This window comes from Castanea sativa, chromosome 9 (genome assembly GCF_040712315.1).
Source record: "Castanea sativa cultivar Marrone di Chiusa Pesio chromosome 9, ASM4071231v1".
Taxonomy (NCBI): domain Eukaryota; kingdom Viridiplantae; phylum Streptophyta; class Magnoliopsida; order Fagales; family Fagaceae; genus Castanea; species Castanea sativa.
In genome coordinates, this window is record NC_134021.1 from 29540111 (window position 1) to 29661453 (window position 121343).

Genomic DNA, 121343 nt, shown 5'->3' on the forward strand with positions numbered 1-121343 from the left:
ATTCTAAGTCTTCCTATCTACGGGTGGACAAACAAACCAAGTCATCCACGAGTGCCTTGGTAAAAAAAATTTAAGTCCTACCTATGAGTGGAAGGACGAACCAAGCCCCCTATGGGTGCCTTGGTAATATAAGTCTTCTACCCATGGGTGGAAGGACGAACCAAGCCACTTACGAGTGCGTTGGTCAAAATTCTAAGTCTTCCTTCCTACGGGTGAACGGACAAACCAAGTCATCCATAAGTGCCTTGGTAAAAAATTTAAGTCCTACCTACGGGTGGAAGGACGAATCAAGCCCCCTATGGGTGCCTTGGTGATATAAGTCTCCTACCCACTGGTGGAAGGACAAACCAAGTCACTCACAAGTGCCTTGGTCAAAATTCTAAGTCTTCCTACCTAAGGGTAGACGGATGAACCAAGTCACTCACAAATGCCTTGGTCAAAATTCTAAGTCCTACCTACGGGTGGAAAGATGAACCAAACCACTCGTGAGTGCCTTGGTCAAAATTTTAAGTCTTCCTACTTATGGGAGGAAGGAAGAACTAAGCCACTCCCGAGTGCCTTGTTCAAAAAATCTAAGTCCTTCTAACTAATGGGTCGTCGGACAAAACCAGCCACCCACAAGTACCTTAGTCAATAGTCCTACCTACGAGTGGTCTAACAAATACCTTGGTAAAAGATTTAAATCTTCCTACCTACAGGGTGATGAATGATCTAGGTGACGAACGATCCAAGTGATCCTCCAAAGATGATTAACTAGAATAGAAATCATTGAACCAAGTCACTAAGTCCATAGAGTGGACGGATACAAGTCCATAGAATGGATGGATACAAACTAGTGTTCAAAATTTACTACGCCCATAAAACAGATGGATACAAACTATTATAAATTTTTTATAAAATCCACAAGGTGGATGGATGCCAACTCATGCTATAAGTTCACAAGGTGGATGGATGCCAACTCATGCTATAAGTTCACAACGTGGACGGATATAAACTATATATCCACAAAATGAATGGATGTGTCAAAAAGCATCCAAATATATGTGCACAGGATAGACGGATACATTGGCTAAGTCCACGAGGTGGACGGATGAAAGATACGTAATACATCTAATTATTAACAAAATGAAAGATACGTAAGGTGGATGGATGCCAACTCATGCTATAAGTTCACAACGTGGACGGATATAAACTATATATCCACAAAATGAATGGATGTGTCAAAAAGCATCCAAATATATGTGCACAGGATAGACGGATACATTGGCTAAGTCCACGAGGTGGACGGATGAAAGATACATAATACATCTAATTATTAACAAAATGAAAGATACGTAATACATCTAATTATTAACAAATCCACAAGGTGGACGGATGAAAGATATATAATGTGGACGGATGAAAGATGTATAATGAGACGTACCTAAATTACTAGTAAAAGTTTGCAAGAAGGACGGATTAAAGCAATTAGGAACTTTTCATGACACAAAAGAAAGATATCAAGCACAAATATATAAGGGCGACGGAAGCAAAGAAAGCTCAGAAAACCAATGAGCGACAGTCGTTATCCTTACAGAAAGCCATCGTTCACAAAACAGCTCCCATATACTCAAAACCCACAAGCTAATGAGCAACACATGCCCAGAGGTCCCAAAGTATTGAAGTGTTTAAGAGCTAATCCGATTTAGTCTTTATCACAAGCACTATCTTCGGCAAGATCTTAACAACCTCATTGTCAGGTACCGTATGGCAAGATTCCCATGAGTCTAATATCAAAGGTGTTTGTTTTGTTGACCAAACTGTCCCAATCCGCCATGGAATTGACCGTGACAATGGTTGTGCTCTTTGTAACTCGCCTCGCCTCTGAAACTGAGCCATTGACTGATTGGTTAGATCCACAACTAGTCCTACATGACCCAACGGATCATGCCTAGTCGAAGAAAACAAGAAAATTCCTTTCTTCTCGAAGAAATCACAGTTCTAAGGTTGATTCGAGTTCTTGAAGATGGGTCTTAATGGGGTTGTTCTTTAACAACTCGTGCTCATGTAAATGACGTTCCTTTCTTGCCTTGCTGCTAAGGTGTTTACCAAAAATCCTGTGAAAACCCCTTGTGGTCAACACAACTTTAGCTGACCCACTAAAGCTTTGGGTCTCAATAAAAAAAAAAGATTGGCAAGGAAAAGGAAATAGAGAAGCTCTTTCCCTTCCTTAACTTAATCACGGCTCCAGCTGAAAAGCTCATCGCCAAATTCAGGGAAGTCTTCTCTACTTTATTTATCCTGTGCCTTTACTTTTCTCTTGAAGCTTGACATCATTTGGTTATATCAATTTGAGAACCAATGTATAAATTTGGCTTCACGCATGGTTGCAAGACATTTTTGTTATGATTATATATTAAATATGGTCCTTGCTTTGTTACAATCACTATTAGCCTTTTCAAAGTCAGCTTATTTATTACGAGCACCCATAAGAAAGTGTTATGTTCTTTCTAAGCCTTTTGGATGATGCCTAAGCCAGACTTTACTACCTTTTGCAGCTAAGAGCCTTCATTGGCTTATGTTCCCTTTTTTTTATTTTCTTCTTTAAGATTCTTGTGAAGCTTTAAGGTGCTTTTAATCACATTCGCACTTGGGTTGAAAGTAAAATATGGTTGTTAATTCGTTTTGAAGCTGATGTTAGTTGGTCTAACAAGTAGCCACCAATTTTGAAGATGTTTATGTAGTAGACATGACTTATATTACTTGCTTCTATTTGCTGAAATAAATATGTATACTCACACTAGATATTCTTTGTCAAGGTGTTTAGCTTAAAGATGGTCTCATCTTCCACATCATTAACAGCGGGAACACTATGGGTTGGAGCTTACATGTTGCCTGCAACAAGCTTTATGCGTGCATCAACAACCTCATCACATTTGGCATTATTTCACCAATAGAAGCTGAAAGGAGAAACAAAGATACTTCCCATAGAAAGCTAACACCCACTTAATGTGAGGGCACGTTCTTAAAATCTCCAATCTGTGTCTCGAGGGAAGTTTCTTCACTTTGATATTTTCTCATATACTGCTAGAAACACGACTATTTGAGTTGAGAGTAATGCCTAAATAGTATTTTCTCTCAAGACCAGTTTTGACAAGCTTAATATATGATTACAAGATTTAATTTTTCTCATTATGAGTTCCTGTCCATGGACCTGTATCTGCACAAGGCTAAATGGCTGATTTAGCTTTATTTAACTGCAAACTAGTTATTTAGTAGTACTAATCTTGTTCTTGCAGGTTAAGTAAATTATTTTTTATGCCCTATGGCTAATCTGTAATGATGTTACAGGATACTCACAAATATTTCGACTATCTAGTTGTATTGCTTGGATGTCACTTTGAGCCAATCAATCTAGCTTGGGAAAGATAGTGATAGTACAACTTGTCAAGGCATGAGCCCAAATGGCCTTAGAATGTAGTTAATGACTACTAACTCAATGGCAGCATTGTGGAACCCTATCGCCAATAATGGGAATGATCTCTAGCCTCCCGAGCAACAAATTCAGGGAAGTTCCTTGACTCTTTCTTAAAGGCATGAATAGCTTTCTATTAAATCATGGTATCCCTTTTTGCTTAATCGGAGAGTAATTCCTCCCATTTCACATGTTTGGGACTATGTATAGATTTGACTACATGACTGCCTTCAATAATTTCAATGGTTGATTTACTTGCTGATCTTTCATCACTAATGAAAATTATCTTTTCGAAATTTATAGTGGATGAAAGTAATTCAGTCTTGTCTTTTGACCTTGCTTTTGGCAGTCCTATGGCGGCTTTTTCAAAATAAATACTTTATTGAACAAATTGATTCTAGGTAATTAATAAGGGACTAATTTAGTTTACCCCAATATCTTTCGTGAAGACCTAGATTCATCTATTAACCATATATGTGTGGTATACAATTTACTTACTCCTTGAAATGATATTTTATCAAGCCATTGAGGGCTACTATGTTATACAAAATTCTAATGATAGTCATGACTCGTTTAGCAAAGCTATTTCTTAGCCATTATGCAAGGCGTGGCCTTATGTTGCCTCTTGGAATTCTATGGATCAGACATGATTTACTTTGAATGGTCATCAAACTTAATGCATACTGGTGGCTAAAATGGCTTATTATCATCGCTATCTAGCTTACCAAGGTGATGGTGATCCCATCTTCCTTGAGACATAGCAAACACAAAGGAGCTCCTTGCAACCCTCTAGGTCCATTGTAAACTCCAGTTACAAGCCACAGAAGCTTTGCCTTTTCTCTCTAGTCTATGACATGGAAGTTATCATCCCCACAGACCTCCATAAGCTAGCTATAAAGCTAGCAAGGATTTCAGGAATATCCTGGGGGGCTACCAATGGCGCTATTCTTTCTTGAAGACTTCAAATGATAGCACTTACCTCATTGGTATTGTCAAAAGCCATACAACATGCCATTGGATTGATCTGATGGGAACCCTTACTTGGTAGGAATCTATACGCTCATGCATGGTGCCATCTAGCATGATATCAAAAGGATCACCTTAAGCTTAAAAGAAAAGGGGGTGCATATTTCTTAGGCGCCACAATTGCCAATGCAAACATGGGCGATATAAGCCAAGGTGACTAGTCTCACTTTCAATGAAGTCAAAGACTTTGTAAGGGCTTAGCCCTCAAGAACAGGGCTCAGGGATGTATTCTCGTTGCCATCAAACTTAATCATCTCACTATTCTATTAAGAAACAATGCCCATTCATGTGAATGTTTAAACATATATTTAAGTAGCTCAGATTGGTTGAATGGCATGTCCTTATGATTAGACAGATTTGAAAATATAGTGATGTTTATCAAGTGCTTGAGCGCCAAATATTTGAGCTAGCTTTCACATTTAAAAGCTTTAGCCAGTATATGGCACATACATGCTCTTTAAGAACAATTCTTTTACCTTGATCTTTTCAAGTACTTCACACCAACATTCACTAGACCATGCGTTGTTACATGCTTTCACAGGTCTCTTGGGTGAATTTGGCTATAGTCATTATAAATTTATATACACCGTTATTGCTTCACCTTATTTGCCTTGACACTTGGCTTGTTATTCAATAACTTCCTTTCAGGAAAGAAAAGTTAAAAGCAATATACTACTTGCACAATAAGCTCACATGAATTCACATGAATTCACATGCATTCATTGGAAGAGTATTGTGGTGATTGTTTGCCAACACCTTCGATGATATATTCTAGCTTTCCCTTGGCATATTTATATTTCTTTGATAACCATGTGGTCTACTGACAGCCTACTTGCCTTCTAATCGGTTTTATACAAAATCAAAGTGGAAAGCTACACATGATGCCAATTTGGAATCAACATTGTTGTTCCACTCATTGCTTAAACTGAGTCTTAAAGTACAAAGAGATAGCAACATAAGAGGCGGGAACTTACCCTAGCCAATGGACAACGAGCAAAAGTTTGGAATCGACGGATGGGCTAGAGCTCAAAAAAAAAAAAAAAAAATATATATATATATATATAATAAATGAATAAAAATGCCAGGGAGACGAAGCGATGCCTCGAAAAATGAGTGCACCCACTCAGAACGTATGACGTGTCCCCTTGCATTTAATACCCTCAACTACCCCATCAATCAAAGCGTAACTCCCGAGGAAAAAGACGAAGGCTACAAGAATCTATCACCCCATGAGTCCGTTCAGGGTGAAACTGACGGACACATGTGCTGAGGGGACAACTGATAAGGTATTTTTAGACCTACAAAGATGAGAACAAGCTGAAGAGGGTAAGCGAACCTCCATCTATAGCCTTGCTTTATCTCCACGCATACGTGTATAAGGAGAGCTCTTGTGCCACACGCTTAACCATAATTAAGAAGACTCCTATAAGGAAAGGAACTCTAGGAGATATACAAAATCCAAGAGGTTCTTTCTTGGAAGGAAAGAACTTCTTGGCCAAGGCACGGATGTCAATTCCACACTACTATAAATACCCCAAAAGCCTCATAAATCAAGGTACGCACAATTTCTCTAAAGCTTATGCTCTCTAGCATTTTTGGAGCTCTCTTCTAACTTAATGTTCAGAGGGTTTTTGGCTGGTACCTCACCGGTGCCCTTTGATTGGTTCTTCTCTTTTGTTTTTCAGGTGCACCCATTGATACGTGTGGACGATCAACTCACTGACAATTTTTGTACATTATCACAGATAAAAGCAGGCTAGGGTCTCAATAGGCTCCCACCCAATACAAAATACATGGGGGTTCCACTTTTCTTCCCTTCCAATAGATGCAAAGATCTCCATCCAATGAAGAAAAAACTGGAAAATAAATTGAGTGGTTGGAAAAGTAAGAACCTATCATGGACAGGGAGAGCCACCCTTATCAAGTCAGTTGCTCAGACCATTCCAGCCTATCACATGTCAACCATCCAATTCCTAAAAGCTTTATGTGAGCAATTGGATATTGTGATAAAACGGTTCTGGTGGAACCCAAAATCAAGAGAGAGACACTACTTGACCCCAATGGCGTGGTCGTCCTTATGTTGGCCTTAGAAGGAAGGAGGTTTGGCCTTTAGGAAGGCGTGGGATTTCAATCAAGCTCTTCTCTACGAATTGGCTTGGTGGACATTGTCAGAAAAAACTGTCTTTGTATTAAATTATTGAGAGTAAAATATAAGGTTAGATATAACTGGTTGAACCACCAAACATCGGGTAGCTCATCTCCCATTTGGAGAAGCATTGAAGGTACAAAACATCTTATGGCTCAAAGTGCTTGTATTCAAGTTGGTAATGGGAATTCTATTAGAACCTGGACGGATCCTTGGATTCCTGATATACCTTCTTTCATTCCTCGTCCAAAGGAAGGCTCTAATCCAGACAGTGCATTGATTGTATCCCAACTCATTAATCCAAGTCATAAAGGGTGGGATTGTCATAAACTGAGAAACTTATTTGATGAACAAACAGTCAAAGCTATTTAGAAAATTCCTATTTCCTTACACTTACAAGCAGGCAAGTGGATATGGACTGCCACTTCTAATGGGCAAATATTAGTGAAATCAGTTTATTGGCTTGGCCGCAGAGAGAACCCACCTGCTAGTCAAGATGTGTCTAGGGGAGAAATCTAGAAAACCAAGATACATGAGAGACTAAAAATGCATTTATGGAGGATTGCAGCAAATTGTCTCCCTACTAAATCCTTTTTGGTCAAATATGTAAATATTAGAGATACATCCTGCTCATTATGTGGCATGGAAGAAGAGGCTAGCCTCCATTTATTTGTTTTGTGCTCATTGACAAAAGCTATTTGGTTTAACAGCCATTGGGGATTCAGGTTTGATGGTTTGGGTCTTTCTTCCTCCTCCCAATTCATTCAAACCTTAATCTCCCCTTCGGATACAGTTGGGTTGAATTCATTTAATAAGGCAGACTTTTTACTACATGGTGTAGTGATATGTGATGTGGTTTTGAAGTTAAGGAACCAATTTCAATTTGACGGAGTATCTCCAAACTTGGATGGGATTTTGATATAGATATCCAGATCTATTGCAGAGTTTAGGAAGGTCCTTGATCTCCCGATGGGGTCAACAAGTAATAGGATCCAATCAGCTTGGTCTAAACCGAATAGGGACACTATTAAGATCAACGTAGATGTTGCTTGCAACATTGAGAGTTCATCCATTGCAGCTGTAGCTAGAGATTGAAGAGGGGAAGTGGTGTTTGCTTGCTCTAAAAGAGTGAACACCACACTCCCTCTCTAAGCAGATGCTGAAGTTATAAACTGGGCCCTCAACCTAGCAGCAAACTTGGATGTTGACTCCATTTTCATCGAGAGTGACTCAAAGTCTTGCATTGATGCACTGAAATTTCCTAACCGGGATGTACTATCTGCTCTGATGTTTTAGCCTTAAAATTGAATTTCTCTAATTGTAGATTCAGTTGGGTGGCTAGAGAAGCAAATGTTGCTGCTCATGTTTTAGCCAAGTGGTCTTTGTCAAACAACTACTTGGCTCTTTTGATGTGGGGTTGAGGCCTCCTTGTTTTGCTTCTATTATTAGAGCTGAGGCTCTTTCTCTGCCTGTGTAGTTTTGTTTCTTGGTTAATCAAATTTAGACAAAAAACCTATTTTTGACCTTACATTTTCACGCGATTCCCACTTTGGTCTCTAACTTTTTTTTCAACCACTTTTACTTCATATCCTAGAAAATGCTTCTCGTTTTTGTTCCTGCCATTACATCAAAGATGGAAATTGCACATGTGGCAAACGACATAAGTTAAAAATATTAAAATAATGTATACATAAACCAAGTGGCTTTCCACGTCAGCATCTAAATTAAAAAAAATTAAAAACAAAAATAAAAACCAAAAATTACATTAATTGAAATCTAAGTATGTCTTTAACAAGAACAACAAGAACATAAACCCAGATCTAAGAACACAAAATTAAAATCCAAAAATCACAAACCTAGAAACACAAACACAAGCCTAGTAACAGATCTTCCTTGTCAACCAAACATAAAAGCAACAAACACAAACCCAGCAACTGATTTTTCTTGTCAACCAAACACAAAAACAACAAACACAAACCCAAAAATCAGTAAGAAATGGGTACGAAGAGTTGACTATAATGGATTTCTTCAAATCCATCTTCTCCGAAGACTCGAACCAACCCCAAAACGACGACACTCCCGAATTGAACTCGGACCCAAACCCAAACCCAAATCCGGACTTAGACTCCACCACAATTTGGAGTTTTGGCGGATTGATCAAAATGATCACATCGAAATCGAAGTCGGTGATCCAGACCTACCGACGCAATATAGAGAATTTGGGTTCGGGTTGAAGAAAGAAACGTCGGTCATCCGAGAAGTCGCGTCGCGTGCCGTCATGGATATCTTGGCTTCGCTTGACGTCGTCGCTTCCATCCCTCAGGAATCGCTTGAGTCAGTCGGTCAAGCCATCGACGATATCGACTCCTCCATATGGAAATCGACAGCAGAGATCATCACTCACGGCGCGAACAAGCTCCTTGTAGATGCCGCCACCGGCTCTAATTTCAATTCCTATTCCAATAGCGGTAGGCGATTGAGTAGTAGTAGTTAGGTTTGGATTTGGGTTTGTATTTGTGTTTGGATTTGGGTTTTTTAGGTTTTCTGAAGATGGATTGTTAGGTTTGTGTTTGTATTCTTACTGATGTTTGGGTTTGGGTTTGTTATTTTTGTGTTTGGTTGACAAGAAAAATAAGTTGCTGGGTTTGTGTTTGTTGCTTTTGTGTTTGGTTGACAAGGAAGATCTTTTGCTGGGTTTGTGTTTGTGTTTTTGGATTTGTGATTTTTGGATTTTAATTTTGTGTTCTTAGATCTAGGTTTATGTTCTTGGATCTAGGTTTATGTTCTTGTTATTCTTATTCAAGAAACACTTAGATTTTAATTAATGTAATTTTTTGTTTTTATTTCTGTTTTTTTTTTTTTTAAATTTAGATGCTGACGTGGAAAGCCACGTGGTTTATGTGGAAATTATTTTAATATTTTTAACTTATGTTGTTTGCCACATGTGCAATTTCCATCTCTGATGTAACGGCAATGACAAAAATGAGACGTGTTTTCCAGAATAGAGAGTAAAAGCGGTGGAAAAAAAGTTAGGGATCAAAGTGGGAATCGCATGAAAATGTAGGGACGAATGGGTTTTTCGCCTAAAATTTATGGTTCATAAAAAAAAAAGTTACGGCGTCGTTTTGATTGCATTATATAAATATAAATATAAATTAAAAGGTTTTGTCAATAAATAAATAAATAAACTGTCATCTTAATAGATGTCTTTAAGGTAATTATTAATAAATCTGTGGGGGAGTCGAGGATCGAGGAGTGCAATCCGAGGACAAATTTGTCCAGTCCAAGCGGAGAAAGATAGGCCAACTCAAAGGACTACGCCTACCTAAGGAGAGCAAAAGAGCCAAAGGATAACTAGCACTCCTTTGAAGCAATGTTATGAATACCGTTTCAGGACTCGTTTCGGTTTGTCTATTGAAATGAAATATTTCGGTACCGGTCTATTTCGGCATACCGTTTTAGACCATTTCGAATTACCACAAATAAATAAATATAAATAAATAAAAAATATAATATAATGGATTTAATATATTTACTTAAAAAAAATTCTCAAATAAAGTTGGCATTTGGTTATTAAAAAATCATTTGTTGCATTTTTGTAAATAAAGTGAACATTTTGACTAATTAATAGCTAAGAACAATCTTGAAATTTAACTTTTCCCATTTGCCAAACCCACCCACGTCAACCTCTCCATCTCTTATCACCTACTCCATTTATTTCCTTTGTCTCACACTTCTCAATGTTCTTATTCAAGAGTTCAACTTTCAAAAGTCTGGAGCCTCACCACTCATTAGTACTTTGTCTCGGTCTCTCCTCTTTGTTCTATTTTTTGTTTCCTCTAATTCTTTCTTTCTCCGCTGTGTTTGTTTCATTTTGTTCTTCATTCTTGTTTTTCATTCTTGTGTTTTTTCTTCTCCGTTTTAAACAGAGACAAAGGCAGTGGAGCTTTTTTTTTTTTTTTTTTTATTTCTTTTTCTGGTAAGGCAGTGGGTCGGACATCAAATTCCAGGGAAAAGGCCAACGATTCATACCGGACTAATCTTTAATCTCGGCCGGTATTGACCGAAACGGACCGAAACACCCGAAATAGCTCAAAATGGGCCAAAATTCCACCCAAGGTGGAACAGGGATGGTCTCTATTCCGGTTTACTCACTGGTATGAGATATTCAGGCCATTCCGGCCGGAACGGAACGGTATTAATAACAATGCTTTGAAGCCCAAGGACAAGAGAAAGGATAGCAAAGGTAGGAAACAAGACCTACGAGAGTGGTAAGAGGAAGCTTCTTGAAGAAGACATCTTCCACCTCCGCATTTAATACTCTACACCAACCTAACCAACTACATTAATAAGGAAATGACTCCCGAACAACAATATCACAACTAACAACTCTCTCTACCAGCTCTAAAAGGGTCCTTATGGGACAAGTGTCCTAAGGGATCACCTGGGAGATTATTCACCCCCAGAAAAAGGGGATGAATAATCTCCAAGAAAAAAGAAACAAGTGAAAGAACTAAGGATTACCTTATTTATAAGAGATTGATCCTTGAACCCGATCGAGGAGGGTATTATCTTTAATTATTGTTCTAAGTGCACTTATCTTTTATTTAGATTCAAAAACCTTAGACTTGGACTTACTTTTACATTGCACTCAAGTTAGAGACCTACTCTCATAAAAATCTATTGTTTGGGCTTGATTTTAAAGATAAGGTACCATTGTTCTAGATGGGCTTGGGCCTTTATTTTTAGCGTCCATGTAAAATCATTTTTAAAAAGTTTTAACACTACTTTTATAGAAAATATTAAAAGCTATCAAAACAATTAATTATTACTTATTATTCATTTTTCTATAAAAATACTTTTTGAAATTGTTCATAAACTAATGCTTAAAACTTACCCGTCCTTTCTAGTCACATAGGCAAAACAAGAAAAAAATTTCTTTTGAAATATAAAGGTCAACCTGTGACCAACGTCTCTCGGCAAAATTTGCCAAATGACACGTTTTTAGAAAAAATTTAGGAGTACAGCTCACAAATGATATTATTTAGTTATGTAGCATATTTTTTGGAATTTGAGTTCCAATCAGTATGGATTGCATACTACTTGGAACTTGAGTTCCAATCAGTATGGATGCCAACGTCAACTATTTCACTGAGTTGGGTTTAGAGTAGGCTTAACTCACTAGGCATCTAAGCCCATTGCCTATGGCCCCAAATAGAAGAAGCTCCAAGTATTACTCAAAAATCTAAAATAAAAGCCCATATATTAATCAATGGATTCTTTATAAATAAATAAATCCTAACCAATAAAAAAATAGAAAAAAAAATTAGAATAATAATTATCTTGTCTATGCATTAATTAAGCAATGAAATTTAGTCTATGCTCCTACACAGACTAAAAATAGAGATCAATCTCATAACTCTCTCCAAAACTCCAAAATAATATATGATTACATGATACAACCTCCCATAATCAACCAAGATATCTAACCTCTCCCTGGATCGAGGGTTAGAGCATTTTAGCTCCAAAACTCTTTTATCTTTCTTGGGTAGCATAGTTTACCTACTCTCTTTTTTCCCCTCTATACTGGTGGGTTAAGTGCTTGGTTACTGGTTAGTTTGGTATTTGGTAAAGGAGATGAATGAAAAGGCATAGGCCTTGCCTTTTCTTTATTGTGTTACTATACGGCACATTTTGGACTTATCTAGTCTTTTTTTTTTTTTTTTTCTTTATTCTCTTTTTTATGGATAGATTTGATCACTAAAGAAAAGTCGCTAGACACTTGTTGATGCTCATTTTGGGAAGCCCAATAGTAGGAAGAAGCCCAACAATATGAGCAGAGAAGACTTAGTGGATTGATGGAAAAACCATTGAGCCTGAATGGCAGAAACAATGGATCATAGGCCCATAAAGTAAATAAATGGGCCTTGAGGAAAGCAAACGAGCCTAAAAGAGCCTGGAGAGAGAAAGTAACCCATAGGCAATATGTGATATAGAAAAGTACGAATGGGCCGCAGCAGGCCCAAAGTAATGAAGTAAAAAAGTAAGGGGTTGAGGGAAAGCCATGAGCCCCAAGAATGAAGGATAAGGAAATTGGATTAGGGAGACCCAAAAGAGTTAGTAAAAGCCCATGGGTACGTAGAATTAGAAAATGGGCTAAGGATGTCCAAGAAAAGCAAATGGACCAAGGATGACAAATGGACCAAGGATGCTCAAGAGGAAAGAAATGGGACAAAAGAGCCCACAAGCCAATAAAGAATGAAAGAAAATCAGAAAATAATTCACGTCATAAGAGATCAAGGATGAATGGCAGAATGCACAAACGAGCCTCCAGACCATGGCAATCGCATGAGCAGCGAACAAGCTTTTGGCATACACAGGAAATGGAGCACACGCAAGGCTCAAGCATTACCAACCTGTACCCAGCTAATACAGGAGTGGTGAGTCATGGGTCAGAGGTAAGAAAGGGTATGGTCTGGCAGTGGGAAGAAGGGAAAGTCTATTTTGGGATTCCCACTTAAACTCTTTTGGGGAAAATGTCTTGCTAAGATTACATACCATCCAAAAGAGGAAGGATGAGCTGGAACCATTAGGTGCATGCCATGAGGGATAACAAAAGAGAATACCCATGTCGTAGAGGATAAGAATGTCACGGCGAACAAGCAAACAAAATAGTCTTATTTGTCTGATAAGGGGGAGTGGCACAACCAGCACAGATAAGTGGTGCTGATTGGACAGCTGACAAACTAGTGGGTGGTCGGGAGGAACACCCAAAAACAAACAAAAGTAATTAAAGGCTAAAATGGTAAAAAACAGTCACAGCCGGCAGTATATAAAGGGTCTATGTCGTGAACAAAATCATCATCGCAACAGTATTAATCACCATAAGAGTAATTACCATCACACCACACGAGTAAGCACTAAGAAAGAAAGAAAAGAAGGGGAAGAAATTAAAATAGCAAATAGAGAAAAAAGAAACAAAGAATTAGGAAAAGAGTGAAAGAGCGTAGAATGGCAAGCATGCACCAATAGGCTTTTTTTTTTTTCTTTTTTTTTTCCCCCTCTAAAAGCCTATTCTCTGTTAGAGGTAAAGAACTCGTTTGGGCACAAGCCATTCAAGCCCGTTCTCTCAAAGTATGTAATTTTTGCAGTAGGATCCTCTTGCAAAGTTGCCCATATTGAGGAAGTGGTTCCCTCCTTAGCCTTAGTCCCGTGACAAAACTGAGCGCGGCAAACTAATCTTTTTTCCTTTAATTTTACAAATTATCGCTATCGTCTTTACCATTGCACTTATAATGTGTTCTTTTCCCTTGCTTTAATTAAAGATTTCTTACTTATTTTTGTCTAACAGTAACGTATTCCTTTTATCGTTGTTTTATTGCATTTATCTGCCATAACCTTTCTGTAGCAACCTCGCCTACCATGGGCATGTGACTAAAGTTTCGGCAAATGGGGCATAGTTTGTGCACAAGCCGGATTAAAGTGAGTTGCAATTGGGCCGGTCCTGACTCCTTGTAGGAAAAATGCAAGGAAAATACGTATTTATATCTCATGCAAACATGCACAGCAGAAAAAATTACGGATCTGCTTCACTCGCAATTGATAACATGTACTATGTAAGTTTTAGAATTAGAGAACAAGAAAGCGTATCTTGGTGTGGTGAAATTCAAAACCAAAGATCAGAAGCACTTGAGAATACTTTTAATCTTCACACCAATTCCACTTAATGCCCAAGATGTGTGGTCTTTCAATCAGTTTTCATCAAAGAAAGAAAAGGAGAGTGTCCAACACTCACATACAAACTATTTCATTTCTTGTATGAAAACACTTATGAAAAGGTCTCATGAAAACCCTTAATAAAATTATGTATGTTTCTCTCCTTATATATAACTGATTATCTAATTGGGCTAGCCTTTTGAGCCATTCCAATTGGGCTCTTGTGTGTAACTTTGAGTGGAACCAAAATGGACTAATAAGACACTAGCTCCAATGGGCTTTGGGCTTTTTTGTCAACTCTTGACAAGTCCAAAGTTACCATTAACTATATTTAATATCACTATATAAATATAGCTACACTTTAAGCCTTATCTATAAATTATATCCCAAGACTTTATTGTACATGCAACCCTTTCATAAAATATTCGTAGTAATACAAAGTCATGAATATGGACTACCACTTTGAAGATTACTACATCTTAATCCTTGAGTACCCGGTTTAATCCTTTATGTTGTTCATTATATATTTATGAAATCCAATTTCATAAATATATATTTTAGTAACTCCTTACTAAAGTAGTTGGACCCAACTCTCTAAATAACCAAACCTATTAAACTTATCTCAAGGGAATATTTTGTATCTCTGTTAAAAGACTATGAATTCCATCTTGAGAATATATGTTCCATCAACACTAAATGCGGTTGCCCAACATACTAAGGTTTTGACCGTGGCTAATAGATCTCACTCCTGATATATTAAAGTAACCTACATTTCATAATCAGGTCCATTATCCTCTCAGGATTAAGAGTTCATGTAAATAGAAGTCGTGAGATTTATTATTCATTTGACAGTCGTTAGAAGAATAATAAATCTCACAGTGGTCCAGTTTAATATGTCTTAACTCTTAAAACATAGCAACATACCAACTGGAAATCTCCATTTCCATGATCAAGACAAATCATCTTAGTTGATATGTTATAGTCTTCGCAGATGAAACGCCCAATTTCATCACCGACTACGAACTACATTTTGAGTTTACAAGGAACTTGTGATTTACATCTTCTGTGACTAAATCAAATACAATGCATCTCATGGACTAAGATAATGTCCTATTAGTTCATTTATAAATAGTTTCATATAATTAAACAATTTAATTATTTATGACATGCCAATAAATTGGATTTTAAGGCATAAACCTCAGCACTCTCTTATCCAGAACACTTGGGTCCAGTGCAGCAAGAGGCAGTCTAGCCCAAAAATCACAAAAGGCCAACCACAACACTTTAGTTTAGCTTTTTAATTGTTTTTAATTTTTTGTTTTGCTTTATTTTTTATAGAAGTCTTCATCTTATTTGTTTGATTATAACTAATTAATATATTATGTTTTTTTTTCTTCTTCCTTTTGAAGGTTGAGAGGATTAGATGACCCCATTGATAAGTAAGGAAAACGATCATCTCTAGTTTTCTTCCATTTTAAAATAGCTAAGTGACACGTGTATATAAAATGATCCAATGGTTGGGAAAAACCCAATAATTTCTCATCTCTCTTACCTCTCCCTTCACCATCTTTGGAGCCAAACTGATCTATCAAACATACCATCGTTCAATTCATGAAGACTACCGCTACATTCACCACCTCCACAAGGCCTTTCTGCCGCTGCATTGTGCTATCAAAAGCCATAGCCGTCACACCATCGAGTCTGAGCCTCCCTTTGAGATCTATTACTTTTTCTCAATCCTTTTGCGCCCAACACCTCAGATCTCTTCTTCGGCCTCCAATATGCAAAACCCAAGAATTTGATCTCCATTTTCGGAGACACGCGCCACCATGCGTGGTGGCCATCAATCCATGTGTCGTCACAGATTCCCCGTCAATTGGTGGTTCATGAAACCAGCGCCACAGATCTCTTCTTCGGTTGTCGATCCACATGCCATTGAAGACTGCTGTCGATTGTTGCTCCGAATCCGAAGAACCTATGCCTTCCTCCTACACTTTTATCTCTAAAAAAAGTTTGCTTTTGCTTCTATTTTTGAAAACACAAATTGCTGATAACTGTTGGATCAATGTTTTTACACATATCACCCATCTATTTTACAATGGGAGGAAACTTGAGGTTTTAAAACTAGAGGTAATCCTCTCCCTATAAGTAAAGCTTCAATAGTGTCTTCTTTAAAAATCATGTTTTATTGTTATACTTTCCATATTATTTATTATTTTCTATATTAAAAAAAATTATGTTATTTTGATTATATTATATTTTTACGACAAATGTCTACAAGAAAAATATGCATTTTAATATGAAAACTAATTTAAAACATGGAAAAATGAATTGAATTAAAAATATGATAGCAATAAACAATAATAGAAAATTTAGGTGAAAATCTCACAAATGATCAAGAAATAAATAAAAAAAGGCCCATTAAAATTTTCACCTTAGGCCCATAAATACTTGAGCCAACCCTAGTCTTATTGGAATCATTCCATTTTTTCACCAAATTCATAAAATTTCAAGAAATACTACGTTTACAACACTTTTACAATAATTTTTAAGTATATGTTATTATTGATTGTTACTGATAGGTAAAAATGTAATTTTAATAGTGGGTTCAAATTAAAAACTATAACAACTTACTGTGAAAATGTTGTGAACGGATTGCTCATGTGTAATGATATGACATATGAAAAGATGAGGTCGCAAGAAAATTGCCTCTCATCAAAGGAAAATATTATATAAATTTTACAATATATAATTTACAAATTAATATGATTTGTGACACATTAATTTATGTGACAGTAAATTCTAAGTAATAGGTTATTATTGATTGTTACTGATAGGTAAAAATGAAATTTTAATAATGGGTTCAAATTAAAATCAATAACAACTTATCATGTTAATGTTGTAAATAGATTGCTCATGTGCAATAATATGACATATGAAAAGATAAGGTCACAAGAAAATTGCCTCTCATCAACGGAAAATATTAAATAAATTTTACAATATATAATTTACAAATTGATATAATTTGTGACATATTAATTTATGTGATAATAAATGTAATTGGTGATTTTCAACTAGTTTATTTATAACCGAATATTTGAATTGTCTACTTACAGCACATTAATTTATAAATTCAAATATAGTAAAACTTATTCCATAAAAAAAAAAAAAAAAAACCAATATCCTATTTTTTTTTCTCTCTCTCAAGTTTCCTCATATAAGGTTAAAGCAAACCACCGCCTATGTCAGGCGAGTCAGTACTTTCCCAAACTTTAAAGGTTTGAGGAGTTCATAGACCTAGGTTCGAGTAAACTGGAGGGGTGGGATTATACGTCGGTTGTCAAGTTAAAGCAATTCAAGATATTGACACGTGTCCGAAAGTGCGTAGCTCACGTTCCCTTCTAATCCACCATAAATCCTGGCACCATAAAGTTAAGCGTATGCCTTATCCAATGTCACAGCTCACCACATCACCGCTTTGTATTCACATTCACACATTCTCCAACCGTTGGATTCACCTCATCAACGGTCTACAATTCATGCGCAACATTCTGGAACAACGAACTGTTTCTGTTTCTGTTTCTGTTTTTTTTATTTATAATTATCTGTTTTCTTTATTTTTTTGTCTCCTTGACTTCAAGTTTCAAACTCTCTATTTCTTCTCTTTGCGGATTTCCCTGAAATTACTTCACTTTACTTGAAGAGAAAGCAAGTTTCTTTCACTCAATCAATTAATTCTCTGACTTGGGAATTCATTTTCGTTTTCTGGGTTTTATGAGTTTTCTTTGGAATCTAAAGAACAAGAATTAGAATCAATGATGGAGGTACTGAGCAAAACGAATCTGTTTTCATCGTGTCATCATAGTCAAAGAGATGGGTTTTCTGTTGTTTTCCCGAAGAGCCGTAATTACAAATCATCTTCTTCTGTGAGGTGGTTTCAGCCTCTGAAGCTGAAATCACAGGCTCTGAGATCAAGCAGTGATTTTTATGGCAAAAGAATTGTTCTTCAAGAAAACAAAGCCTTGCCCAAGAGAGGAAATTTCCGATTTCAATCTTCAATTAAGGCTCAGGTTGGTATTTCTCAGATCCCCATTTCTCTTTATACCTTCTTTTCCTTTCCATGGCTCAGATTTGTTAATATGGGTTCTTTAATTCCTTTTAGGTCACGTATCTGCTTGAATTTTATTTTTCTTGGAATTTATCAATTCAAAATTTTTTTTTTTTTGAGAAATTTGTCAATTCAATTAGTAATAGAAAATTTATGCCATGTAATTGATATTTGACATGATGTATATATTATTACCTTTTAAAGATCTGAATGTTGAGAGATTTCTTGAATGCCCATGATTGGTTTTTTTGTTGGGAAATTAATGGTTTTTTGTTCTTGTGTTTCAATTTCTTCTGTATGGGACATTCAGACAGGCTATCGGATTGGGAAAATTCAGAAATGGTGGGAAAAGGGTCTTCAACCAAACATGAAAGAGGTGACCTCTGCACAAGATCTTGTGGACTCCCTATTGAACGCAGGGGATAAACTTGTTGTTGTGGATTTCTTCTCCCCAGGTTGTGGTGGTTGCAAAGCTCTCCATCCCAAGGTACTCCTCCACTTCTCTCTCTTTCTCTCATTTAGGGACTTATTACATTCAAAACCCAATTGACTTGATTGTTGCATTATGTATGTGGCAGATATGTCAATTCGCAGAGATGAATCCAGATGTGCAGTTCATTCAGGTGAACTATGAGGAGCACAAGTCCATGTGCTATAGCCTTAATGTCCATGTTCTGCCCTTCTTCCGATTCTACAGAGGCGCTCATGGTCGTCTATGCAGCTTTAGCTGTACTAATGCCACGGTCAGTTTCATATCCTTTTACTTTTCTAGCTGATACAAGTTCACATGTTTTATTTGCTGGGTTAATTATCTTGTTTAGCTCAATTCTTTCCAACTTCCAATAATCCAGGTCTTAACAAATTCAGTGTTTTCCACTAAAAGTAGGTCTGTGTTTTCGTACAAAACTGGAAGTTCTTTCATCCACAAATGATTTTGAATTTAAATTTGTGTTTATTTTCAAGTACCCGTGGGCATGAACTTATTTTCAATCTGGGGATGTGCTATTTTTTTCTAGAAGTACTTGTTATGTTCCAACTCTTTTATTTCAAGAGCCTTGTAACTTAGTGGCATAGCTTCCTTTCCTTTATTGGGAGAACCAGGATTTGAATGGCCTCTCCCACATTTTGTAACACTTTCAAATAATTAAAAAAGAATGTTCCTTCTTTTAAAATTACTTCGTTAACCACAATCTCGCTAGGTTTATCCATCTACTGTTGGATTTGAATTAGATATGAATTAATTATGGTTTGCATTATCTTTATCTGTTTTATTCATTGGGGCACATTGTTTCCTCTTTAAGATAGACTAGTTGTTCAGTGAATTAAAGGATATAATTTCAACCCAATAATATAACTATTCTTGTATGTCACCAGATTACACTGGTTGATCTCACATTATTTGCAAATAACATTTGTACATTTGTAAATTTTACTGCTTGTTCCTCATTGCTGATAATGTCATTAATATCACAGATAAAGAAATTTAAAGATGCATTGGCCAAGCACACGCCGGATCGTTGCAGTCTTGGGCCAACAAAAGGGCTTGAGGAGAAAGAGCTCCTTGCATTGTCTACTAACAAAGATCTGTCTTTCAACTACACACCAAAACCAGTTCAACCCCCACTTGTCCCTCCACACGAAGAGATCATCCCAGAAACAGCACCATCTCGTTCAAACTCAGACCCTCTTCTGCTTTCTCTTCCTTCAACTATCCTAAAGTCTGCTCAAGACGTTGAGGATAAGACCTTGGTAACTGCTGGGAGATGATGTGCTCGGTTTCCACTTTCCACTTTCCACCATCCCCAGTTCTCTTCCCTTTTTCCTTTGTACAGAACCATTTTCATGTAATATCCCCCCATGTTATAGGCGTGAACATACTAGTAAAGCTGAAGTCATACTGTACGCGTGTTTTTTCTTATGGCAGGCCTTAGGATTTATTTTTTTGGATCCTAGCTTGCCGGTTCCATAGTGAGTTTACAGAGCAATCATTTGTGTGTTGGGTTGCTCTTTTATGTGCGAGGGGAAAGCCCTCTTTGTGATTGTAAAAAAGTACATCCTTCTATTCAGATATAGAAGATCTCTCTTTTTATCAGTGGGAGATTTCCTTGTCTTTTCTGTTGAACTGCAGTGGATTTGTGGTATGAATTAATGCTGCCTCTTTCTTTTCCACTGGATCTGTGGTTTACCTTCTATTATTTAGTGTGACTGAAATTTAAGTTTTTTCCGTCTACGTTTTGAAATTTGACATTTTACTAACTTGAGATTTGCTCAGGTGGAATTCCGTAATCCAAATCTAGGGCAAAATATGTAATTTTGCTCTACTTTTATACATCTCTCCTCTAAAAACACAAAAAAATAATAAAATAAAAATTTTAGGTCAAATAAGATTAAAAAAAATCCAACGGAATACGCATTATGGGATTCCAAGTCACAGGTATACCACTTAAATTTCGGTTAAAGAATAAAATGTTAAATTTCAAATCACAAATAAATAACTTAAATTTCGGTTATACTATATGTGGGTAAGTTGTAATTTACCATATTTAGAAACAAAGATAAGGACCAAGACATACCAAACATGCTTGATTGTGGAGTATACATGTATTGTTTAATTGTGGAGTATTTATTAAACTAAATGGAAATTTCATAAAGCTCCTATAAGAATAGCTATGTTATATGGTATTAAATGATGGATTAACAAGAACATGTTTGAAATAAGAATGTTAGGATGGATAATTGGAAATACTAGAAAATTTGTAATATGATTTTAAAAAATAAGTCTCTCTTATTGATAAAAAGAAGAGGTGGTGTTCCTTGAGATGGGTTGATCTTGTGCAAAAGAAAGTGATAAGTGTACTAATGAGAGAAGAATGATTTATTTAGGTCAAAAGAACGAGAAGAGGTAATAAAAATTTAAAATAACATTGCTAAAAAAATTATATGTTCTCTAAAGAGGTGATAGTTTTTTGTGATTTTGGGTTATAAAATAATGAAGATAAATACATGCAACTAGCCCCAATTATTTTGTTAAAATTTGAAAATCCATAATGGACTTCAAAATGATAAAAACCTTTAAATCACTAAACTTGCCTTTAAATTTATTAAAATTAATCTTGATTACCAACTAAAGTAGAGAATACTAATAAAATATAAATACAAGCAACTAGCCCCAATTATTTTGTTAAAATTTGAAAATCCATAACGGACTTCAAAATGATAAAAACCTTTAAATCACTAAACTTGCCTTTAAATTTATTAAAATTAATCTTGATTACCAAATAAAGTAGAGAATACTAATAAAATATAAATATATCTTGTTAAAATGGGTGTTCATAAAACTCTTTAGTTACTCTTTTTCTGTTTTCTCAACCAAAAAAAAAAAAGTACTCTTTTTCTGTGTATACTTCTTTGTTGTTTGTTCTACTATTATATGCAACCCCCCCCCCCCCCCTCCCAAAAAACCCTTAAATGGTCATAGGATAATGAAATAAAGATGGATATAAAAAAAAAAAAATACAAATCACCAAAAGTCTTGTAACTTAATTAGTGGATATTTCCTAAAGTTTCTACTTAGAAAATGATACATCCATAATATTTTCACAACACTTTTATAACAAATTATAAATGGTTAGTTGTCATTGGTTATTATTTGAACCTATCATTGAAATGACCTTTTTGCCCTACCAATAACAATTGGTAACAGCCTGTCACTTAGAATTTATTGTGAATGTATTATGAAAATGTTATAGATATAAAATTTCTCTTTTAATTTTTTTATAAGAAGACCATAAATCTATATATATATATATATATATATATATATATATATTAATAGGTAAATCTTAGATCTAATTAGATTCTATAATTAAAGTCTAATTTTATGCCATGTGTCCTAAATTATTTATTTTTAGAGAGTTTTATTTCTTAATTTTGAAGCCAAATGTGAGACCACATTATAAATATTCATCCAAATGATTTATTGAGTAAAAAAACCACAGAGTCTAGAATTAAAGAACTATAAAAAAAACAAAAGAAAAAAAAAGTTATTTACAATATCAAAAATTAAGAATTAATAAATAAATATAGATAATTTACATTTTTTACCTAATAATATTTTTACAATATTTTTTAAAAAGTTAACAAAATTTAAGAATAATTATATATTAATAATATTTAAATTATATATATAAGAATTATATTATACATTTTAATGTATATCTTTTTAATATATTCATACATATGCTGAAGGTACAAACTAGTTCTAATTATAAATCATAAATTCAGATCAACCACTCCCATTTATGAAACTATAAAAAAGATTACAAATAATTTAATTTGCTGTGGTAGGCGTTTAGTCATGTAACTTTTTTTTCTTTATTTTTTTGGATATGCTTTAGTCATGTAACTTATATCATAAGCAATGACGTAGAATACATCAATCAAATCACAGGTCCTCTTCAATATATGGTAACAAAAAAGGGGTCCTCTTCAAAGTGGACACATGGAATCCAAAGGAAAAAGCATTGAGCTATTTTATTATTTGTATTAATAAATTGAATAGTGTGCAAAAGTTGGATAGGCCACGTTGATGACTCGCTTTCACACACGCAACCTTATCGGTTTATTTATCCATTTGTTTTTTTCCCACCGAACAACTTTTCTTTTTATCCATCCTATTCTTTTCTTTTTTCTCATGTGGTCCAGATTTTCCAAAGCGACAGAAACACCACCTTCTCATGTGGAAGTTTATGGTATTATCCTACATCAATCTACAGTTTGAAGTTTGAACTGAGTTCTCTCCCAAAACCATAAAGTCTACAGTTTGAACCAATTACAGAAAGTGTTTTTTTTTTTGGCTGAATAAACCAATTACCGAAAGATTGCAAAAGGTTGAAGACGCTTAGTCATGAAGACCTGGATATTTCGTAAGTTTTTAGATTGGCTACACCTGTCACAGCAACTAGAGGGTAAGAAAAAATCCAAATGGACACAAGTGCTCCCTAGAGGCATAAAAAACATTATGGCCCACCCAAAAATGACTAATGTCAATGCGTACTAATTTGTCTGCGTTGCATTTTTTCAGTGGTCCTTGGGTACTGTACATAGCCCATCTAGAACTGAAAAACGCAGCCATAGTAGTAAAATAATATTTTACTATCGTATTTTTAATAATAAATTTTTAATTTTTAGTAAAATAAGCGGTATCTAAATAGATTCTTAACTTAAAATCTGATTGGATATTATTTATTTTGTTGAAAACTAAAAATTTATTATTGAAAGTATCTATACTACTATTTAAGGGGCTTCCTCTGTTTGGATTCTTATTTTTTTAGTTCAAAAATGCCCCTATAGTCCCATGTTTAAATAGAGACAAAATTAAAGGACAATCCGGTAAAAACTCATTTTTTAGTTCAAATATACCCCTACAGTCTTATGTTTAAGTAGAGACAAAATTAAAGGACAATTCGGTAAAAAAGCAACTCCAACTCTCACTAAAAAATAGGACCACTCTCCTATTAATTTTTAAATTAATTTATTCACTTATAAATTAGATTTTTAAAATAAAAATCATATATATATAATAATTAGATACAGTTTTTTTAACAAAATAGGACTACTAAAAAAGAAAAATCTCATCGCACGCGCGAAGCGCGTGTGATGAGACTAGTTGTAGATAAAGGTAGAAGTTAATTGAAATAGTCCAATAGAACCATGAATAGTATCAAAAAGTGCAGTGAAGTCATGAATAATAGCAAAAATAAGCTGAATAGTAGTAAAAATAAGCTAAATAGTGAAATAATTTATAATTTTAATCTACATCCAAACGAACACTTAGGTTATGTTTGGTAACAGTTTTTGTTTTCTATTTTAAAAAAAAACTTGTTTTTGAGAATATAAAGAAAAAACAATTTTCTTGTATTTTTGAAATCAAAAATATGTTTGGTTAGTTGAAATTAAAAAAGATAGTTTTTTGAAGAAAAAAATAGAAAATACTAAAATATGTTGTTATTAAGATTTGAACTCTAATGATAACTCATTAAATGAGTTAAATTCAGTAAATTAAATACGTATTTTTATTGACTTTTGAAATTAGAAACTGAAAATAGTCTTTTACATGTTTTTAGTTTACTTCACAAATTGTGTTTCGAGAATAGTTTTTGTTCTCTATCCGTTTTTGGTTGCCAAACAAGTTTTTTAGTTTCAAAAATAGAAAATTATTTTTGAAAATAGAAAATAAGAGGAAAAAACAGTTACCAAATATACCCTTAGTGTTTCATAGTAATTTGGTCTGTCCCCACCATCTTCTCTTTTAATGTAAAACTTTTCAAAACTAACCAGTTTAATCCTTAAAACAATTGAGAAAAAACAACTAACTGTTTATGGACTAAATTGGCTTTAACTTTAGGGATAAAACTAACTAGTTTTAAAAAGTTTTGGACCTGGTTGGCATTAGCCAAAACCTTAGAATATATTAGTGAAATCTACCCGAATTTTTTCTATTATAAAATAATTAATGGACTATCATTTCTTTTATATGCAAACTTTCTTTCTACAAGAAAACAAAATTTATTCATATTTTATTAATATCTTTTAAAAGGTCAAAGTCAAAGCTTATAAAAGTAAAATAAAAGACTAAAATAAATAAATAAAGAAGCATGAGTAATGAAAGAAGGTCAAACTGCTAATGCAATAATTTATTCTCCTTTAAGAAAATTTGTATATAAAGTAACAAAATATATGACTAATTCCAAAAGCAACCTTTCAAATTTATCCTATATCTTTTTATTATATATAAATTTTATAAATCTAACTATTAGGTTGCATGGTTTTTATGTTCTTAACACTCACGTCAAATTTTATTCAAATCGAATGGTAGTTTGCTATTAGATCAATTTATTTATTTTTTATGCATAATTTTAGACTACAAAAAATTTAAACATTTTGATTGATGACATAGCTATTAATTGTTGATATTTTTGAAATTTTGCAAGCATGAATGATATAATAAAATCATGCAATTAGATGGTTGAAATTTCTAAAATTCACATCCAATATAAAGAATTGTTAAGATTGAAGGAACTCTAAATGGTAGCCTCTAGATCCTAGGATACTTTGCATTATTACTAACTTCCACATTTTTAATGGCAAAAGCTCTAGAAACTCTCTGAGAGTCTAATTTTTCTCTTGAAGGTTTTCAAAGCTAGATCGATAGTTGCTAAGTTTGGTGCCCCACAACGTCCTTGGTTACTTTGTGGCTGATAATGTTTTAGTTCTCTACTTTGAACTTTTCTTTTCCATGACCAAGTACTTTTACCATTGTAACCAATATATATGTATATATTGGAAATCTCAAATTAATTAATGATTTAAAATTTGATGTGTAAATTAGTTTTTCATAATAGCTGATGTATCATTCATATTTTAAGGGTTTTTTTTTTTTTAATGAATTAATGATATGGCATCATTTGAACCATTTATTATAAAATGAAAAGTCAAAATTAAAAGAACTCTATGTAATAGAGTATCCTAAAAAGTTTAGGAGATTAGAATTTATACCCTAAGAGCTCTAGAGGAATTGGATCACAAAGAGTATACACTAGTAATCTAATATCATTTAATAAATATGAAGACAAGCTGGATTTTAAATGAAAGTGCGGGGCAATAGCCCATGACTACAAGAATTGGGAGAAATCATCTCATTAATAAAAGTCATACGTTGAATATAAAAAAAGGATTCAAGCACTCAAAATTATAGATTTTCAGATGTAACGAAATCAAATGGACTACTAAAGGAAGCAAGATTAAAAATTAAGCTTGTTGCGGAATCTTTGAAGTGATAAAATGGGGCTTTTGCACCATGTTTTTTTTATAAGTAATGGGGCTTTTGTACATGACATTAAGATTGAATGAGATCAAATGAGAACAGAACATTTTGCACGATGGTCTGATTGAATGAGACCAAAACATTCCAAGGCCCTTAAGGGTTGGATATAAAAGAAGTTGTCCATGATTTAAAAAGCAAATGCAATAGCGTCCGAAGAAGAAAAAGAAGAATATAGATTTACCTATTGGTGAATCAGAATTGAACTGCTCACAGAAAAACAATAGGAATATGGCTTCATTGCCTTCTTCTTCTTCTTCTTTTTTCCTTGCACACATTGGTGACTACCAACTGTAAAAAGAAAAGCAAACGCTTTCATCACATCCCCTCCACTCCGGGTGGTAACATTCACTAAGGTGAGAAATCAAATCCGCACGCCCTTGTATTCATCATTCCCCTAAATGTATTACACCAAACAATGAAAATTAGCAAACTAATTTCGAACCCTAAAACATGAGGCTGGAAGTTACATGAGTTGAAAACTGGTCAATTACCTAGCTCACCTTTCATCTGCCACCATATAATATGGATTACACAAGATATCTTCCATGATGCACATCCTTGCTTCCATTATAAAATGATAAGAGGACCCACTTCTGTGAACCTTTCTCAAATGTGCATCAACGTGTAAAACTTTGATTCTTCACAAAGCGTACTTCCCTAGATATTCATCACAAAAATTTGATTTCCCACAAAACATACTTCATTAGGCCACAAGACAATACAGCTTCAAAATTTACAAGAGCTAAGAATTAGCAATTACAGGAGTATAGGTTTCAAAACCAAGGTTTATCTTTGAAGAAGTTTGAATCCATGTACATAGCACTTCAATCAGTTCATAGATTCAATAAAATTTAAAGATATTAAGAAACTAAGATATTTTATTAATGCATTAAAGAACTTCAAAATTTTCATTGAGCTTATAATTGATATGAGAAAATGCTAGACTCTTATAAATTAAGCGTCAGAATTTTGCTGTTTAATGCATATAGTAGATAAGATTGAACCGTTGCTGTCATTGTCTTGTGATTTTGGCCTAAATCTGATAAAATTATTTGCCAAAGTCGTGATCAATATGTTTTTCAAGGGAATCTTGAGAGCTGAGTAGGATGACAATTAGCATGTTGTTCTAATAAATGGAGCAGATGAAGTAGAAGAAGAAGTTGAAAAGTTACCTCTGGGTTAAATTCCTGACCGTCTATTTGCAAAATTTTGTAATCAATCAGGATGTTTAATTGATATATATTTTTTTATTATTTGCAAAATAAAAAAAGAAGCCCAACGAGAAGAAGAAAAAGCAGAAGAAGTTACCTCTAAGTTAACTTCATAACCATCTCTTTACACATACTCGTCCTTAATTTGGATGTTTGGGATGTTGGAAATCTTGCGCCAGTCCTCTCCTGTCCCTCTTTCGCAACGTTTGCTGATAATTGGACTGTATGTGATTTCCAATTTTTGTAATGGAGTTGCAAGAAGGAAGTTCGGCAGCGACCTTCACTTTGGACAGTTGCAGATTTTCAAGTATTGAAGAATTGGCATTATAGTAGCAATACATTTTTCTTCTTCCTCTTCTTCTCCTCTAATCCCAGTCCATTCTTCCCACTCATAAAATTATTCAAATGTGAGAGATTTCAAATTTGGGTATACTATTAGTAGGTCTTTCTTCTTTTCTGAATCTATTCCCAAAAATTCAACACCCACCTTTTTTAATGAAAAAAAGTTCTCCATAGCTAAAGATTCTAGAAACAGAAGCATTCCAAGAGGTGCTAAACGCCCTAAATTTAGGCAGCCATCCAGAGTAAGTGTTTTTAATTTGGTCAATGACATCATCCAATCAGGAAACATTGTGGTGCCATTGTACCATTCAATGCGTAAATCTTCCCAGCGTGAAGGTGGCTCTAAGGCATTTAGAACTAATACATCATTCTCCCTTCTTGTATCCTGACAATCCCATCCGTTAAACCTTAGGGACAAAGTACGAAGGCCTATCTTCTTCTTGAGCTGTGCATTCTTGGCCTCACATGCATCTACCATGTTCCCCAAGCCTTTTATTTGAAGAGTCCCTTGAAGGTGGTTCAAATTTTTTAATTCTCCTAGTTTACATCCTTTGCTATCATCCTTACCACTAACAAGGATATGACTTATTGTTCTAATAGAAATCAATCTCCCAAACCCTCTTGGAAACTCTGAATCTAACCCTGAGTGGTTGAAATACAAAAAAATTGTCTTAGGTTAATAAGTTTACCCATGCCTTGGGGTAATTTTCCAAACATGTCGCTTCGAATTATAATCTTCAAAAATTGTAAATTGCATAGATTACATATGGTTTCAGGCAACCTGTCTCCACAATAATTAATCAAATCAAGATATCTTAAATGTATGAAATTTTCCACTGTATTTGGAAGTTCCTTTAACGTATCACCTTGACAATACAAACTTAACGCTCTTAAACATCTAAAATTCTGGAATAAATTAGACAAGTTATAATCACTTTGATATTCAAAAATGAGGGTACGCAGATTTTTTGCACTATAAATGGACTCTGGAAATTTGGCTACTCTGAGAATTTTTAACTGCAAATGGCAAACATTTTTATAATCTAATCCTAACTCCATATGACTATTGATTGTGAAGCATTCATTGTTTGACATTAATTGCGGAAAGTCATGCACTATGTCATGCATTTTGCAGTTTATTATCTTGACATCATCCTCATCTTTCTCAAAATCTTGAAAGAAAGAATGCATGGCTAAATTTTCAAAGTATTCTCTTGCTATGATTTCCATATCCATATTTTCTTTTGAGTCAATATATCCTTGTGCCATCCACATAGAGATCAAGTTATCAATATAAAATACATAATTTTTTGGTAAGACAGCACAATATAAGAAACATTGTTTCAATTGTGAAGGCAAATCATAATAACTTAGTAACAACGGTGCAAAAAGACCTCTTTCAACATCTTCCATTCCCCACAAACTACTACACAAAATTGTCTCCCATTGTTCTCTACTCCTCTTGAAGCGTAATAGACTTCCTAGAGTCTTTGCAGCAAGTGGCAAGCCTTTACACTTCTTCGCTATTTCCATGCCAATGTCTTCTAGTTGGTTACACTCCTCATAATTCTTACCATAACATGCTATTTTACTAAACACCAACCAACAATCTTCTTCGAACAATACCCCCAAATTGGTAATGTGTGCACTTTCCATCATCTTTGCAACTTTATATTTACGTGTGGTCACTAGAATTTTACTACTTTGGGAACCACAATATTTGAATGCATCTCTAAATGACTTCCACATTGCATAGTTTTCAGTCCACACATCATCAAAGACAAGGAAAAAATTCTTTTCCTCAATCAATTCACAAATTGTGTCCAATAAGATTTGCAATTCAGTAATCTTGGAGTCATGGCCTCCTAAAGCTTCAAGGATTGCTTTTGCAACCGTACACTGATCAAAAGGTTTAGAAACACAAACCCATATTCTTTTGTCAAAATTGGCCTGCACCAGACGATGATTATAGACTAGTTGGGCAAGTGTTGTTTTTCCAATACCACCCATACCCACTAAAGAGATGACATGAGGTATTCTTTCTTCTTCACTACCCTTGCCATAATCACTAGATTATCCCTAATTTTATCACGCCCTAGAATTTCAGACACATCAACAAAGGAAGTAGTTCTTGGTCTCTCGACTTCTTCATTGCCCCTAATCAATACAAACTTGTACATCTCTCCCTCTCTATCAATCTCATCTAATTTTTCGTTTAGTTCTTTTATCTTATGAGCAATATCACGATGCTAAAAAGTATTAGAAACCGAGAAATTGAAGTAGGTGATGAGGGGCCATACCTTCCTCTTCTTAGCAGTGCTAGTTTCAGCTTTTTCTTTTTCTTCTTCCTGTTTTTCTTGTTTCTCAACCTCAGCTTTGATCATGACAGTGTTCCACTCGTCCAATACATCGTCCATCTCATAGGATATGTCTTTGAGCTTATCTAACCAGAGCTTCACAGCTTTCTCTTTTACTTGCCTTTTCTCTGCATCGTTGAGCATCGCCTGAATGGTGTAGAATTTACTTTCAAGCTTTTGGACTTCTTCCTTGACATTTGCAATCGCCATGAACTCTGAAGTAATGAAAGAACTAAGCTGGTCCTTGATAGTAGACACAAGAGCCCACGCCATACTTGGAATTTGGCAATGGAAATTGGTTGGATAACACGAGAGACTGAAATGGATAATGGTAACTCAAGGTTGATGATTCGGTAGAAAGTAGAAACCAAATTCAAGAACCGTAACAAATTACAAAACTTTTGCCACAATTCACAGATTTGACCCATCAACCAATACTTAACTCGCCGTATGAAAACAACTTGCCGCATGAATTATAACAAAAATTGTAGTCTTTTGCTAATAATGTTCAACCTGTTGCAAAGAGGAACATTGGGCAGTCCATTTTGCATTACTCGACATTATAGCCGTGTAATCTTAAGCAAAGACTTTTTGACTTTTGGCTCTTTTTAGCTTTTCTATTTAGGCTGCGTTTGTTTTAGTGTAAAATATTTTTCGGGTGTAAAATATTTTTCGGGTGTAAAATAATTTCAGGTGAAAATATGTTTAAGAAAGGAAAATAATTTATAGTGTTTGGTTGTATTTTAAAAATTATATTAGAAAATAATTTCAAGTGTTTGGTAACATTTTGAAAATGCAGATTTTCTACTACTTTCTCATATTTTCTCAGCTTCCAAACAAATTTTATATCAAAAAATCCACCACCACCAATACCCCAGCATCCACAGAAAATCCACCACCATCCACACAAAGCCCACCACCACACAACACAAAAACCACCAAAACACCACCACCCACACCACCACAAAAAAAAAAAAAAAAATCAGACATCAAAGAGAGAGAGAAAGCAGATCGGCGAGTGGCGGATGACGAGATCGAGAGGAGATGATCTGACCCAGAGGAGGACGAGGCGATCTAAAAGGCGGTGGTTTGAGCTTGGGGCTTTGGGCGACGAGATCAGTGGTTCGATCTAGAGGCGGTAGCGACGATGGGGGTGGGTGGTGGGTTGTAGATCGGTGACATGCGATCTCGCCAGCGATCTCGCTCCTCAATCTCGCCAGTGCAAGCTCTATAGTGCGATATCGTGGCTCGATCTCGCCCGTGCGAGCTCGACGGCGCGCCTGGGCTTGGGGCAGTGGTTTGAGCTCGACGGCGCGAGCTCGATCTCACTCTCTCTACTCTCTCTTCGTGCTCTCTCTTTCTCTCTCTCTCTCTCTCCCTCTCTTCGTGCTCTCTCTCTTTCCCTGTTTTCAGTCCGTAAAATGAGATTTGAAGGTAAAATAAAAACTGAAATGGTTTTCCGGGTGAGGAGGCTTATTTTACGGTCAACGCGTAAAATAATTTCCGTTGACCCAATTTTCTGAGCGTACCAAACACGGCGCCTGGTGTAAAATGATTTCCTGAAATGCTTTTCAGCCAAAATAAACACAGCCTTAATGTTCAACCACCAAGTTGTTCCTTAAGAAAACTTAAATGATTTGAAATGATTTTAAAATATATTTATATTTGTAAAAAAAATTATATACATAATTATAATTAAACTAACATGTTTATTTATCCTAAAAAAATATTTACACTGCACTTGGTAATTTCAAAAATTCGAGTTTAATTAAAATAAACACAATACTATGGACACTGAAGATGGTAGAATTAAAGTAGACGGTCAGAATTTACAAAGACCTGTGATAGATAGCATCATTAGGGCGACAGATAAAAGCATGAGACGACAAAACCCCTTAAAGGTGGACGGACAATCAGTGGGGACGGGTCACCTTTAGTTTACGGATGATCCAAGGAGAACGGATCGCCTGAAGTGGACAGATAGCCCTCCGAACGGACACTGAGGTCGACGGAGCCAAATACGCCACGTGGCAATGACTTGGCTTACTTGGCTCCCAAGGAAATTTCAAATGATAGTAACTTGTGATCCACGATTAACCCTAGTCAATAGAACCCTTACGTGGAAAGGGTCCCTTAAATCACGCGCATTTATGAAGATCTTCTCTACAAGGAAATATTCCTCTGGCCCAAGGCACCAAGGTCGGTTCCCCACTACTATAAAAAGGCCAAAACCTTCATAAAATAAGATACTCTAGAGTTGTGACAATCTCTCTGACTTAACATTCGGAGGGTATTAGGCCGATATCACACCGGTACTCTCTTGAGGTCTTTTTCTTTTTGGTGTTGTACAGGTGTTGTTTCGGGCACGTGAGGACTATGTAGCTTACTGATGATTTTTAACATCATCAGTTGGCGCCGTTTGTGGGAAAGAGTAGGTAAGTCGTGTTGCTATTACCCGGACAAAAAGGTTGCATTGTGCTTGCTCGCTCGATGGCAACCAACACCAATGCCTAAGGAAACGAACCACGTACCGCGGTTCTTGAGAAACAGATTCAGACACTGGCAGCGGCAGTCGAACGCCTTACCAAGCAAAACCATGACTTGGAAGAGCAACAGCACCAAAGGGACGTGGAGCCTCAGGACCAAGAGGGGGAGCAGGAAGGTAACAGCCTTTAGCACAACGACACTAGACAGAATCGAGAAGGGCCAGAAGGCAATAATGTTATGAGCAAACTGACGGCCACGGACATTACCCGACCGAAACTGGTCGCAGATATGCAAATGATGAGGGAGCAGATGGACTTGATGATGAACGCCCTCAAAGGGCGGGTGTCAAATGATCTTGACGATCTGGTGCACAGGACGGATTCACCCTTCACCGCACCTGTCACTTCATTCCCTCTAGCGCTGAAGTTTCGTATATAGCAGATAGGGGCCTATGACGGGTCGAAGGACCCGTTAGGCCACTTGGAGACATTCAAGACCCTCATCCATTTGCAGGGCGTAGCAGATGAAATCATATGCAGGGCCTTTCCTACTACACTAAGGGACCCTGCGAGGGTATGGTTTAACAGGCTGACGCCAAACTCCATCAATGCCTCCAAGGAATTGAGCTCCCAATTCGCCTCACACTTTATTGGGGGACACAGATACAAGAAGTCAACCGCATGCTTGATGAACATCAAGCAACGTGAGGACGAGACACTAAGGTCTTACATCACCCGTTTCAACAAGGAAGCCTCTCGATCGATGAAGTCGACGACAAGATACTCATGGTAGCATTCACCAATGGACTACGGAAGGGTAAGTTTTTGTTTTCTCTATACAAAAACGATCCAAAGACTATGTCGGATGTGCTCTACAGGACTACAAAGTACATGAATGCGAAAGACGCGCTGCTTGCGCGAGAAGAAAAGCCAAGAAAGAGAGACAGGTAGGAAGAGGCAAGACAGGAGAGAGGACGGAAGGCCATGAGGATGGGTGACGGGCGAGAGGATAGACGCTTCAAGACCTCTGCGGTGAGATTCACAAATTTCACTCCACTGAACTTTCTGATTGACCAAGTACTAATGCAGATAAAGGATGAAGGATCATTGACATTTCCAGGCAAGTTGAAAGGTGATCCCAACAAGAGGTCCAAGGACAAGTATTGCCGCTTCCATCACAACCACAGCCATGATACTTCCGAGTGTTACGATTTGAAGCAGCAGATAAAGGCCTAATCAGGCAAGGAAAATTGCAGAGGTTCGTAAGTAAAGAGAAGACAAACCAACCGCAAGAACAGGGCCCCCAGAGGGAAATGAGCGCCCCAAACCACCCGTTGGAGGCATAAGAATGATTGCAGGGGGCACATCAACTTCCTGCTCGACCAAGAGGGCGCACAAGACCTACCTCCGATTGGTTCAGAACGTCCAACTAACAGGTTTGGTCCCAAGGATGGCGCGCATGGACGACCCAATGATCGGGTTCTCAAAAGAAGATGCTTGACATCTCCATCACCCACATGACGACGCGCTTGTTGTAAGTATACGGATTGGTGACTACAACACCCATAGGGTCTTGGTAGATAACGGCAGCTCCGCTGATATACTCTACTACTCGGCATTCCAGCAAATGAGGATTGGTAAAGAACGGTTGATTCCAACTGACGCACCACTTGTTGGGTTTGGAGGAACAAGGGTGAACCCACTAGGCGCAATCACCTTGCCCGTCACAGTTGGCAACTACCCCCAGCAGATCACCAAGGATGTTACGTTCCTAGTAGTAGACTGCTCATCTGCTTACAATGCTATTTTGGGCCGCCCTACCCTCAATTCATGGAAGGCAGTAACCTCTACTTACCACCTGATGGTCAAGTTCCCCACCGAGTATGGGGTAGGGGAAGTATGGGGTGATCAAGTAGAGGCACGCGAGTGCTATATCGCCGTGCTAGAGATGGACGACCATTTGCCAGCAATGTGTGTAGAGGAATGGCAGACAGTGGCGGAGCCAGTAGAAGGGATAGAAGAGGTGCACCTTGACGACACCAAACCCGAACGGATGACAAAAATAGTTACTCTTGTTAGCCTACCAGTCCATCAGGCCTTGATATCATTTCTAAGAGACAACCAAGACGTCTTTGCCTGGAGCCATAAAGACATGCCTGGAATCGACCCTTCCGTCATTGTTCACAAGCTGGACTTTTTGCCCTATTTCTCTCCCATTCACCAGAAGAAGTGGGTGTTTGCTCAAGAACGGGACCAGGCCAAAGCAGAGGAGGTCCGCAAGTTGTAGGAGGCAAGATTTATATGGGAAGTGTACTACCCTGATTGGCTGGCCAACGTGATGATGGTCAAGAAAGCCAACGGGAAGTGGAGAATGTGCGTAAATTTCACAGACTTGAACAAGGCATGCCCCAAGGATAGCTACCCGCTCCCGAGGATAGATATCCTGGTGGATTCGACGTCAAGACATCAGGTGCTGAGCTTTATGGACGAGTTTTCTCTGTACAACCAAATAAAGCTAGATGAGGCCGACCAGGAGAAAACCTCTTTCGTCACAAGCTAGGGCCTCTTTTGTTATAAGGTGATGCCATTCGGCCTCAAGAACGCAAGTGCAACGTATCAAAGACTTATGAACAAGATGTTTGCCAACCAGATTGGGAGGAATGTCGAAGTTTATGTAGACGACATGCTGATCAAAAGCTTACGAAAGGATGACCACCTAGATGACCTAAAGGAGACATTCGAGACCCTGAGGTGCTATAACATAAGCTAAATTCGAGTAAATGTACGTTTGGAGTGACGACAGGGAAGTTCTTGGGATTCATGGTGACCTAGAGGGGCATTGAAGTCAACCCGGACAAGGTTCAGGCTATCATGGAGCTAGCTCCGCCAAAAACTATCAAGGAGGTACGACTTGAATGGTAAGATTACAACACTAAACAAATTTGTTTCAAGAGCGACGGATAAGTGTCTCCCCTTCTTTCGCACATCAAAAAGGGCCTTTGAATGGACGACCGAATGCCAATGAGCGTTCGAAGATCTTAAGGCATACCTGTCTTCCCCACCTTTGCTAAGCCCACCCAGACCAGGAGAAGAGCTCTTCCTCTACCTAGCCGTCTCTTCAACTGCCGTCAGCGCAGTTCTAGTCAGGAAAAAGGACAGAGCCTAAAGGCTCGTATACTTCACCAACCAAGTGTTTCGAGGGGCAGAAGGGAGGTACCTCCCTATGGAGAAACTCGCCTTCGCGTTGGTAACCGCAACGCGCAAGCTCAAGCCATACTTTCAGGCCCACACTGTAGTTGTCTTGATAGAAAAACCCTCGAGGAGAGCGATGAGCAGTCTAGAGGTGGCAGGACAAATGGCGCTATGGGCGATCGAGATGAGTGAGTTAACATACAGTATCGTCCGCGTACGGCCATAAAAGGGCAGGTTTTAGCCAACTCCGTTGCTGAGTTCATGCACAAAGAACAAGAAACAGAAAGGAATTCCCAGTGGACGATCCATACGAATGGGTCAGCAAACAAACATACGGGAGGAGCTGGGCTAGTGCTTCGCAACCCAGAAGGGGATGAAGTTGATTGCGTGGTTCGACTAGACTTCCCAATAACAAACAATGAGGCAGAGTATAAAGGCTTGATAGCAGGACTGGATCTCGAGCGAGTAGCAGGGGCTTCGGGCAGGTACTCTTCTTTGTCCAGAACTTGCCAGCAATAAATACAATCAGTGTGTAGGAGATATGTGTCAAGGACAACTGGACGACACCAATTTCCTCCTATCTAAAGGACGATGTATTGCCTGATAACAAGGAAGCAGCAAGGAAGATGATAGTCTACGTTGCACGGTTCGTACTTATCAAAGATGTCCTATACAAAAGGGGCTTCTCCCGCCCCTATCTGAGGTGCTTTGTCCTTGAGGAGGCAGACTATGTCATGAGAGAAGTCCATGAAGGAGTGTGTGGGAACCACTCGGGATAGCACTCCTCAGTGCATAAGCTAATTAAGGTCGAATACTACTGGCCCACCATGCAGAATGATGCCCAAGCGTACATCAGGAAATGTGACAAATGTCAAAGATTTGGAAATCTTATAAGGCAGCCGACGGAGGACCTCACCCCAATGACGGTCCCATGGCACTTTGCTTAATGAGGGCTCGATATCATGAGACCATTTCCTATAGCAGTCAGGCAGCTGAAGTTCCTTCTACTCGGCATAGACTACTTCATAAAATGGGTAAAGGCCGAAGCCTTAACTACCATCACGGAAGAGAATGTGCAAAGTTTTGTATGGAGGAACATCATTTGCAGATACGGAATACCCAGGGTCCGGGTCTCAAACAACGAAAAACAATTTGACAACGATGCATTCAGAGCATTCTGCTCGCAGCTTGGGATCAAGAACCACTACTCTTCACCCACACACCCTCAGGGCAACGAACAGGTTGAAGTCATGAATTGATCATTGTTGAAAATCATCAAGACTCGGCTCGAAAGGGAAAAAGGTATCTGGCCAGAAGAATTGCCAAGTGTACTATGGGCATACAGGATGACGGCAAGGACACCTACAGGCGAAACACCGTTTCAACTTGTGTATGGCAACGACCGAATAGCGAACCACGACGAGGGGAAAAATGATAAGGCCATGCGCCTACAGCTCGACATGGTAGATGAGGTCAGAGCGACGGCGGAACAAAGGTTGGCGCGATACCAAAACCTAATGGTCAGGCACTACAACTCCAGGGTGAAACGCAGGGACTTCCTCGTCTTGAGAAAAGTGACGGGCGCAACCAAAGACCCCTCTCATAGGAAGTTCGGACCCAATTGGGAGGGACCATACAGAATCGCATCATGGCATAGAAAATGCACCTACTACCTTGAGACACTGGACTGAAAAAGGCTGCAGGGGTTTCCTCCTTGTCATCAAGTATCTGAACTGAAGGTTGACAAGTGCCATCCTCGGCGAACCTCTTTGTATCAGCTTTTTGAGCATCTCTTTCACTGGGGTCGTCACTAAAGAGCTCATCCGTCCCTTCAGTCTCAACGGGGTGAGTAGGGGTTTGGCCCTCAGGGTCGATGGTAATGTGTGAAAGGTTCAAGTCTGGGAAGGAAGTCTTGACTTGATGGAGGCAATCGTCGAACCCGTCAGCGAGAGACGTACCCAGTTCATTGAGGAGGGCATCAGAGTCTCAATATTCTTGTATGGCATCCATCTTTGCCTGACGGGGACTAGCCTCTTTATCCTCGAAGGTTTTTCCCAACAACTCTACTTGTTTTTCCAAATCACCACGGAGTTGCTCCAACAACTTCAGCTTCTCTTCATGATGGACCCTCTAGGCTTTCAACTCTGTCAGCTCTTCCTCCGTTGCATTTGCCTTTGCACGGACGCGTTCTAATGCCTTCTCATGAGAAAGGCAGCGCTCCATCAACCCATTCATCATCATAACCCCTTACACCAACCACAAAAAGAGTTAGGATAATGACAAAAAAATACGACGGAAACATATTCGGACGGATACAAAACTGTGTAAGGTTGAACAGGCCTGTCTCCCCCATTGATTTAGTGGCGTGGTTGCCCAGGTCCTCATAGTCCTCGTCCTTGATGATGGAGGTGATTCGCTTGAGGGCGTACTGGGAAACCTCACGTCTTTCTCCGAGAGGTTTCTCCTTAATGGGGTCAGGGTTAACCATCAAACCCTTACCCTTACCCTTCCCCAAGCCAAGCTTAGGGGGCACCTTAAACCCACCAGAAGCTTGCCCGGCAGCTAGTCCCATCACCACCTTTTGCTTCTTGGCTTGACGGTCAGGTTTGTCGGACGGTTGCCTTTTAATGGATGGGTAAGCCGAGCCCATCTTAGAGGGAAAACTCCCCTCTAGTTTTTTCTTAGCAGTAGCCTGCTGCTTGATGAATGCCCTTCTCCTGGCTTCTTCCATTTATGTGCAAAAGTGGACGGGTAAGAATATGGGTAACTGATAACACAAAAACATACAATGGGCAATGGACTTACGTCTGCGAACTCGTGCGTTGTATCGATGGGCAGCAGTAGTGGGTTAACTTCATTCGCAATACCAGTGGAGAGTATCCAAGGTAACTAATTTAACCCACGTCCTCTCCGACAGCTTGGTGGTTCTGAAGATTTTTTCTAAGAAACTGAACTGCTCGGTAGTAACTTGTGGACGGTTGATGGAAAATACATGTTTGTATCACATATAAAACATGCGCAGCGAAAAATTAACGGATTTACTTCATTCGCAATTGTTAACATGTACTATGCAAATTTCAGAATTCCAGAACAAGAGAGCGTACCTTAGTGTGGTGAAAGTCAAAACCAAAATCAGAAGTACTCGGGAACACTTTGAATCTTCATCCAAAAATTCTATATGTTTCTCTTCTTTTAAATGATTATCTAATTGGGCTAGCCTTATTGGAGCTTTCCAATTGGGCTTTAGTATGTGGCTTGAAGTGGGACCAAAAGGGACTAATAAAATACTAGCTCCAATGAGCCTTGAGCTTTTCTGTCAACTCTTGACAAGTCCAAAGTTACTATTAAATATATTTAATACCACTATATAGATATAGTTGCACTCTAGGCCTTATTTATAAATTATATCCCAAGACTTTATTATACATGCAACCCCTTCATAAAATATTCGTAGTAATACAAAGTCATGAATGTAGACTGCCGCTTTGTAAATTACTACATCTTATCCTTGAGTACCCGGTTTAATCCTTTAAAGTTATTCATCATATATTTATGAAATCCAATTTTATAAATATATACTTTAATAACTTCTTACCAAAGTGGTTAGACCTAACTCTCTAAATAACTAAACCCATTAAACTTATCTCAAGAGAATATTTTATATCTCCATTAAGAGACTATGAATTCCATCTTGAGAATATATGTTCCATCTACACTAAATGTGGTTCTCCAACATATTGAGGTTTTGACCGTTACTTTAGATATCACTCTTGATATATCAAAGCAATCTACACTTCATGATCAGGTCCATTATCCTCTCAGGATTAAGAGTTTATGTAAATAGAAGTCGTGAGATTTATTATTCATTTGACAGTCGTTAGGAGAATAATAAATCTCACAGTGGTCCAGTTTAATATGTCTTAATTCTTAAAACATATCAACATACCAACTAGAAGTCTTCACTTCTATGATCAAGACAAATCATCTTAGTTGATATGTTATAGTCTCCTCAGATGAAATGTCTAATTTCATCACCAACTACGAACTATAATTTTGATTTTACAAAGAACTTGTGATTTATATTGAAAGCTCGGATTTGTGTTAAAAACAAAAGAGCTATTTAGACCTCAAAATAAAAAAAATTTCGGCTCGATTGATTTTACTCTAACTTATCTAAGTGCGGAAATAAGAGTAAATGAAACGCAATCAACCGATACAACTTTAGTGCATAAACATGAACAACAAACACTAAAAGTAAAGCACAAAAGTAATGGAAGAGAGATGCAAAGACAAGATAACACTGCGATGTGTTATCGAAGAGGAAACCAAAGAACTCGGCAAAATATCTCTCCGCCTCCCTCCAAGCGGTAAATCGATCCACTAGACAATAAGTTGGGATACACGAATAGCAAGAGACACTCCAAGCCTAATCTACCCAATGTATCTAAGCCCTCCGAGCTCCTACTCCAATAAAACTTCTAGGAACTGTGTCTTGTCTAGCTTTTCGAATTTCGCAATACGCTCGATTGCATCCGCCAAGCCTCACCGGCTTCTTTTAGTAAATCCCCAAAGTTTCCCAATCTTCAAAACACTATCTACACTCTGAAAAGGTGTGGGTTGTGTTTGGGTACAAATCTCCTCTCAAGGTATGGCAATGGAAGAGGGAAGGAGAAGAGGCTACAATGATTTCTCACTAAGGATGGGTAGCTCTCTCTCTGAAAGATGGGTGTGTGTGTGTGTTATGGAAAACCTATCTAGGGTTTCTCTTTGAATGAACTCTCATACTTTTGTGGGTAATGAGGGTATATATAGTATGAGTAAAAGGTAATAAAGTCACACATAAAAAACCTTCAGGCAGAGAGTTTCGCGGGTGTCTCGCGGGAAGGCCTTACCCACTAGACACTAGCGAAAATGACAGCTTGTCATGACTCTTCAGCTTCTAGCATGTGCTCCTCATGTGACTTTTAGCTGTCTTGATCAAATCTCCACCACTCAATACTAAACACATTACAAATATATCCCACAAAAATACAAGGAAACAAATTAAAGCAATTACAACACTTTTTGTCATGGAATAAAGTCAACATTAAACATAGTTGTAAATTACAACTTTACATATATCTTCTATGACTTTTCACATAAATTACATACTATGCATTTCATGGACTATATGATAATGTTCCATATTCATGTTACCATTATTTTAGATAATAATAAAACAACTTTATTAATCACAATATTAAGTCATACATAATGTCATATATAGCATCATACAATAGGATTTAAGGGCACTAATCCTAACAAACTCCAACTTGCCCTAAAGACTATTATGCACAAATCTAACTCCCATCGACTCCAAATGTGACTCGAAAGTCCTTTGGGGCAAGGCTTTGGTAAAGGGATCCGCTAGATTCTTTGCACTTTCAAATTTCAATCTTTGCTACTACTTCATCTCCATGAGTAACAATGTCTCGAATGATGTGGCACTTTCTCTCAATGTACTTTCCTTTCTTGTGATTCTTTGGATCTTAGGATTGTGCAACCGCTCTACTATTGTCGCAAAATAATGTGATGGGAACTTGCTCCATTCTTACAACACCAAGATCAGAAAGAAATTTCTTGAGCCAAATAGCTTCCTTTACCACCTCACAAGCAGCAACATATTCAGCTTCCATGGTGGAGTCCGCAATACAAGATTGCTTAACACTTCTCCAACTTATGGCTCCACCTCTCAAGGTGAACACACAACCTGAAGTGGACTTTATGAAATCAAGATGTGATTGAAAATCTGAATCTGCCAATAGGAATCAAATCCTCACACCGGTAACCAAGCATATAATCTCTCGTTCTCCTAAGATACTTGAGAATATGCTTTATAGCTTGCCAATGTTTTGGTCCTGAATTTGATTGATATCGGCTAACCATGCGAACTGAATAACAGATATCTAGTCTAGTACAAAGCATGGCATACATAAGACTTCCCACTACAGAAGCATAAGGAACTTTTCTCATCATATTTTCTTCCTCTTGAGTCTTAGGCCTTTGGTCATTAGACAAAGGAACTCCATATCTAAAAGGAAGCAATCCTTTCTTGGAATTTTGCATGCTAAACCGTTCTAGAACCTTATCTATATATCCAGCTTGTGATAAGCCTAACATCTTATTCTTGCGATCTCGCCCAAGCTTTATCCCTAGAATAAAGTTAGTCTCACCCAAATCCTTCCTATCAAATTGGCTTGACAACCAAACCTTTACTGATGACATTACCCCTACATCATTCCCAATGAGTAGAATATCATCAACATAAAGCACTAGGAACACTAATACTTTATCTCGATGTCTTTTGTACACACATGGTTCATCAAGATTTTGTTCAAAACCAAATGACTTGATTGCTTGATCAAATTTGATGTTCCACGACGTAGATGCTTGCTTAAATCCATAAATGGACCTTTTCAACTTGCATACCATATGCTCTTGGTTCTTTCCTATGAAACCTTCCGGTTGCATCATATAGATTTCTTCTTCAAGATTTCCATTAAGAAATGTAGTCTTGATATCCATTTGCCAAATCTCATAATCATAATGACCAGCAATAGATAAGAGAATTCTGATAGATTTAAGCATTGCTACTGGCAAAAAGGTTTCTTCATAATCAATACCTTCTTTTTGTGTATACCCTTTCACCACTAACCTTGCTTTAAAGGTTTCAACATTTCCATCTATCCCTCTCTTCCTCTTGTAAACCCATTTGCAACCAATAGGTTTAATGTCGTTAGGCGCTTTTACAAGATCCCAAACTTGATTGGAATACATCGAATCTAATTCAGATTTCATAACTTAGACTCAATGATATGCATCTATATCATTAATTGCTTATTCATAAATGTAAGGATCTAATTCAGCCTTTTCTGAGATAGCTTCATAAGTTTCTCTCAAACCTATATATCTTATAGGAGGCCGAACAATTCTCCCACTACAGCGAGGCACCTAAGTATTAGACATCTCATGAGTAGTATCTTGTGGTGTATCTAATACAGCCACATCATTCTTAGTTTCATCCATTGGTTGTTCAACTATAGGTTCTTTCATTTCAGCTAATATAACTCTACTTCTAAGAGTAAAATTATTCATGTAGTCATTTTCCAAGAATTTGGCATTTGTGTTAACAAACACTTTATCATCCTTATGACTATAGAATAAATCTCCAACAATTCCTTTTGGATATCCTACAAAAAATACCACTTCTGTTTTAAACTGTAACTTGTCAGACTTTCCTTTTAACACATGTGTTGAACAACCCTAAATATGGATATGTCTCATACTAGGCTTACGCCCATTCCACAACTCTACAGGTGTTTTAGGAACAGACTTCGTAGGTACTAAATTCAAAAGATACATTGCAGTACTTAAAAGATATCCCCAAAAGGAAATTGGTAGAGTCGAATAACTCAACATGGATCTAACCATATTTAAAAGAGTCATATTCTTTCTTTCTGCTACACCATTTTATTGTGGAGTTCCAGGTGCAGTCAACTGGGATATAATCTCATTTTCAGTCAAGTAATCCTTGAAATCCACAAGAAGATATTCGCCACCTCGATTAGATCGAATGACCTTTATGCGTTTACCTAATTGATTCTCAACTTCAGCCCTAAACTCTTTGAACTTTTCAAAAACTTCGGACTTCTGTTTCATTAGGTACACATAACCAAATCTAGAGTAATCATCAGTGAAAGTAATGAAATACTCATAGCCACCTCTTGCTTGGATTGACATAGGACCACATACATCTGAATGTACTAGTTCTAGCAAATCTTAGGCTCTTCTACCTTTTGTATTAAAAATTCGTTTGGTCATTTTACCTTCCAAACAAGATTCGTAAAATGGAAAACCATCAAAGTCCATGGGCCCTAAGAGTCCATCTTTGATAAGTTTTTGAATTTTGTTTAAATTAATTTGACCCAAACGCAAGTGCCAAAGATATGCTTCACTTGTAGAAGGAAACTTTCTCTTTAATGATTTCACATGTGAATTATTATTTAATTCAGAATTATATAATTCATGCTTATCAGAAGTTAAAATATAAAGACCATCCACAATATTGCCAGAACAGATAAACACTTTACCCTTTTTTATTACAACATTGTCTTTAAGGATAACACAATATCCATGTTTACCTAAATAAGTTGCAGAAATTAAATTCCTACAAACGTTAGGTATATAAAGACAGTCTTCCAATATTAAAACCCTAGACTCAAAGCATAAATTAACAACTCCAACAACTACAACTAGAATCCTACTCCCATCAACCGAAGTAAGAAACAATTCACCTTCATTCAGCTATCTGGTCTCCTAAAACCCCTGCAAAGAATTGCAGATATAATTAGTACAACCTGAATCCACACACCAGGAATCCATGGGATTTTGTACCAAACGTATTTCAAGAAGAAAGGAACTTTTCATACCCTTATTCTTGGTAGCTTTGAACTTTGGACAATTCCTCTTCCAATGTCCTTTCTCACCACAATGAAAACACTTTCTTTTAGTTTTCTTTCCTTTGTCAGCAACCCCTAAGGCAATTTGTTTACCCTCTTGCTTGGTGAAGTCCTTATTCTTCTTCTTCTTACCTTTGCCTTTCAACTTAGGTTAAGAAGTAGAAGTTTCAGCCATATTTGCAACAACAGTAGAAGTACCAAGGATTCCTTCCGCCGCTACCAACTCATTCATTAATTCAGAAAATGAATAAATCTTTTTGTTCATATTATAAATGTGTCTGAATTCCTTGAATGATTCCGGTAGTGACTGGAGCATCATATCCACTTGGGATTCTCCATCAATATCAGCACCTAAAACCTTCAATGTATTTAGATTAGAGATCATTGTAAGATAATGCTCCCTCACTGAACTGCCTTCAGCCATTTTGATATTATAAATTTGCCTCGTGGTTTCTTGCCTTGCAGAACAGCCTTGCTCACCAAACATCTCCTTCAGACTTAGCATGATGTCCGAAGCTAGTTCTACATCTTATATTTGATGCTGTAGAACATTTGAGATAGATGCTAGGATGTAGCACTTGTCAATTTCATTAGATTTCTACCAACGATCATATCGTTGTTTTTCCTCAGAATGAGCATCTAATGAAGGAAATTTAGGACATGGTTGAGTAAGCACATATTTGTGCTCTTCAGCTGTAAGAACAATGTCCAAATTTCTTTTCCAGTCAATATAGTTGGATTCAGTCAGTTTGTTTTGATTAAGAATAGTAACAAGTGGGCTAAATGATGTCATGATCAAATTTGAAAATAATAAACATGAATATAATAAGTAAACTGGACATTATCAATTTAGCATATAAACATATAGTATGGAACCTTAATAAAACCACAATATAATATATGCAACGACAACCCAATCCCGTATTCAATATCACTCAGCATAGAATGAACATTAAATACTATGATTGATTGAGAACTATTCTCATTATTAGTGCTATCATGATAACTCTTATCAAACACTAATAATATGCCATTTTAAATTTAGCCTCTAAGTAATAATAGTAAGAACTCAACATAGAGGATACTATAATACTTAGTGTAGTGTATACCATTGTCTAGAATCATGTGTAATGACATTTCATCCCTTTAACAGGCTTATTTTGTAGTACCACGATACAAAGCACCCTCCGCATGGAATGCAAAGCTCAAGGCTAAGACAAGGTGTTTGATCAAACCACTATAATCCAGGAAATTCAATCTTGTAGGACCATGAAATAAATACTCTCCGCATGGAATGCTAAGCTCGAAACAAAGATAAAGTATATATTTCACACTATTATGAACCAACAACGGAGACCGTGAGATGCAACCCCTGTGTCTCTCTCCCACTAGATGTTTTAAATTAAAGGTTTTTTTTTAAATTTGTATACATGTGTACACACAACCTTGCATTTTATACATTTGAAAACACTTAGAAAAAGTTCAAAATTCCCTTCAATGACATTTTCGCGAGTATCTCGCGACTAAGCTCTTCCCGCGAAAATGAATTTAGGCAAAAAAGTGAAAACACAAAATTTAGACAGAAACTTTCGCAATTGTCTTGTGACTATTTCGCGAGTAAAACTTACCGGTGAAAAACCCGTGTTTTCAGTTTTTAAAGGGAAGATCTAGACAGTTTTCAACGATTTTCCATGAACATACAACCACCATATGAACATAATAAATGGAATTTGATATCAAAATTGAATTTCATTGACGCTATAGCCTTAAAGATCAATTTAACATACTTAAATTCAAATCTAAACAACATCATAACATCAATATCAGTTTTTATCAAACCATAGTTTCAACAAACATGCAGAAAATTAAATACATACATAATCTTCTAACATCATGAAACTATTATCTCTAATTTCAAAACTCACTAAACATGTTATACAGATTCGAATTGAAGACCGCTCTGATACCATTTGATGGAAAATACATGTTTCTATCGCATACAAAACATGCACAGTGGAAAATTAACTAATCTACTTCATTCGCAATTGTTAACATGTACTATGCAAATTTCGGAATTCCAGAACAAGAGAGCGTACCTTGGTGTGGTGAAAATCAAAACCAAAATCAGAAGTACTCGGGAGCACTTTTAATTTTCACTCCAATTCCACTTTACGCCCAAGAAGTGCGGTCTCTCAATCAGTTTCCAATAGAGAATGATAAAGTGTCTCACTCTCACATACACACCATTTCATGTTCATCCAAAAATTTTGTATGTTTCTTTCATTTTAAATGATTATATAATTGGGCTAGCCTTATTGGGCCTTTTCAATTGGGTTTTAGTGTATGGCTTGGAGTGGGACCAAAAGGGACCAATGAGACACTAGCTCCAATAAGCCTTGGACTTTTCTGTCAACTCTTGACAAGTCTAAAGTTACCATTAACTATATTTAATACCGCTATATAAATATAGTTGCACTCTAGGTCTTATTTATAAATTATATCCCAAGACTTTATTACATGCAACCCTTTCATAAAATATTCATAGTAATACAAAGTCATGAATGTAGACTGCTATTTTGTAAATTACTACATCTTATCCTTGAGTACCGGGTTTAATCCTTTAAAGTTATTCATCATATATTTATGAAATCCAATTTTATAAATATATACTTTAGTAACTTCTTACCAAAGCGGTTAGGCCTAACTCTCTGAATAATTAAACCCATTAAACTTACCTCAAGGGAATATTTTATAGCTCCATTAAGAGACTATGAATTCCATCTTGAGAATATATGTTCCATCAACACTAAATATGGCTACCCAACATACTGAGGTTTTTCTCCTGATATATCAACGCAACCTACACTTCATGATCAGGTCCATTATCCTTTTAGGATTAAGAGTTCATGTAAACAGAAGTCGTGAGATTTATTATTCACTTGACAATCGTTAGGAGAATAATAAATCTCACAGTTGTCCAATTCAATATGTCTTAACTCTTAAAACATATCAACATACCATCTTATTTGATATGTTATAGTCTTCATAGATGAAATGCCCAATTTCATCACCGACTACGAACTATAATTCTGAGTTTACAAAGAACTTGTGAGTTATATCTTTTGTGACTTTTCACATAAATCATATACTATGCATCTCATGGACTATATGATAATGTCTCATATTCATATTACCATTATTTTAGATAATAATAAAAACAACTTTATTAATTACAACATTAAGTCATACGTAATGTTATACATAGCATCATACAATAGGATTTAAGGGCACTAATCCTAACAACGGTCACGAGCTGCAAAAAGAGACGGTTAGGACGATTGAACAAATTAAAGTGGATTATACCTAAGAAGGATGGACACCTACTGGACGAGGGATTTATACCCCATGTCGTGTCCATGAGCATGTACTCATGGTCATTGGGATGACACATCCAGTTATCCCCACGAAGGAAAAAGTATCGACCCTTCTAGTTCCTGTTAAAGTCCAGGGTCTCGCACACTAATCTAAGCACCGAACTCCACGGCAGGAAACTATACATCCCTTTGGATTGGGCGATTTCAGAAGGACGGTAACTATGGAAGAATTCCTCTACTGTTAACCGTCGTGCCCCATTAGACATCACCCTATACAAAACTTCTACACCCAATAAAACCTTCTAGGCATTCGGAGAAATCTGGGAGACGGCCAATCCTAAGTATTGGAGAAGACGATGGTGAAGAGCACTCAATGGGAAGCGAAGCCCTGCTTTCAGCATCTGCTCGTACACCCTGACATCCTCAAGACCCCTATAGTAGCACTCTTCAGACTTAAAGGGTAGACGGATGGATATGTTGTCGGGTATTTGGTACTTCTCCTTAAGTGTATTGAAGTGTGATGGTTTGATGGTAGAAACGAAGTCATTTACCGTCCACAAGGGAAGTATGATGAATTCCCTGAACCCATCAGGACCTACGACAGATTGGATGGGAGGGTCTACACCGTCTAGGTCATCATTTGAATCATACTCTGACCCATCCTCGCCTTGCACCTTATCCTCCATATTGGAAGGAGAGTTGGCTGACGGTTCCCTTTCCTCGCTGGAGGTGACGGGGTCTACTTGACCTGACGAAAACACCTTATCGTAGCCCGCTTCATTGCTGACAAACGATTGACCACTTGACGCCTCACTAGACATTTGACACTACAAGTGACGGGTAAAAATCCTAAGACTCTAGGTCTATAATGACGACCGACAAGCAAATATAATAAAAATAGAGAAACTTGAGATGAGAGAATACTCACAGCTTGACGATAAGGCGACGTAAAGGCTGAAGAGAACGGTGATACCAAGTTGACAAGGCGATGGTTCGAGAAGAATGGATGGTAGCGCTCTGATCAGCAAAAAATATCCCAAAATGTGAAAATGAAAGGGATGAGCAGCATATATATAGAGGGAACGGCGCGAAAGACGAAGGGACGCTTCGGTTCTAGCAAAGAACCACTAAAGCTTACCACGTGTCCCTATCGTATTAATGACCCTAGGCTAGCCTGTCAATCAACACATGCTTCTCAAGGATAGAGGAAAACCGTCAATCCATGGATCCGTGTAAAATAAGTGATGGGTCCATGGAGTGAAGGGCAACTGAAGAGGGTAGAATTAAAGTAAACGGTCAGAATTTACGAAGACCTGCGATAGGTAGCATCACTATGACGACGGATAAAAGCATGAGACGACAAAACCCCTTAAAGGTGGACGGATAATCTATGGGGACGAGTCACCTTCAATGTACAAATGATCCAGGGAGAATGGATCGCCTGAAGTGGACGGATAGCTCTCCGGATGGACATTGAGGTCGATGGAGCCAAATACGCCACATGCAATGACATGGCTTACTTGGCCCCCAAGGAAATTTCAAAGAATAATAACTTGCGATCCAAGATTAACCCTAATCAATAGAACCCTTACATGGAAAATGTCCCTTAAATCATGCGCATTTATGAAGATCTTCTCTAAAAGGAAATATTCCTCTAGCCCAAGGCACCAAAGTCGGTTCCCCGCTACTATAAAAAGGCCAAAACCTTCGGAAAACAAGGTACACATAATTCATCCTAGCTCTGGCATTCTAGAGTTGTGACAATCTCTTTGACTTAACCTTCGAAGGATATTAGACCGGTACCACGCCGGTACTCTCTTGAAGTCTTTTTCTTTTTGGTGTTGTGCAGGTATTATTTCGGGCACATGAGGACTGTGCAGCTTACTAACGATTTTCAACATCATTAGACACAATAAAATATCGCAACAATTTTACAACATTACAAATTAGCATATCAACTCACACTTAAATTTATTTTAATTTTTAATTATATTTTTTATATGCTAATATTGGAAATGTTGTCATATTTTGTTGTGTCCCTAGAAATTCTCTCAAAATGACAAAATTTAGCTATAAAATTGGTTGTAACCTAAGGCAACAACCTTACTCAATAAAATAAACATTATTACATATTTTGCAACTCTAACTGTTGAATTGCATATTCTTTATGATCTTAATACACATATAAAATTTTGTGTCAATTGGATATTATTTACTGTATGATCTATATTCTTATATTTTATGCATGGTTTTAAATTACAAAAACTTGCAATTTAAACAATTTATTGATGACATAGCTATTGATCTTTAATTTTCTAAAAAATTTGCAAGCGTAGAGGATATAAGAAGAAGATATAATATGATAGTGGATTTGTCAAAATTCACCTTCAATAAAAAGATATTGAGTAAGGTTGTAACCTAAGGCTACAACTAATTTTGTAGTTAAACATTTTTCCTCACAAAAATAATCATGACCCCCTAAACATAATCCTTAACTTCTTAAAAAAAAAAAATTCAAATAACAATTAAAAAAAAGGCCAAAAAGCATAAAAATAGCCTAAAAACAACAAAATTAGGCCAAACAACATAAATGAACAAAATTCATATTCAACAAAAGCTCATTCAAAAATAAATAATAAAAACTCCTAATCATTCAAATTCTCCTAATCATTCAAATTCATAACTCATTCAACCCATTCCATAAAAATAATTATATAGTCCCTAATTTAATTTTCCTAAAAAATGGTACCAAAAAATAAATTGTGGCTGTAAGTTCTCCTCAGTGACACTGGGAGCTCTGCTCCTCAACAGCTTGGCTCACAATCGTAACATATATCACTCATTGCTCTCTCTCTCTCTCTCTCTCTCCATTTTTCTCCTCACTATCATCATTTCAAACTCTTTCTCACTTTATTACTCTCATTTTAGCTTTCTCAATTCTCACTTAATTTCTTATCAGTCTCTTTTTGCTTTTTAATTTTGTTTGTAGAAAAAAAAATTGTAAAATTCATGTATTTATATGTTTTTTTTTGTATGATGTTGATATATTCAAGTTCTTTTTTTATTATATTTTATCTGTATATATTAAGAGGATTCAGAAAGTTAGTTATTGATTTTTTTTCCTGTCATAAATACCCCTAAATTAATTAACCAACAATTTAAAAATGGGGTTAAAATAGTAAATTGGCAAAAGAAAGTTAGTTATTACTTTTTTATTGTCAAAAATACCCCTAAATTAATTAACCAAAAACTTTAAAATGGGGTAAAAATAGTAAATTGACAAAAGAAAGTTAGTTATTGCTTTTTTTTATAGTAAAAAATGCGCCTACCTAAAACTTAAAAATAGGGTTAAAATAGTAAATTGACAAAATAATAAATTCCTACTTCTACATTGAAATGCATTCCTACTTCTAATAAATTCCTACTTCTACTCAATAGCTTAAAAAACTCCCCATGTATTTATCTTCTCCACATTTTCTGAATAGAATTTCTTATAAAAAAGAAACATGTACAATAAAACTTCCCCACTTTTCTTCTCAAAAAAAGAACTTCCCACTACTCATGTTTGAAAGAAAATAACTACCCCTCCAATACAATAAGGAAAAACTATCCCACGTTAAGGGGAAAAAAAAAAGTTTCTAACTAAACTATCCCATGTTTCTTTTTAAACTATTATATTATCAAAAAAAAAAAATTTTATAACTATTACATCATCAATTGGATTTGGATAAACACACAAAAGCTTCTAATTGAAAAATGAGTCCTATTCTCTTTGAAAAAAAAAACTCCTACCTAATTGAAAAATGAGTCCTATTCTTAATAACCCACTTAAAAAAAAATTTCCAAAGCCGCCATTGCTATTATAGTGTAAATGGCCACTTGAAATTTAAGTTCTACATATTATCTTATTCTCTTGTTTCTTTTTCTTGTCTTCTTGCTATTTTTTTTTTTTTCATAACACGTTGTTAGCACAAAGTTTTAATCAAATTCTAGAAGGGAGTTGTCCTCACTTTGCCTTTCGTATTGAAAGGTTATTCCTATGACACTTTGGCCTACTTGTTTATTTAACAAATTAAATAGACAAATCTTAAGCAACTTATATTGCAACCCAAAAAAATGAAAACAAAAAGAAAAAAGAAAATATTGTCTATATATATATATATATATATATGAAAGACCCCAAAAATGCTAAGCCCACTTAGAATATTGAAATTAGATTTTACAGGCTCAATACAACTAATTTGTTAAGAGTATGGGCTTGCAAAGTCAACTTTAATGCTCTATTATGATCCAGATATAAGGTCAGTGGAGTTAGGAGTTAGAGAATGGAAAAAAGAAGTACGAAATATGAAAATAACACTTCCTCAGGTGTGGCCGAGGAAGCAATGTTCATAAAAAGTGTTCAAGCTCTTAATACAAGATGATGTTCTACAGTTTCTATTCCTCTTTTCCTTTGGAGGGATTCCTTTCATTTATACAGTCCCTCTCATTACATCTAAGTCCTCCACCTATACAGCTCAATGCATTAATTGGATGCTTATCCCATTAGGACTCTACTGGAGGTGGTAGAGTGTTTTGTGAGCTATGGGATTACAGTTTATGGGTCATTCCTTCATTAATGCGATCAGCTGAGTTGGTACAGTGCATTAAATGCGAAGTTGATAGCTACTTTACCCAGATATTTCCTCCTTTACCTGCACGTCTCTATTGTCTTCCTCGGTATCCTGTCCTTTTGTGCAAGTGGCTAGCTAAAGAATTCCATAGGAGTGCATGCTCTTTAGGCTCCTCGGATGATGGGATTCTACGTCTTCCCTCCTCAGATTCTTATACACGTGGCCAGCCCGGACTAGTGTGCGAATGGGCCTTTTTCCACCCTTGGACTAAGCCCATGGGCTCTCTGTTGCATTCGGATCCTGCCCTCCCACAATATATATATATATATATATATATATATATATATATATATATATATTCATCTTGGGTAGTTTAATGTTGTTATATACTTCTATTGCGTTGTTTTATTCGTCAAGTCATTGATCACATTCATCATTCTTTTTCTTATTTATTTTTTTCACTCCTAAATTAATTTTACACGTTCACCTTGTGTGGTTTTAACATTATGTGTAATGGGAAAGTTTGTACTTTTTATAGAAAAGTATGTACATTTTGTTGAAAATTGTGTATATTTTAGGGAAGATCTATATATTTTGTGTGAATGTCTATACATTTTGTGAAAAAGTCTATATATTTTAGGGAAGTCTATATATTTTATAGTAAAGTCTATACACACAATGGGAAAGTTCGTACCTTTTTATGTGAGATCTACATCTTTCAAGGGAAAGTTTATATATTTTGGGAAAATATTTGTATATTTAGAAGAATGTATATTTTGTGCGGTAGTATGTACATTTTGTGGGACAGTTTATATACTTTATAAGAAAGTTTGTATAACTGATGGGAAAATCTATATATTATATGGGAAAGCATGTAAATTTTTTGGGAATGTTTGTATATTTTGTGGGAAATTTTGTACACTTAGTAGAAAAGTCTGTACATCTATGTGAATATTTTGTACATTTTGTAAGAAAAGACTGTATATTTTTCTATAGTAATTACTCTATATATATAAATGATGGGAAAGTATCTATACATTATGGAAAAGGGAAATGTCTGTACATTTTATCAGAAATTTTGTATATTTTATGGGAAATTTTGTACATTTGTGAGAAAATTGTATATTTTGTGAGAAAGTCTTTAAATTCTATAGAAAAGTTGGTATATTTTGTGAGAATATGTGAGAAAGTCTATACATTTTGTGTTTGTGGGAGAGTCTGTGTATGTTATGGAAAAGTTTGTATATGTTACGGGAAACTTTGTATATTTGATTGGAAAGTCTGTGATTATCAACAAACAAAAAAAAAAAGATTGGAAAGTCTGTACTATTTGTGAAAAACCAAGCTGCACTGTACGTGGTCCAAAAACCGGTGCTTTTAGCGGTTGATTTGGCAGTGTGTACGATTGACTTTCTTTAATCTTGAATTGGACCAGTTGAACCTCTTAAATCGTTCTTTAATCTTGGATTGGACTAATTAATCCTCTTAAATAGATTCTTTTTGTAAGTTTTCTTTTATTTAGCTAAAAATATAAACAGGATAGACTTCGAAAGTTAGAGATATGGGCATGGGCCCTTAAATATCCAAAAAAAAAATTAATAAATTTTGAAAAGGTTACCTTAAATTTGTAAGAGTTTGATAAATTTTAAAAATATCAACCTGATTTTGGGATTGTATATTTTTCAGGTTATCATGGCCAATTCACCATCCCAAAACTGACCAAATAACATCTTGCATACTACACATGACCGCAAAACTGAAGTGCAATGCAATAATAGTTTTTGCCTGCAAAGTGCAGTACTAAATAACCCTAGTTATGGCAGTTGATTATAGTTATTAATTTAGGTTCAATATCACAGAATTTGACTATAAACATTATTGTAGCCTAGGGCGACTCCTATTAAAAAATTAACAAGATTTTTTTTTTTTGGGGTTAAAAGGCATTCAATTCAAAACAAAAGAAGAGTTAAACAGTTACAGATGCCATACCGGCAGTAGCAAGCCTAGCATAATACAAGCCATTATTATCCTTAGCAACTAAAGTCTCAAGTTCAGCACTAAAAGGAAATTCAATTACAGCAAAATCTTCCTTCATTCCACTGCCCCATTTTGCCAGCCAATCCGCGCATTTGTTGGCTTCTCTAAACACGTGGGATACCTTTGCTTGAGGATTGCTTTTCTCAAGCCAATCCGTGCTTTTTTTTTGTGTCCGTTAAATTTTATTAATTCTTGACCTCTCAATTTATCTGTATGCATAATTTTAGTCTACAAACACTTAAAATTTAAATATGATGGATACAGAAAAAAATAAAATTCAAGAATTTGCCAAAATTGGCATCCGAAAAAAAATATAACTATAGCTAAAGCTACAACAAACTGTCATTTTGGGAAATGACAACCAAGACGTGGTTAATTTGTTTTATACCGTGGCTGTTTCAGGATAATCCCATTCAAGACTATGCATTTCACTATATAATTCATTCTACCAAAGTTATTTACTATAAATCAAAATTTATATGAATCAAACAGAATACACACACAAACATACACATTTCATACCATTCCCTCAAGATCCTTCAATTATTTATAAAGAAAAAAAATCCCTTAAAAAGAAAAGAAAAGAAAAAGACAGAAAAATTGATACATTTCTTTCCTCTGTTTCTTCCTTTATACATTATTACCAAACCTTGTCCCAAAAGGAAAATAAACCATATATGAATACGATACAACCTTCACCAATATAGAAGAACTAACATATACATAAATACAAGGGAATTCATGTACACACACCATACATTTGATCTCACTCCACACACAGTGCTAGGAAACATCGGTCTTGCCATTTTCGAGCAACCCTTTATTCTTCAATAAACGTCATCACATTTACATTCATACCTTCCGCTCCACCCTATGGACTAGCAGCTGTTGTTAATTCCATTTTCTGTTGCCAACTTGCAAAATAATATCAATCAAAAGAAAATAAAAACTTGCAAACTAATAGATGCTAGCAGTAGTCACAACTTCACTTATTATTAAACGAACAATGAGACAATGAATTAACACTTCAACAACCAAGTTTAAACTACAACAGACTGACTGAAACATTCATATACCACCATAATCTACCCGATAATCAATCAATCAAAATCAGGTTGACTTAGCATTGCGATTTAGTGGAGAAAAAGAGCAATTTTGTATGAAAACACAAACACCCAAGAAAAAACATGTTTTCAGAACTCAACTTTTAAAATTGCCTTTTTTTTTCAAAATACAAAGCTTTCAAAGTTCAAAACGCTAACCCAACAAAAACCCTCAAAGTTCCAATGATAATTTCCCATTGCAATCAAACCCCATATCTCCTTTTATCCAAAATAAAATACCTATCGATTAGATTCTTATTTTCCATGAAAAAAACAATATGCTTCAATTTAATGCAAAAGAAAGTAACCAAAAGAAGTAAACAAACAAATATAGGATTGGGAAGCCCGCAAAGCCATCACAGCCCTCTTGATTGAAAAAATCGAAGATGGGTGGGCTCAGACTGCAGGCAGTCTTCATCACAAAAGGGTGAAAGTGGAAGTGATGAAAGACATTGCCAACAAAGAGGGCTCTTTCACTCTTTTTTCAGAGCCGCCATCAACCCCTACAGAGGAGAGGAGGAAGGGTGGCTCTTTCTGATTTAGAGAGATTAGAAGAGACCCCCTAAGCTGCGTCCTTACACTCGTAGTCACCTTCACCTTTCTGCTCAGATAAGATCAAGTAGTTTGGTAATCTTTGTTCTAGGGTTTCTGCTCTCTTTTATACTTCTAATTTTCCATGTTTGCCCTTCCTATAATTACGAAATTCCCACTATACCCCTTAAAGTTTGCTATCGTTTTTACTACCCTTTTTTTTTTTTTTTTGCGAAAACCGCTACTTGACTTCCCGGTTCTCGTTGGTAATATCTTTTTAACCCAACCATGTTAGATTGGGTTGAGTTGAATCGCCAGGTTGGGCTTACATGCTTCACGCTGTGTAAGTAATTTTTCAACTATTACAATTCTTTTTTTTTTTTAAAGAAGATATTACAATTCATATAATATGTTGCAAATTTACAAATTAATCGATACTAATTCTCACAAATTAAGGCATTCTTCCCTCTCTTCACTTCGTATGTGTATTTTAATATACTTAATTCTTTAAAAAAAATTCTCACAATACCAAAATATAAAATAAATTAAAATAAGTATAATAAAATAAACTTATATATTTAATAGGTTAAGTTAGGTCAGGTGATTTTTTTTTTGATACAAACACAATGTATAGTCAAGTGAGTTGAACTATCAACTTGAACTCAATTCAACTTGAGGCATAAAATAAAATTTCTACTCATCTCAATCCTCAAAAACCAACCTAAGGCATAGGATTAGGGTTGCGTTGGGTTGATTTGGTGGGGTTAATGTGGGTTGGATGCACCCCCTTGTAATAAGTGATATCATGTTACAAGGGAATTTGCTTGGAAAAAAATTTTCTAAAATTTATGCGGTAGTATTGAAGTAAAAAAAAAATTAAGGAATTTAATTTTATATATATTGTATAAATTAATATATAAATAACTAAATAATTTTTAATAGGCTTTTTTTAAATAAATTTGTTAATAGAATTTAGTAATAAATGAAGAGTTCACTGTACTATTAAACTTACATTATGAAAAATGATTTATATTACTGTATTAGTCTTTTTTTAAGGTTAACCTATTGTTTTTGTCCTAAATAGCATCAATTTTGGTTTTCACCATTAAAATTTGGATGAATTTTATTTTTCTTCTCTAAATTTGTTATAATTTTTTAATTCTTAAACTATTGAAAATTTTAAACATTTTGTCCTTAAATTTTTTTTTTTTAAAGATTATTTTTCATTCTTAAACTATTGAAAAAAAAAAGTTCATTTTTATCCTTATTTTGCCCTTAAATTATTGAAAAAAAAAATTATAAAAGTTTGGGAACACAAAAAAAAAAAAAAAAATCTTTTTTAAAAGTTTGGGATGAAAAGAAATTCATGCAAGATTTAGGAACAAAAACAATTTTTTTTCTATGTTTTAAAAACTAGAGTGAAAAGCAACCAATAAAAATGAGTGGTTTCTAGTTTTAGGTCTATCTTGGATTTACTCATTGTTCAAAGCGATAATGTTATAAATAATTTTGAGTAATCAACATTTATTGAGATTTCACAAAATTAGATTTCCCTACATATTTCAAGGATTGACACACTGGCTGGCACTCTTCTTGAGGTTTATATAAATATCATACATAAATCTCTACCCTTTCACATTATGGCTTTCTAATATTCCTACAAAATTAAACAAACCTCGAGAATAGAGTGTCATACATCAATAAACTATGCATGGAGTATAATATCATCCCTAGTTTGAGTAAGCTTCTTTAAAAATGAAATATTTTGTTATGAAAGTAATAGTATGAGAGGGTGTGGACTTATTTATTGCATTATAAACTTCAAGGGTTGAATATCATTTCCTGAAACATTTAGGGAAGTGTCATCTTGTGAAACTTCAAGCAAGGTTGATGTAATTTTTTCAATAATTATTTAATAATAGAATAATTTATAATAACAAAAAATAGTTGATGTAAAATCTAAAATATTCAATTCATTTAATTTCTTACTTTTTTTTTTCTTTTAAAAAATAATAACATGTATCTAAAGCATTATATTGAGAAGTATTTTCTACCGATGGTAACCTCTTAAAAGAATAATTACCTTAGAACGAAGCTTGTCACACAATCCTTCTAAAATGATACTTTTTTTTTTTTTTTGAGAAATAAGACAGGTAACACTTTTATTAATGTAAATGAGAATTGGCTATATCAGACTAAACAATGGGAGAAAAAATAGTGAAACATCTTCCATCCACCCTACATAATCATTGACATTAATAAAATGCCTGGATAAACTCTTTGCGAGTTTATTACCATCTATTTTTGTGTGAGAGTATAGTAATTTTCTAAACGAGCTAGAGAACCCCAAGTATATCAAGAATGAGTGGCTTTATAGATGCCATAGAGATTCCTCCTTCCTTCAGTGCTTGTCTAATAGCAAGGCGGTCACCCTCTAATACTGCTTCCTGTATTCCCACTTCTTGTCCAAAGTCCAGTGCACGGCATGCTACAATTGCTTCAATATCCGTAGCATCGTAGGCTTGGGGTAACAGCTGGATAAGGGAGGCAATCACAAGACCCTCACAATCTCGGATAGCTACGCTTACACCGCTTTTGTTTTCTTGTTTGAACACTGCTCCGTCGAAATTCAATTTGAACACTGCAATAGGAGGTGACTTCCGTACTACCTTGGGTTTTTGCAGAACTGGATTTGTTGGAGGAAGAACGGCAACAAACTCATTAAGCTTCTCAGTAGCTACCTATGCGCGTTGGTCTGCGTTGCAACTTGGTATACGATGGCAGATTTGGTTTTGCTGGTTCCAAATCGTCCATACTGTCATTGCGGAGAGATCGGGTTGGGCATGATTTTCCAGAATCCAAGAGAGCAGCTCTCTGAAATCCACGAAGTTGTTGGTGCGACAGCAATTCCATTGACCCGATTCTAACCACACTGAGTTCAACTCCCTGCAAGACCATAAGGTATGCACAACGGTTTCATCTTCCCTGGAACAGCGCTCACACCTCGGCGAAATAGCAATGGATCTCCACCTCAGGTTCACCTTTGTTGGGATAGAGTCCTTGCAAGCCCGCAAAATGAAATTTTTTATTTTGTTTGGGACTCTCAGCACCCAAATCTTTCTCCAAAAACCTTCAACAGGTTGATCATTGCCACCTTTAACCCTATCGTGTGCCTCCTTGAGAAATCTATAACCGAATTTGCTTGTGTACCTCCCTGATTGTGTGAAGGGCCAGAATAATTTTTCTGCACATGCTTGCCTTGCTAGGGGAATATGGTGGATCAGTTCAGCCTCTATGGGAGTAAAAATGCCAGCAATCAGACCTGTGTTCCATGTCCTTGTTGGAGTGTCAGTCAGCAAATCTACCGTAGCATCTTCCAAGGACTCTAGTGGGGCTGATGTGTTGCGGTTAGGATGTTTAATGGGCAGCCAGCGGTGCTGCCATATTTTCACTGAGCAGTCATCTCTAATTCTCCATCTTGCACCACTTTCAATGACATCTCTGTCATGAAGTATGCTCTGCCAAGTATATGAACCCCTCCTAGATTCCTTTGCATCCATTATAGAGCTACTAGGAAAGAACCTTGCTTTAAAGACTTTGTAAAAAAGAGTGTTTCTCATGGACTAATCACCACGCCTGCTTTGCCAAGAGTGAATCGTTGTAGAGGGCCAAATCGTAAAATCCTATACCCCCATCCAACTTTGATTTTGTCATGTCTTCCCACTTAAGCCAATGAATTTTACGCTTGTCTCCACGTTGACTCACCAAAACCTTCTAATCAAGACTTCAATCTCATTGCATAACCCAATAGGTAGTTTAATGCACCCATAGCATAAGTAGGGATGGCTTGGATAATGGATTTGATCAAGACTTCTCTACCTGCTTGTGACAAAAGCTTTCCTTCCCACCCTTGAAATTTCCTCCATACCCTTTCTTTTATATAATTGAAACTAGCTTTTTTCCCTTTCCAATCAACAAGGGAAGTCCGAAATATTGTCCATAATGATACTCATCTCTAACCCCTAAAATTCCCTTGATAACTTGCCTCAAAGCTTCATTGACTAGCCCACTAAAAAAGAGTGTAGTTTTTTCCCGATTCACCTTCTGGCCCGACACACTTTCATATTGTAATAGCAACTCCATCACCTTCTCACACTCCATTGGTGTTGCCCTAAAACAATAGGCTATTGTTTGTAAAAAATAGGTAAGTAATTTTTGGCCCTCTTTTTACAAAGTGCAAAACCAATAATGTCTCTTGTAATAGCTACCTTATGGATAAGGCCATGTAGCCTTTCCATGCAAAGAAGAAATAGGAAATGAGAGAGAGGGTCCCCTTGTCTAAGGCCTCCCGTTGGATTGATTAATCCTTTTAGTTCCCCATTAACCATCACTGAATAAGTTACAATTTTCACACAAGTCATAATGAGACCCACCCACCTATCTTTGGAACCCATCCTCAACATTAAGCTCTCCAAAAAATCTCATTCAACATGATCATAAGCCTTGCTAATGTTTAATTTAAAAGCCATATAACCTATGGAGCTAGACTTATAGTTTTTCATACTATGTAAAGTTTCAAAAGCTATCAATATATTGTTCGTAATAAAACGGTTTTTGGCAAATGCAGATTGGTGTTCAATAATAATTGATGGAAGGAAATTTTTTAGCCTATTTGCCAAACCTTTTGAAAAGAACTTGTAAAGAACATTACAAAGGCGAATGGGGCAATAGTCTATCATACGTTCAGGATTTTTTTTTTTTCTTGGGGATAAGAGTAACATGTGTATAGTTTAAAGGGTGAGGTAGGATACCTACATCCAGCCATGATAGCACCGAGTATGTAATGTCACCTTCCACCATGGGCCAAAAATGTTGAAAAAATGGGGGAGGCATCCCATCCAGGCCAGGTGCTTTCAAGGGTTCCATTTGTTTTAGGGGAATAACAACTTCTTCTGCACTAAATTCCTTCATCATTTGGCAATTCATTGCGTCTATGATCACCCTTGTAACTACACTTGAGAGGTTTAGATTAGAGGTAGTAAACAATTCTTGGTAAAAATCTGTGATAACTCTTGCAACTTCCTCCATATTTTCGGTCCAAGCATTGTTGGAATTATAAATGCCCATTAGAGAGTTTATTTTGAAGCGATGAGATGCACGAGTATGAAAATACTTGGTGTTGCCATCCCCTTTGCTCAACCACAATATTCTAGACCGTTGTTTCCACATTCTAGTTTCACAATCTAGCAAGGAATTAATTTCTAGTTTCAAAGCTCTTACCCGTGTATTGTCCCCACTTCTTATTGCCATATCTTCTTCCTCAATTAGCAACTTCTTCTTTTGGTTAAGCTCCCTACGAAAGTTGCCAAAGACATTGTGATTCCACCATGTCAAGTCTTTCACACATTGGTTCACCTTGTTGATAACCATTGTATCCAAATTTGTGTAAGCACAAGAATTCCATGCTGCTTTGACTATTTTCCCACACCGGTTATCAGAAAGCCACATCTCTTCAAAGCAGAATAATTTTTTCTAAATTGCTGGTTCTATACCTATTGGATTGATAAGTAGTGGGCAATGATCAGATGAGAGACATGGGAGGTGTGAAACCCTAGCTTTTGGATATCTTAAGAGCCATGAATTTGTAGCTAGACCTCAATATAATTCTCCCATATTGAGTGTCCATTGTCAAAATGCTTGCACCAAGTAAATTTTGGTCCAATAAACCCCAAATCCATAAAACAGCATTCATCAATAATGTCTCTGAACAATTGCATTTGATTATGACCCCGAAGAGCTCCATCCAATTTTTCATCTTGTCTTGTTATCTTATTGAAATCACCAGCACAGAGCCAATGAATAGTTGGAAGAATATTCAAAGCATTAAGCTTTGACCAAGCTTCATGTCTCCTCCAGGTTACTGGTTCCCCATAAAAACTTGTGAATCGCCAAGCCTGTTTAGAAAACTTATCAACAAAAGCATCAATATAGTATTTTGATGAATCAACCACAGTAAGATCAATTGTGTCCTTCCATAGCAAAACCAAACCACCTCCTCGATTTTCACTTGGTACAGTCCATCTGTTTGTGAAATCCAAATTTCAAAGCACACTATCAAGCCTTGTATCATTTGTCCATGTATCAGCAAAGAACACAACAGAGAGATCTTTTGCCCAAATATAATCTTCGAGCTCTTGAACTATTCGTGGGTTCCTAAGCCAACGACAGTTCCACACTAGGAGACTCATTATGACTGGCAGGACTAGCAACCAGCCTCTACCACTTCAATTGTTGAAATTTCATCACCAATGGCAACCCCACGTTTTTTATTGGGTAGACCATTAGGGATATTTAGAACCTCAATTGATCTCTTTTTTTTCCTTCTCCACTCTCGCAGGTTGGGGTTTCTACCTCCTTGCATATTATGTTCCCCACCCTTTTCCACGTTGCTTGCTTCACATTCTACCCTGGCACATTCTACTCCTGAATCTGTGAGTCACTTGATGGAAGTGCCAGCTCAACCTCAGAATTAATTCTCGCCTCCTTAATTGCTACTGGTGTTATTTTCGTCTCCTTAATTGCTGCTGGTAATAATTTTTTCCTTATTAGGACGAGTAATTCTTAGGTACTCCCAGAGCACGGAGAATGGTGCTTTCTCTTCTCACATTCATGGTGGGGTCCGCTTATTAAATTCATGGTGGGGTCCACCATGAATGTGAGAGGAGGGAGTACCATTTCTTATTAGGACTATTGACCACATTTAATGATTGCCGTTGGGATTGTGGAAAATTCTTAGGTACTCCCGGACTATAGTGAAATGATACTCCCGGACTATAGTGAAATGATGTTCCTTCCTCTCACATTTATAGTGGACCCCACCATGAATTTAATGAGCGAACCCCACCATGAATGTGAGAGGAGGGAGCACCATTCTCCGTGCTCCGTCTCCGTGCTCCGAGAGTACCTAAGAATTACTCTAGGATTGTTGTGAATGAGAGTTAATAGGAGTAATAATTGGTGGGTTGTCATGCGTATCACTCTTCACTTCCACAACCGGATTGGCAAGTGCATTAAATTGGCTTGATTCTCCAATTATGGTTGATATCTCGGGCTCTTAGACATTACCATATTAGAGTTTGAAATCACAACCCTTATAGTCCATAACTAATGTAACGTCTTCATGCACCGTTTCAATCCTATCATGCGTCGTTTCAGTCCTTTCTTTCACCACGCCGACCCCCTCAGTCGGTGCTGCCGTGCCGGAGTTGCTCCTAGTCCTATCGGCATGATCCTTATCGCTCCATGCATGTTAGGGTGGCTTCTCTCAAAAATCCCAGGCACCACAACTACTGCTTTCCCCACTAAACGATATGGAGAGGCCCGAAGTGATGGACCAAATTGCTGTTCAAAGGCCTGTAGCATGCCTTTACTTTGAATCCATAATTCACAACTTTTATCATCGTGATTCATCTTACCACACCGATAGCAGAGATTTGGCAACCGCTAATATTTAAACGAAACCCACATTTTCTTCCCATTCTCTAGGTTGACTTTCCTCCCTCAACACAATGGCAAGTTGATATCTAACGTGACACAGACTCAAATAAAATTACCCCCATCCTCATTATCCGTAGACTTGTGTACCTCTCCCACTATTTCACAAATGCTTTCGGCCACCTTCTTAGTCATATATACCTGATGGGTATTTTGTGGACTTGAACCCAAAACGTAGCTATACGGAAGACCCATTCATGGATAGGTGAGTCGTTGACATTCCTTTGCAGAATCACCAAGTGTTTGTCAAAGCTCCATGGTTGATTCTGAATTATTTTTTCGATCTCCTCCTGGTTGCTAAAGACAAAGAGAACAATATGTTTTCCCATATTCCAAATTCGAAAGTCATTGTTTGTCCTCCAAATCTGTTTTAACGTTTTTGCCACAACGTCCATATTTAGGAAACGGGGAGTCAAAACTTCCCCGCTAAGATGAACTCCTGAGACTGCTGATCACTTTGAAAGGTAAAATCGGAATCCTCCCTCTCGGAGAGAGACATATTTCGACAAGTATTTGTGAGCTCCTCCATTCAAGTGTGTTGGAAGAAAAAGAGTGAAAAAACAAAAGAGTGCAACAAAGTGTTTCCCTTACTCCCACAAGAAAAAAACCCCACAAGCTCTCAGGATAAACGTGTTATCCAAAGAAGACCAACACTTATTAATTCTTAGACAAGCTAAGCATTTTATGATCGGCAAAAACTTATTGCTCACACATTAATGCACAAACCTTAACACAATCGTGACTTCAAGTCATAATTTCAATTGCTTTTTTTTCTTTGTGTAAAGGTGTGTGATAAATGTGTAATAAAAGGTAGAAAATCTCGATATTTTCGAAAATGGAGAGACAAAACTAAGTGGACCAAATCAATATGCATATGAAAATTGGTGGCCTGTTCTGTTTAGATGTGGACTCTAGAGTTTAGAGCCTAGTTTTTCTAATAGCTTAATTAGCTTCCGTTCATATTGGAAGAATCATGGCAAGTTTAACCTTTTTCATAGTCTTTGTATTTGTTCCACAGGATTAATCTAGCTTCGTTGGAAGGGAGCATACAGAAATCCTGATTTCCATTTGGGACAGGCCCTATTTGACTAATCAATTCAGAGAAGCTGAATATGATGCACGTATAGACAAGGAAATATGAGACAATAAGATAAGAAAAAAAAAAAACAATACATTGACAAAATTGTGGCGCGGTGCACCCAAAATATCAATTCATTAATCTCTAATATTCTCACCAAAATCCAAAACATCTATAGTCATTAATCCCTCATATTCTCTCCAAAAACCAATGTGAATACTCAAAACAACCGTTCTAACCTTAAATAAACTTAAAGAAAAGCTGACAAAATTAGGAGCTGCAAAATTTAGATGACCATTAACTCAAACATCCCACAACATTATCAATTAACAGACAAGATCTTGATAACAGAAGCAGTGTCTACTTTATGCAACACCACAACTGAGTCTCCAGGCTTGCAAAGTTCCTTGGCCTTGGCATGTTGGAGGGCCAACTCTATGGTTTCATTGGTTGACTCTGCATTAGAAGCTCTTGCAGATCCTGCGCTCAAAACAGGCATTAGACCCCGATAAATAAGGCTATGCCTTGCTGGAGCTGCATCACTGCATGACCACTCAAAAGAATCAGTTGTTATCTCTGGAACCACCACTGACAAAATTGGCATGCTTGGCCTGTACTTAGCCACCAGCTTTGCCGTGCTTCCTCCTTTGGTTAGGACAACAATCAGAGCAGCTTTAATGGAATGGGCTGTCCTCACTGCTGAAGAAGCCAGGCTCTCTATTGGGCTCATAGGCATTGGTGCAGTTTCCATTATTCTCTTAAAAAGATCCCCATAGTTTATAAAATTCTCTGCCTCTGCGCAAATTCTAGACATGGTCTGAACAGCAATTTCAGGATAGGCCCCTGCAGCGGTTTCTCCACTAAGCATCACACAGTCAGTACCATCAAGGACTGCATTAGCAACATCAGTGGCTTCAGCTCGGGTAGGGCGGGGAGATTTGGTCATGGACTCCAACATCTGAGTGGCTGTCACCACTGGTTTTCCTAGTATGTTGGCCTTCATTATCATCACTTTCTGAGCTAGGAATATCTTTTCAATTGGAATTTCCATTCCCAGGTCGCCCCGTGCCACCATAAATGCATCTGAGCTTGCTAGAATTTCATCAAAATTAGCAACACCTTCTTGATTCTCAACCTACAAAGACACAACAAAACATTTAATGGATATAACAGAAACTTCTGAAAAGAATGCATACATACTGATTTCAGCTGTATAAATGTTACACTACACTCAATATTAGGTGGTGACATAAAGCTGAGTATAATTTTAACTGTTCTAGTTTTTGACGCAAGATAAACACAACTTAGTTCTACTTTCCAACAAATTCTCTAATAATTAAACATACCTTTGACATGAGAATGATATTCTTTGCATGTGGTCCTAGCACTTTTCTGGCCTCAGCAAGGTCAGAACCTTTACGAACAAAAGACAAAGCAATCATATCAATCTTATTTGGAACTCCCCAACCCAAAATATTATCTATGTCTTTCTCAGTTAAGGTTGGCAGATCAACAACTACCCCAGGAAGATTCACATTCTTCCTCTCACCAAGAAGAGCAGAGTTCTCACACCGACAACGGACCAAACCCTGTTCCTTGTCACAAGCCAGAACAGTAAGGGAAATAGTCCCATCAGCACACAGAATAACACTTTGTGGCTTCACATGCTCAGCCAACTTCATGTAGCTCATACTTATCAGATTCTCATCACCTTTTATGCTATAGTCTGTAGTGATGGTAATCTCTTGACCTTGTTGGAGTTGTATTGGTTTGGATTCCTTCAAAAATCCAGTTCGAATCTCAGGACCCTGAAAATTTTCAAATATAAGAAAACCACATTGACAGTCAACTTACCAGAAACAAAAATGTCAGGCAAGTACCTCATATCATAACCGATTTGTATTGTAAATGAAATCTTCAAAAGCAGAATACCAAGAAGCCTATGTGCTTATTAGAATTTTTAATTGGAAAAGGAAAAGAATCAAGTAATTAGTTTCCAAACCAATTACTTGTTGAACAGGACAAATACCAATTTGTAATCAAGTAATGTAATCTTAAAAACAAATATCCTATGTGCTAATGGGTGGTGAGATATGGATCATGAATATAATCCCCAATGAATCAAATTAGATGATCTTAAAGGAGGACAAAGAAGAAAGACCACAAATTAGCATCAATGTAAAGGATCTTTCAAAGCAAAACGTACAACTTTATTCCTCAAAAAAGTTAGATGCCACTCTGGAGGACATGAACAGCAACATTACAGAATAAGAAAAGAGCTTTTAATGCTCATCCTTTATAAAGGATCTGTTTTTACAATTCATAGCACTATATATATTAAATTAAATATTTCAGTTGCTTCTTATGACCAATTTTTTTTAATAAAAGAAAACAAAAGTTTTCATGAACAAAAAATTAACCCCAAAAATAAATGCGTACTTTCAAAATTGACAAAAATCATCTTGAATTAAATCCCTCTCTTGTTCTCAGGCCAGATAAATGTAGCATCTTGATTTGCTTTTAGTTATAAATAAATACAATCCAACGGTATAACAACCAAAAACCAATCTATTTTATGCACACTATCGATGAACAAATAGGAACTGATTCTAAGAGCAACCAAAACAGTCTAAGAGAATCTCTACATACACAGAAAATATTAATGAAAAAAAAAGTACCAACAAATAGAAAGAAAGAAAAATAGCTTTAAAGAGAAAACCGAAAAGAAGGCTTATATAATGAATAAAAACCTTAGTATCCAACATGACAGCACAGAGAATGCCAGTGTTGTTCATGGCAGTCCTGAGATTATCAAGAGTCTCTTGATGGTAAGCATGAGTGCCATGAGAGAAGTTAAAGCGAGCCACGTTCATCCCAGCTCTCAAAAGCCTCTCCAACATATCGACAGACCGAGAAGAAGGTCCCAGAGTGCACACAATCTTAGTCTTTCTATTGCTCTCAGACCCATCAACTCCAAGAATCTTCTCCATTATGCTATGCTATCAACTACGTAAAAACAAAGGCTCAAAGGGTTTTTGTGTTTTCTGTTAAGGGTTTTACGGCTTCTCACAATGACTAATGTGTCTATATATATAATATATGTAAGGATGCTTCCTCGACTTTTTTCTTGCTCCGCGCGTGCGTTATAGGCTTTTACTTTGTGCTTCGGTTTTGTTATTAATATTGCTTAAGACCCAAGCAAATTTGAACTACAAGGAAAGGGGTATATGTCCTGGAATATACTCTTTTTATACATTAATAATTCAATTTTTTTTTTTTTGAGTTCTTTCAATTTTCTTATTCAAAATTTGCATTCAATGCTATAATAACAACTTTAGTGGAAAAAAATAAATCAAATATTTTTTTTAAAGTCTCAGCCCATAACATCCCCTTAAATAAAAAGTCTCAGCCCATAATAATATTTTCTTCTTTTTCTAAACTTTTTGTTTTTGTTGAGATTTCCTACCTTAGTGGGTTTTCTCTACTTTCCCAAAGAATGTGTCCCCTATAGTATTGGTCGGACCAAACATGTAAATGGCCACTTCTCTGTAAATTTTGTTGGTTCAAACTTAGACCATAGGCTTGAAATTCGTACAATGTGAAAATTTTGTCCCTATTGGACAGTGTGAACACATACTAATAGGCGGATAAAGTAGAAATTTCTTTAACATAAGAGAGGTGTTACGTCCACAACATTTTTACAATATTTTTACAACTAATCATCTATGATTTGTGAAACAACCAGTAACAATTTGTGAAAATAGTCTAAATTTGAAATAATAATCTAGTTTTGTAATAATAATCAAAGCTAGATTTGTGAAAATGCTCGGAAAAAGCTTTTAAGTTACCTCTACCCCTAGAAAAATATAGTAGAGTATTCAAATAAACCACAGAAGTTTCTTAATTAATTAGAAACTTGAATTTCTCCATTCTTTTTTTTTTTTTTTTTCATCAAAATGTTTATAGGTTCCTTGCACTTCACCCAATGCGTAAGGTTTAGTGGCCCCTCCATTATTCTAGAAACCAAAAAAAAAAAAATTAAATGGCATACTGTGGTACAGCCGGATTTCCGTCATGCTAAGCTCTAGTGCTAATAAATTGTACATTTTCTATTATTAAAATAAAAAATAAAAAAAACAAACAAACAAACAAAAAATTGTTTTCCGCCTATAAGACACCTGATATGATGGAGCTTTTGTCATCCCTAATAACCCTAATAAGATGATTTTAATTTTTTACCCTGATGAGATAGAGATGAGAGAGACAAGGTTGGCGGTCTGATATTAATTTCTAACCCTAATGAGACAGAGATGAGAGAGACAAGGTTGACAGTGAGACAGCCAAGAGAGAGAAAAAAGTGTTTTGGGATAATGGGATTAAAATTAATGAATATATAAACAAATCAAATTATAAATAGGATATGCTAATTATATCACATAATAATAAATCATTTAAGTTATGTACATACTTATTTTTAAATGATATTCAATGTCCTTAAGAGAAATAACACACTCTTCTTATTATTATTAATAAGACTAATACAACAGCAATAACAAAATTTTAATCTCAAATTTTTTAGAAAAATATTATATTCACAACATTTTTACAATAAATCCTAAGTGACAAGTTTTTACTGATTGTTATTATTGGGGCTGTAGATGCTCATTTTTTTTAGAAGCCTAGCAAGAGGAAAAGCCCAAAAACGTGGGCAAAAGAAAGTGGGATGGAAATACCATTAAACCCAAGTGGCAGGAATAATGGATCATGGGTCCATAAAGCAAACAAATGGACCCTGAAAAAGTAAATGAGCCTAAGAAGGCTCGAAAGAAAGAAATAGAAAACTTATGGGCAGTATGGATGTAGAAAAGTGAAAATGGGTCATAGCTGTCACGGCAGGCCCAAAGCAATGTAAATAAAGAAAGTAAGGGGCGATGGAGAATCCATGAACCCCAAAGATGAAGTATGATGCACTTTGGCCAAGAAAGCCTAAGGAGTTAGTAAAAGCTCATGGGAAGCATAGAATTGGAAAGGGCCAAGGACGCCCTAAGAAAGTAAACGGGCCAATGATGCCCAAAGGGAAGTAAGCATGACGCGGGAGCCCGCAAATAGTAAAAGGCCCAATGAGTTTATTGGGCCATCAGAGAAGGAATGAACAGTAAACCCGAAGAGGCCCAGCAGCCCTGGGTCAAGCAAACTTCACGGCAGGCATAATAGAATGATGTGGTAGGAAGCAAATAGCAAGGTTGAGAATAAAACACGGAAAAAGCCCATAATCGGGCAAGGCCCAGCCCCTAAGGAAGCAAGCCATAAATGAGAGGTCAGAAAAAGCAGCCCGAGCCATAAGAGGTCAAAGACGATCGGTAGAAGGGGTAGACGGACCTTTAGACCACAACAAACGCATGAGCAGCAGGCAGATTTTGGACGAGCATGGGAGCAAAGCACGCGCAAGACCTAAACACCACCAGCCTGTACCCAGCCAATACAAGAAGTGGTGGGTCATGGGTTAGAGGTAAGAAGGCATGATCTAGTGGTAGGGAGGGAGAAAAACCTATTTTCGTGTTTCCTGCTCAAGCTCTTTTGGAGGTAATGTCCTGTTGGAATGACATACCACCCAAAAGAGGCAAAACTGAGTTGGAACCGCTAGGTGCATGCCATAAGGGACAGAGAGAAGGAGAGTACTTACACCGTAGCAGGTAAGAATGCCACGGCAAGCAAACAAACAAAAAAGTCTTCTTTGTCTAGTGAGGTGGAGTGGCGCGGCCAATGCAGGTAAGTGCGCTGGCTGGGTAACTAACCAGTTAGTAATGGCCGGCAAGGACACTCACACCAGACAAAAACTGTTAAGGGCTAAAATGGTAAAAGCCAGCCACGACTGGCATTATATAAGAAGCCTTTGCTGTGCACGGCGGGGGCAGAGCAACCTCTGGGAGGATAATCACTAGAACTAAGAAAAAACAGTGAGCGTAAAAACCAAGGGAAAAGAGGGAAAGAATTAAAGAGAATAGAAAGAAGAGTAAAAACGACGAGAAATGAAGGAAAGAATTAAGGAAGAGAAGGAAGAGTAAAAACAGAGTGAACAGAGTGGTAGGCATGCACTGAATGGGTCGATCTCCCTCTCCCTCTCCGACCCATGTTCTCTAGTAACGTCAAAGGACCTCTCTAAATACAAGCCATTCAAGCCCGCCCCTTCAAAGCAGTCAATTTCTCCTTTAGAGAGATTAGTCACGTTGAAGAGGTGATCCCCCTTCTTGACTTAGACTTGACAACGCAACTTGATATGACAGACTGACATGTTTTTCCTTTAATAAGCTTACTACCGTTCATTCTATACTTACTTTTTGTTGTTGTTCCATAAAACGGGCATTCATTAACAAAGCCCATTATTCACTTTTGTCTGAATCGTAAAAGAATTTCTATTATTGTCTTTATTGTATCTGTCTGCCGTAGTTAATGTAACAACTCTGCCTGCCATGAGCGTGTGATCAAGGCTCGGCTAACAGAGGCATCGTTTGCGCACAAGCCAGACTTAGGAGGGTTGCTATTAGGTCGGTCCCAACTCCCTGATCCAGAAAACTTTGGGCCTAGTGCAGCAGGAGGTGGCCCAGTCCAACATTTGCAAAAAAGACCTCCACATGGGCAAAAAATTAATTTCAATGATAAGTTCAAATTTGAACCAATAACAACTAACCACCTATAATTTGTTGTGAAAATGTTTTTAAATGTTGTCAATGTAGCACCTCTCAATTTTTTAGGTTGACTATGGATCTTCATTGAATTAGTCTAAGTTAGACACATGTTTTCTTTTCTTTCATTCTATTATATCCAAAGCTATACTTTCTATTACTTTCTTAATTCATGTGTCATTTTTTACTTTCTACTTTCTTAATTCTTTCTTTTTTTTATTAGTGTATCAATCACTCTCTTGTGAACAAATTATTTAGGGGACTCTTCCTTATCTTTTCATTCATGAAGGTCACCCATATCTTTAAGTAAATTTCCTCATTTCAAATCTTATCTTTTTGTGCATTTCCATTTATCTAGCTTAAATATTCTCATTTCAATTACAATCATTTCATAAATACCTTGCTTTTTAACCCAACAATCAGTAGCATAGAGCATGACCAATCTTATAAAAATTTCCCTTAAATTTAATATGTATTCTACAACCACACAATACTCTTGATGCACTTCTTTACTTCATCCACCTTGACCTTATCCTATGATTCATATCATTTTCAATCTTTCTATATTTTATGAATTATTGATCCAAGAACCAAGATATTAGAACCTCTCACTCTTTAGTATCTCTTGACCACAAGTCCTTACCACCCCTTCACCTCCACTTCTACTTTCACTAAACTTACATTTCATATACTCTATTTTAGTTTTACTTAATCTAAAGCTTTTAGTGGGTTCCAGTTAGCTCAACTAGTAAAGTTTCTGATAATTGAATAAGAGATATAGGGTTCAATCCTTACCTACACCAAAAACCGACTAATGTCTTGGTCTAGTAATAAAGAGCTATCATCAGAAGTACTGGACGGCAATAAGTTGAAACTCTCTCAAGAAACTAATTCTAAAGCTTCTAAATTTTATAGTGTCTCGTCAAATTTCTAACTTGGTATTAATTCTTCTTAAAATTTTATTCATTAAAACTAAAAAAACAAAAAAACACACCAAGGGACTTCTCCTTGAATCAATTTAGTGATCATCTCATACATTACTAGTGCAACGAGATATGAATTCAATGTTAACCCTTGATGCAAACCTCTAGTGATAGGAAATAGAAAACTCACTTGTGATGCCCCCAATTGTTCTCATAGTAGTTAAAATTCCGTCATACATATCCTTAATCAACTTAATATACTTTAGAGGTACTCAATTATTTTTCAAAACCCATGACATAGCCTCACTAGGAATCCTATCATATACTTGCTTTAGGTCAATAAGACCATATGAAGATCTTTACTTCTCTATATTTTTCCATTAGATGTCTAAGTAAGAAAATAGCTTCCATTGTTGATTTTACTGGATATAAAACCAAATTGAATCCATGATATTATCATTTCATGTCTTGACTCTTGACTTAGGTTCAATTTCTTTCTCCTAAAGTTTCATAGTGTGACTCTTAAGTTTAATTCCACAATAATTAATAATATCAATGAATTAAATATATTAGTTGTTGTTTTTTTTATGTGATAAATTTTAGTTGTTAATTGGATTAATTTGGTTAAAAATGGAAAAACAAATCATTTTTATTATGTTCTCTTTTGTTATTGCTCATATCTAAAACTTTATTTTATTAATTTGGTTACCAAACGGGGATAACAGTTGCAAAATACTTTATTATTGTAGTTTGCCAAATGCTCTAGAACTAAAGCTCTTTATAGTTAAAACTCTTTATTTCAAAAACAGCTAAAACTATACTTCCTACAACAATACTCAATAGGACCTTTAAACCCTACATCTAAATCTCTACTATCTATAGTAATACTACATAGATCCTTTGCGATTCTCAAAGAAAAAATAGATCCTTTCTTTTAGGAAAAAACTTTGAATTTACTATTCATACTCTATAAATCAGAAAAAGTTCAATCAAAATTTTATATTAGAATCCATTTTTGCGTCATGTGTCTAAATTTATATGACATAAATTTTTTAATCTTTATGCCAAGTGAATTAATGAGTGCAAAATACTAAAAATCTAATATTAATGAATTATAAAATTATTTTAAAAAATTCAATCACATACACTCAGCAAAAATCACCACACAACAAAGATCATCACACGTTCTATTTAAAATTAGAAAAAAAATTATCATGAGTAGCATTAAATTTAGGTAAAAATTTTAATATGTGACTAATTGCGTTTACATTTTAAAAAAATAATTTGACTAATTATTTATATTTTTATGATACAAACAGTGTTTATTTTTAAATGTATCCATACGTGTGCATGTCTTACATGCTATTTTTTAAAATAATTTCATTAATTATTTATATTTTATAATAAAAATTATGTTTAATTTTAAATGTATTCATGCATTTGCATGGGTTACAAACACTTAAAGCTCTAAAAAGTTTTTTTTTTTTTTTTTTTGTTTAAGTTTTATATCACAAAAGCTCTACTACTAAATTTCAACAACTTAAAATTCTACATCCTACAATAATTCCAATCAGGCACTTGGTTATATAGTTTTATTCACAAAGAGCTTTTCAAAAAAAGGTAGTAGCATTTGACAATTTACCATTATTAAGTTTTTTGAAACCGTTACACTTGTCTGATACTCTGTTAACCAAAATGTGAGAAATGACAAAAAAAGATAATATAAATTGTTGCAATTTTTTTTATAAATAATAATTATTAAAATTTAAATAATTAAATTGATGGTAATGTTTATTATTGTTGTTGTTGTTTTATGGGCACGGGATTTCTTTTTGATAGGGGGTATTTTTTATTGAGAAAATTTTCTAACTCTTCTTTACTCGTCGGGACAAACAACTCCTTCAATCTCCTTGAGACCCGCTGGGACAAACAGCTCCTTCAGTCTCCTTGAGACCTATCGATCACACAATATCGCTCGTACCTCCGTCATCAAGACTGAGAGCACCTGATGAGTTAATTTGCATACCAACGGGTGGGTGCACTTAGTCCTATAGCCTTTTGTGTGTTCTCCACCCATGTCACCTAATATGGAAAAAACTTGCACACCACGTCCAAAGACCCTACTACATATTCGTATCCTCCTAGTATGGGAAGTAAAGCCCTAAGACCTCGGAGTTTTAACTCCATATCTCCTCCATAAGGAAAGATTATATATTCTAGGGATCTTGGTCAGCTCTACACCACTATATAAGCACTAAGTCTCCTATTCCTTAAGGTACGTGAAATTTCTAGCTCAAACATTTTTGAGTTATTAGAAATTCTTCTCTCAATGACTTAACCTTGGAAGGTCTTTGGCCGACACCCCACCGGTGCTCTATGTAGGTTCTTTATTCCTTTGTTCTTCAAATATCCTAATTGGCACGCATGTGGACAATCGACTCACTAATTATTTTGTGCATCATCACTTTTAATAAAAAGTTATATGAAATTACCAATATTTCACTATTTTTGTTGGGTTTAGGTATGACCTCAACTAAAATTAAGCAATTACCTAAGTTAAATAATTAAATTCAATTTATGCAAAGGTTTAATTCAAATAATTAATGCATAGCTACATTGTCTTTTTTTTTTTTTTTTTTTTTGAGACACACACACACACACACACACACATATATATAGGAAAGGGGGGTGAGATAAGGGAATACACTCACACATCAACACTAAAACTGCATGCAGCAGTTAGTGTCGCGGAACAAGTGATAAACCCCTTCTTAATATCACACCTTACCGATGTGGGACGACTTAACAACACTAAGTATCTTTTTTTTTTTTGGAAAACACACACATACACACACACATATATATAGATAAGGGAGATGAGATAAAGGAATTCACTCATAGCTACATTGTCAACGTAGATTTTAATCCACCGAAAAATAAATTTCAAGACACAGAAGATATGGTGACTATAGGGAAAACTATAACGGAAAAAACCTCAACGATGATATGTTAAAGTCATCATTGCTTTGAAAAATTCATTATGAAGATTGAAGTTAGAACAATAAGGAATATTTCAAATCCCAAAATCGCAACCTATAGGAGAACCTATTGAAGTATTGAGTGCAACTCCAACTCGATTAGACTACTCTTCACGTGAACGGTGAATATATTTGGTTCACTTCATACAATCACAGTTTGATTGATGAAGGTTGAAGGTGCGACAATTTTTAACTGACCAAAACTGGAATTTGTAGCTTTGGAAACTTAGCTTGGTGCAAAACCCAAGGCAAACAAGATCACAACTAGTTCTTTAGTATAACGTGCTCCTGGATCACGGAATCTCACACTATGAGGTCATACATGAGTTCTATCAGATCTCTAATGATGACAGCTCTAACATGTACTATTTAAGTAATCCAAAAACCCCAGTGCACAAATATCAATATTGCCATGTCATCAAAAATGAAAGTAAGAATTCAGGATTCTCAATTAATCGGCTTGTGTTGAGTTGGTGTCGAGACAGCAAATTTGGCACTGTTTTGAGCAAAACTTGGAACAACTTTCTTGTATCTTCAAGTGAACTTCTTAGACAACTTTCTTGGATCCACGTTTGTGCTTGCGTTTCTCTTCTCTGCGCGTTTTCAGTTTTTTTTTTTTAAGACCAGCGCCTAGTGCACTGTTCATGGAACATGAACAATGCACCAAGGCATATGAACAGTAAAAATAAAATAAATAAATAATAAAAAAAGTGAACATAATTTTCAGCTTTTAAGAGGGCAAACGTTATTGTTCACCCACTGACGACACTATTCATGTACTGTTCACTTCACTGTTCAGCCACTTTTTCATTAAAAATGGGTCCCGCACAACTATTCACACATTTAAAAATTATTTTGCTACAGTATTTTTCTTTTTCAGTTTTCAGCTGTATTCAAACGGACCCTAAAAAAAGAAAAGAAAGTGTTTTAACTTAATTTACCAACACAAACGCTAAACGAATAGAAACTTGAGGGCAAAAGCTTCAAAACTTTAGGGCCCGTTTGGTCATACAGTTCAAAATTGTTGTTTAAAAAGATATGAAAACTATGGTTTAAAAAGTATTGTTGAAAAATGTGTTTTTAGTGTTTATAAAACAAAAAAATGTGTTTGGTATCATGGTTTAAATAACATGTTTCATTGTTCAAAAAACATAAATATGTGTTTGGTATGTGTGTTTAATATTGTAAAAAAAATTGAACAAAGTACGAAATAAACATTTTTTTTAATCAGGAGAGAGAATACATCATATTCCCGTTGCTCCTCTCTTTCCTTCTTCATCCCTTCTCTTCTCTTCTCTAAGAGCAGAAAACCAAACCCACACACAATCCTCATCTCCATCGATGCCTCAGAAGATCCACGGCTGGGCTTCACGTTCCTCAGATCTCATCTCCACTGTTAGCACTCCAAGACCCAGCAACTATTCGAGCTTTTGTCACCGCCGACCCATCACTCCAAGATCCAGGTTCGAATCTCACTTTCACCTTGCTTGTCAATGGGTTTTTGTCTAAAGACTGAGAACAGTTCCTTCTTCACTCACAGATTTCTCACTTTTTTGTTTTTTTTCCTCACCAATCGAGAAAACCCATTTTTTCTGTTCTTTGTTTGCTGTTGAAACAATATTTGATTTACAATCCAAACATACACACCCTACATTCTCAAAATCTGGAAGGGTTTTCTCGAAATATTTTGCTGTTGAAACAATATTTGATTTACAACCCATTCGATTTTTCATTTTTCTTAACACTCTGTTTGGTTGCCGAGAAAGCGTCAGAAGATTAAAATAAAAAATAAATAAAAAAGTCTAACAAATCCCTTGAACTCTAAATTAATATAATTTCTTGTGGTTTTTCCTACAGTTTCTCAGCTACCAAGCTCCAATGTTGCTCGCTTGTTGTTTGAAATTTAAGGGTCTTTTGAGTGTGATTTTTAAGCTAATATGAAATTCTCCGTAGCTGATTATTAGTTTCCATTAGTGAATTTTTACTATTAGTTTTAGTTGATTGGGTTTAGTTTAATTATTCATGAATTTAAGCTTGGTGAATTTGATGATTTTGTGGTAAGTTTGACTGAATTTTGTTGAATTCAATTTGGATATGATGGATATAATGTGGTGCTGTTGAGGCCAATTCCTCAATTATAGTGATCAAAAGAAAGGTTTTGTGAGGTTTAGGAGTACTTTTGGTTTTCTCTGTTTTGGTTATGTGAATGATGGTTTTCTAATTCAAAATTTTGAAAGTTTGTATTAATCTTGCACCAAAATTTTGAAAACAGTTATAGGAAATTGCATAGCCATAGAGTCTGCTTGGATATGTTGCTATAGTTTTTGTTGCACGAATTGATAGCATGTTCAAATGGTTGTTTAATAGTGTTGATTACGTTTTGTAATGTGTAAGTGAGTAGGTCTGTGGCTTCTTGCAGATGTCGGACGCAGTGCATGAGGATATTGACGCATGTGGGTTTTTTCAATGGTGTATTCCCTTGAAGACGTCATTGTCATATGCGGAGGATTTCCTGCAACTACAAGAAGAGCTATGTGTATTGCGGGAGGAATTGAGGGTCATGCATGACAAGGTCCACCCCTTAGATTAGACAAAAAAAATGGTCAAGATTATGTTCATTGAATGGTGTTTGTTATGTGCGTCCCATCGATGGTCTCCACACATTTCCGTTAAAAAAATAGGTAGCTGTAATTATAATATATTTTATAATTTTTAGGATAACTACACCATACAAATTCCTCAAATGATAAGGATTAAACACACTATGTTTATTGTTGTTGAGGTCAACTTTGATATGTTAACTTGTCTACTTTATTTAATATTTGTCAATTAACTCAAATTATAAAAACTAGAAATACTTCAGATCTCTTTCACTCCTCATATTGTATTCTTTCTATTCTCTATTACAAATTTTTCACATTTTAATGAATCAAAGTGATAATGTATCTAAGAACTAAAAAAAGAAAAATCAAAGCATACCTCAAACCATGGATAATATTTATCATTCCCTCAAAGTGAATGAGGAAGCTCAGCTTCATCAGCATCGGGCTAGATGATGAGACATCCCAAAGTATGGATTGCACGCAAGGCACGCCGAAACCGCCTTTGAATGGTCTCGAGAGAATGTTGGAAGCGGTTGGCAGTTAGCCGGTAGTCAGCGTTGTGTCTGATGATAAATAGCACTATCCCAACGACCTCCTCAACTGAAACAATACCAGTGTCCTCCTCTAATAGGTGCAACCGCTTCAACTCATTACACAAGTGCCTAAAAATGGTCTTGTCCATGCGAAATATGTTGTAACACACTTGGGGATTTCCTTTTAGTACTTCAATCACAAATGACCTCCCACTTAGGGTACTAGTGCACATAGGTCGCTTCATGTAGTACTTTTGCATGTACTCTATACATAGCTAAACATAGGCTGTGGCAATCTCGAGCTCCACCTCACTATCCTATTCATCTGAATCGGGGTCAGATATCTCTGATGTCATAACTGAATCACGATCTGAATCGGCATCGGTCATAACCGAATCACAATCTGAATCGGTGTCGGCCATAACTGAATCGCACCTGTGGGCAGCCAATAAGTGAACATCAGCCACTATATATATGTACATATATAAATGAGTATATATGGCTGTATGTATATATACGTGAGTATATATATTTCTACATAAGTAAGTATATATATATAAATGAGTATATATATAAGTGAGTATATATTGTTGTATGCATATATAAGTCATACTATATATATTTCTGCATAAGTGAGTATATAATTCTGCATAAGTGAGTATATATAATTCTGCATGTATATATAAGTGAGTCTATATATATATATATATAGATATTACTGTGTGTACCACAGAAATTTCGTAAAGAACACATCAGATTTTCCAAAATATATATATGTCACCAAACAAAGCAATTCATAGAAGAGACGACAACCACAAAACATATTTCTTACATAAGTAGCATAGATGTCCAAAGCATTAAACATAATAAAGGAAGGCAACATGCAAACATTGTCCAAAATATTAACCTAATACAGACTTTGCATATTCACATTAAAGCAAAATAAGAGTACTAATTACACAAGTGCATGACAAGTGCCTATTCACATGGTTCGCAAAATAAGAGTACTAATTAACTTCCTAGGCTATCTACATAGCGCACACCATCAACCACCCCCATCACTATTGCAGCCACCCCTAATAAACTCAATCCAAGCCCTTCTTCTATCGACCATCATAGCAAAAAAAGCGGCTCTACTCTTAGTGTTATGAAGCTCTTGCACGACCTTGCAATATGTGACATGATCCACATCGGTGTGCTTGTTGAGCAGTGTTACAGCTTTCGTAACTAACTCAGTGTGACCCCCCACACCAGACTCTCCAATGTCAGTGGACTTTTTCCCCATCTGGTTCCTCATGTCAGTAAACCCCCAAATTGCCTCAGTCATGGTTTCAAGGGAGTGCCCTTTCTTCCTTTTTTCGCTTGAATAAGACGGTTCAGCTGGCCGCTTTTCAGCTTGCCTCCAGCTTTGGGCTTCACTCGGTGTGGGCAGCTCCTCCATGTCATCCACACTATCGCTGTTGACATTGACATGTACCCCCGTTAATAGGAAGGCTGCATCCAGCTCTCTCTCTTCGTCACTGTTGGGAGCTAGTTGGGCAGATGATATTTGGAGGAAACCCGTGGCTGTGTTTGAATTGAAAAGGCCCAATAGCTCGAAGTGTTGCAGCCCCTTTTTCTTGAACTTCTTGAATTTATGACTGATCTATTAACAACCATATATATTGGGTTAGATGACTTACTCATATAAAACCCAATACAAATCAGATGGGTAATTATAATAACCATCCACTCTTAGATACCAAACACAAAAAGAGTAACAGCATTCCATCAAAATTTAACTTTATACCAAAATCACACACATATTCTACAGTAATAAACCCTTTAGATCAGATTTTATTCCATTTCTAAAAGCATCATCATGAGAAAATGCTACAAAAAAACTATTTCAACACACTATTTATACAGCAACCATTTAATAAACCCCATATTCTTGATATGCAGGGAAAGGTAAACAAAAATCTAGCAAACTGCTTTTCAAATACGTGTATACACTTACAACATAGTGCCGGTCCATATAAACAATTTTGTTTTTGATTTTCTTCTCTTTTTTAGTTGTGAATACATTCAGTGTTTAAAAAATGGGCCATGCTATTATGAACACAAGGTATATTTCAGCGTCATATTAGTTACAACCATAAACCATACATATAGCTAATTGCAATAAATTTTGTTTGGAGTATGTTAAAGGACTTACCGCAAATGCAGCAGGCCATGCTTCCTCACTGGACGTCACTGTATTTGAAATGGGGTCCCATCCCATTCCCGTACGTCCGATGAGCTGGGAGAATGTGCGGTGTCGACCTTTCATTCGTTGATATTTTTGTGTAAGTTGTGTCTTGTTGTAATTTTTATTCGTGCATTTGTTAAACTCATCCATAACGGTTGTCCAAGTTCCAGTCTTGAACTGGCCTTAGGGCATATTCCTTTTAGCGTCCTCTTCTAACAATACATCAATGAAATGCTTCTCGACTGCGGAAGGCCACAACTTCCTATCCTTGTCATCAGTTGTTCTCTCTTCCATCTAAATAAATTTTGGTATACTTACATAGAGTCGTCATTTGAAATTGTATGATACGGATTAAAAAACATTAACTTCCTACTCACTAAAAGTACCATGCAGCAGGCATATAAGAGAAACTAAAGTCAAAATCTAGAAATTTTAAGATAGATTTTTTGAATTTTAATATAAGCAAGGCCAAGGACCATAAATGATCATATATGATATGAGAACCCAATAATTTAAGTGGCTACAAGGTTGCTAACAAAGTGGATTAACAAGAATTTGCACATTTGAAGAACATATAAAAAGTCTAGTAATTATAATGGAGTAGTATAGACAGAAATTACATATCAACAACAATCAGTTCTCAGTAACTCATATCAACAAAAATCGTTATTATAATTCCTTAGCAGGACTCATGTTATTTAATCTTATAGTAAACAAAAGTTAAGATTATTCACTCCACAGTTTCAACTTACAAATAGTTAGTGTATTATTAGTGTAATAAAAGGAGAACCTCTTCTGACTACATAAAAGGAAGTCTTTAGTTTGGAAAATAAATGGCCCAATGATGCAAATTAGAAGGAAAAAACTTGCTGGGAAAAAAATAAACTGGTATTTATAGCATCTTTATCCATACATGTACTTACTCTTTGTCGGGATACTGGCCAGCCTTACTGTTTTTTTTTTTTTTTTTTTGAGGAAAAAAGAAGGGGGAGGGGGGAGGTAACAAGGGTAAAAATGATCTAATTAGATTATTATACAGCAGGAGAGCCAAAGAGTAGTAATCAATTGCATGTGGACATTCCTATTTGGGCATGGAAATAAGCAGTACTGAACACATTATGGAGCTTAATTGGGATTATGTCATTTTATTTTGTTTATTTTGCTTAATAAATACATATGATATAAGTACAATTAATTTTTAAAATATTGTATTCTATCATACCTTAAAATTCTGTCAAATGAAAGTGATTATTAAGTAGATCATGTTTACTTATATAGTGCATCAATTACAAATTTAGAGGTACTATAAGAAAGATGGATTATTCCTTTGAAGCAGTGGGTAAGGGAGAATGGCACGAGTACCTAACTTTATGCCCTTCATTCTTTTGAAAGCAAAAGATGCATGTTTACAATTTACAGTTACACTTACATCTGCTGATCTCAAGGATTTAAAGGCAACAACACAGAGGCCACAAAATGAAGACAAAATGCATGACCTAGGTACAAAATTATAACAGATCAAGCAAGCAAATGATTCACAACCTACCAAATTATAACAATTTACATTTAGGCAGACCTATCAGTAAGGGAACACGGTGAGAGGAGAAAGCAGAGGAGGGCACTGATGCTCTGTATAGCCTGAGAGAGGTGGAGGTGGATGAGGATGAGGCTTCCATCTGAATGAAGATGTGGGATTAAATAAGCCCTAAGTTGGATTAATGTCAACTGATCTAAGTTAGATTGGGATGTGAAAGAAAGCTGCAAAAAGAAATTAAGAAAATTACAAATATTTACCTGATCAAGCCCTTCGCACCATGTGAGTTTGGCTTTTGGTTAGCACCAAAGCTTTGTAGGTGAGGGTGGGACCTCTACAAGGATTCAGGGCAGTTGGGCATGGAATTATGATTCTGAGCAAGGGGTTATTGTGATTGACTGAGAGTGTGTAGAAGACGTTTTTGAATGGGTCGGGTGAGGATTAATGGAGATGGTCGGTGAGGATTTATTGTACAAGATTTGAAATGAAATAAAAACAAAAACCTCAACTCATCAGAGTATTCTTTGAGAACCAAATAGAGAGAGAGGAGCACTTTTATTAATGCCACTGGGTTGCTCTGACTGTGTGGGTGAGATGAAGATCTTGGTGCCAGGTGCAGATGGATTTGGCGTGAAGAGATGATCAGAAGAGAGGAGACAATACTTTAAAAAAAGCTGACCAGGTGAGCCCATAATAGTGTTCAATATAATTACCCAATTGCCACTGAACACTAGTGTTTTTTGTTTAAAAACAGGCCGGAGGTGAGCAAAACATGGGTTTTTGAACAATATTTTCCAAACGCGTCAAAACACGAATGGTCTACCAAGCGCATTTTTTTGATTTTGGATACTAGTGTTCAGTGTTTAAACACTGAACACTAATGTTTAAAATGGGTGACCAAACACCCTCTTAGCTTTCCATAACTATTTTGTGAGATATATTTAACAACTAAAGTTTTCCATAGCTTTCCAAACTTTAGCTTTCCATAACTAAAGCTCTCTATTACTATTTTGTGAGATATATTTAATAACCACTTCTTTTCTTTTCTTTTTCGGTAAAAAAGAAATGATTAGGGGGGTGACCAGTGTGTATTCCCTACCTAGGCGTAACCATAGTAGCACCCTAACCGCTCTTGGACAAGACCTCATACTCCCAGTCAATTAAGTTAGGTAGACCGTTTGGGATGGAAATGGAATATAAGGAGCACCAGCACACAGCTAGTTGTTAAGGCTCAAATCCAAGTCCTAAAACTTGTTGGCCCAATTTCTTACCAACTAGGCTACCTGAATTAAGGATGTACATGGATCGAGTTGAGGAAATTTTTTGACCCAATCCACATGCATCGGGTTGGATTGGGTTGAACCCATGGATTGGACAGTTTTTTTATTTATTTATTACTATTATTAATATTTCACTTGCCACCTGAGTTGATAAACAAAATATATATGAATTAGTATCACAACTCAGTTATAAACAAAAAGGAGTGGAGTGGGAGGCGGCAGAGAGAAAAATTAGATTGTTAAGGTTTGCGAGGTAATCGGGTTTTATATAGAAAGAGCCGAATAAGGGAAAAAATAAGATAAAAAATTATTAATTATATAATATATTTTAAATATATATAATTTAAAATTTCAATACATAGGTGAGTTGGGTCGGGTTAGGTGGGGTTGTGGTTGTTATGATCCGAACTCAACCCAACTCACTTTAAAAAAATTTGCATAACCTAATCCAACCCACCAACCCCTAAAAACCAACCCAACTCAATGGGTTGGGTTGGGTTGGGTCGGGTCGGCTTTAGCAGGTTGGTGGGTTGGCACAGCACACACCCTTAACTTGAATATTGATTTTAACAACTACACAAAAGTGTTTTCCCGTCTTATTAATTTGTAGTTTTATTTTTTTTAGGCAATAAGTAATTTTTTTTTTTTTTTGTTGAGAAACAAACACACATACACACAATTGATACAAGAGAGAGAAAGAGATTTTAACACAAAAATATACCACAAACTCTACTCAATTTCAAGGTTTAATAAGAGTTTAGAGCATATATATTTGAATATGTACGTCAATTTCAAGGTTTAATAAGTAGCTTACTAGATTGAGTTGAAAGCATATTCTTTCATTCTTTACCAGAGAGAGAGAGAGAGAGAGAGAGAGAGAGTTAGCCTTTATGGAATGCGTTCAATTGAAGCATTGCTATATTATTAAACCGTTATGCCTAATGCTTCCCCTTTAGGCATGTGACACCTGAACCATGCATAGATTCTAGAATGACAAAGCAGATTTATAGATACTGATTGAACAAGGCATGCACAATGACAAGCATATAATTTCAGTAAGATGTTCAAAGAGAAAAGATAACATAAATAATGCCCATGCATCTTTAATATAATGGATGTATTAGAGCACTAGCATCAGGGGTGTGGTCACTCTACAAGTATAAATACTTGTGGAGTGTGGAGGGCAAGGGCCAGAGTTCAAGTCTTCAGGAGGGAACTTCACACATATATACATTTAGATTAGGTTAGAGTAGAAATTCTATCTTATATATAAAAAAAAAAATTCTTGTTGCTATTGTACAACCTAAGAGGCCGTTTGGTAACGTTGTTCTAATAACGTTGTTTGTATTTTTTGAAAATACATGTGGGTGAAAAAATGTGTAGAAATGCGTGTAATGTTATTTAAAAACTGAAAACATATATTTAAACACATGTACCAAACAGGCCTTAAGCTACCCAAAACTCACTCTATCCAGATTTGTAAACTTAAAAAAAATTTGCAACCTATGAATAGTAAGGTTGTATATATGCAACCTTACTATTCATAGGTTGTAAAAAAAATATTATTGGAAGATGTAGTTGTGTGCGGAGAGAAAAAGTGAGTTGGAGAAAAAGAAAGAGAATAATACTTTTTGTTATTTTATTGGATTATATGTAAAAATAAAAACTGAAATGTATAGTGATTTGTAAAATGAGTTGGTAAAATAGATAAAATAGTGTTTGAAGATGAAAAATAAGTTTTTTTTTTTTTTTTTAGCATCCCCAGATGCTAATGCCTTAGACATAGAACGTTCAAAAAAGTGTTAAGGTACTTATAAAGCTCTTTAATAAAAAATTTACCCATTTGATAATTTTATTAAAGAGCTTTCTCTCCTCCCTTCCCATCTGACATGATAGTATATGGGAAGAAAAAATTTATATGGTGGAGTTTAATTAGTCGTAGAACTTTTGTGATATAAAGTTCAAAATGAAGAAACTCTTTAATGTTGAGTTTTTGACAAATTACAATGACCGGGCTAAAGTTCTAGATTTGTAAAATATGAATAGTAAATTATCAAAATTGCTTTTTTTTTTTTTTTTTTTTTTTTGAAAAACTCTTAAGTTGATGTAGAGTTAAAGAAAATAATAAGAGTGCGAGTGCGATACAAGTCAACACCCATCGAAAAGGTTGAAGCATGTGGACAACAAGAAGTAATTGATCCACATAACAAGGGCACATAGTAGCACTTTTTTTTTTTTGCTGAATAAAAGGGCGGGGTGGGAGTGACCATGTGTGACTCACCCCCTTGGGCGTGACCATAGAGGCACCCCCCGTTAGAGAATGTTGGATTGAGTCATAAATACTGTAATCGGGGTGCCACAAACCTCATCCTAGCACCCTAACAGAGCTAGCAATAAGGCGTAATACATGAGTGCACCCACCTCCCATCTCCAGTACTTGCCATGGTTCGAAAGAGGAATCATTGCGCATACACACGGGCTCCTTACTGCTAGGCCACCCCCTCTTGGGGCGGGCACATAGTAGCACTTGTGTGGGAGTGGGCACTTCTATCGATGAGCCTCCCAAAGGTTATGTAAATCATCTACCTGTGGACAAAACTATTTAATATATGATTCAAAAGAATGATCAGAATGAGTCTATTTAGAGAGAGTAGTGCTACAAAATGGTGACAAGGACAATTATTATTTACAAAATAATTATAAAAAAAATTCAATAAAATCAATAAACAATGTAAGTAAACATCTTATATTTTTTACAGAATTTTTAAATCGAGCATTTATTTATTTATATAATATACGTCGGAATAGAATTCGGGTTGAATGAAAAATGGCATTCATCAAATAGTAATAATATTGATGAGGTAGATTGCTCCTTTTTTTCACATCAATTTGAATGATTGACATGCATATATTGTAAAACATTTGTCGAAAAAATCATAAAAAATCATGGTTTTTCACTTTGTTATATCTTATATTAGAATCCTTAACCTACATCTTAAAATTGTTGCAAAGTTTTATCTCATACAGAAAAGGGGGGGGGGGGGGGGAGAGGGACAAAGGACAATGCTTCATTTGACAATGGCAATCGTAAATAATAAAAAATTCCTCACTGTGTGATAATGATGCGTAAAGAAATGTGATGAAGTTGGGGTGGGTTCATTGATTAATCAGATGTGTAAAAACACCAAAACAAGGCTTTTGGATCAAAATCATAAACCTTTTTATCTACACACAAAAAACCCTAGTTTGGTACATTTTGGAATTGCTTTGGTTCATAGTTTGAAATACAGGGGGCGTAACATATATGGGACGGATACTTCACAATTCATTTAGTTTATAATTATAAAAATAATAAAATAATAAAAAAAAAGGGAAAAAAACCATAGACCGACGGGCATACGGGTATATTACAAATTTGAATGAAAAATTTGGAACTAAAAAAATATTTATCTTATTTCTTTTATTATATTCTTTTTTTATGGTAAGATTTTACCAATTGAGTTAACTGAAACTCACTATTAATTTTCAATTTAGTTCATATGTTATTTTTTTATAAGATTATATAAATAAATCAAGATATATTATATACACACTTTTATTTTTTTAATTATGTTTTCAATCAAAATAGGTTGAGGATGAGGGTTCAGAAGAATCAGAACCATCCATTTTGAAGCCTCAAAGCCAACGATGTGTAGCATTTGCTAGAACGACATGTAGCACACCATTGGCTTTTCCAATTCTGTGTACACTAAGCTACAAGTCGTTCAGTTTCCTACTAGCTAGTAAGTTTAGCCGAGTCAATAACAAGATTAACACTGTTACAAGGCGTTGGAGTATGTTTTATTTTCTGTTACTCTATCCTAAATAGTTATATCACAGCATAAGTTAGTTTGATCTAATCTAACCTAGAGTGAGTGTGAAAATACCTGTATATGTAAGTCAGATCATTAGTGATGAAAATACAATATTTCTTATTCTCTTTCATCCATTGAATTCTCTCAAATCCACTAGTTTCTTTTTAGTTCTTTCATCGTATTAAAAGCCAAATATGGCCTCCTTGGCTCCTTTTCATCAACCACTACAACTCAGACTAACAATTCAATCAATATTCCACCTACTCAAGCACCATTTTGTTTTTGTCTAATATGGCAAATATGAAAGACTGTTAAGCTTGATCATACCAATTATGTTGTGTGGAAGCACCAAATCACTATTGTTCTCAATACCTATTCTTGAGTGTCGTAGTCAATATCTTCAAGGTAGTGCAAGAATTCTCACTAGTGAAGTCAATCCAAATTATAAAAATGGCAGGTCAATGACAAAGCCTTACTTACCTTCATCAACCCTACTTTGGGACCATCAGTTTTACCCTTGACTATGGGTCTGAAATCTGATCAAGGAGTTTGGCAAGTTCTTGATAGCAGATTTTCATCCATCTCCTTATCATATGTGCTTGATCTGAAAGAAGAAATGCACAATATCAGAAAGGAAAATGACTTGGTCAATGTATATATGCAAAAGATCAAAGAAGTAAGAGGCTGCAGTCTCAGTTTTTCTTGATGATGAGTTCTTATATGTGACCCTCAAGGGCCTTCCAAGAGAGTTTGGTCCATTCTATTCTACCATTTGAACCAGAAATTGACCACTCAATTTTGAAGAATTTCACACACTCCTATTTAACAAAAAGAATTTCATACACTCCTAAATGCTCAAAAACACCCACTAAGGTGATCATCTGAACTGTACAAAGATCCTTGCACTGTAGCTATGATTGCTTCTATGAAATCAGAAAACTATCCTCACGCTCAATTTCAATTTAATCAAGGATTGAATAGAGCAAAAGGCAACAGATACAACACTAGAGGAAGAGGTCGTTCCAACAACAATCAAGGTCAAAAACACAAGCAGAACATATCAGAAACATATTTTTGGTTTGGATAAACAGAACATCAGAATCATCAGGGCCAGTGTGCTAGGACTGTGGTAAGTCAGGCCACTTAGCCATTGATTGCTATCACAAGATGAACTTTGCCTATCAAGGCAATCATTCACCTGATTAACTGGCTGCAACGGTCAGTCACTTGATCCTTTGCTGCACAGGGTAATGACCCTTGGTTAACTAATAGTGGCGCCACTGACCACCTTATTGCCAACCTCTACAATTGGGCAATCCAGGATATAAGGAGTCTGGGAAAAGTTTCAGTGGACAATGGACAAGCTATAGCCATTACCCACATAAGTAAACACTCTATTACACACTCCAACACATGCCTTTAAACTCAAAAAGTTTTACTACAAGCATAAGCTTGACCTATGAAAATAAAAGTTATACTTAGCAAGAAGTTTCTCTCTAGAGCAAAGTTCCTGGTGATGATCTTATGCATCCTTTCAAATAACAAATCATTTTGTCTGCTTGAGTCAGCTGGTAGGTGATCAAAACATATCCATCAAAAAAGACAAGGAGAAAAAAAAAACACAGTTATTATAACAAAACAGAGAGAATTTTGGCTATGTTTTAACACCATCAAGATGATGTGAATTTTATTAGAACCCATAAAAAAGTTACACATATATCAAATAGGATCTTGACTGATAAAAATGGCCCATGAAACCAAGAGAAAATTTTGAGAAACTTTGGAATTAGATCCATCGTATCCCAAACTACCCACTTATTAATGTCATTGAAAATATGATTCCAGTACCTTTAAACTTCCATGAGGGCCATCCCAGCATCATTCACTACCTGAAAATAGAATATTCAGTAAGGCGGTAAGTCTTTGAATTTCTCCCATAACCTAAATTTAAGGGATGAGAAAGGATTAACTTAGGACATAGAACTTGGGTCACTTTCACCCCAACATGCAGATGCATGAGAAAGCATTTAATGAGAATTATGAGATTAATGCATCAATACATCCCCCATCCACACACGCACACACACACACACACACACACACAGGGAAGAAGAATATTAGACAAAAGAAAGGAGCGAAGAAGATATATTTAAGATGCTAGATTCCCCATGCAGTAGGAACAAAGTACATAGAAAAATAAAATTTGTGGTAAGAGAGGGAGATGTTAGTTCTGTAGTTACTTTTCCAATATTGCCCCTGGTTTTGTCACTGGCCCCCAAGTTTCTACTTTCTCTTTTGGTAAATGTATTCCACTATCCTTAATTGTTGTAGAACTGATACAATATTACAAACTATCATGAAGGTGACTGTGAAATGACACATTGCTTTAATTTTAAAAAAGAAAAACCTCCTTCATGTTGGGATAGAAATCATATCAAAGTTAATCAATTCCATTATGATTGAGTAAACGTTAAGTCTTAAGGAGTCTCACGCACCTCTTTTGTGAGTGTGCATGTGTGTGATTGTATCTGTGTAAGGTTTGGCAGCCAAGGCTAAGGAAGCTGGAAGAGGCACAACCTTAAAGTTAATCTATTCCACTATGAGGCTCACACCTCTTAGTTTTACTGGATAGATATCTATTATTGATTACATAGATGATTAAGAGGCACAACCTTAAACTCGGGACTGTGCAAGGTTTTGGGAGCCAAGAAACAAGGAAAATGCACAACCTTGATGTGTTACATTGAATTTCAAGAAGCCTGAGGCTTGCACCACTCAGTGTCTAGCTACCATGACATGTTAATCTCACATCCAAGGCTCATGTTATGTCCAACTTACAATCCGACTAGATTATCTAAATAGAGATTTTATTTAGGCTAAAATACACTTTACAATCTATAACTTTGATCAATTTTCAATTAGTTTATTAACATTAATCAATTGTCATTTTAGTCCACTAAGATTAAAAGTTGTCATTTGTTTGGTTTAAGTTAATAAAATAATCTCTATAATTATTTTTTTTAATGCGAAACATGTGAAGCAATGTCATTTTAGGAAGTTTCACAGGAATGGACGGAAGGACTTAAGTGACTGCCTTATCAGTTGTTCCAAATTATAGAGTCAAGTTTATTTCTGCCTTTTATTTAATATACTTTTGAAGTAGTGCTAAAAGTTTAAAAATGTAATTCATAGTGTGTCTAAAAACAATTATATTTCCTCTCCCTCCATCCAAAAATAGGGTAAAATTTTGGCTATTTTTACCTATGATCCTAAGCTCTCTCCCTCTCTGATTCTAAAAGAATTTCCAAATGTTTCAAATACTGGCACTCTATGCCCATAGACCTGCCGACAGGCAAATCAACACAAAACAGAGTCATGCACACCACATGTAATTGCTTTTCTGATTTTTTATTTTCTAATCTATTTCCGCATTAATAGTAGCCTAAAACTCCACAACAGTACACACAAAATCAGCTTTCCCCATAAGTCATTACATTATAAGAGACATAAGCATCCTGCATAAAACATAGGGGCAACATGACCACAAAAAGTCACTCAATTAGCCATGAGAGACACAAATATATTACAATAGGGAGGGGAAAGCCACACAGTTTAACTATCAACAGATACACACAAAAGGGTTCAAGGTGTTAAACAAATTGGCATAAACTTCAAGAGCTCTTTCTGCAATCATCCTTTTGTTTTTTGATAAGTAAGAATTAAATAGTTTTTACACCAAATGATCTTTCTTCTTTGTCTCTGACATCTTGAAAAAAAATTTACTAAATCTTGTGTCTTGTGCTTTCAGGCTTATGAGAAAAGGTACTGACCTGATATATCTTTTAGGTCTCTGTGTAATGCTAATCTAGGACACTATAAACATTTAGTACATCTTCTGAAAATTCCTCACATATGATTTCTTCTGTATTGCCCCCAGCTTTTAGAGCTACAGGCAGAATCTGTACAAACCATTATCACCCATTTTTTCCTTCGGTTAAACCAAACTGTGGCCTGCAACTTTTAAGACATTCCTCTCATCCATCATTTTTCTTAACCTCTCAGCATCTCCGAACTTTCCAACACCTGCAAAGATGTTGGACATGAGTACATAATCCCCTCCATATGCCCTCTCCATCTCCAATATCTTCATGGTTACCCTCTCACCCATCTCAGCATTACCATGAAAGCTACAAGCACCCAAAAGCGTCCTCCAAATCACAACATTAAGAATCTCAGCAGGTATTTCTAATGCCATCTTCTCTGCTTCTTCTAAACTGCCTGCCCTCCCCAGCATATCTATTAAACAACCATAGTGCTTGATATCTGGCACAAGTTTACACTCATTTACCATCTTGTTAAAAAATATGAGCCCCTCCTCAACGAGTCCTGCATGACTACAAGCATTTAAAACACTCAAAAAAGTCACCCGATTTGGCCTCAGACCAACTTGCTCCATCCTTTCAAAACTATCTAATGCTTCTTTTCCTAAACCATGCATTGCAAAACCAGAGATTATAGATGTCCAGGACACCAAATTTTTCCTTTGGGCAGATACCTCCTCAAAGAATCTTGATGCACTCTTTATGCACCCACATTTTGCATACGAGTCAATAAGGGAATTTGTAACACGTATATCAGATGCATTAAATCCTTTTTTCTCTCCATAAGCGTGACATGATTGGCATAACTTGAGAGCCCCGAGATTTGAAATGGCCGGAAAAATGGCCAGAAGTGTAATTTCAGTGGGTTCTAAACCGTCAATAACCACCATTCTTTGAAACAAAGCCAAAGCTTCATTAGGCCGATTCATACGTGTATAGCCATCAATAATACCAGTCCAGGACACAACAGTCCGAGTTGGCATCTGATCAAAGAGAGAACGAGCAATTTGGAGCTGACCCCACTTCGTCAAACCAGTGATCAAGACATTCCAAGTGACAATGTTCCTCTCAGGCATTTCATCAAACGCGTGCACGGCATCAACCAAACAACCGCAAACAGCATACACGTGCACCAGAGCAGTTTGTACGTAAACATGGGATTGAAAACCCACTTTGAAAATGACAGCATGGAGTTGAAATGCAGAGAGGGTGGACATAAAGTTGGCAAAATTGTGGAGAAGGAAAGTATAGGTGAAGCTGTCAAAGGAAAGAATAAGAGAGTTGAGGTGCTTGTAGAGAAGGAAAGCGTGTAGAGGGAATTGGGTGAGGGAATAGCAGCGGAGCAAAGTGTTGAAGAGAAAGGTATGGGAGGTAGAGTGGTGGTGTAGTAAGCCAGAGGTGATGAAGTGAGAGTGGACTTGTTGGGTTGCATAAGCGTTCGATGGGTGTTTGAGCAAGAGAGAGACCAAATGCCGTAATTGTCGTTGTGGGTTAGCATTACTATTACTATTACTATTATGTTGGAGTTGGAGATTAGTGGTAAAGGCCTGCTTGGGAGGAATACTCCGCCTTGTCATCAACCTCAACAGCAAATTCTTTTGCTTCATTGAGGAACTGAAACTGAATTTGGAAACAAACAAAACTAACTGCTAATGACACACACATATTAGGTGGATGATGGAAAAAGGCAAAGATACTGGTAGCCCAAAACATATAACACCCTCTCTAGTCTTCCCCAAAGTTTGTCTCTGCATTCATTGGAACATGAATTTTGAAGTTTGAAGCGGAGGAAGGGAGGGAAGGGAAGAGGTAGCAGAAAGAGATGGGCTCAGTCAGAAAAATGTCAACAAAATGAACCATAAAGCACTTAGCCTAAATATTTCTTTTAGAAACACCAAAAGATGCCCGCTACAAAACTCAGTGGTACTTCTATTAAATTTGCTCCAAGGCATAATTATAAATTAGGGGGGCCTGGGCTGAACTCACGGGCTTAAAATTATGAAGAGACTAACTGTGTTGGGCCTAGTTTGAGAAGAAAGGAAAAAGATGCGAGAAGCCTGGATTTTTTGCAAGCGGAGGAAAGAAATTCCAGGCATGAAGATTGAAGAACAGTTGGGTAGGAAAATATTGAGGAGAGTGAAGAGGATAAAAAGGTTGACGACGGATATAGTTGAACGAACGTGACGGCATTGGACCTACTGGCTGATAGTGGACGGGTCAAAGGAGGACGGATACACAGTAGACGGATCTAAAGGCCACGTGGCATTCATTTGTTTCGATGGTAACGCAAGCTTCTATAAGAATTTGGCTTTTTGAATGAAAATTGATTTCTATATTACTACTTTTATTTTCGCTTATTCTGCATGAAGGCTTCAAATTTCCTAGTTGCTGAGAACACACATACGTAAGTCGAACGTCATTTGTAAAAATGTATAACTAAAAAAATTTTTAGAGCTTTTTTTATAGTTTAGGTCATCTCATCGCGTTCTGTTGAAAAGCTTTATAGATTCAAACAGTTTTGCCTTTTGGGTTTTGGCATCAGATATCATATCATGCAGGTTGAGGTAGGTTACCATGAGAATTGAGAAACCCCTAAGAGGCCAAAAATTACACTTTTCGACTCTAATAATTGAAAGCTTTCACCCCAATTTCACGTAATTCCAGTAATCGAAATACACAATTAACCTTTCAAAGTTATATAATTCTGTTTCAATGTCTCCTTGCCATCTGTTTTGATGTCAAGTATAATGGAATTTAACACTGAAAAACCAAATTATCCCTCATTCCAAACAAGATTAACACTATTACAAGCCGTTGGAATTTGTTTTTATTTTCTGTTACTCTATTCTAATCAGTTCTAACCGAGCATAATTTAGTATGATCTAATCTAGGCTAGAGTGAGTGGAAATACCTGTATATGTACATCGGATCATTACTGAAGAAAATAAAATTTTTCTAATTCTTTTTCATCCATTGAATTCTCTCAAATCCACTAGTTTCTCATTGAATCTTTCATCGATTCCCTTTCATGGTATTAAAGCTAAATATGACCTCCTTTTCATCAACCTCTACAACTCAGGCTAACAACTCAATCAATAATCCACCTACTCAAACACCATTTTGTTAGTCTAAAGTGCCAAATGTGATCAATGGTCAGGTAAATTGGTTTTTTAATATTAAAACTCATTCAAACTTAACATCAAAATATATGGTAAGGTGGTAATTGTAACATACTTCTTAAATTTTAGGGTTGATCGTGTGTTTCAATAGTTAATGACAAACCATTAATGATTGTTGTGGCAACAACTTTTGTTACCTTTTCACTATAATGTGTCATTGTAATTATATGCCGCAATAGTTACCCATAGATTATTCAATTTGCATAGATGTTTTTTTATTAAAAAAAAATATTCACTTTAAGAAAATGCATTAAAAAGTTTGATGCGTGTTAGGTTTCCAGAGGGGGGAAAAAGTTATTGTCGTTTCCCAGTATGTTTTCTTGTACAATATAATTCTATGTCATGTCCAAATAATTTTAGGGAAGAAATTCATTAGTGGTTTTTTGAAAATTGATAATTATGTAGCTCTCTTTGAGGGGTTAAGATAGTCATGCACGCTTCAGTCCATCACCTAGTCTTTTCTGATAAATTTATCAACTACTACCAAAACCATATAAGTTGATCAAAACCATATCATATTATTTGCATTTTCACTTCTTTAATAATCTTCTATCAAAATTGCTAAGCAACTTAAAAACACAATTATAAAAATTAACGGATTTATTTGGGAATTTAATATTATATTTGGAAATTTTTAGTTAGTTTTCAAATTTGCAAAACTATTTAGTAAACTAGCATCTTGATGCTCTGAATCTTGAGTTCAATGATGGAACTCAAATCTCTAAGACTCAAGTTGCAAGTGGTAGCAATTTGATATAAAGAAAAATCCACATGGAAAAAATCCAAATCTTCTTCTACTTCTTCTTCTTCAAATCTTTCTTCTCCTTGTTCGCTCTATAGAACTTAAGTTTAAGAGACTTCAATTCCACGTGGATAAATTGTTCCACATCAACTATGTGCCAGCATTGGAACTCAAGAGTTAAAGGCTCGATTTTGTCATTGAACTCAAGTCTTAGAGACTTGAGATACTAATTTACAAAATAGTTTCAAAAACTTGAAAACTAACGAAATTGTTAGAAATTGATGCTAAATGCCAAAAAAAAGCCTCGAAACTAACGTGCATGGGTGATTCTAATCAGGTACTTTTTGCTAGAATAATTCAGTAACTACATGGTTTTTTTTTTTATATATAAGATAGAATTTCTACTCTAACATAATCTAAGTGTATATGTGTGTGAAGCTCCCTCTTGGAGACTTGGACCCCGGCCCTTGCCCCTAACACTCTACAAACATTTATATTTGTGGAGTGACCACCATACCAAGGGTGTGCGGTGGTAACTATATGGTTTTAAACAATCTAGAGCTATGATTTCAATTAAGTGGCTAAAACATAAACACAAAAAATTCTTGAATATTCAAACTAGCATCCTTTTAATATTAACAAATGAAAAGAAAAATGATAGTTTCTTATTACATTGCAATGCAACTACTGTCAAAATAGAATTCAACGTTCTTAATATTGTAGTTGACTTACTCATAATCTACAAATCAAATAAAATTTGTGTTTACAATCTAATCTTATGTCCAATAAAATTATAACAAAAAGACTAATTATTATTGATAAGTAAAAAAGAAAACAATAAAATAAAATGTTTATGTTGACTAGATGGCAGAGTGAGGGTCCGTTTGGATAGAACTTATTGCTGAAAACTGAAAACTGAAAACTGAAAACACTGTAGCAAAATAATTTTTAAATATGTGAATAGTACCGTGGGACCCATTTTTAATGAAAAAATTGTTAAAAAGTGAAATTTGTGGGTTCATGAACAGTGCACGAATGCACTGTTCATGAGGAATTAGTCAACAATTACGGCTGGAAAAAAAAAAAAAAAAAAAACTCAAAACGCAAACGCAGCCATAAAAGCTGTATCCAAACGGGCAATGAATGTCATTTTAGTCCTTAACCATTTAAATGTGTTATTTTAGTTCTTAACATTTTGTTTTGTGTTAAAACAGTAATTTCCATTAAGTAGTGGATGGAAAATTTGAGGTAACACATGAAGAGATTAAAACAATATGTTTATGTTGACTAGATGTCAAAGTGGATGACCCATGGCATTTATTAAAAAAAAGAAGCGAAAATTTGTTTAAAAATTTTCACATGTATCCAAGTGAGGGGATCAAAAACTCACACTCTCAAAGCAACAAAACTAAAGAAAGTGTCATACAGGGATATCAAAGAGAAAATGGGGATCAACACATGTCCCACTGGATAACAAGGCAAACCGAATGAGAGATTTGCTCTCAAGCTTCTACTCTTTTGTTCCATCAATGGCAATGACAGAGTCAGGAAAAGAAGCCATTTGGCTTAGTGGACTAGTTAATGAGCTTGATTTCAAGCAAAATAGCATGGCACTATATTGTGATAGTTAGAGTGCAATTCAATTGACAAAAAATCAGGTATATCGTGCAATAACAAAGCATATTGTTTTGTAGTATCATAAGATCAGAGAATGAGTTTCATCTGGTGATATTTCTTTGTTGAAGATTCACACTAGTGAATATGTCTTTGATATATTGACAAAGCTAATTCCAATAGACAAGTTCAAGCATTGCTTGTACTTGATTGGTGTTTGCAACTTGCGATAGCCCTTAGCGGCCAAGGTGGAGGCAATGGAGGTGTTTTGCTCATGTAGCTTGATCAATTTAAGCCCAGGTGGAGATTTGTTAACATGCGCCCGTGTGGCTTAAATTGCCAAGCCCAACCACATTACCCGCACAAGCCGACTTAACACATGTCTATATATGTTGTTATGTGCACCAAAAGGTAGTATTCCAAAAACCTATAGCAACCATGTAAATAATAGAGAGGTAGCCACTAGTCTTGTGTCTTGTGAGAGAATGCTAGGGTGTATTTGGATTTTAGGTTTCTTGAGAGTGCTCGTGTGCACTATTATATCTCCCTATTTTTTGTAGTAAAATTCTTTGTTGCCATTCATTGATGTAGGCAATTTGCCCAACCATGTAAATACTAGTGCTCTTATTATGTGTGCTTGTTATTTATTTCCCGTTTTACTGTTAATCTATTATTGATATGAGTTAAGGGGTGATACTTGCATAACGCTCTTCAATAAAGTATTTTTATTCATTAAAAATTAAAATCTTTGAAAAAAAAGATTAAAATAATAAATAAATTTCATGGAGTTGTAAAAATATCAAGTTTAAATAAAAGATTTCTAGAAAAAAGTTCATTCAATTCACCTTACTATATAAGTCTTCTATATGGGAGGAGGATAGGAGAGTGAGGTTGAACTATTTTTTGTTGTAAACATTGTGAGGTTCTGTTGAAAGAGTGAGAGATTCTCTTGTTAATTAGTGAGTGGTGTCCATAGTTAAATGAGTATTTAAGTATGAGTTATTCTAGAATTACGATCAATTCCACACCCGTTTTCACAACTATCCTATATGGCAAAATGTCACTTTTAATGAACCCATCATTTTTTTTTCTACGTACCACTCACAATTAGCTTCAAATAATTGTGAAATATTGTGTAAAATTGGTTGTAATCCTAGAATTTTTTCATCTAAGTAAATCATTAGAGACTTGAGTAAACGCTTCTCCTCAAGTAAGCTATTCATTAATGGCCAGTAGAATTTGCCAAAAATTAACTGCAATTTTTTACCAACTTCATTCTACTCCCCTCTATTTTATTCCCATTTTGTATTTTATTCTTTATAACTATTAACAGAAATTTGTATTTTATTTCCATCATTCTTCTTGCGGCATCCTTCACTCATCTGATTCTATAATTGCAGATGAGATATAGGCTTGGATCATCATGACATAAGACTTAAGACACTGTATATTCAACCCCCCCCCCCCCCCTCCCCCCCAGAAACATCACAAACAAGGACATAAAAAACATCTTTATTGTGATTCTTACAAATTGCAATCATCTGTTTCTTTTTTTTTTTTCTTAACACCAGTGACAAATAAATAATGACATTAAAAAAAAAAACATTTGACTAACAAGTTGATGCAATGCAACTAACAAACAAGGCCGAATAAATTTGCAAGAGAACAAACAGCCCATGCTTTCTAGCCTAAGTTTGCCTTATTTTTTGTGTGTTTTCTTATTAACCGAAACGGAAAGGAAACTTTTGGAGGAAAACTTTTCCTTAGTTCGAAAAAGGAATGGAAGGAGAGAAGAGTTTAGAAAACGAATTTGGACCAGTTATAGTACTCTGGAGTCTGGACCTAGTATGTTCGTTCATGTTTAACAACTTGGGTGTCCCACAAATGAAAATGGTTGAGAGCATATATGCATGAAATAGACACCTTTGGCTCTTTTGAAAAAGGTTATAGAAGAAAGAATGTGTCGAAATAAAGTAGCTTATGGATTGCTTGCGAAAAAAAGTTAGCACCATTATCGGTAGTACTTATCAGGGAATTATTTCAGGAATACACATGAAATGGATGGCTTGGGAAGGGAAGGGTGACCTTTATGTACAAGCCCTCATTCTCCTAGGAACAAAAGGAACCCAAACACCCCAAAACAGATCTTCAATAATTAATTTTTTTTGGATACTAAAAGTTATCTTTGGTTTGTGCTTCATGCTTCACCATTGTCTATAACATCAACATTTAAACTGGGTTCTCCATTTTGCTTCCCTTTTTGGTCAAAGCGACTTGCACCACCACAGAGCACTAGCTACTACAATGTGCGTACAATTTCCACACCCTAACCCTGCTACCCACTAAACTAATTGGCCGCCCCTATCACTTTTTCCTTTTCTTTTTTCTTTTTTTGAGCTAAACGGTATCGCTTTAATAGTTGGACTACAAGAGTTGCGTTAACTATTAGAGCCTAGAGATATGTCAATTTTCAAGAATATAGAAAAAAAATAAAATAAAATAAAGTAGAAAACACAAATAAACTTGAACAAAAATCATTTACAAATACAATTATTAGATTATAAAACCGTTCTAATTGCAAACACAGCTTTCTTTTAAAGACCTATTAATTATTCTAATGGCATCTCTGGTTAGTGCGAGTATATTCCAAACATTTTTATTTTTATTTTGTGTTACACGTTGATTTAGAGTGAGCTCTTTGTATTTATAAGTTACTGTAAACCTCCATTGATATCTTAAGATATGGGGTTTAGTGTGAACTTGAGCTATATCTATATCACACATGCATGCCCCACCCAATTTCATGGGTGTAGCTGTTAGTGATCATTGGAGTTTAACCTTCTTAGTAAGCTAACTCATCATTTTATTATTATCTGACCAACTCAGTGACTTATGTAACACACTATCATAAAACCTACCCACTAGGTTTTATTGCTCTCTCTCTCTCTCTCTCTCTCCCTCTCTCAACTATAGCACTATCATTTTTTTCTTTTGAAAGTGTTCTTCCTCCCACATGGCACTGTGAAATTATTCCTAAACTCTTCTCTAGGCCATATATAAAGACATGAATAGAAATGAATATATAAAGACATGAATAGAAATGAATGGAGAGGGAAAGAAATGGAATACCTTTTTATTAAATTCTCAAATGAAAAAATTGAAAAGAATATTCCTTAAAAATTCTTTTCTCTATATTCAATTCCCTCTAATCTCCTCTCCCAAATAAGAAAAATGATGAATTCGGTTTCAACCCAATGATTCCTCCTTTAGGGATGCACTTGACTTTCTAGGAAAAATTAGAATGGCCTTTTTTTTTTATATATATAACAAACATATAACTCCTCTCTTATAAAATATGTGATTGATATGGGAAAGAGTAGTAGATATTCTAACCTAATTCTAGCTATCGTCTCTATATGGTAGGCTCTAACTCATCCTCTTAAGGCCGAATTAAACTTTTATAAGAACATTTTTTTTTTATAAATCCTTGAATTTTATCGATAGCTAACAAGCATAACTTGCGATTAAAACGTTATAATTTGATACTTAAATCAAAAAGGGAAATTCTCAAAGTGGAAAAAATTTGAAGGAATATGGTCCACTTGAATTGCTTGCTTATAAGAGAAGACTAAAAGTCTAAAACAAACGAATTCATCATTAAAAGAAAAAAAATAAATAAATAAAGATGATGAAAGATGACATCAACAACGATGAAACTTTGCATCATCTAAATAACTCCATAACAAAACGAGAGTAGTAAACATCAATTCACACGAGTCCTACTAGGACTAAAAACAACTCCAGTTCTCAGGATAATTTCATTATAAAGTTTTTAAAATCCTATATCATTTTCATTTCCTTTTCAAACGAGTGAATTATATTTTGTCATATTATCAATATTTAAAAAAACTACAAAGTCTACAATAATATTATTTTGATTCATTTAATTTATTCATGAGCAAATTTTTTCTCTCTTTTAGAGAGATTGTTGGGCTGCATTTTAAGGGTTTACTCTTTAAAATATAGAGAATTTTGGCTTTAGATCAACCATTAGAGATGCTCTTAGTTGCTAGTTCCACAATAGGCAATAGTTAGGCCAGGCCACCAGTCGAACTATATTATCAAGTAAAATTAAGTATTCGTTAGAAAATGTTAGAAAATTAAATAAAAAAACAATATATATATATATATATATATATATAATATTTACCATTCAAGTTTAGGATGGAATATCATTCCTCTAAACTTCAAGAGAAGGGAGTGTAATTATCCTAAGCTAAATTCAATCTCATTTGTGATTTATCATATTTGTGTTTATTTGAACATTGACTTCATATATTTCAAGTAATTTAAGGATTTTATCATTACAAATTTTGGTGAAAAATGAAATAATTATACTTTAAAGCCATCTTTATACAAGACATGCATAATCATGCATAAAGAGAGCTCAATAATTAATATTTTATGTTCATAAAAAATATTATAAATTTATATAAGAATCTCTTTACAAAAGTTTAACCATAATTAGTAAAAAAATAACTGATAAATTTAGAGTAAAAATGAAATTTTAATCAAGAACCAAAACACTTGCAATAGCAAATCTCTCCATAACCTGTTGAAAAAAGAAAAAAATAATAATAAGAAGAAGAAAAACTCATAATTAATATTTTAAAATACACTTTATTTAAAAATTTAAAACATTAAATTTTAATTATGAAATACAATTTTTTTGAAAACTTGTCCTTAAGCAAAGTGTAGATTAGTACACAACATTTTTAATATTAATTTAATAAATTTTGGTCAATTGGATGTTAAAGGAGAGAAATGTTTTTTCCCTTCAAGTTTGGGGTGAAATGTAATTACCCCTTTAGCTTTTTAAGGAAGAGGTCGGACCTTAGAACAATGACAAATGCCCTCTGTTCAAGTAATATGTTACAGATTTGAGCTTTGGAATTGTCTTTCCAAAATGTTGTCTACTAATTATCTCTTCCAAACCTTATGAAAGTTTTGTGCACTTGATATAACCTTTTAACTTATTAAAGTGCCAAGAGTCTTGTAGTTAACTAGTTGATACCTCCTAGTATTTTAGAAATATTAAAGGTTCAAATACTCTCGATCCCTTTATAACTATGGAATTGAAATTTTAATAAAAAAAATAAAAACCTTATTAAAGAAATAAATACTTACACTCCATTTGGGAGAAAGGAAAAGAATAGAATAAAAAGAATCATTTTAGAATATACTTTCTATTCTCTTGTTTGCTAGTTTTAATAAAGAGAATGAAATGAGTTGGAGAAAACACTCACTTTTCCATTTTCTCTTAAAATCTCAAATTTTCATTCCTCCAAATATTGGAAGAAATAAAAAGGAATAGAATTAAGTTCAATAAAACTCTTAAAACTCCTTTAAAAATTCAGTCATTTATTTTAAAATAGGGCTATAATAATAATATTGTTACAAAATGGTTCTATTACATTCTTCTTATTTTACTCTCAAACAAAATTACTTATTACATTCAATTCATTTTCATTCTTTTATTTCAAAACATCTAAACAAGATTACTTCATTCCATCTCATCCCTTTCTTTTCCATTACATTCTATTACTTAAATATATTTCATTCATTTCTATTTCTTTATGATTTACTCATTTCATTCTTTTATAAACTCACAAACGAAGTGCATGGAAAAATAGAAAGTAATTAGAAATATAACTTTTGTTTAAGAACTTAGAAATATAATTTATTTTTTAGAACAATTAGAAATATAAGTTGAGTACATAGTTTAGTTCACAAAGAAAACATTGGGTTTGGCAGTGGCTGTAGGTAGGGGTTCATTGATCCAATCAAGTAGATGAGTGTGGGTCTAATAAGTACGTCCATATATATAGATCTCATAATAATAAAACCTAAGCGCCCTCTAAACATGGAAATATTCTGAAAGAATAACATTAAATTCGAGGGCACAGCCGTCATGATGAATGTTGAGAGGCATCTAACTAAATTAGCTAAAGGGGGAAAAGCTGGGTGGGAACAAAAGAACCCATTTTTTGTGGCTTTGGGTAGACGAGAATAACTAATTCTTGGCTTGAGAATATGACCTATTGGCTTTATTTTGAGTTAAGATTCTTAGATTCCTTATGGCCTATTCCAATGGAATCTAAATAGAACTTTTTTTCTGCCCTCAACTTTTTTTATTTTTTTTATTATTTATAATTTCACAAGGAATAGCATTCCGTGGTCATTTCTCACTTTCTAATTGAGCCACTGCCAACATGTGTGGTCAACAAGTCACAGCCAATAAGTTTCTTAAGAGAGCTCTTGCTTATGATTGACTAGTCCATAAATATGATTCTCATAAATGATGTGCTGCTCTTTTTGGGAGCTTCTTCAAGTCCTCTAAAGTAAATTTATATTAATAAAAAAAATCCATAAAAGGAAATGTAAGTACAAGAATAAAAACTTGTGCCTCTGCTCCAAAGAAGAGAATAAGTGAATATTGGTGGTAACAGCAGTCAGATAACAATAGTAAATAAGCATACTATTTGCTTATACTACTCAAAAGTAATTTTTTTTTTTTTTTTTTAAAAAGACAGATTTGAAGGACGCAAGGGCATTTTGGCAACATCAGGGAATGGTGAGGACTGAGTACTTTACATGTACTACTATTAGAAAGATCATTGGGTCCTCAAGAGACATGAAATGAAAGAGTTTTAGCACTATGTTTATTCTATTTTCGGTTGGTTCCACATTAAAACATCCCATTTATCACCAATCTCTCCAAACAAGAAGTCAAAAAAAATTTAATTTCCCTTTTCTTATTGTAGGGGCATTCTCCTGTCAACATAATTAATACGATATATCAAGAAATGCAACGCTTAAACCCTTTTTCATTATTTTACTAAATATTTACTGTACTCATCTTGTTTGGGAGAAATTATTTTCATTGGTTTATTGGACTTAAAAAATGCAGTTATACCTTTAAAAAATGTGAAATTTTAAAAAGTTGTACATAAACTAATTAAGTTGAGAAAAAAAAAAAAAAAAAAAAAAAAAAACCCCTAGCTTTAATAAAGGAACATCTCTTCTAATACTATTCTACTCATAATGGAAATTTTTTTCTTTGAAAGTCACTCATAATGGAAAATATTGTTTAACACTCGTTGACGTATAATCTATACATACAAAAACAATGTTCATACTTTCACAACTAGCGTATATATTAACACGTGATACTAATGGTGAGTACAAAGTGTATGTTAGTAAGTGTAAGATAATCAATGCCCTCTTCATAACTCATGGTTTTTCTTTCTCACACAGCCCTAAAACATGGTTTCATGTAATTTTTGACATCTCTCAATTACCAACTTGCCCTTGAACCTTAGTTTCATGACAAATATTTTGTTTTCTTAATGGCTACTATTACAGTCATATACAACATCTTTGAAGCTCTGCCAATGTATACTTGCCAATTCTGAACATAACACAATTAAATTTTAAATTTGTCATATTTCGTACGCTACCACACCATTATTATTATTTTTTAAATCTAAAAATGCAATAAAATGGCAACCAATGAAATGCAATATTTATTGTGTGAACAATGTTCATGAGAATCTCTGCCTAGGTGATGAGACATAGAGTTCATATACTGGGAGCAATTTAAAGCTGTATATGGCACAGTACCAAATCCAGCCTCTTGTGCAATTTATTCCTTTCCACATGCCAGCAAACTATTTAGGAATTTTTGCTTTAGCACTTTACCTAAAGTCTTTTATAGATTCTCTCCAACTGCATTAAATATACTGTTAAATCAGAATCAACGATCTTTCTAAGAAAGACCAGTTGGAGCTAATCTGAAGATATTGTTCAAGGAATAGGAATTTTTAACTTTCCTTTCCTTTTCTTTTCTTTTTTTTTTTTTTTTTTTTCTCTCTCTCTAATGAGCTCTTACAATTTCTGTGTAAATTAGCAATTGCTCATTTTAGTCATACCTAGGTGCTTGTTAAGTAGGTATCTGCATATCAGATTCATGAATGAGTTTGTAACATCTGTTTAGTATTTGATGGTGATTTAGTTGATCTGGTCTAAATAAGTTATATACGAATTTATTCCACATTAGCTGTTGATCATAGAGATATTATTCTTTGTATTTTAAATAGGTCTAGTATAAATCCTGATTATCAACATATAAGACCAGATCCTTCAATGCACTAAGACAGCATTAGAATAATGCACTTGCAGTTGACACATGCACGGCATATGGAATGCAAATCAAGAAGAACAAACATATTTTTCACATTTTGCTCAAATGTTGCAGTTGACATAGCATTTGCTATGCAAGAAAAGTATTTAAACTAGATGCTGAGACAAGTACTTCATGAGATGAACCATTTAGCATGTTTATCATATGCATATATGAATGTATCTGAGCATTCAGACAGGATAGCATAACAAATTGCAAGGGAGTTTGAACTTTCGGATGTATAAGTAAATGTCTCTTTGTATGTATGTATATCTTTGATGCATTGTATGCACAAATTTATGTTAAAAAAATGAAAAACTTAAAGCATGATCGTTTATCTATTTGTACATTCTTTCAGTCACTTAAAACCTTTTACAAACACATACATGCCTAAGAAGCTTATATTAACAAGTGCAATACATACAGCAAGAAAAGTTCATAGATTCATACAAGAGAATCTCCAAGCCAAGGCAGGAGTCAAGGCCAAGGCAAGTGGTCCTCTTCAGGCCATGACTTGTCATGGTTATCATCAAATACAAGTATGGAAGCAAGTACAATTCTTTTTTTTATTTTTACCGGGTCCCAGTTGCTTAGGATTCGTCGGTGCGGGACCGGATGTCTTATGCCAATTCAAGAATGAAAAAGTTTGGCCCCTCTTCCTTAAATATTATAATTTGTGGGCTGAATAAGTACCAAACTTACTGAAGGAGACAAAATGGAATGTATTCCTTATTCCATTCCTTGCCTCCAGACAATCTTCACGGAGCATCTTTCCATCAAAACTTTTTTCTTATGTATCTAATTCCATGGCTTGAAGGTGCTCCAGTCAACAGAATCTTCTTCTACATTCTCCAAAAAAACCAGATATGTGTCTCCATCTGCATCCTTTAATACCAATAACATTCAACTAAAACCGATTTACAAGAGAACTAATTTACTATGTACATTGACATGAAAAAAGCTTTCTAACACCAAGGTGAGAAACAAAGATATTATAGTTCTAAGAATCTTCCATGAGTAGAGGGTGAAAGGTGGGCTTTGAAGGTCTCAAGACAACAACAATCGTGGATTCCCTAATCCAAGTTATAAAATTCCCCTCTTAATTCTCAGAATAAGATTCTTGCCTTTGCCAGACAGACTAATAAGAATGCACAACAAAAAAAAACTTCGGTGCATCAGTGCTGGTACCTAATGCAAGGTGTGAGGTGTAACATAAAGTCATACTCCGGAGGAATTCAAATGGGTAGCAATATCTGAGAATGGAAAGTGGAGATAGAGAACAGGCCCCACATTTAGCAAAGTAGGAAGGACAATATCTCTTTTCAAGTCACTGTGAATATTGAATTGAAGCGGTATTCCATTGGCTATCTCTGTCCAAGATTCTATGCTTCACAACCTCAATCGCCTGGCCCCCAGCCCCCATGCGCAATTCTCTTTTATAAAAGGCATGCTTGGGCATACCTTTGGTTTGTGAGGAGTAGGTGAAGGAGAAAGCAGATAAGCAAGAGCAATCGTAAGTAGTTCTATTTATCCAAGTATCAAGACATCAGCTTGTACCAGAAGAATATAGTATCATCAAGTTCCAAATTTCAAGGGCCAGCAATTTGGATCAGGGGGAAAAAAAGAAAGCACACATCAGGTAAAAACAGAACTGATCTTAAGCACAATAGTTTGATAGTTAGCTCCCCTAAATCAGGATAAACTTATGCCAAGTTTTTGTTTTAAGAACAGAAGATGTACCATCATCACCAACATCAAGGAAAGAACGTCCACTCTTCTTCAAGAATGTCAATTCCTCCTGAGAGGCATTTATTCCTGCAAGGTGGGAATGGTCCTGGAGATTCAGGACTTGTTCTCTCAACTGATGCTAAGCCTAGACTTAAATGGACACCAGATCTTCACGAGCGGTTCATAGAAGCAGTTAATCAGCTAGGAGGAGCAGACAGTGAGTGTTGTATACAATAATATAAGGATCGTAAAACGCAGGAATTATAGATTATCAAACTTCATCTAATTCCCATATCATTCTTTCAATGCAGAGGCTACTCCAAAAACAGTCATGAAACTTATGGGGATTCCAGGACTCACCTTGTACCACCTAAAGAGTCATCTTCAGGTAAGATATCTATAGTAACCAATGATTGTTATAGAAGTTTAAATGACTACTGGAATTAGGTCATCTTACGTCTCCAGTTCATTAGATAACAGTTACAGTAACACACAAATTTACCTAGTTCACCTTCTCTTTAAAAAAGAAAAGGTGTGACTACATAACTGTATTTATGAAAAAAAGTTTCAAATCTTGTCATCTTGTGTCATTCCGTAAATGATGACCAAAGGAGGCCTAGGTAGGAGAAGAGTCAAATGTGCAAATACAAGTTAGACAGACACTTTAACCAATTTGTGGGGTTCTTCAGGGCTAAGGGATGAAGTTAGTTATAAACTAAAACCACTTATACTAATTTCTAACTCTACCTTGTGGCAAGCAGAAGTACAGGCTCAGTAAGAATTTGCATGGACAAGCTAATAGTGGGGTCACCAAAACCGGTAAGAGAAGAATCTCATAAGATTCTTTCTAAACACTAGCAAGTATTTACAGACAATTATATATGTGATGTAAGATTTCTTATTTAAGCATCTGATGTGAAGAATAAAATTAGAACCATTGCATATAGGTATAGCTGGACTGGGGTGTGACAGAGTATCTGAAGCAAATGGAACAACTTTAGACAATTTAAGCATTGGACCCCAGACAAACAAGTATGAAACCTGATAGCCTGTCATGTTTTTTCCGTTCACTTATTTATATATCTATTGATTTAAATCAGCTTTACCGTCCACATCTCATGCTAACATAAAACTCTTAATTCCAGAAACTTACACATGAATGAAGCACTACAGATGCAACTTGAAGTGCAGAGAAGGCTACATGAGCAACTTGAGGTAGACGATACTTTGAAATTTCTGTATATATACATCTGATTGAAATGTCTTTCCAGAAAATGAAAGCAACATCAACGGCTATATACATGTCCAATATTATGTTGACAACACAATGATGAACAAGATTTTTTTTAAATGACAGAGCTGAATTCCTCACTTCTTCCACAAACATTATTATAGGGGGAAAGAAAAAAAAAAGGAAGAAGAAGAAAGAAAGGGAAAAGCAAAAGCATATTATACAGCAAACAAATTGATTTATGCATGCATCAAGTTTTCCATATACCACTGTAATATTTGCATTTAGTACCAATAAAGTAAATGTTTTCTGACACAAACATCCTGGAAAAGAACCAGGCACTATATTATGAACATTAAACTTACAGAATTTGAATTATGCAGTCAAGAGATGTCAACAACTCACAACTGATTTTTGGAAGTTCATGTGCACAAATATTTAATCACATTCCTTAGAACAACTGATGGATATAAAATTTTCAAAAACACTACTTTTTACATGATTAATGTTCTGGAAATATGTGCATACATGGTCAGGATCTAATATCATTAATTTGGTTGTTAGTTGTAAAAGGCACACAGTTATATTGTTACGAACATCTTGTAAAGGAAGAATTAGCAGAATTCTGACTAAATTGTGAATTAAACCAGGTACAGAGACACTTACAGCTCCGGATAGAGGCTCAAGGAAAATACCTGCAGTCAGTGCTGGAAAAAGCCCAGGAGACACTGGGAAGACAGAACATAGGTACTGTGGGGCTTGAAGCTGCCAAAATGCAGCTCTCTGAATTGGTGTCCAAAGTATCCAATCAATGCCTGAATTCAGCATTTTCAGAGCTGAAAGAATTACAGGGGTTGTGCCCCCCACAGCAAACACAAGCAAACCAGCCCAATGATTGTTCAATGGATAGCTGCCTGACATCCTGTGAAGGATCTCAGAGGGATCAAGAAATACACAATAGGGGGATGGGAATGGGAGTGGGAATGGGGATGGGACCTTATTCTGGAGGTGCACCCTTGGAGCAAAAAGAGATGTGTGAGGACCCCATGCTACAAAAGACAGAACTCAGGTGGTCAGATGACCTGAAAGACAGGATGTTTCACTCCTCAATAGGTACAGATGCGGAAAGAAGAATGTTCCCTGTAGAAAGAAACTCCAGCAACTTATCCATGAGCATAGGACTTGTAGGAGAAAAAGGGAACGGCAGCAACAGCTATTCTGCAACAAGATTTAAAGGAAGGGACTCAGATGACAGTTTCCTAGACCAAAGCAACAACAGGGCAGAATCAGTTAAACTCGAAAATGAGAAAATAGGTCAAGGATACAGAATACCATACTTTTCAGCCAAACTGGACCTAAATGCACATGATGAAAATGATGCTGCTGCCAGTTGCAAACAATTCGACTTGAATGGTTTCAGCTGGAGCTGAAAGGATCTGAAGCCAGCGAGTGTGACAAGTAGATGTGACAAGATGGCAATACAAAAGTCACCATTAAATTTGAATCGGAAGGGTGTGGCTAGCAAGATATCTGCTGCAGTCTTGTTCAGGCCAGCTTGCCTGGAAAAATCAATTGAACAAATTCGAATAAGTTGCACTGACAATATAGATCAAATTCGTAACTATATGACTTTGATAGCTCCAGCACAATTTACTTCTATTATCTCATATTTCAATGAGAATTCACAGAACACATGCAAAATGCCTTCATCATTCGTGTTCAAGATTAGGAATGGCAAAGGTGTACGCATTCCCAAGCCCAAAACCCATAAATAGTTTACCATGTTTTGAAAGAAAAAAAAAATCCATATTTTTTATATATCAAAAAATTTATTTTCCATATTTTTTGTATTTGATATAGCAAAAAATGGAAGTTAACAAAAAATGTTTTTTATTGTCAACAGAAAACAATTATACAAGGTGGAAAACGTTTTCCACATCTAAGCCTCACCCCTTTATTCCTCTGTATTACAACATCAATGTCAACACCCGCCACCACCTCCACTGCCAACACCACCACCCTCACCCCACCTCTATCACAACCACCACCACCACCTTTGTCACCACTACTAAAAAATTTCTATGCAAGCCAAACAACATATAATGTTTCTAGGATCATTTTCATTGTAGCAACCAAATATAGGAAAACAACTCATTAATCAAACAAAAAAAAAAGTTTTCCATAGAAAAAATTTTCCGCCAAAACAAGCAAAGTACATTTTCCAAACCCATCTCAAAAATCTTACTAACTTATATATTTTAAAAAAATCCAAATCCATCTATTTGTCTTACCATGCCTCATTTTGAACCAATCAAATCGAGCCAGGTGGATAAAAAATCAAACATCTAAAAATATTACTAAAAGAAATTTAAGTATTAGTAAACATATTTATCTAAAACATTATCAAAAGATATTCAAGTATTAGTAAACATTTTGGCTCATAGATATTCTTCAAATTTCTTAGAGAGAAATAACATACATATACTTATAGTAAGAAACCCTACTTTTCTTTTTGAGTAATTTATAAAATTACACCAACTTCCATTAAGTTTTCATGAAATAGAACTCTACCATACTATAGATGAAACCATACTATGGATGAAATGACACTCTCCCAAGGTTCGTATAAAGGCAACAACTAAGTTCATATCCTCTCACAACTTCCCTAGGAAATATTCTAATTCTAAAAACATATTCCTACTTAAATTAATGTTTTCATAGTACTCCAATAAATAAATAAAAACACTTTAACCAGTGTTTTTTTTTTTTTTACAAAATATTCAGTTTTTGAAAATTATTTTTGTTAAAAACTATGAAGCACGGGTGCATTTTTAGCTCCAAGTGCGGTACGGGTGCAGGTGTGAGACTCGGCAATTTTTGAAAAATTAGGATGCAGTTGCGGCGGGGTGCGGCGATTAATAAATTATTAAAAATATTTTTATTTATATATTTTATATATTGCTAAGCATGCTTTTTTATATAATAATAATAATAATAAACTCATATAATAATAAAATAAATAAATAGTAATAAGTATACAAAAGTTTTTGACATTTGAATTATTGACAAAGGTATTAAAATAGATGAGGTTTCCCATAAATAAATAAATAAAAAAGATGTCGCTTAGTGGCGATCGTATTTGGTCAGCCCAAAAACAAAATAAAAGATATATGTGGCAGGTATTAAAATAGGTGTAGCTTCCCATTAAAAAAAGAGAGAAGATATGTCTCACGTGTTTGGTCAGAGAGGCACAAAAAACAAAATAAAGCATTATAAGTTGTCAAGGCATTTAACAAAACTTATCAAAAAAATAAATAGGTTAGGGCTCTGGCAAAAAAAAAGGAAGAAGAAAACGAAGAAGAAGAAGAAGCAGAAGATGAAATTGTGACGGCGACAGCGGCTATCTTGTATCAATATCCACCAATATTTTTAGTTTAAGTTTTTTTTTTTTTCTTGCCAGCCGATTTTTTTTCCCGGCTGAAACACACCGATATTTGGCCAATACGATCCGATTCGGCGTGAATCGATGCGCTTCAGAGTCGAATCGGCACGAGTCGGCGCAAATTCGGAAACGAAAAAAATAATAAAAATAAATCCAACGCGGCAGCAGCGTCACCCACCCACCCCACATCGACTCCAATACGGCAACCCTGTAGCCGCGTCAGTGCTTTCTAGGTTAAAAAGCCTTTATTGCAACTTATTTAGTTATGTACTCTTTTTAGAGCTTGACTTTCTCAAAATCGAGTTCAAAGAACTCAAATTTGCCAAAGTTGAGTTTTATGCAATGTAATTGAGTAACATGTGGCAAATGTGAAAATTGATTTTCTCACAAGTACCACTTAATTGCATAGAATTTGATTCTGGCAAAATCGAGTTCCTGTTGAAACTCAACTTTTGGAAAATTGAGTTCCAAAAAGAGTTTACATAACTAAATAAGTTGCTATAAGGCAAAATTTGCCAAATAGCACGTTTTTAGGGGAAAAAAAAAAAGGGAGAATAGCACACAGACAAAGTTATTTAGTTATATAGCACATTTTTTGAAACTCGAGTTTGATAAACTCAAGTTGAGTTCCAATCAATAGGGGTGCATACTGCTTGCAAGTTGCAATCAATATGGTTCCAATCAATATGAGTGCATACTGCTTGGAACTCAAGTTCCAAAAATGTGCTCTATAATTAAAGAGCAACCCTTAGGTAGAGTGCTTAGCTGCTGTTTCTCAAGTACCATTCTGTCACGTGGCGCTTTCTTTTTTCATGAATAGAAGTATATTTTTTAATTTAAGTAGTCACAAGTAAAGCCTTAAAAGGGAATCTAAGTAACAGCTACATACGTTTTCTCCGTAAGTAAATAACTTTGACAGTGTGGTATTCTCCTAAAATTGTGCGAGCAAATTTTGAAAAAAAAAAAAAAAAAATCCACTCTAACTCTAACCCTTAACTAACCTTATTAGATTACTGACGAAAATACTAAAGAAAATATCTCAAATTACAATATTGATGAACTCAATCTCCAAAACTCTACCCTAGCTAAAAAGAAATCAGAAATACCTACTTGTTCCCAATCCAACGTGAATGTGCTCTTGGATTGTTACTCTCCTCTCCTCTCCTCCTTCATTCAGGAAAAGAGAGTCCTCGAATCTCCAATTCCAAAGAGCTTCTGTTGAATTTTTTTTTTTTCCATTTGAGTAAAAGCCACACAGGCGGTGTTCTTCAATTATCGAATCAAACAAGGGGCGAGTTGGGCTAATAATATAATAAATAATCGAAAACACTGGTGATTCTCGTGAATGTGTAGAAAACCAGGTTGGGTTGAAGACTGAGGAAGCTATAATTAATAAGCCACATTGGGAACAGTCCAACCCAACCAAACAAAGGTTACAGAATACAGACTGTATGAGGAAAACCAAATTGGTGGCGACAATTGCCAGACGGGTCGGGTGAAACGGGTCAAAATTTATCAGACTATAACCGCAACGGGATGTTGTTTATTACTCTCTTTTTTTTGGTTAGACGATTTTGCTTTTTTTTAAGAGTGGTTGGAGAGGCACGTGCAAGTCACGTGATGCCCTTGTATTTAGAGGATTGTTTTTTTAATAAAAAATATTTTAAACATAATGCAAATGGTTATTTAGCATATCTATGTATATCAAAGACTTCTCTTTTATGTTTAGCAAAAAGGACTTTTCTTTTATATTAATTTAAAAATAGAATAAAGGCGAAAAACTCATTTTCGTCCCTATATTTTCACGCGATTCTCACTTTAGTCTCTATCTTTTTTTTTCACCGCTTTTAGTCCCTATTTAGAAAAACGCATTTTGATAATGCAAAGAAAATCAGTAGGCTGAATGCTTCGAACTTGAAAGGACTACTTGCTGTCTTGTTGGTCTGAAAAAGAAAGAAAGGTAATCAAAGGTGACCGGGGTTGCTGGCCAAAAACCCTCCAATGGCAAAGTTAGTTTTCTCTCTATAATTTTGGAGTTCCAACCTTTTGGGCAATGTAAAACGTACCTTTGTTTGGTCTAAATGGGCGTTTATATAGTGTTCTAAAGACAGTTATCAAACTTGTAACCTTCCCTTAATTTGAGAAGGTGTGAGGGTTCAGGGATAACTTCTTCAACTATTTAGGAGTTACATTTTTCCTCACAAAATGGTCACTGGAAGTTATGCATATGATACGGAATTGTTATATTCACTTAGGAATTTTTTCCTAAGTGTCAAGGGCTCGTCCAGGGGTCCTCATCCAAGGAACCTTCAGTTAGGCGCATCTTGTTTCCAGGCAAGGTCGTTCCCTTCTGGACGATCTCATAGGACGAGGTTGATGGTTCTCTTTGGATGTCATGGTATGGTATTGTAAAACTTTGACCATGCAAAGCTTCGTCCACGCACCTTACTGTATGGACGGCTTTATCCTGGACGAGGTTCTTACAACCTTTGCTTACTTGGTTTTGTCTTGGACGACCTCCATGGACGAAGTTGGAGTTGTATTTTTTTATACCCCATCAGTTGCCCCCTTGTCCATAGGTTGTCCAGGGAGTACATTAATTGGCGTCATCTTTTCGACGCGTGTCATTATGTAAGCTGTTGTGGGTGCCACGTGTCATGATCTAATTGGTGACTAGTCATGTCAACTCGTTTTTCGAGGGACGTGCCATTTGTCACATTTTGGCTAGTCGCGTCACTTCGAGTACTAGGATTCATTGCCTATAGATAGTGGAATTCCTCCACTACCCTCCTTATTTCTAAAATTTTCTTCTTTGACCTCCCTCGTCCTAGCGCCTCGTCTAGAAGTTTCTTGCGTCTATAGTCTCTCTTTGTCTAGATCCAAGTATTTTCTCCATCCTTGTCCTCAAGTTTTTAGCTTTCTTTAAAAAATATCTGAGGTAACCCTTTCTTCGTCTAACGATAGTGTTGTCAAGGCCATAGACGAGTATTATGACCCTAGTAGTTTTAGTGGGTCTAGTGATAGTAGTAGTGATTGCAATAGCAGTAGTGAGGGAAACACTATGGACGAGTATACATCTAGCGTCCCTGGGGTTCCCATAGAGCTACTTCAGTTCTTCGACTTGGACGACTGAATTGCCAAGGTTCCTCCTATAATAACCCTGATTTCTCTAAGTGGGGGTCGTGATGACTCTTCCACCTTGGCTTTTAGCTCCTCATCTCTTTGATCTCAACTAAGAAAATTCCTTAACTTCCCTTGCTTGATAAAATTCTCTATTTGCTGCTTCAGATCAAAACACCCGTCCGTGTCGTGCCCATGGTCTTTGTGAAAGCGGCAATACTTGCTCCTATTGCGCTTGTTAGGATCTTCTTTCATTTTCTCCGGCCACTTCAAGGACGGATCATCCTTGATCTGCATAAGCACCTGCTCTAGTGGCATATTCAGGGGTGTGCATTGCTGATTTCTCGCTGAGGAACTTGTCTTCTTACCATCCCTTTCTTTTTTTCTCTTCTGCCCCAACCTTCTTTGTATGATGACCCTGATTTGGATAACGATGGTGACTTGCTTCTGAGCATTCTGCTCTCTTTCTCTTCTTGGCTATGATAGCGTCCTCAGCATTCATGAAATTTTGGGCCGAGTAGATGAGCTCGGCCATAGTCTGAGGTTCCTGTTCATAGAGCTTATGAATGAACAAGTCAGAGTTGACCCCATTGTGAAAGGCAGTCAATAACAACTTGTCGTCCATTTCATCCACCATCAAGGCTTCTCTATTGAACCATGTAATGAAGGACCGCAAACTCTCATTTTTCCCTTGTTGTATAGTTAGCAAACTAGAAAAGGAATGCTTGTGGCGTTGCCCTACAATAAAATTGTTGATGAACAACTTACTCAATTCCTCAAATGAACTTACAAAATTTGGGGGTATTTTGCTAAACCACACTCGCGCTAGTCCCTTAAGTATGGTAAGGAAAACTCTGCACATAATCTCATTCGGGACCCTTTGAAGGTGCATGGTCATCTTGAAGGTAACGATGTGATCACACAGGTCACGATTTCCATCATACGAATCCAAGGAAGGCATTTTAAATTTCAGGGGTAGGGGTGATTGTTGATGGAAGCCGTGAAAGGGGAGTCTGTTCGGTGAACTAAATCATCTAAGGGGTTCGCCCGCCTCATATTCTCCTTTATCTCATCCATGACTTTTCTCATCTGGTCAATCTCCCTCTCCAAGTGTGGCATTCTTCTTGAAGCAATACCTCTTGTCTGATTTTCAGACTCAACATTTTCTCCTCCACCTTCCTGACTCTGGGCTCGTCCTTCCGTGTTCCCATCATTACGCTGCCTCCTTAGATTGATTTCTCTGTTCAACTCTTGATTCTAACGGGTCAATTCTGCCATAGCGGCAGCCATGGACTGTATGTGTTGAACAAAAGATGGGTGCATGATAGGCGCTAACTGACGATCGCAGAGCGGATTACTAGAAGCATCCATACTCTCCTGGTGGCCTGGGCTGGTAGCCCTTGATCTTGTTCGAACCATTCAGCCTTTTGTCTGGGAAAAGCTAATTGTTGAGACCAAACAATCAAATGAAAAGAAAATGAATTTTCCACAGACGGCGCCAACTGATGATGCGAAGAAAATCAGTAGACCGGATGCTTCGAAATTGAAAGGACTACTTGCTGTCTTGGTGGTCTGAAAAAGAAAGAAAGGCAATCAAAGGAGACCGGGGTTGCCGCCCAAAAACCTTCCGATAGCAAAGTTAGTTTTCTCTCTATAATTTCGGAGTTTCAACTTTTTGGGAAATGTAAAACGTACCTTTGTTTAGTCTGAATGAACATTTATATAGTGTCCTAAAGACAGTTATCAAACTTGTAACCTCCCCTAGATTTGAGGAGGTGTGAGGGTTCAGGGATAACTTCTTCGACTGTTTAGGAGTTACATTTTTCCTCACAAAACGGTCACTGAAAGTTATGCGCGTGTGATATGGAGTTGTTATATTTACTTAGGAATTTTTCCCTAAGTGTCAAGGGCTCTTCTAGGGGTCCTCATCCAGGGAACCTTCAATTAGGAGCATCTTGTTTCCAGGTGAGGTCGTTCCCTTCTGGACGATCTCGTAGGACGAGGTTGATGGTTCTTTTTAGACGTCATAGCATGGTATTGTAAAACTTTGACCATGCAAAGCTTCATCCGTGCACCTTACTGCGTGGACAGCCTTATCTTGGACGAGGTTCTTACAACTTTTGCTTACCTGGTTTTGTCTTAGACGATCTCCATGGACGAAGTTGGAGTTGTATTTTTTTATACCCCATTACCTTTCATTTTCGTCCTTAGTAGATTTAAGTCCAAGAAGGGAACCAATCTCCAATGTGGGCAATTTCACATTGAAATTTTGTCATGGAAATTGCCTACTTTGAAAGAATGGACCTAAATGGTTTAATCTCAAGTTCTTTAACTTACTAGAGAGTAGGCTATTGAGAGGGAGAGAAGAAAGTAGTCTATTGGTGCATGCCTTATTACATTCATGTTTCTGTTAGGATTTGTGCCCTTAAATCCTATTGTATGATGCTATGTATGATATTATGTATGACATTATGTATGACTTAATATTGTGTTTGATAAAGTTATTTTATTATTATCTAAAATAACGGTAACATGAATATGAGACATTATCATATAGTCCACGAGATGCATTGTATGTGATTTATGTGAAAAGTCACAGAAGATGTAAATTACAAGTTCTTTGTAAACTCAGAATTTATAGTTCGTAGTCGATGATGAAATTGGACATTTCATCTGCGAAGACTATAACGTGTTAACTAAGATGATTTGTCTTGATCATGGAAGTGAAGACTTCTAGTTGATATGTTGATATGTTTTAAGAGTTAAAACATATTGAACAGGACCGCTGTGAGATTTATTATTCTCCTAATGACTGTCAAATGAATAATAAATCTTGCGACTTCTATTTGCATGAACTCTTAATCCTGAGAGAATAATTGACCTGATCATGAAGTGTAGGTTGCTTTGATATATCAGGAGTGAGATCTGAAGTGATGGTCAAAACCTCAGTATGTTGGGCAGCCATATTTAGTGTTGATGGAACATATATTCTCAAGATGGAATTCATAGTCTCTTGATGGAGATATAAAATATTCCCTTGAGATAAGTTTAATGGTTTCAGTTATTTAGAGAGTTAGGCCTAACCACTTTAGTAAGAAATTACTAAAGTATATATTTATGAAATTGGATTTCATAAATATATAATGAATAACTTTAAAGAATTAAACCGGGTACTCAAGGATAAGATGTAGTAATTTACAAAGTGGCAGTCTACATTTATGACTTTGTGTTACTACGAATATTTTATGAAGGGGTTACGTGTATAATAAAGTATTGAGATATAATTTATTAATAAGGCCTACAGTGCAATTATATTTGTATAGTGGTATTAAATATAATTAATGGTAACTTTGGACTTGTCAAGAGTTGACGGAAAAGCCCAAGGCCCATTGGAGCTAGTGTCTTATTGGTCCATTTTGGTCCCACTCCAAGCCACACACTAAAGCCCAATTGAAAAGGCCCAATAGGCCAACCCAATTAGATAATCAGTTAGTTATAAAGAGAGAAACATACAGAATTTTTTATAAGTAGAGATTAGAGAAAAGAAAAAGAAACGGTGTATGAGAGAGTGTGAGACACACTTTCATTCTCCCTTTGAAAAACTGATTGAAAGACCACACATCTTGGGCGTAAAGTGGAATTGGAGTGAAGATTAAAAGTGTTCCCAAGTGCTTCTAATCTTTGTTTTGAATTTCTCCACACCAAGGTACGCTATCTTGTTCTTAAATTCTGAAATTTACATAGTGCACGTTATCAATCATGAATGAAATAGATCCTAGTTCGTTACTTCCGCTGTGGGTTTTGCATGAGATGCAAAACCAGATTTTTTTCCTTCAGTTTCCTCGCTTTACTTTTTATCCTTTCTATTTCTCTCTGCCTTCTATTTTCTTTCTTATTCATACATTTCCTCTATTCTTCATTATTTTTCCATTGTTTTCTTTCTTGCTATTTTTCTCACTTGTTCCTCCTTACTCCTCACTCACTGTCATTTACTGTGCACAGCTAAGGCCATTTTATACTGCTTGCTGTGATAAGTTTTACTGTTTTACCCCTCAACTACTTATAGTCTGGTGTGGGTGTCATTCCCAGGCCACCCACTAGTCTGCTAGCTGCTTAGCCATCACCACTACCCTGTGCTAGCTATACCGCATTTCATTCTTAGAAAAAAAGAGTTTTATTTTATTTTCTTACTCTTCGTGGCATTCCCATCTAGATAAGGGTTGGGTATTCTTTCTTACTAACTCCTATGGCATGCATCTAGTGATTCCAACTCATCTTTCCCTCTTTTGGGTGGTATGTCATCCCAGCATAACATTTTCCTCAAAAGAGTCTGAGCGTGAATCCTAAAATAGATTTCCCCCCTCTCCTCACCGCTAGACCATATCCTCTCTTACCTCTGACTCATGACCCACCACACCTGTATTGGCTGGGTACAAATGGGTGCTGCCTAAGCCTTGTGCGTGCTTCATTCCCATTTGATCCATGGCCTGTCTGTTGTTCATGCGTTTGCCATTACCTGTGGATATGTCCGTTCTTGTTATGCGTTCTACTGCTCATTTTTTAACCCTTTGTGGCATGGATAAGTCACTGGGTCTTCATTCTTTGCATCTTGTTTCTTCCCTGGGCTCAGTTTTGCCTGGGTATAGGCCATTCCTTCTTCAATTCAGCCCCTATCTTCTCTTACTTTTAGTTTGTGGGTTGACTGATACTTCTGCCATGCCACTATATTATTTCTGCCATGTATCACTTAACTCTGCTTGTTGGGCCTCCTTTGGGCCTATCATGTACTGCCTAGTATTTCTGTTGGGTTAGTTGTCATACCATCTTGAGCTTCCTTAGCCCACTCTATTTCTCTAGGCATCCTCAGCCTCCTTCATTCCTTTGGGCATCCTTGGCCCATTCCATTCTTACATTCTCATGAGTTTTTGCTAAAATTTTCAAGCTTCTCCAACCCAATTAGCATATCCTTTACCTTTTGGGGTTTGTGCGCCTTTGCACCAACGCCTTTTACTAATTCATTTCTTTGGGATCCTCCAACCCATGTTTACTTATTTTCCACTTCTCATGATTCCCATGAGTTTGCTACTTCCTTCTCTAGGCTCCCTTGGGCCTGTTTGTTTTCTTTGTGACATTTTTTACTATTTTATAGGCCTGTGGACTATTATTCCTGTCATTCGAATTTAATAGTTTTTCTTACTTTGCTAATTCTTCTTCCTTCACCATTTTCATATTATTGGGCCTCTTCTTGTTATTGGGCCTTTTTGCCAAAATGGGCATCAACATTTATTAATGTAAATTTTCTATAATTTTGTTTGAAATTTATTTTTTGTGGGAATGACACTCCCACAAACTTATTTTGATTGTGTTTATTAATGTAAGTTTGAATAATTTCATTTTGATTATTCTTTATATTTAGGTTGATTTTAGTTGTTTTGTATTTATATTTTAAAGAGGTGAATTAAAGTTTTTATTTCCAATATATTTATAATTATTGGAAAGATTTTGATATTTTATATGTGCCAAATGTAAATAAATGTTTTTCTATAAATTTTCAAACACAATTAAATATGGGAAAATAAATAATATTTCTGTATAAATATTGGGGTAAATTACCAAAACCTCCATCGAGACTAATGGGAATGACACTCTACTAAACTTAAAGTAAATGACATTTATCCTCCCTTAAATTTTCAAGAAAATTAACACATTGTTAGGGTACTTTTTTTTTACACCTAATTTTATTTAAGTATTACCTATTTATTTTCAAATACCACTAATAAGTTATTGGGTTTTTCCAAATATTTTTTACTCTATTATTATGTTAATCACAAATATTTCATATCTCATTATCTAAATTGGGTCATGATATAAACTATCACAAAAAGTCCAAAAAACTCATATTTTATATAATTTTTTTATCATTATTTAACTAAGTCCAAAACCGGCCCTATAAGCCCCATACACACATCCTATTTTATTTAAAGCCTAAGAATATTTATGCTTGACAATATTTGAAAAGCTCATGATTCAAGTCCATGGCAAAACAATTTTATCAATGGAATTCAAATCCATAATCAAAGTCCATGATTTATACCCATGACAATTTTATCAATGGAATTCAAATCCATAATCAAAACTTATGATTTAAACCCATGACAATTTATTTATCTAAAGCCCAATTTTCATTGGTAACATCAAAGCCAAGTTCTCGCTAGTAATATCAAAGCCAAGTTCTTGTTGGCAATATTTAAAACTCAATTTTTATTAGCAATATCAAAGCCCAATTCTCATTGGCAATATCAAAACTTAGTTCTTGCTGGCAATATTTAAAGCCTAATTCTTATTGGCAACATCGAAAACCCAAATCTTATTGGCAATATCAAAACTCAGTTCTCGTTGGCAATATCAAAGCCCAACTCTCATTGGCAATATCAAAAGCCCAACTTATGTTAGCACTGTTAAAAACCCAAGCTAACTACTTGGCACTATTTTCTCAAAAACCCAAGGTTATTAATACTTGGCAAAATACTATATTATAATTATTTCACTTAAAATAATTAACAATACTTTAGATTCTTAAATCTATTATTATAATATTACAAGCTCGAGGAAATTATGAATTATCTATTTTCAGAACTCATGGCAATCATCTTATAAAAGCCCATGAAAAATTATGATTATTTATCTTAGACCCATGACATTTATTTATTTCATATCATATTATAAACTCATGTTCACTATTTATCTTACATCACAACATTTATAATATCTATTT

General features: G+C 35.7%; 7 protein-coding genes and 1 pseudogene across 9 annotated transcripts; 3 read left to right on the forward strand and 5 right to left on the reverse strand.

Annotated features, from left to right (window-relative positions):
* The first annotated feature begins 17782 nt into the window (after positions 1 to 17782).
* On the forward strand, positions 17783 to 20619 carry LOC142610285 (thioredoxin-like 1-1, chloroplastic). The gene is made up of 4 exons (XM_075782069.1): positions 17783 to 18412; positions 18761 to 18937; positions 19029 to 19193; positions 19924 to 20619. The coding sequence occupies exons 1-4, from the start codon at positions 18158 to 18160 to the stop codon at positions 20215 to 20217; spliced, it is 891 nt and encodes a 296-aa protein (XP_075638184.1). The 5' UTR covers positions 17783 to 18157; the 3' UTR covers positions 20218 to 20619.
* Positions 20620 to 26419: 5800 nt separating this feature from the next.
* Positions 26420 to 30738, reverse strand: LOC142610097 (disease resistance protein RGA2-like; annotated as a pseudogene).
* Positions 30739 to 33715: 2977 nt separating this feature from the next.
* Positions 33716 to 35018, forward strand: LOC142609022 (uncharacterized). Its single transcript, XM_075780667.1, has 2 exons — positions 33716 to 33891; positions 34301 to 35018. The coding sequence occupies exons 1-2, from the start codon at positions 33716 to 33718 to the stop codon at positions 35016 to 35018; spliced, it is 894 nt and encodes a 297-aa protein (XP_075636782.1).
* A 23397-nt stretch (positions 35019 to 58415) lies between these two features.
* Positions 58416 to 59639, reverse strand: LOC142609023 (uncharacterized). Its single transcript, XM_075780668.1, has 3 exons — positions 59121 to 59639; positions 58821 to 59025; positions 58416 to 58765 (listed from the first exon to the last, which is right to left on the reverse strand). Exons 1-3 carry the CDS (start codon positions 59637 to 59639, stop codon positions 58416 to 58418), a joined length of 1074 nt encoding a protein of 357 aa, XP_075636783.1.
* A 5179-nt stretch (positions 59640 to 64818) lies between these two features.
* Positions 64819 to 67810, reverse strand: LOC142609980 (pyruvate kinase, cytosolic isozyme-like). Its single transcript, XM_075781701.1, has 3 exons — positions 67462 to 67810; positions 66058 to 66519; positions 64819 to 65846 (listed from the first exon to the last, which is right to left on the reverse strand). The coding sequence occupies exons 1-3, from the start codon at positions 67699 to 67701 to the stop codon at positions 65034 to 65036; spliced, it is 1515 nt and encodes a 504-aa protein (XP_075637816.1). The 5' UTR covers positions 67702 to 67810; the 3' UTR covers positions 64819 to 65033.
* Positions 67811 to 79536: 11726 nt separating this feature from the next.
* Positions 79537 to 81343, reverse strand: LOC142609025 (uncharacterized). Its single transcript, XM_075780669.1, has 2 exons — positions 80689 to 81343; positions 79537 to 80136 (listed from the first exon to the last, which is right to left on the reverse strand). The coding sequence occupies exons 1-2, from the start codon at positions 80869 to 80871 to the stop codon at positions 79537 to 79539; spliced, it is 783 nt and encodes a 260-aa protein (XP_075636784.1). The 5' UTR covers positions 80872 to 81343.
* Positions 81344 to 85613: 4270 nt separating this feature from the next.
* On the reverse strand, positions 85614 to 93409 carry LOC142609838 (pentatricopeptide repeat-containing protein At1g09220, mitochondrial). Of its 2 annotated transcripts, none has more exons than XM_075781557.1 (4): positions 91220 to 93409; positions 89238 to 89278; positions 87870 to 87993; positions 85614 to 86121 (listed from the first exon to the last, which is right to left on the reverse strand). In XM_075781557.1, the coding sequence occupies exon 1, from the start codon at positions 92875 to 92877 to the stop codon at positions 91384 to 91386; it is 1494 nt and encodes a 497-aa protein (XP_075637672.1). In that variant the 5' UTR covers positions 92878 to 93409; the 3' UTR covers positions 85614 to 86121; positions 87870 to 87993; positions 89238 to 89278; positions 91220 to 91383. The 2 variants fall into 2 exon arrangements, with proteins under 2 accessions (XP_075637672.1, XP_075637673.1); XM_075781558.1 differs by having other exon boundaries at positions 85641 to 86133.
* Positions 93410 to 106545: 13136 nt separating this feature from the next.
* On the forward strand, positions 106546 to 109718 carry LOC142611103 (myb-related protein 2-like). Of its 2 annotated transcripts, none has more exons than XM_075783135.1 (7): positions 106546 to 106686; positions 106779 to 106992; positions 107087 to 107163; positions 107537 to 107594; positions 107708 to 107807; positions 107921 to 107990; positions 108657 to 109718. In XM_075783135.1, exons 2-7 carry the CDS (start codon positions 106782 to 106784, stop codon positions 109434 to 109436), a joined length of 1296 nt encoding a protein of 431 aa, XP_075639250.1. In that variant the 5' UTR covers positions 106546 to 106686; positions 106779 to 106781; the 3' UTR covers positions 109437 to 109718. The 2 variants fall into 2 exon arrangements, with proteins under 2 accessions (XP_075639250.1, XP_075639251.1); XM_075783136.1 differs by having other exon boundaries at positions 107723 to 107807.
* The last annotated feature ends 11625 nt before the right edge of the window (positions 109719 to 121343 follow it).

What these genes read in the sequence shown, in the direction of transcription:
- LOC142610285 (XM_075782069.1), top strand. Translation starts at nt 18,158, where the DNA reads ATGATGGAGGTACTGAGCAAAACGAATCTGTTTTCATCGTGTCATCAT. An exon ending in GCAAAGCTCTCCATCCCAAG is followed by an intron (nt 18,938 to 19,028) that starts GTACTCCTCCAC and finishes TGTATGTGGCAG; the next exon opens with ATATGTCAATTCGCAGAGAT. An exon ending in TTAGCTGTACTAATGCCACG is followed by an intron (nt 19,194 to 19,923) that starts GTCAGTTTCATA and finishes TTAATATCACAG; the next exon opens with ATAAAGAAATTTAAAGATGC.
- LOC142609022 (XM_075780667.1), top strand. Translation starts at nt 33,716, where the DNA reads ATGAGGATGGGTGACGGGCGAGAGGATAGACGCTTCAAGACCTCTGCG. An exon ending in AACAAGAGGTCCAAGGACAA is followed by an intron (nt 33,892 to 34,300) that starts GTATTGCCGCTT and finishes CAACACCCATAG; the next exon opens with GGTCTTGGTAGATAACGGCA.
- LOC142609023 (XM_075780668.1), bottom strand. Translation starts at nt 59,639, where the DNA reads ATGGATGCAAAGGAATCTAGGAGGGGTTCATATACTTGGCAGAGCATA. An exon ending in AGGACTCTATCCCAACAAAG is followed by an intron (nt 59,026 to 59,120) that starts GTGAACCTGAGG and finishes ATGGTCTTGCAG; the next exon opens with GGAGTTGAACTCAGTGTGGT. An exon ending in ACGCAGACCAACGCGCATAG is followed by an intron (nt 58,766 to 58,820) that starts GTAGCTACTGAG and finishes CAACAAATCCAG; the next exon opens with TTCTGCAAAAACCCAAGGTA.
- LOC142609980 (XM_075781701.1), bottom strand. Translation starts at nt 67,701, where the DNA reads ATGGAGAAGATTCTTGGAGTTGATGGGTCTGAGAGCAATAGAAAGACT. An exon ending in CTGTCATGTTGGATACTAAG is followed by an intron (nt 66,520 to 67,461) that starts GTTTTTATTCAT and finishes GAAAATTTTCAG; the next exon opens with GGTCCTGAGATTCGAACTGG. An exon ending in ATATCATTCTCATGTCAAAG is followed by an intron (nt 65,847 to 66,057) that starts GTATGTTTAATT and finishes GTGTCTTTGTAG; the next exon opens with GTTGAGAATCAAGAAGGTGT.
- LOC142609025 (XM_075780669.1), bottom strand. Translation starts at nt 80,871, where the DNA reads ATGGATGAGTTTAACAAATGCACGAATAAAAATTACAACAAGACACAA. An exon ending in CATGGCCTGCTGCATTTGCG is followed by an intron (nt 80,137 to 80,688) that starts GTAAGTCCTTTA and finishes GGTTGTTAATAG; the next exon opens with ATCAGTCATAAATTCAAGAA.
- LOC142609838 (XM_075781557.1), bottom strand. Translation starts at nt 92,877, where the DNA reads ATGAAGCAAAAGAATTTGCTGTTGAGGTTGATGACAAGGCGGAGTATT.
- LOC142611103 (XM_075783135.1), top strand. Translation starts at nt 106,782, where the DNA reads ATGTACCATCATCACCAACATCAAGGAAAGAACGTCCACTCTTCTTCA. An exon ending in TCAGCTAGGAGGAGCAGACA is followed by an intron (nt 106,993 to 107,086) that starts GTGAGTGTTGTA and finishes CTTTCAATGCAG; the next exon opens with AGGCTACTCCAAAAACAGTC. An exon ending in ACCTAAAGAGTCATCTTCAG is followed by an intron (nt 107,164 to 107,536) that starts GTAAGATATCTA and finishes TGTGGCAAGCAG; the next exon opens with AAGTACAGGCTCAGTAAGAA.